This window comes from Colius striatus, chromosome 13 (assembly GCF_028858725.1).
Source record: "Colius striatus isolate bColStr4 chromosome 13, bColStr4.1.hap1, whole genome shotgun sequence".
NCBI lineage: Eukaryota > Metazoa > Chordata > Aves > Coliiformes > Coliidae > Colius > Colius striatus.
Genome location: NC_084771.1, coordinates 6146753 through 6255336, shown reverse-complemented (window position 1 = coordinate 6255336; position 108584 = coordinate 6146753). Strand labels below are relative to the sequence as shown.

The window sequence follows — 108584 nt, the reverse complement described above, 5'->3', positions numbered from 1 at the left end:
TTCACTTTTCCTTTGGAAAGACACAAACAGTAGGGACGCTTAACTATACACCCACTGAGGAATAAACTGGTTGTTGTCTGTTCTTTTTTTTGTTTTGCAATTCATAAATATAAGCTTATAGTTAAAAAGTGACAATTTACAAAAATACAATTTATTGCTGACCCTGTGGGCTTGTAACATCGCTGTGTTGCTGTGATCACACCTTTCAGGTTGGCCAGACTGGAACATGACCTAGCAAAACCACAAAGTTTGCTGTCATATGCTGTACTATGCTTTGTTTTGTTTGTCTTCATACATAGAAACGTACACAACTACATCACTTGAAACAAAAACAACCAAAAGAAAATAAAGAACCAGTAAGCATTGTCCATAACCTGAAAAAAAATATTTGGCTACAGGGAGTTAAAAAACAAACCCATATAAATTTATCTGCACTTGTCACTCAAAATAAAACACGACAGACGTCTTACTGGCTGCGATGTGAGCTGGTACAACAACAGTAAGAAATTCAGGCAAAAGTGGTGTTATGTAAATTAGCAGCATCTTCCAATCTCCTGGAATAACAAAAAATCGTGGGACTGAGGTATAGAAAAAAAGGGAAAAAAAATAAATCCACGCCGGAGCTACGAAAGCAAAACGAGTTATGTACACGGAAACCCAGCGGCGTCCTGCGGAGCGGTACAGCCTGTGTGCGCCCCCAGCACGGGGCTTGGATTCACAGTGACTCTCAGCATTGAAGTCCTGAATGGAAAAGGGTTTTCTCCATCACAAAACACTCTTCGTGGCGACCCGATAAATAACCTCCCTGCAGCCACAAAGCTGTCGCCTTCCAGTTGCACCACTGTGCTGGGCAAGGTCAGGTAGAGCTGCCGGAGCAGCAGCCTGGAGCGGCTGCGTGAAACCCCAACCGTGGAGCTGCCCCTGCTGGGGACTGTCCCTCCAGCCACCACGTTCCCCACCTCACCCCTGCCGGGCTCTGCTGGCGTCCTCCTCTGTGCCTGGGTGCCGAGGAGCTGCAGCCGTGGCGGTCCCTGCTGCTGGAGCAGCCCTTCATGGCAGCTGCATCTCGGGCAGGTCGGGCAGGTTGCAGGCCTGGCCCTGCGCGTGGCGGCTCTGCTGCGGCGGCTGGAGGAAGTAGCTGAGGGGGTTCGGCTGCTGCGCGTGAGGGGGCTGGAAAATGCGCTGTGCCGGACCTCCAGGCACCGGCTCGGGCCCTGGCATCTGTCGGGAGACACAGAGCCAGCGAGTCAGCACTGCCCTGTCACCCGTCCTGCTGCGAGGACCGAGTCCTACAGCTGGCCTCTCCCCACTGAGGGCAGGAGTTGTGCAAGCAGCCTGGGATGCTGCTGATGTCAATGTGACTAACAAAGCCTGTAGAGTATGGGAAGAGCAGGTTCCATTCATCCCACCAGCCCCAGAGGGGGCTCTGTAGGAATTGGGACCTCCAAAAGCTACTTGGACACAAGGTAAAATCTGCAGGACATGCAACTTCCATCTCCCATGGGAAGGATCTTCAGTGACCTTGTCCATGTGCCACCCTGTGGCTGGTCCCCCAAAGACTTGCTGACTCACCTCCCCCTTCAAGGCACTGTGGTAACAAAGCCTATTTTTCTATGTCCCTGGAGCTCTTTATCTCCCCCAGCACAATCTTTGTGCTGTCCCTACTGCTGGTCCTCAGGACTTCATCGCAGCCTGTGGGCACATATACCCAAAGCTCATGCCCACATTTGATGACAACACTTCATTTCTTACTCTCAGTCCCCTCCTGCTGCATGGCTACTTTCAGTTGTACCTACTTCTCCTGCTTTGTTTTGCACCGTCTTTGCCTGGAGGATGGTACTTCACCTCTGCCAACCAGGCAAGTCTGGGAGGGTGCAGCACTAACTCATTATTAGTTCCAACAGCGTCCCTCCCCGGCAGCATCACTGGTATACACCGATGAAGCTGTGCTTTGAAAAACCAAAATCAACTACTCCAGAGATTTGTGTTGTAAAACACTCATCTATGAAAAGAAAGCAGTGACAGCAGCTGATAAAACCTTTGCTGTGCTGAGACTTAACAGCTGGAGGCATGTTTTCAAAAGAGCTTATCCCCTGTCACGTTTCACATCTGCAGCAAGATTCCCACCAGAGCTCCTCTGGCTGACGAGCTGTGTTTGAAACACTGGGTATTTTCTCTGGACACTAAATAAGTGAGTTTGTTGGAAATCACAGCCTTGAAAGAGTGCAGAGCCAGCCTGGAAAGGCTGAGCACTTGGGGACATGCAGCCAATGCTCTCCTCTGCAAGTACACTGACCAGGTCTGAGTAACCAGATAAACCCAACCCAACCCCAAAGCCATCCCTGTGCATCGCTCCATTACCTGAAGGTAGAGTCGATGCTGCTGAACTTGTTGCTGTGGCCACTGGTGGAGATGAAGTGGTGTGTTTGCCTGGTGGGATGTGAAGCTCGCGTGGGGGATCATCAGAGAAGGGGAGAACACAGGTGATGGGGCTGGAGGGCGGACAGTGCTGCAGGTAATGGGTTGCATCTGTACTGGGGGAGGCAAGATCTGCTCTGCAACAAATCTGCCATGAGGAAGAAAATAAGGTGTGAGAACACAAACCCAGACCCACCACCAGAGGAGGCACTGGGGAGGCCCGGTGCTGCAGGAACCAGAGCTAAGCGAAAGGGGGGCCCAGATTTCCCCCTCCCCATCAGTCTTGGACTGGAATTGCAGAAAATAAAGGTTCTTAAGGTCACACATCTCCCCCATGACTGGCTTAGGCATTGCAGGCTTTGCAAAAGCCAGAAAACAGTTTATTTTTTAAAGCATTTTAGTTACCATAAAGTTCCCTGTAATTAAAAATATTCTCATTACTTTTTCTCCTAACCAGCTGAGCTTTTGTTTAAGACTGGGACTGTCTGTGTTTGCATGCTCACGTACAAGTAATTTTCATTGTTGTGAAGTGTCCTGCTAAAACACTGCATGAAAACAAGGGGCAGCAAAGACTCACTTTCCTGGCTGCCTGCTGGCACTGCTCTGCGTGGCCTGGCCGCTGCTGTTGGCAGGGGGCACGGCGGCTTGCACAGACTGATCCAACAGCATCCTGCAGTGGGAGAAAAACAGAGGACACTCAGGGAGGGGAGGGGTCTAAATTCTTGACTGTCAGCCTTTAGGAACAAATCCTCTCTGGAAGCATGCAAACCATCACCCTGAAAAACAGGTAATGAAACTGCTTTTCAGGGAGATCTTGTCTGGCTGAAGAGTTGGGCAGAGAGGAACCTCATGAGGTTTAAAACAAGGACAAGTGCAGAGCCCTGCATCTGGGGAGGAACAACCCCATGCACCAGTATAGGCTAGGGGTGACCTGCTGGAGAGCAGCTCTGGGAGAGGAACCTGGGAGTTCTGGTTGATAATAAACTGAACACGAGCCAGCAATGTGCCCTCAAGGGCAAGAAGGCCAATGGCATCCTGGGATGCATCAAGCAGAATGTGGGCAGCAGGTTGAGAGAGGTTCTGCTCCCATCTACTCTGCCCTGGTGAGGCCTCATCTGGAGTCCTCTGTCCAGTTCTGGGCTCCCCAGCTCAAGAGGGACAGGGAAGTGCTGGAGAGAGTCCAGTGCAGGGCCACCAAGATGATCAGGGGACTGGAGCATCTCTCTCATGAGGAAAAGCTTTGAGACCTGGGGCTGTTTAGCTTGGAGAAGATTGATGGAGGGGGGATCTTATCAATGCTCATAAATACCTAAAGTGCAGGTGTTGAGAAGATGAGGCCAGTCTTTTTTCTGTAGTGCCCAGTGATAGGACAAGGGGTAACGGGCACAAACTGGAACACAGGAGGTTCCACTGGAATGCACGGAGAAATTTCTTTGCTGTTGAGGTGAGGGAGCCCTGGCACAGGCTGCCCAGGGAGAGTGTGGAGGCTCCTTCTCGGGAGGCTTTCAAAACCTACCTGGATGTGTTCCTGTGTGACATGACCAAGGTGGACCTGCTTGAGCAGGGAGGTTGAACTGGATTTATCTCTAGACGTCCCTTCCAACCCTGACCATTCTGTAATTCTGTGAAATATGGTGCTTATTGTCACCTGGTCACCCCTTGCAGAGGTGAGCTGAAACTTGATACATCTTTTGTGTAAGATTTTGTGTTTGGTGAGACCCCTACAGTTGGATCCTGCAGGCAGCATATGCAGACACCTCTGTGAAAGGTGGCTGAATAGTTTAGGGCAGTTGGATATGTTTTGTACAATGCTTTCAGAGTGCTACAAAATTAAAACTGCTTTGCTTTTGTCCTGGTTGGTGAAAAGACGCTCTGGAGCTTCAGAGCAAGCAGGCACAGTTTGGGGAAAGGCTGTCTCTACTACTTTTTCCTGATCACTCCCTCTGATGGCAGCATGTCCAAAGGTTGCTGAGCTATGTGGACCATTATATACCTGGAGATATGGAGAGCAAAGGATTTCAGGCCCCTGAGTGTATGACACGATGTGCACAGCACCCTGCTCACATGCACACCAGGCTCACTGCTGACCTGGATCTCTGCAGGAGGGAACATCCCTACAACTCTGCTCTGGCACCCAGAGACCATCACCTCCCTGAGCCCAGATTTGCTCACCCTCCCCACTTCCCCAGCCCTCAGGAGGCTCCCAGTAGGGCTGTGTTCCCACCTGAGGCTCCTGTCCTGGCTGTAGTCAGATGGTGGTTGCCTCTCGCTGCTGTTGGTTGGCATCTGTGCAGCCACTGTAACGGGATGTGTCTGTGAAAACACCATGGGGCTGTTGTAAAGGGGCACTGAAATGTTCGTCTGCCCTGGCAGACAGGTTTGCTGGGCTTGGTTTCCTCTCATTAGGTGCTGCTGCTGCTGTACCTGAAATGAAGACACACATATCCACCTCAGTTTTTAAAGCTCCCCAATGGGCTAAAATAACTGCTTCCAGCATGCAGATGGGAAAAGGAACAGTGGAATATTCCATGTGAACACAACAGGAGGAACAGTACATCTGTTGAGCACAACCAATCCATTTGCATTTATTGCCTTTGTATGCAGGGGCTGGGATCTCCAGTGGTAGGAGCAGATAGTCTCTTGAGAAACCAGAGTACAACAGTAAGGGCACGCAAGGCTCAAGGGAGAAGAGACCAGCTTAAGAGAGGAGGAGGAATGCAAATCCAAAGTCCCCAAGGAATGTGTCTCATCCATCCTTTAAAGCAATGATTTGGTCTTTTTTTTTGCTTTGGGGCACACCAGTTATTTCCCAAGGAGATGTGACCCATACAGTGGATTTAGGTCTAGTGATGACAAACTTGTTTCCCAAAGCTGCCTTCAAGGCTTCTCAGGCAGAAGAAAACAAATCTTTTACAACTACGTCTACTTCCCTCTGCTACCATGTCACAACTCTCACTGGCTCCAAATGAGCACCATGTTGCAATCACAGACATGAAGTGAGAGCTCAAACCCCCCACTCAGTCCCTCTCTGGTCACCACGATGGCTCCAGCAGTCCCCAGGGTTTAATGTCTTTAGGCATCATTGACAACTGACCGTACACAAATCTTGTACTGTCAGCTAGCGAGTGAAACCAGCACAGAGCAGATGTGTGGGACCACAGAGAGGGGGGACAGGTATTGAAGAGGCAGGAAAGGGGATGCTAAAGGCAAGGAAGCAGGCGGTGACCTGGGCAGCTGTGCCGCGGGGGTCCCTGAGGAACTGGCGCGGTGCCGGCGGGTGGGTGCCGCAGCACTGCTTCGTCCCCGTAAGGCTTTGCTGCTGGGACTTCTTGGCTGTGCTGGGCCTGGGCGTCCCCGGTGGCTTCCTGGGACTCGAGTGCTGCATGTTGTTAAAGACGATGGGGATGGGCTGCTGCATCAGCATCTTTGAATGAGAGAGAACCGTGAGTTGCCGCAGCTCATGGGGTGGTTGTGCTGCCTGGGAGAGAGCGGCTCCGCTCCCAGGCTGGCTCTGTCAACACCTGTAACCCTGCAGCAGCAACACCACGCAATCCAGGGGCAAACTGAACTGTGAGCAGCAGAAAATCAAAGCTTAGCTTGTGTTCAAATATTTATTCAAAGCCACAACTGATCAGCTCCTTTAGGCCTGTTACATTTTGCAGGAATGGCTCTGGGGATCCAGCAGCCCCAGCCAGCCCCGATGGCTGTGCAGGGGCACTTCAGTCATGCTCTAAATCACTGCACAAGCACTGTGTTCAGTGTTGGGCCCCTCACTCCAAGAGGGACACTGAGGGGCTGGAGTATGTCCAGAGATGGGCAATGAAGCTGGTGAAGGGTCTGGAACACAGGCCTGATGGGAAGTGGCTGAGGGAGCTGGGGGTGTTTAGCCTGGAGAAGAGAGGCTGAGGGGAGGTTGTAGTGAGGTGGGGATTGATCTCTTCTCCCAAGTAAAAAGTGATAGGACAAGAAGACATGGCCTCAAGTTGCACCTGGTTTAGATTAGAGACTAGGAAGATCTTTTTGCCTGAGAGGGTTGTTAGACACTGTCCCAGGGTGCCCAGGGAGGTGGTGGAGTTCCCAAACCTGGAGATGTAGCTGAGGTGCTGAGGACATGGGTTAGTGGTGGGCTTGACAGTGTTTGAACTCGATGATCTTAAAGGTCTTTTCCAACCATAACAATTCTATGAAAATTACTGATTCAGCACTTAAGCAGATGCTGGCAGCACTCATCTCTCAGGAGACACTGCTTTCACATCTGAGACCAACCTATCAATTTATCCTGAGAAGATTTCTAATGCTTTTGCCACTGTCAATTTTGTTTGTGGGTTTAGAAGCCCCAGGGGCAGCAGGTACCTGCAGGTTGGAGTCCTGCACGAGCTGGAGCTGCTCTTTGATGACATGTAGCTCTTCTTGCTGTGTCTTGATGTCAGCCTGGAGTATGCGAGTCCTCTCTTCCAGCTGCTCTTTCAGCTGATGCATCATCCCCAGTTGGGTTGGGAAATGGTACACTGGCTGCAGAGAACAGAGAACAAGATCATGGGGTGGGATCAGTCCTGCTACTCACATTCACAGTGATGCTGCCTTCAGAAAAACAGTGATGGCTTTTTCAGCTTTTGCCACAGAAAACATGTTGTTGACAAAAAACTGCAATTGCATATTTAACCAAAGTTCTACTGTACTTCCAGAGCAGCAGCACAACTGGCTCATACTCACTGCCTCACTTCCAGACCTTGTCTGTTAAATTGCTGTGCAGATGCAGGCTCTGTGCACGGGACTCCCTGATTCTGGGCACTGGTGTTTGTGGGAGACACTGCATGCAAACTCTTGCCACACCTCCAGGCTGGGCTTTCAGATGTGCTGCTGTTTCACATTTGCCAAATGGTAGGCTCGAATCCCACAATTCTCTTTCACATCTAAGGGCCATCTTCAATCCCTGTATCAGAGTCTGAATGTTTCCTCTGTGAGGACAAGCCTCAGAGTTATGGTTTATGACTCCTGCATTTTTCTTGTGGTTTTTTTCCTTTTCTTTCTGGTCTGATTCAAACCTTCCATGACATCTCTTTCCTCTACCAGGGCAATGAAACTCTTCAGCATTGTACCTGCTTGTAGTTAGTTGCCAGCAAGTCGGAGATGAGCCCTTCAGCAGCCCTCAGGTTTTTGACAAGTGTAAACCTTCTTCTAAGCTACTTCCTTGGGTATCCTACCTGCTCTGTCTCACTGAAACAAGTGGTTGCAATAATATATTTGCAAGTGAACCTCAGTAACAGCAACAGAAAGGGCACTAAAGCCTTGCCCCAATGGTGGGACCAGCCAGCAAGGAGATAAGAGCAGAGACATGGAGCCACTGAGTCCACCCCACTGACTGGCCACAGCAGGCAGTTTAACAACAATGAACCACATACCATCACAGCGTGCTGAGAGGGGAGGGCTGGCTGGGCCACGGGGTGCTGAGGGAGGTGTTCACCAGGGCCTTGAGGAGTTGCTATGGCCTAGAAATGAAAACTTAGCTTTACTGTAGGTCCATAGCACCTCTGATGCAGAGTTGGTGCGATACCAGCTCATAGGAGTGATTAACAAGTTCAGGCAATTAGGCAATGGCACGTGGAGACCTGAGGATGGGTCTGAAGGGAGAATTTAAGCTCCTGCGTGCCCCCTGCTAACTGCACATCCCTGGTGTCAGCATCTGGCTTTGGATAAAAGCCATTTCATGTGTGCAAACTCCCCAAAAGCAGTGTCACGGCGTGAGCTGCCATTTGGCCTGGAGCAGAATCCTGAGAGGAGGCTGCAGAGGAGGCTCCAGCAGCTCTGCACTGGCTGTGCTGCCCAGCACCATCCCCACAGCCTGGGACACGCCGTGCTCAGGCCCAGCATGTGAAGAGGTGGGGGTCCAGCCTCTCTGAGGGTGGGATCAAGGTTTGCCAAGCACAGGCCTTGGTGGCTGGGCCCACTGACCTGGGCGCTTGCAGCCGCCGGCAGCCGCAGAGCCTTCTCCGCCGGTCCCGGTGCCCGCGTGGGAGTGCTGGTGTCTGTGTGCCGCATGGACGACGTGGCTGCAAAACAGATGGGCTGCTGTGAGGTGGCACATCCCTGCCTGGCTACCCTGCTAAGCCCAAACTCCACCTACACGGATGAGCAGTGACCTGAACGCTGCCAAAGCAGGTCCCCAAACTGCACCGCCACTGTCTCTCTGGCTCTCTGCTTGACTCGTGGGGTTCCCTTCTGATGCTAATGCCCTGTTTCAGCCTTCCCTCTATGGGTGTCTCAGGACAAGCTTTCTCACTCTTCTCCTGGCAAGTACTTTAAGAAAAGCCTCCTGAGTTGGCTCCTACCCATGGGCATGACAGTCGCCTCACTACTGTCTCCAGGGCCAGGGGAGACACTCGTGGGAGCTGGGACAAAGCTGCCAGTAAGGCAGGCAGCCTTCTGGGACCTGGGACTGTTTAGTCCAGAAAAGAGAAGAGTAAAGGGGACTTCATCAACTAAAAGATGGAAGTTAAGAGGACGAGGTGACACTTTGTTCTCTAGTGCTCAGTGACAGGACAAGGGATAATGGACATAAGCTGTAACACAACAAGTTTCACTTAAAGACAAGGTAAAACTACTTTGCTGTGAGGGTGAGGGAGCCCTGGCACAGGCTGCCCAGGGACGGTGTGAAGGCTCCTTCTCTGGAGGTTTCCAAATTCACCTGGATATGTTCCTGTGTGACCTGATCAAGGGGAATCTGCTTTAGCAGAGGGATGGACAACATGATCTTCAGAGGTCCCTTCCAACCCCGACTATTCTATGATTCTGCAGGGATTTATCATCCAGGACCAAACTACCCCACAAAGGAAGTCTTGTCAGTGAGGTTCAAGGCTCAAATTGCTTCAGCTTAGCGAGTCACCTCCTGTCCCCTAAGCCAGAGCAAACAGCCCCAGCCCTCAGCTGGTGGCACAACTCTGATACTGGCAGTGTGCTGAGAGGGAGAGGCAGCATACAGCTGTGGCTCTGCTGCTGCACCATAACTTGGTATGGCACAGTATTTGGTCCCTGTGCTGAGCAGCCCCTGACTTGCTGTCTCCCAGACAAACCCCAGTATTTTGGAGGCTGCTCTGTCCTCCAGCCCACTCCTCACCCCTGTGCTGGGCTGTCCCCAGCCGTGCTGGCACCTACATGCGGAGTCGGAGAGCGCGGTGTGTGAGGAGCGCCGGGAGCTGTGAGACGACAGTGAGACGCCCTCCCGGCTGGCATCCTGGCTGCTGCCACACTGCCCCACGTCCAGGTAGCTGCTGTGGCTCTGTGGGGAGCAAAGCACAAGCAGTGAGATGGTCAGCGGGCGAGGATGACCCTGGAGGGGAGCTCCACCTCCCTGACTGCTTGTTTGCAGAGAAAAATACCAGGCTGTGTGTGCAGAGGGCACACACTGCAGCACCACACCGCCAAACCCTGGTGTGGTATTCCACATCACACTAAAGCCTTCAGGTACTCCTGTGCAGATGAGACCCTCAGGATCACACCCCAGCACTCCTGACTTTCTCTTGTAGGACACCTGTCTGAGGGCAGCGAGCAGCAGTGGAAGGGCCATACCACATGCGGGGTGAACACCATGAGGATTGCTGCCCATGGCATGTCACTGTCTGTCTCCTCTGCCTCCCAAGCTGAGTGCAAGTGGAAATAGCCTTTTATAATTAGCTTCCTTCTGCCCAGTTCCCTCAGAGATGTCACAGCTGGTTGGCTGCTGCACACTGGGGAGTGATGGCAGAGGTATACAAATGAAAGCAGCAAGAGAAACTGGCTGGGGAAGGGTTTATTCATTGCAGAGATGGAGGGAGATGGCAGGGAAGAGACATGGAGCAGTGGCACAGCTGCAGCCCTGGGAGACTCTGAAGCAAATGGCTCCTGCAGAGAACAAGCACCAGGTGATGCTGAGAGCTGCATGGCTGCTCACTGCTGCCTGCAGAGCAGCAGCTCCCAGGTGCTGCTCTGGGCGGGAACCTGGCAGCACATCTGCAGAGGGTTGAGCAAGTGAGTATTAATGGCTTTGGAGCTGGCACACCAAAACAACAGATGCCACTTGCTTTATGGCAAACAGCCCCTAACTGTGGGGTCCTGGGAGACTGGCTCACCTGCAGCACATAGGTGACCACGATGGCTGTGCCATCGCCCTCCTCATGCCCCTGGGGAACTCCCCAGTGTCCCATTCCCCTCAAGCAATGGGAGTGATGGCTCTGCCTCTCCTCCAGCTGCCTTAAATCAACAGATGCTCCTTAAAATCTGCAGAAAAGCATCCCAGCTATTTAGTGGAAAGGGGGAAAAGACCAGAGGTGTGCTGTGGTGACAGAGAAGCAGCTGTTTGTAAGACAGTCCTCAATCAAGTACAAAAGGTCTCTGGGCCACCTTCCCCCTATACACCCCATAAATGGCTTCTACAAAATCATGTTTGAAGAGCAGTGAGACTAATGGAATGATAATTACACAACAATCCACTTAGAATTGCTTTGATTACTGGTTTTACTTGTAAATTACTGAGAGGAAGAACTTAAAAATAATTAAAATGGCCTTGTTAATTGGACAGGTGTGTTGGGATGCCAGACTGATTCCAGCCGTGGCAATTATTGCTCTGGTCACAATCCTGCACTAGATAGGATCTTGTGCAATGGTGTAAACACAGCTGAAATAAGAGCAAGTGTTTTCCCTTCAGTTTCAATCTTGGCCTGAGCATCAATAACGAGCTGGCACTGCCTAAACAGATATCATGTGCTACTGCCTTGCACCTCCATCCTCTGAGCCTTACTAATGCTGACAGGCACAGCAGCTGAGCCTCCAGCTCTGCTTTTCTGCTTCTGAACTGGAGTGGCTTAACCCATCATTTGAGTAGCAGTCTCAGAAAGAAAATAAACAGCAGAACAGCAGCAAAGCAAGTGCTGAATTTGCAGTTATAAGTGAACTTTGCTTCAGGGGTGTTTAGAGTCATGCAGGGGAAAACTTCTCAGAGTCTGCTTGAGCCATAATCCAACTGAGGGCTTGGAATAAGATGAGAGTAAAGAGAATAAGAAAGAACAGGTATTTCCTTAAGACTGGTGATTACTCAGTTGGGTTTAACCACCTACTCATCCAACTGAGAAGGGACACGGTACCTTTATGGAAGAGGATGCCAGTTCGATTGATGACTCCTCAAGGCCAAGATCTCGCCTTCTTTCAGCTCGAACTTCTGCATAACTAAAAAGGAGGAAAAACATCCCACTTATAATCCATTCTTTCAGTCTTATTGTAACTATCTTATACTATACAGGTCACTATGGAATTTTCATGCTGAGTCACAGGCTTTGCACAGCACACACACACGCTCAAATGCAAGGTGCTTGGAGGAGCATCATCACACAGCTTTGCAGTCTGGGAGTAACTGCACGTGCTGAATATCCACAGAGAAGGAACAGAAGGGCAGTGTCCCAGTCCCATTGTGCCCAGGACTGCACAGCCCATCTGATTAATTGTACTAATCATTCCAAGCACAAACGTAGACACTTTGCAAATTTTAGCCCTGGATGCCTTCAAGCAAAACCAATCTAAAAGCAAAGTGCACTTTGAAGACAAAACGAGTGTCTTTGTCCTCAGTGCAATTTTCTTAATAAAGGAGACTCTCATTTTCCATAATCAGGCAGAAAAATGATGCTCCAGCTTCTGTGCAGGCAAACTGCCATAGCAAATGTACATTCGTTTTCTAACCTGCTGGCCATCCAGAATAATTTTTTTTGCAGGGAGACCTAAGCCAGTGCCTTGGGGAGGAGGAGGTCAGCTCCCCTCTTTCTGAGGGTGCACACCGTGCCATGGAGCGAGCTACATCAGAGTTTACATCCCTCACTCCAGTGGCATTCTGAATATAAACCCACAGCTGCCCAGGTGCAATGTGAGGTGCAGGAATCCCCTGGAATGTGCCTCTAAATCTTTGCTCTCCTTACTATTTTTTGTCTTAAGCAATACAGTGTTTACAGTAAACACTTCCATGTGATTCACCATTGGGATAAATTGGAGAGGATGTTTGAAAGACTTTCTGAACACATGTGGATCGTGGGCACTGAAAGGTGCCAGAATTCAGGGCACTGGAATATTAATGGGCCATAACTTTTGTGGGAGGCAATAGAAACTGCTGAACTGAACTCACTTCTATCACTGTAGGCACTTAATTTTCCTGAAATCACATTTTTTGTGTTTGAACAACACATCCTAAACCTTTATAAAGAGACAGAATTGAATTTCAAAACCTGTTTAGGACCACATCACTATGTTTAAAAGTTACTGGAAGCAGAAAGAAGAAACAAGTTCATGCACAATAAATTCAGAGCTTAAAGTGAAGCCTAATTCCCTGAAGGATCACAGATGCAGCACAGCTCAGAAGCAATCTCTTCTCTAGCACTTGACGTGTTTGTATCAGCACACACAGCTCTAGTCACACCTCTTCAGTGGTGTAAGGTGTTCTCAGTCTGTGCTTCAGAACAGGGAGAAGAATCCCAGTTTACTAGTGTTTGTTCTTCCAGATGTTTGGTAAGAAAAAACAGAACCAGAATAGACCATTCACAAACCGATTCCTGACAGCAAAGAAAGATGCAGTGAGCAACGTGTTCACTCAAGTTCGTAGAGAAAACCAGTGTTTTTCAAGCCCTTCAGTAAATAGATTCTCACCCTTAACACGATCTTTTATGAGATGACAGTGGCAGATTCCCCTCGGAAGGTGGGTACCACAGGCACGGCCTCTCAGCACAAGCAGCTTCCCACTAGGGGGGGATCATGGGCTGAATTTCAGGGGAGGAATAAGGCTGTCAGGACAGCAGCTCACCTCAAGTCATATATATTTAAAGCTCTGATCAAAAGGGTTTGTAGGAGATGTATGATCCCCTTCATGCCCATAAAGCTGTCTGATTCTTAACAGCTTTCATTCTTCCTAAGGTCAGGGATAAAAGGGGAATGTAACACACTGATAGGCTGCGCCAACGGTGGTTTCCAAGCTTTTGGCCTGCTTGCCAAAAAATAGAGTAATGAAAATACATTATGCTTTTCCCCATGTTCCCTGTCATAATAGTTTTATACAACTACATCCCATCTTTACGTGTCAACATGCACAACACATATTTGGCTCACACCAATAACGGATGGGTACGTGGGACACACACTGTGAAGAGTTTAGTGCTTGCTCCTACCTGACTACCAGGTGAGTGCAAACAATGAACTCGGGTTTGGAATTCCACTGGTGGTAGGTGATGTAGTAGTGTGTCTGCAGCCATATCCATTGCTGCCCTTTGGTCAGGAACCGATAGTAACAGGACTTGCCTTTCCCAAACTGCATCACTGTCAAACAAAAACAGAAAGTGATTTATTTATAGCAAACACAAAGTCCGTGGTGCAAAAGGCAGTTAGAAAAACCCTACAGTCCCAAACCTCTCTTGCAGTCTGATAAGCACTAAAAGGGCTCTTGTGGCTTTATAAACATGACAGATGATACACAATCACATACTGAGCTTTTATTTGGGTTCTTTCCTGCTACTGACTGTCAAGAGTGCACTTTGCTATTTTGAGACTGTTCTTAGAACTAAGCATTGGCATAACTATAGAGCTAGTCATGTTCTTAAAACTTATTTATGAGGTCCTCTGAAATAAGCACAGATAAGATTAATGAAACAAAGCACTGGCCTTTCACAAGTTCATGACAATGCATTCCAAAGACTGGGAGATTGAAGTCAGGATCCTAATAATGTGACAAAACACTAAGATGGTGGAGTTTCACCAGTTTAACTGAGAGTTTTCATCTGAGAGATGACCTAAACATGCCAGATTGGTACAGATTATCAGGGCATGTCCAGGAAAATCTCAAGTGGTATAACACAGCTGGAAAATAATGAGGGGAACCACATTAAATAACCACATGAATTTTTCCTGGACTGCTGGGCGTACAAAACGAAACATGGTCACTTAAAATACTCATGATTAATGCAAAGCAAAATACAAATGTGGTTTAAGCAAACTCATTTCACTTCACAGTAGGCAAGACGCCTGCCCAGAGTGGTCAACCTGACAAATGGGAGCTTATCAAGCCAGGTTAACTCAACTCTACTTTGTTAACTACAGCTCTACTTTGTTAAATATCAAGTCTAACTTCTCTCGTGATCCCATTAACAGTGATTAACCTTAGATGAAGTGCCTACTGAAGGTCTCCCTGGCTAACATGCCATGCTGGGGATCAGCTCCTAGGGCTGGCAAAGATTTCCTGAAGCATCTTCTACAAGTCACTTTACCAGCACCTCACTTTTTCCTCCTGCATGGTAAGATTAAAAGATCCTTTCCTTCAGATATGTTGTGCAAATAGTCTGTGGCTACTAGAGGCATAGAACAAAAACCACTAAATAGATTCCCTGCTGAATGATCTGGCCCCACTCTCCACACACTGTCTATGTCAAGCTGCATGCAGGTATTACCAAAAAGGCATCATCTGGCTGAGTAGCTCACTTCTGTCTGAATGGTCTTTTAAGCAAACTGCCCTAAAAGTATTGCACTAGACAGCAACTAAAATATGCCTTTAATACTCCCATCGACATGCTTGCTGCACTTGACATAACTTCTGTCTAGCCCCTTTCACAGCTTTCTCTGTATTCAGGTGGGCAGCCTGAGTAGGGAAACTTGACATTCAGAGAAGCAATTTTCTCAGTTCTCTACTAGATCCTTCAGGCGTAAGTGGCAGAGGGTATGTGGTAGAGGTCGGGGTGGTTTGCAAGGCAAAGCAACTTGTCCAGCTCCAGCATGCTGAGAGGCTGTGGAGTTTCTTGGTGTCTCTGCACCACGCTACTTGGCATCTCAGAGTAATTACAGCATCTCTCCCACCACTCTCTGGGGTGTCCTTGTTTCCTCTGGACAAAACATGCTCCTTGCAAACGGAGAGAGCAGAGACAAACAGCGAGTTTGCCCAGAGGAAACCTTTAAGTTGTACTCCTTGGCAAAATATTTGATTACCTAGATGCATTTTATGAAGTGTGTAAGTTGCTTTGCATTACAGTGCTTGGCACTGCAAACCAGCTGGAGAACAGACCTAATCCTGGCTGAGTGTCTCACTCTGAAGGGCGTGTGTAATAAAATGGAAAAATACAGTCTGAGGGATAAAGCACCTCACACACTCATCTGGTGGGAACAGCCCACTGACTACGAGACCACATCTGCTGCCACCTTTTGCCTTCCTCACACCAGCTCCAGCATTCACCAGGACATGGTTCTCCAGCAGTGGGCTGCACTGCCATGGTCCCCAGGCTAAGCCTGGGGGTCCCCCTGACCTGGCTTCTCCTCTTGCAGGTCACACTATTTCAGCTTTCATGAAAATGAACTTCATAGATGTTCTCTGGTGTTCACACATCAGCCCTAACCGGACTTCTCTGCTTTACTTTCAGGTTGACTAAAAACGAGCCATTTTCACCCACAGGGAATCTGTATTCCATACTTTTGTATTTAAAAAAGTCTGGATCTCCAGAAGCATTTTACTAATAATGAGGTTCACAACACCTAAGTGCACAGGCAGGTGCTCCAAATGCTGCTTTTAGAAGGTGAACTGCAAGACTTCATAAACTGCAACAGACAACAAAACTCCTAGGGTTTGGAGCTGCCCTCACAAAATGGGGCAGAGGGTGAAAACTTCTGACATCCCATCTATGAATTCCATTTTGCTCTCAGATAACCTGTGCTCAAACAGGATATCTGCCAGTTTGGGAAACCTGCACAAAGAGTTCCTGATCTTGGTGAATTCTGCAGGGATTCAGCTTCCCAGGTGAGCATTGGCTATGATAGTCATGAGAGGAGAGAATTCCCTTGTGCCCCAGATAAAGATGCCTTTTGTGATGACAGTAAAAGGTTTTGCACGAGTGACAAACGAGATCAAAGACAGACACACTGCAGAGGGAGAGGAACTTACAGTGTTCATGGCACCTAGCAAGAAGCTCCAGGTCATCTGCGTGGTAGTAATCATACCCTGATGTTCCCAGAACCTCAAAGGGTAAATATCCTATAATAGGTGGAGCCCTAGAAGGGAAGCAAAGCGCAGTGAGTGAGCACAAAAGCTGACACTTTGACAACCTGGCAGATAGACTGTGATACTAGCAACCAAAAGCACCTTGTTCATTCACTTGGCAGAGAAATCAGGAGTGGCCTTTCATATACACAATGATGTATTTTCATATACAAGCAGAAAAAAAACCCAACCCAACCAAAACCAACCAGTGAGGGAGAGGTAAAAACTGAGAAAATGAAAAGGTGTGTGTTTACTGTTTCACAGCCTATTCATTATGTGGGTGTAGAGAAAGGCATGTACGTATGCAGTGACTCAATTCATGCTTGTGAGACACAGCTTGAGAAACGCTACGGCTGTTTGTGTGCATAATAACTCGGAGCTCAAGTAAAATTATCCAGTAGGTTGGATGTAAATGTCATCTGGGTAGTAACTGTAGAAGAAAGAGTAAGTGAGAAGCTGCCATGTGTGTCAGGATCAGCTTGGGTAAAAGAAAAAAGTAATTGCTCCCATGGAAAAACTTGTAAGTGGCAAAAAATGTTTCTGTGCTGGTAGTAAAACCAAGAATAGGAGTGGGGCTGACTCTAAGGACTACTGCTTCCATGGCAGGTAGAGAAGGAACTGGGGAAGTGTTCAGATGGGCACATTGCAATGACTTACCTGACTATTCTGCCATCAGTTCCAGATTTTCTATTTTCTAGGCAAAATATGAGATTTGTTTTTTAAGGAAGTGTCCTAACAACACTGAGCTTATGCACAGCCTTCACCAAAGCCTGCTAGCTTGTCGTTATGAAACAACACTGAAATGTGAGGAGAAAAGCCACTATTTTTGCCTCCCTATATCAGCACGTCACCTTCTGTCTCCTGGTCCTTCACTTGGGCCACAATAACCCCATGCAACACTACAGGCTTGGGGGTGAGTGGCTGGAAAGCTGGCTGGAGGGGAAGGACGTGGAGGTAGTGGTTGACAGGCAGCTGAACATGAGCCAGCAGTCTGCCCAGGGGGCCAAGAAGACCAATGGCATCCTGACCTATATTAGGAATAGTGTGACCAGCAGGACCAGGGCAGTGATTTTCCCTGTACTGAGGCCTAGTGAGGCTGCACCTCAGGTACTATGTTCAGTGTTGGGTTCCTCCACTACAAGAGGGACATTGAGGTGCTGGAGTGTGTCTAGAGATGGGCAATGAAGCTGGTGAAGGGTCTGGAGCACAAGCCTGATGGGGAGCGGCTGAGGAAACTGGGGGTGTTCAGTCTGGAGAAGAGGAGGCTGAGAGGAGACATGATCACTCTTAACAGCTACCTGACAGGTGGTTGTAGTGAGGTGGGGGTTGGTCTCCTAAGTAAAAAGTGATAGGACAAGAGGAAATGGCCTCAAGTTGCACCAGGGGAGGTTTAGACTGGAGATTATGAAGAATTTTCCACCGAGAGGGTTGTTAGATAGTGGCACAGGCTGCCCAGGGAGCAGTGGGGAAGTTCCCAGCCCTGGAGATATTGAAAAGACATGGTGCTGAGGGACATGGGTTAGTGGTGGATTTAGCAGTGTGAGCTGAGTGGTTGGACTTGATGCTCTTAAAGGTATTTTCCAACAGAAATGATTCTATGACTCTAAGTACACTCCTGCTTGCACCAATTCAAGCACTGCACATACTTTGTGAGGCAGGACTTGTGCTAATTTGGCTCCACCTATTTGTTTTGGCTGCTGGATGTGCTGATAGCATGAGGTTCACCTGCCAAGTTCAGCATGTTCCTTGGGAATAAGGTGGTGGTGTGTTAGTGAAATGGTTAACGTTTCAAAACCAGGGCAGTCTGAAGGCGTTACTGCCTTTCTCTTGGTGTGCTGAGTGACTCTATTGAAGGTGAACGTCATAAAGTGGCCAAGAACACAAGAAAAAACTTATTTAATCGTATTTGCTTTTGATGGTTCAATCCTGAGTCTTCTGGAGAGTAATGTGGGAAGCCTTCCTCCCCTGTGAGCAACCCATTCTTGAGACACAGTGGGCCTAGATTGTTCAACTAAAGAAAGCCTAGACAGACCTAGAACCTCTGTCTTCCCCATAACCACAAGCAGTTTGGCACCAAATGGGAAATAGGGGAAAAGGAAGGACAGCCAGGACCTGCTCAACAGCAGCCCCAGCAGGATCAAGGTCTGAGCAAGAGCTCCTGAGTCCTAGAAAAAGGGCTGGAAGAGCCAATCCCCCACACTCCCTGATGGCACACCTCTTGAAACAGAGTGTGCTTAGTACACAGTGGTCTCCCTCCCAACCCAGCCTTATTTATCCCAATAACTTCTCATAGAGCACTGTGTTCCTTTCCTTCATGTGACCCAGATCTCTGTTAACGATGATAATATGTGTATTTATTAAAGTATCTTTCCTTGCCATCTCTGGGAGAACATGCCAGCATCTCTCCTAACTTTAATGACATGCTTATATTCAAGACAATAACGTCTTTCAGATGCACATCAGATAAACATTCAAGCTGATCAGCAAAGTATTATGCCTTCTGACTTCCACCAGAATTCTTTAGATGAGAAAGCAACCACAAAATACTCCTCATCTGTCATTTGACAAGGAGATGCTTTGCTTGTGGAACATTTCCAGCCTTGAGGCCTGCAGAAGGAGGTGCATAGTGTTCAGAGAGCCTATTGAGTGCACTCTTTTAATAAATGAAGGGAAAAATAAGGAGACAACCATAGTGCAGAAGAGAAATAGGTAATTACCAAAGTTGATAGGTTTACTTCCTCTACACATATTTACATGTAGACTCAGAGAACAGATTTTTCCTGGTTTTCTAATGTTTAACCAGATCTACAGGGTGTTTTCTGCTTTATCTGTCTTTAATCCAATTGATGATGTCGTCATGATAGCAAAGGTCTTGGTTCCAACTCATGCCCTGACTGATGATGCACCTCAGCACCAGGTAGTGTGAAGTGACACAAATGAGCAAGAAACAGCAAATATCCAACAACATCTCACAGCACCCTGCAGACTGCACTGGAGAGAGGTCTGAATTGGTAATTAAATGAGATTCCCCACTCCTTCTTGGGTTTGGGCTCGCTGCTTGTGTATGGGGCTGTCACAAACTCTGCCTCAGCATCTGCACCAGTTTAATTTACTCTCAGTAACAAAGATTTCCTCACTGAGGATGGGATATGAGTGGGACCAGAGTGCCTGCAAGCACCCAAAGCAGAGAGATTCCTCTCTGAGTCATAACCCAGATTCATCAAAAGACTCTTTGATAGGTTTCAAAGCAGCTCCTGCTCTTATTCACAGGAACTGCTGGGACACAGCCCTTTGGAAAACCAGCTCACTTCATCAGGCAGTGAAATAAGGGTCTTAGGGCTCTTTTATGAATCTTAACACTAATAACTTGATTCTGAAGGCTTGCACTATTGTACAGTCCAATTAAAGTGTAACAAAGTCACTCCAGCAAGATCTTAACAACATGAATAAGAAGCTGACTGTGCCAAACCACACGGCATTAACCATAGGGCTGTCTCCAGCTCGGTTCCTCTATGCTTCAAGGTATGATGTGAGATACACATCTCATTTTATTTATTTATTATTATTTTATATTTGCTTTCTCTTTTTTTGCTCTACCTGTGCAGATGATATTTAGGGTTTTTTCCTCCCTAATAATTTTTTTCCTTACAGCCTTATTTACTTGTCTTCTATTTCTAGTAATGACTGCTTTTGCACAGCTTGCAAAGGGAGGGATAATGGAAAGGGCAGGATTTTGCAACATGCATATGCAGACATGTTAAATATAGAGAAATAAAAGAATGAACAAAACCCTCCAGCTTCTTTTGAAGAAAGTGAATCCTATATTAAGCAGCTAATAAAGTGGTCCCAGTCTGTTTCATTCACCCAGCTGAATCTGAGCCCACTGTAGGACATTGTCAAAACCAAATCATCTAACCCACTGCTTTTTCTTTTGTTTTTATAAATTACATAATTTCTGAAGGGGAAAACCAAAAGTTTATTGACACAGCAAAAGATTTAGTAGGATTCCTGGAAGCCATAGCTGGAAAGCAGAGGAGCTAAATCAACACGAGGAACAGGACCCACACTGCTCAGTTTCGAGGACTTACTATCTTGGTAAAGTTTAGACATTTTCTAGACATTTTCCCACCATTTTATATGGTTTCTTACCTGCCTAAAATGTGGAAAAGAGCAAAGCATTTAAGCATGTCTTATAAGCAAGTTCAGAGTATTATTACTCACCCAGTTGCATTTATTTAGAGTTATTCTACTTGGGATCTTAGGCAACAGCTACACAAAGTTTTCTATTTTTACACTATTGTTTGTTTATTCCTTAGTAACTAAAACCAAACCTCTTACCTGTGGTCCAAGAATAAAAACTTCCATTCCAAACTATGCCTCGATGTAAATTCTTCACATGGCTCTTCAACGTTGCAGAGTTCCTGCAAAACAGTTGGTACGTTCAGACACGTCATTCTATGAAATGACAAAAGGAGTCATCTGTCAAGACAAGGATGCACCTTGGTATAACAAAGCCTATCAATATACAGTGCTTGGAAAGCACTTGACTTACTTTCCTCTAAGGAATGTATAAGCCTTGTTTTATAGATGCATGAACTGATGAAAAGTGGCTGAATAATTCACCTTGGGCTGAATTTCAGAGTTAGTCCAAGGGACTCGTCTTACAGCCTGTAGGCAAAACTCCCCAGCTTTTTGTAAATATTGGTTTATGAAGATGGATGAGAGCACCAGGTCCAGTCTCAAATCGAGTTGGCTAATACTGTCTTCAGCCAGCAGCACCCATGGTTGTTTATCCCTGTCAGCACTGCACTGTGCCAGCAGAAACACTCCATGAAACATCATGTTCACAGTCCTTCAAGACATATGTGCCCTTCTTACACAAAGGGGTGCTGGGATGTATTTCTTGAAAGGCTGCAACTTTTCAAGCAGTTTAGCTGCTCACCTTGTACCTGGGCTGACTGCTGCGAGACGCCCCATCCCACAGCTGCCTCCAACTCCCAGTCATACCTCATCATCCAAAACCACCTAACTTGTGCTGTCTCCCACTCCCAACCACAGCCATGCCCCCTCTCACGGAGCAGCCCCTGGCATGAGCAGCCTGTGCTGCTGAGCAGGCTCCCTGAGGGGCCTGGCAACAGCCAAGCACCCGGCTCCTGGTGCCAGCGCCACCCCCAGCCCGGCCCCACACGGAAGGGAAGGTGCAGTCCCAGAGCTCTCACCTTTAAGAACTGCGGTGTGACAAGACGAACAGTTGCTACAAGGCAAATCTGCTCCTCCGTGGCTGACCTGAAAGCTCGTGCAATAGCTGACTCAAAGCCATTACAGGAGGGTGTAGGCACTAGACACAACCAGATAATTTATTTAAGAAGAAGAGGAAGGAGAGCTTTCTTTTCATGTTCAGACATGTACAATGCCTGATGAAACCCAAGCAACACACTCCTCCTACCCATGAGAGGATGCCACACTGGTACATGCTGATGTTATTTAAAGCATGACCCTTTAGGCTCCGAGTTACACAGCTGCAACCACAGTTGCAACTCCGAGTTACACAGTTGCAGGGAAGGTTCACAGCTCACAGTGTGCAGCTACAGTCTCCCTGTCAGCCTTTCCCCAGCTCTACATTTGCAAGATGCAAGATTTTACGGGTTCTCAAACTACATAATCTTTACAAAGTGTCATGTGACTGCCACAAATGAAACAGAACAGTATATTTCACTATTTGACTAAGAAGGCTGCTTGACAATTGATGGGGGGGTGGGTCAAATGGAGGTAGGATCCGTCTGGTATGAGTTCTTCAAGCACAGCATTTTGAAGAGTGCACTCTTCTGACTAATGGCATCACCACCATTTATATCTATCTATCTATCTATCCATCTCCAACATATCCACAGCTCATTCTATCCCTGTTGATTACTGGTCATTTTCAGCTGCAACAAGGCCTTTAGGAGGCTATAGATCAACATACAACTTAAAAGAGAGCAGTAGAGAGCTAAAAGTAGGCTGGAGCAGTAACTTACCATGAGTAAAACATTTAAAATCCACTACAAATTTCACATATTCATACGTCAGAGGTTCATTTGGGTCTAAGCTGCCTCTTGCTAAATGGCAGCAAAACTCTATCTGCTTTTCTGCTGAAATGAGATAAAGAGGGAGAGATACAGCCAACGTCAGTAGAAGTCTGCACTTTGGCACACTCCACACAAGAAATCTATTTAGGTGTTTATACCAACCCTGCTGCTGTGGTACCTGAGCACACCCTGCTGGGATGCTCTTAATACCTTCAAGTCAATATATAACTACAAGGAGCAATGATAAGCTGGTTCTGCTTAAGGAAATGTATATTTTCACCCTTTCTGTCAAGGCTTTACAGCCTCTCTGCTACACAACATCAGTCAGTGGTGTTTTCCCTGACCTTGTGTGTGCACAACTTCATGGGAAGTTGTTAAGTGATATTGCAGTGCTGTGCTCTGGCATTGCTGGGAAGGACTCAGATCCAAAGGGCACCCTAAACCTTTCCATTAAGGGTGGAGGGCACTGTGCCACACTCTTAATCAGTTTTCTGCCCAAGGTCTGAACTCTGTGGATTAGACTATGTGGTCTTCAGCCAGAGAGAAACCAATCCCAGGGCAGAGCAGCAGCACCAGAGCTGCCCATCTCCCCCTGATGCTTACAGGGCAGGAGAGAGGGAGGCTGGCACTGCCCAGCCACAGCTAACCCACCAGAAAACACTGAGGGAGGACCCAACTCAGGCTTGGTGAAACATGGATGTTAGGAGAATGCTGCTGCCCACTCTTGGGCTGGGGACATTTTCTGGGGAAAGGGACACTTTGGGGGTGGGACAGCAGCCAGTAGTAGAGATCTGGACGAACTGCTCAGATAGGAAGGCTGTTGCTTAACTTGCATGTAGGGTTTCTCAGCTGTCCTGAGACATGCAAGCTTCCTGAGGAACAAAGCATCGATATCCTTTAGGATTCTCCCACCCCTTTTCCTTCCCCCAAGCCCTCTGCTCCTTTCACAGCCTCAGTCCAGCACCCTCCCCTGGGAAAAACATCTCCTGAAGGCAACTCCACTGTCCTGTGATGTAGAGCAGATCATAGAACAAAACCCACAAATCAAAGACCAGGTACTGGCAGCCTGCAGGAACATTAAATGATGTGCTGCATTAAACCCCAGAAATATTAACTACAGCAAAACAGAAGCAGTAGGCAGGAGAATGAAATAGGTGGAGAGCCCTGTGCAAGCTCCCCTGGGAGCTGTTTGCCTTTGGCAGATTTCCCTGACGGCAGACAAGAGCAGAGCTTACCGTTGAGAAAATCAGCTGCAACAGGATCTGTCATGAGCACATGTGAAGAAAGGAGCTTGTACACCTCGCTCTGCTCCCGCTCAGGCAGGAAGTTCAATATATTTTGGTCCACCAAATCTGACTGATACAAAAGAATGCTTTGTCATGTTCAGCAGTATAGCCTGCCACAACCACACACCTTTGCACGGCTGCTGCCGGTCTAGAACAGGGGCTGAAGACAAGGAAGCCCAGTCAATCTGCAGATGGATCTAGGGCAGAGTCTAACCCTTAGGATCTTTTATGCCAGTGTTGCTATCTATTTGCAAAAGGCTGAATGGGTCCCAGAGGTTGCCCTGCAGTTCAGTTGGATGCAAATTGGAAACATTGGTACCCCAGGAATATGACGTGATGAGAAATACTGTAAGAAAATGAAAATGTGAAACATTTCCCTTTGGAAGCAGAGGACAGAAGTGGGAGAGCTCCTCCTCACATCCTCCATTTGTCTTCCAGGCTGAACATCTGGCAAAATCAGCTCGACCTGCAAGCGCTTCAGTGCTGATAAACCCACACATCCTGACTAAAGGGGATCTACCAAAACGTCAGCACGTATTTGTTTCTTTGTATACCACAACATTCAGCCAGGTAAACTGTGTGCTCAGATTTGCCCACATATCACATCTGCTTGGCAACAGATAAAAATGAAAAAGGCTTTTGGGGGGCCAGCAGAAATTTCTGCAGCAAGAGCTAACTGATTTCTAGAGATACTCCCAGAAAACTCTGAGGCCACACACCTGTTACTAAAGACCGTGGGCTATGAGTAAAAAAAACCCCTCATGTTATTAGAAGAGCGTAGACTCAGTCCTGAAATAATCTTTGCATTATCTGAGGAGAGCTTCAGCACACAGAGATTTCACAAGTATAACATTTTCCATAGCCCTGGTGGGATAAACCCCACCCAGAACATCCTTCAAACATGCAACCAAACCATGAGCTACGAGTACAGGGATTTTGCACAGGTCCTTTCCTTTGTGAACTCGCAGACTCTGAGAGAGAATCTGTTATTCACAAGAGCTTGAAAGACTCCTGAGGACTTTGTTGGTTTATCCTCCACTCAGAGTCAGTTGCCTCTTTAGTTAGAACCAATCCCCAGCCCTGCAGTGGCATGACTGTGTTAAGGCAGGAAAATGTCTCTTCAACACAGCACGTTGTCAGAACGTACCGGTAAGTGTCCAAGCAGAGAAGAAACACTGTCAGATACATAAATAATGATCCCATCAGTGGTAAGAGCAATGAGAAAGCCATCTAGTGCCTGAAAGGCAGGTGAAAAGAGAAAACAGAAAAGAATTATGCAACTTAAAATATAATAAGCTAATTTATTCTTTGGTGATGCTTCCAACAGCTTAAACCAAGCAGAAACCAATGATGGAAATGGTAGTTCAATGAGGACAAACAAAAACTACACATGCTGTCTAATTCAACATTCTTCTTGTATTCTTATTTGCTCATTAATATTAAATTGACTCATATTTTTCACCCAGTGAGTATTTATTTGACATGAAGCAAGACAGCGGTGGTTAGAATTTCTACACCCACACAACCCCTGTGACTTCAGTCACTCCATTAAGTCTTCTGAATGACACAATAGTAAACCAACTCAGTGCGTAAGGAGATGCTAGATACCATCACAGCAAACCCAGCACAGTGGCTGGGTGGGTGGAAGGATGGATGGATAAGTAGAGATAGAAAAAGTATACAATGCTGTAGAGTTTTAGCCAGTTCTGGACAATATGGACAAGCTCTAAAGCATTATGTATTTTGCTTAAAGCACTCGTTAGGCTAGTGAAATAATAATGTTAAGGTTTGTCTTGTTTCCCTATATTCACAATGGTTTCTGTGCCAGAGCTGAAGTGATCTGTCCCTTTTCAGTCACTGCATGTGCTTTCCTTTTTGAGTGTTCTCCCTATTCTTCACAACACCTTCTTGTACCATTGACCCTGTGTACGTCCCTGGTATTCTCTAACACCAAGATCCTCTTCTTGCTACTTGATTATTCTTTTAGAGACACTGTGAGGCTGTTCTGCTAGCTCAGCTAAAGGGAGTCAGAGATGCAGCATTCACCATCTTCCCCACCTCACTGTCATACTTGGCTGGAAATAAGCTCTCTCTGGATAAAATCACTGATTTTAAGTAAACTGGTCAACAGTCTAATATAGTCCACTGAGCCAACAGTTATTAAAGGGTTGTCTTTCCTCTGACATTTCTTGGGGGGGGGGGATTTGTTTCCATGCAGCTGGAAAAAAACAGCTTTTTTAGTGAGAGAAATTCCCAGAAAGAATGAACAGACTTTTCCAGGGAGGTGAGTCATGACATCCTGATAAAAAGGAATAACTAAGACACTGCAGCACCTCCCAGCTCAGCCCAGCATCCACCCTTATTTTGGTGGGGCAAAGAGCAAGAGCAGCCCACGCAGGGCAGGACATGTCCTCACCAGAGGAACATGCAACATAAACCCAAATAAAGAAAAAAAATGTAGGCTCAAGAGGTGTTTCTAGATCAGCTAAGCATCTGAGAGGTGAGAGCATCAGAGTTGTTCTCCTGAATGCACTTCAAGGCAAACCAAGCAAGAGATACAGCATTTACATCACAAGTACAGCACTGTACAGCTAGCAGCAGTAGCAAAAGAAATGCTGCCTGGCTAATGGGATGTGGGAGGGAGAGAACTGCTCTGCTTTTTTTCAGAGCCTTTCAAGTTTTTGCTGAAACTGCCAGCTCCAGCAGCTCTTCTGAGAAGGGCAATTCTGTTTTTCCCCTCTCACCAGGCCAAACCTGGGCCAAATTGGTCTTCATTCCTAAACGAAAAGTTGCTTATCTTTAAGGGAAAGCAATCATACTTTTAATTCTGTGTCTGCAAAGCAATTAGCACAACGTTGGTCTCTGTCAGGTTTGTATGATATGTGCCACCAGAGTAGAAATCATTAACATTGGGACCTACAGGTGAAAAGGAACTATGTATCTCTGAACCACTCCACTGAACTGATTACTTCTCACTAATCTGGGCAGCTTTAATTTCTTCTTACCTCTAACATCAACTGGGTGAACTCCTCGTTGCTAAGAAATGAAGGCTTCCAGTCTTGTCTAATCTCACAGGCTTCTGTCTGTGCTGTGATTTCTTAAAGAGAAAACATCAAAAAAGCAACATGACTCATGCCAGTTGGGTTTTTTTTTTTTTCTCATTTTCAAGCAACACTAGATTCCTTTTAAGAGGTTTTCAGAGGAATCATCCTCAGATCATTCTCCACACAAAGCCTTCTTGCACGCAACAGTCATTTTCCACATCACCATGATACAAATGCATTAGAAATCAAGAAAAGTAAGAGGAGACATTTTGAGTGGTCTGAAGAAATCCTTCAAAAATCAAGATCAATGGGCTAATTTCAGAGTAGTTGAGCACCAGCATGAGCAGAGGGCATCTGTGACTCTGAGGCCATGTCAGGAAGGCTCACAGGAATGCCCAGGCAGCAGGACAGGCTGCAACCAGCCTTCCCCTACACCCCAGGAAACCTGGGAACAGAGCACAGAAACCTCTTTTCCCTGGCTTTGGTAGTGTGCACTGTTCCTCGTCTCTTCTTCCCTCATGCTCTGTCTGAGAGCATACAAATGTGTCAGGGGAAGCGGAGGCCAGTGGGGGAAACAGAGTGGTGTCACTACATTGAAAAGCAAACAATACTGCATCTTCTCAAGTGTACCTATGTTTAACTGGTCAGCACTGTATCCAAACCTAGCCCATTCCCTGAGGCCAACTGCTGTGCCTTGTTCATGTCCTCACTGGAGGTCTTTTAGATGCTTGGGAAAAACAGTTTCCATCTTCTGAGTGGAAACTGGCTGCTGGGCAGACGCAGAGCCAGCTCCTTCAACAGGAGCAGGCCAGTGCCTTCCAGTACCTTTCTGTTTCTGTAAGAAGTCGATGGTCCTCTGCAGTATTGTGGACTTGTCCATCTTGAGAGGGTGGCCGTGGCCCTGCAGCATCGTGCAAAGCTCTTTAATGAGGACATTGAACTGGTCTCTCCTCTTCTTTTCGGATTTGTTGCGTGATGCCCTGCGTGACAGAAACACAAACGCTGCTAAGCAAAATGAAGGACCTCCAGCTTGACCCAGGGAAAGGTAAATGGCTCTGCCCCAGCAGAACACTTTGAACACAAGAATCTAAACACAAGAATCTAAACTCTGCTAGGAGTGCAGAGACGGCTTGACTGCAGCATAAAGTCATGCACATGCACTTGTATCTGGTTTGGAAAACCCGCTGCCATGATACATGAAACTGGGAATGTTAAGAGTCTGGCTGTGGAAATCACAGATTGGTTTCCAGCTTGCATTAACTCAGTTTAAGAGTGTTTTATTAGGGTTTTCCCCTGGATTAAAAACAATAAAAGAGAAAGCAAATCCATTTAGTTTCTTCCAAAATCCTCTTCTTTCCAATGCTTACATCTGAGATGTTCCTGTTTTCATACAACCTCTCCCAGGAGTAATTCATTTTCTTTACATGACTATTCATGATGATACATGCTTCCTGTGATCTAGACCGAGTGTGGCATGCAGAAAGCATTCCCATTCATATTCAGCTTGGCAATTGGAGGTTCTCAGATTTTAGGTTCAGGTTTATGCTCACAGCTCTCTCTGTTTGGCACTCATGTGCAGTGCCTCACTGGAACCAAGCCAAATGCTTCTCTGGAGGGAGACTAACTCACACCTGTGCTAAAGCAGGACTGCTCTCTATCACAGGGAACTCTACCTCAGGTGGGCAGAACTGTATAGTGCCAATAAAACCACAAGTCAGGAGTCCTTCATCAAGATAATAAACAGCCATGGGGTAACATGAGATTCTGAGGGCAGAACAATGTAATTTAAGGACCACTCAGATGATGTATTCATCATAGGTGTGGCCAAACACAGTATGAGAAGCTTGAAAACAGTAACTTAATTGTGCTGTTTATGGACTGCTACACACACTGTACACTGCATAGGGGCTTTGCCTTGGCATCACTAGTACTTTACTCAAGTACTTTTCCAAGCATTGGAAAACACAGCATTTACAGTTCTCCCCCAGGAAGGCTTCCACTCTCAGTGCTCTCTGCTCCCCTTCATACCTCTTTGCTCTGTCCTTCTCATCTTCATCCATCAGTTCGTTTACACGACACAGGGCTCTGAAAGGAAAAGATAGATATTCCTTGATCTTGTTGAGGATGCCAGAATATGGAGCTTTCTGGTTTTTACTTCATATCCTCCTGGCTGTTTCAGACTTCCCCTTCCCAAACTTGACTTTTGCTATATACTTTCTTGGTTGCTCTGTCAGCTACTGAAGCTTGAGAAGTGAAACTGTTGTTACACTCTCAAACATACAGCTTCAATAAGCATGGCTTTAGATGCAAGGAGCTAAGAGGCAGCAGCCCCTCAGCCTGCCTTTGCAGTCTCCTCTGCCACGGGATGGGGAATTCTGCTGAAGCACTGAACTCAGCACGGGCATCAGCATCTCCTCTGCAAATGCCAGAGCTGATCTGACTCTGATGTCTGTACCAGCCAGAACCATGCCTGATCCTGTTTTGGGAAATCAAACAGGCTGCTGGTGGATTTCAAGCATTGCAACGCTTGAAAAGCATCTGAGATTTCTTTCCCACTGGAAGCACAAGGGAGGAAGAAGGAAACTGTGATAATCCCCCAAAGGATTAGTATTAGGCAACAGCAGGGTACTATGAGGACATCTAAGAGATATGATAGACAGGTTTATCCAAAGCATCCTGCAGCCAATAACTGCTGCTTGTGTTGGTGGACTTCAAGCACATCATCTGAGCTGTGTCCTACCACCGGCACTAATCAGTGAAAAGAAGGGAATGCGAGCTGGGTTCCCAGGCTTCTACATATTCCTGAACTAGAACAGTCACTGTGGGCTGTTGTCTTCATATTAAATGCTCCTGCAGCACACATAAGGAGAATCAATGCATCTAAAGAAGGGCAATGAAGCTGGTGAAGTGTCTGAAGCACAAGTCTGATGAGGAGTGGCTGAGGGAACTGGAAGTGTTTAGCATGGAGAAGCGTGAGAGGAGACATGATCACTCCCTACAACTACCTGAAAGGAGGATGCAGGGAAGTGGAGGTCAGTCTTTTCTCCTGAGTAACATATGATAGGACAAGAGGAAATGACCTCAAGTTGTGACAGAGGCGGTTTAGATTGGAGATTAGGAAGAACCTTTTCCCTGAGAGGGTTGTTGGACACTGCTCCAGGATGCCCAGGGAGGTGGTGGAGTCCCCATCCCTGGAGATACTGCAAAGCCGTGTAGCTGAGGTGCTGAGGGCCATGGGTCAGTGGTGGGCTTGGCTGGGTGAGGTCAGTAGTTGGACATGATGATCTTAAAGATCTTTTCCAACCAAAATGATTCTATTATTCTATGATCCCATGCTCTGTGATGGGTGAGTGCCTGAAATGATGGAAAATTCACCACAAGTGTGACTTTTTCACCAGTGACTTGCTTCTGTGACTCAGATGGGCTACATCCGAGAGACAGGGAGGCAGGCTGACACAGGCAAGCCAGCTGCCATTGCTCCACACCACGTTGCCTGGGTCAGCTCTGCTGGCTGGTACCTCCCTTAGACACCTCCAAAGAGGAAATCACACCCATCTCTGGCATGGGCACCGATCTGCCTCCATCTCAAGTGAGCATCTTCACTGGCAATACCCTCACCCTGTCCAGCACTCAAGGGGCATTTTTGAGACTACTCCAAGCTCAAACAACCTAGTGGCTGTAAAAGTAACAGCAAGTAAAACTACCCAGGACTGATAGGAAGTCAAAGATACTTCTCACAGTAAAAGCTACAAAAATTTACCCTCCCTTCCTGCTCCAGGGCAAAGATCTCCCTCCTTGCAGATGACCTGGGCAGAAGCAACTGCAGGATTATTTTAATCCCAGAATATAAATGCACTCCCTGGGGGGGCAGTGGCTCTCACTACCCAAGTCACTGAAAGCTACAAGCCAAATTAGAAATTACCTGTTCTATTCCTCAGATTCATCAGTCCAGACTGACAGAGTGGGATTAGCTCTTCTTATCACCATGTAAATAGAGGTGGCGAAAAAATAATCCTGCAAGGAAAAGCATCTCCAGTTAAAACACAGTTGCAGGCAAGACTTAGTCTAGAGCACAGCAATCACTTTAAGCTAAAGAAGTCTACCACCCTAAATTAGAAACATGCTAAAGTATAACTGGTGAAACCTCAGCAAAGCTGCCAGGAACAGGAGATGGACCATGTTCTGGAGCTCCTGGCTCTGTGTGCAGCCTGGGAAGGCCAACTTGACCTCTCATGTCCAAAAAGCCATGTGGCTCAGCAGGGTGGAAGAATGGCCCTACTCTCTTGGGGCCATTGAGGACTGATCAAAGTCCTTTCCAAGTGCAACAGTTTACCTGGTGTGTGTGGTATGAAAACCAGTGAGTATGATCCATGCCTCATCTCTCCAATTTTGCAGCCAAAAACCTCCTTCAAGATGGACACAATCAGCTAAAGTCGGTTTACGCCACAGCCACCCACCTAGGGATGGATTTAAGGCCACCTGTGAAGATTGGCTACTGATGGGACACACATGTCTCCTTTTTGTTTGTGATTAAAAAGGTTACTAATGAACACACCACTACATTCATCTCTCTGAAACCATCAATCTTGAAACTTGCTTGGCTTTAGATAAGCCTCATTCTCAGGAAGGACACAGATGCAATCAGACTGGCCATGACTAACAGCAGTAACTTCAACAACAGCCAAGTGCTGGGCTTCCAAACTTAACAAGCTTTTAATGCCCTTGAAGTGACCTCCCTACATTGAGATCAGGTTCTTGGCTGTTTCTCCTCTTACCATTAGTTCCAAAACGAGCTCAAGACACCACAAGAAACTCACTGCCACTGCTGAGGAGCACATACTTGTAGCTGTGGTGAAAGGGCAAACATACCCCCACATGTCTGATCATCTAAAGGACTGGCAAGAGCTTGCTTCTTTGTCTAACTAGTGGAAACATCTCAAAGGGAAGAAGGTGGCTGAAGAACCACTGCAAGAGATATGTGTCAGGCATGCACATTGGAAAGGGCAGCTGGGATGAGGTAGGTGCTGACATTGTGAGGCTGCTGCACACACCAAGAGCAACACAGATCCTGGCTGGTGATATGGTGAGAGTGGTTTGTGTGAGCAATGGGAAACAGGCCAAATTCCTGCCCACTGCAGCTAAATGAAAGTATGTCAGCCCATTTGCTCAAAAAAACAAAGGGCTCAGATGAAGTGTGATACAGTTGTTGTAAACAGTATTATGGAAGTTACCTGCAAGAGGCTTGCTCCCTGACACAAGAGAAGTACAAGGGTAGCTTAGAAAACACCTAATGTATTTCAGCAGTGAGTAAATCAGTAGAAAATGCAGTTGAGGTGAAGTGATCTTTTTCCATTTGCAGCACAAACTTCCAGGGAAAATCCCATACAACTCCTGATACCCCCAGTGAAGCTGCAACTAAAAACACCATCTGTGTAGCAAGTTTAAACACGGTGGATCTGCTATGCTTCAGTTCTCATACTCATCATATGCTGGTCAAGATACCAGCTTTTATCCTAGTTCAAAAGTAGCGTGTGATCTTGTTATCCTATGGAACCACTATCAAACCAGGGTGCTTATCTGAGCCACCACTGCCCATGGATCGGTGTTTTATCAGAACCATACAGTTGTTTTGCCTCTAGAAGAATGACACACAGAGCTTTTGCTCACTTCCAATACTTTTGGAGATATGTAGGTATAAAGAGAATCCTTTTTAAAGCAATGGGTTAATTAAAATAGAAATCCTTGTGAATACACAAACATCTATCTCAGTTTTTCAGGAAACAAGTTGTTCACAAAGAAAAAAATCAGCCAAACAAAAAGATTCTTCCCAAGCTTTGATTGCAAAGCTTTCTGCAGAAGCCTTCATGCTGCCTTGCTCATAGGCTCCCAGGAAGCCTGATGGGTTCTCTGCCTTGTATCTGTGGTTGCCCTCCCAGCCTGCTTGAATGGCAGTAAGTTGAGGGAAGCTGTTTTGTCACTGAGAGACAACAGTCCAACTAATGCTCATTGATTCTAAATCGGGAAACAAAGTCCAGATACTCCAGACTGCAGCAGCAGAGTAATAAGACTTCCCAGGTCTGTCCAAGTGTGACACTCTAAATGAACACTAGAGATGTCCTCAGTCAACACCAGACTTCGAGGTTCTAACAGAATAAATGGCCCTAAAAGGATCCAGAGGCCCAAACACACAGAGAAGCTTTTTGCATGATGCAGCAGGATGGTGAGCTACAAAAAGTCTTAGTCGAAGACACCTAAGGACAAAATATTCTTAACTGGATTAAGCACTTCAGGACTACATTTAGCTAAGTGCTTTTTGTCTTGTTATGAGCCAGAGCTAAATATAGTAACCAGAATACTTAAGAATAGTTTCATAAGGGTTGTATACACTCCTCAGCAAGATAAGGCACTTAGCACTACTGACAGCACTATGTCTGCATGTTAAGAGTATTTAAAATAACTCCAGATGGAACCTCTTTGACCTTAACTGTATTAACCAGAGGGATCAAAATTTATTTATTGCCTCCTGAAAATCCCCTCCTGAAACACTTGGCCAGAAGGATCCCTGAACTATCTGGGCAGGTAAAGAGAGAGGACACTTGTTGGTGCTGCCAGCATCGTTTGTCACTCCACCTACAACAGGTGAGGATCAGCTTTCTCACAAAGAAATGCTCCTCCATCATTGCTTAAAGCCCTCTGTAAAAGATGTTTTCCTCCTTTGTACAGGGAGCCTTAAAAACCACTCATAGCATTTTAAGGGCAAGTTATATTTTAGACTTTTTAAATATCACAGTATCTGAAGTTGTTTCCAGGGTTACAGAAGGGGTAAAAGAATATGAAAGCCTTAATAAGACAAATGGACTTCTCAGATGCACAGCTAATTAAAGCACTGTTCCATGCTATCTGCAAAATTCTGGTGCATTTTTTTACTGAAGTGAGAATGGGAGAGGGAATTTGTAAAGAAATTGTTTGTTTTGTAGAACTACCTGAATTCTGGAGCTATCTGAAACAGCAGACTTTTGACTAAAGAAAATGGTTATTTATTGGCTTCCTGCAAATCAGCAGAAGATTAATAACCTCAGGACAGCTCTTAATGGCACCTCACATCAGTAAGAGCCATCCCCTGAAACCAACAGTTCCTGTGAATGCTTCATTACTGCTTTAATCTTCATTATTTGGTTATGACACTGATAGGAAGGCAAAGATCAGTACACGAGTGTAACGCCGGGCATGTCTCTGTGATCAGCAACAAATACAGCTTTTATCAGTCACCTAAAAAGGGTCCTTGAACCCAGATGATTTGCTTGGTTTTTCCCCAACTATATCAAGTGGTCTAAATAAAAATATCCTCTGTGCATGAAAAAATTATTGTGCCTGTCGTTAAATTTTCATCCAAGTTTGCATTTGAGCAATATGCAGCAGTTAGGGAGCCTTCAAACCTATGCTGTAGGAAATATTTTAATTACAGAAATGTGCTGTGCTAATAATTCCCACGGATTTTACATGCAAGGAATTCAGCAGAGAGCCCTCAATTACAAGATGTGGCACCATGCAGCCGTAAATAAGAGAGTTAATGCATTCTCCAGCGATACGATTTATATGTCAATATGCCAATGTTTCATTCTTCTTGAGGCAACAGGAGGGCACGGCTGTGGCTGACAGCTAAACAGCTGATTTGATTGTTAAAAGGCAGGATTTAACCTTTTCACTGAAGTGCTACTGATTCAATTATAAGATGCTAATGTAAATGACATTTGAAAAACCCAAACGGTGCTGCTGAATCTTTATGGCAGTTTAGCACAGAAGTGATCGGCACTTCCACTCAGGAGCCCCAGCACCGAGGCTCTGCCACCTGCCCTGTGCCACCCACCACACTCAGCTACCTGGGCACTCACACAGAGTCACACAGAATCATAGAACTGTTTTGGTTAGAAAAGATTAAGTCCAACTACTCATCTCACACTGCCAAGCCCATCACTAACCCATGGCTTTGCAGTGCTCAGCTGCCCGGCTTTGCAGTGTCTCCAGGGGTGGGGACTCCACTGCCTCCCTGGGCAGCCTGGGACAGTGTCCAACAACCCTCTCAAGGAAAAGGTTCTTCCTAATCTCCAATCTAAACCCCCCCTGGTGCACCTTGAGGCCACAGAGAAACACAGAGCCATGGCAGTGGCTCTTACTGCAATGGTCTGTCCCTTGTGCTGAGCAGACTTGATGACAAACTCTCTCATCTTTGGGGCAAATGTTTCTGGACAGGCTTCTGCAGGGGGGTTGGACTGGATGATCTCTAAAGGTCCCTTCCAACCCCTACCATTCTGTGATTCTATGATTGTCCCAGCACTACAGCAAACCATCAAGCTCTGTATGGCTGTGGCAGTACCCTCTGCTGGGGTGCCCCATTGGCACTGCCTTGCTGCCACTGCCTCACAGCTCATCATGAAGGCAGTGTGGAAATGCAGGGAATAAAACATGTGCCAAAGGACAGGCATCTCTACCTTATCTGACCTGCTTGCCTATATATTTTCTGTGCTTGTTTTGCCTTCTCCCTGCCTTGTCATGCCTTGCTTTCTGTTATCTTCACTCCTTCCTGCTCTTCTTTCCTTTATTGCCCCTACTTAGCACCCATTGGTTTGCAATTCAGAGAACTGGATCTTTCCTGAATGTGGTTTTTGTCCACCTTGTTGTTTATGTCACCTGCCTTCACCACTCATTGCTTTTACCTCTCTGTGTTCTTCACTCTCCTCTTTCAAAAGAGAAAAAAGTGTTAAAACGATCTCAGCACTGACAACCAAAAAGCCATTTCACTGCAGGAGCTCTCGGCTTGCCCAGGTCTGAGGCATGCATGACCACCAAATTCTGGTCAGATTAATATCTTCAACATGGTTGGCTCCCAAACCACCTTGGTCCAGGCCCTGTTCTGCCTGATAGCTCCTAATTCCAATGTCAGACCCTGAGCCTCATTGGAAGAACTGGGATCTCCCTCAGTTCAGAGATGGAGCTGTGCAGCTCCATCCTTCACAGAAACATCACCCTTCATCTCCTTGAGGGAAACAGTCCACCACAGCACACTCATCTGAGGCAGCTACACACACCTTCACTCTTTGTGGGTGTCAGGGCAGGGTGACAAGCCATGACTGTACCTATATTTTCACATGGCATCCCTACTCACTGGAACATGAGTGAACCAGTGATGGTGAATGGTGGTGAACTGGTGAGGGAAGCAAACATTGTTTCCTCTTTTGTTACTCTGTCAGAAGTGGACTTTCTGTACCACTACTGTAACTATTGTATCTCCACGCTCTCACTTATCTACAGCATACTCTCCTTTGGTTTATTGAGCTCTAAATTTAGCTTGTTACCTGTCATAGATTTATGACTACATTCATTATAGCACTAACAGCTTCAGACAGAAGCTAAGAGGTGCCCAAAGAAAATGGATTATACAAAACAATTACACCATAAAAAAGGGCTGTATCAGAACATTGTGATTCAGCACAGAAAGAAAATGAAAGATGCAGGGAGGAACAATGGTGGTGTGTTGGGTTGTTTGGAGGCTTTTTGTTGTTTTGGGTTTTTTTTTAACCAGGATATGCTGCTTTCTGACAAAAGAAAGGAGGAGAAAGATTAAAAACTAACAGACACTTGAAAAGATGATAACTGCAACATTTTGTGCTCTAGGATTTTTGTCAGGTCCTAGAGAAAATAGCTGGCCAAGTCTGTTCTGTTCCAGTAAATTACTGAACCTCGCAGGGTAAAGATACAACATTGTAAAATATTATTTCAAATGTCTCCAGGGCTTCTGTGAGAAGAAAAGCATACATTTAATTAATGCTATCAGCTTGTCTAATAGCCCCTTCACATTCTCAAAACACAGCAAAAGGCAGAAGTGCTGATTCACAACCCTAAGTAGTACAAAATTATACTTCTACCAGCACTAGAGGAGTAGGAGCAAGATGCATATGTAAATAACACTTCTGCAGTCTTAGATGGATACCTGTGCTCATTTGTAGCTGTGCAGTTACTACAGGAAAGGTAAACATGGGTTGTAGTATGCAATGATGATATCTAAACTATAAACAATTCTTTCATGCACCTGATTCAGGCATAGAGACAAATAATCCTCAAACAAGAACACAGCTTTCCCTTGTGTAGGATGGGACCAAAGGCGGTTGTCCACAGTTAATCCTTCAGCAGGAACTGAGATGTGTGTTTTGATGGGACTGTTTCCAGGAAAGGCACCCAGAGCTAAAGGGAGGCAGCTACACTGACATCTAACAGTCAGAAGTCTTTTGAACAGAATGTTCTCCAAGATTTCCAGCAAATATGAACGTTCTTAAAGTTCTGCTTCTGCTTGTGGCTGATCCTGATGGTGCAGATGCATGTGTGTGGGGATGAGTGACATAAACCCAAATCTTACTTCAGAGAAATTTGCAAAAAGAATACCAAGAGCAATTTCTCCCAAGGAAAGCAGTGGTGACAGTCAGGATGACTCCTGCAGCGCTCATCTCCTGCTGCTGGAAGCCACGTAACCATTCCTGCAGGGTGCATGCAAAGGGAAGGTGAGCAGAGCTCCCTCTCTCTCACGCCTCAGGACAGTTTCCATCATATTCACTTCTCTGTCAGATCACAAAGGATGGGGGGGTGTGTGGGAAGGTTAACCCAATGAATTTCTGCAATGCAAGGAGTGTCTCAACAAGATAAAATAACCCACAAAGCTACTGATCCTGCAGCTTAAACAATATGGACAACACTTGGTCATAAACTGACCATGGACATTCTGATCAGTTTCAGAGTTTCATTCTGAACAGCTTCAACACCATCAGAGCAAACCAGCTAGGAACATTTTTAAAAGAAACCACCATTCTGTGCTAACTTGACAGCAACTTTAGCTTCTACACCTACTGCAGATCTGTCTATAAAGTGGGTGCTGGGCACCCTGGCACCTTGTGCTGGGTTTTCAGGGATCACCAGTGGGAGCTTCTCCCTGGGAGGTGCTGTGCACTACTCCCACGAGAGGTCATCACTTGCATCAACTGTATTCACAGCATTGAGGTCACTGGCTCCTTTCTCGGTTTCAGATTTTGTTTTGGCAACTATGTAGACACTAGGACAAATACATCAAAGCTGTCTTCTTGGATGTGTTACCTTGAAATCCCTCTTGTAATTCCCCTTCTCTTCTATTTACTACAGATGAAATTCATCCCAAGCAGACAGCTACATAAAGTCTACACGTCAGTAAACTACCTATTTTTACATCTTATGCTGTCTCTCTGCACAGGATAAATGTAATCATTAGACAGCAAAGAAAATCAGCTATCTACTGAAACTAAATGCCTTCTCCTCTACTTATCTCAGCAAGAGAACACCTCTACCAACTACCAGTTCATTGAAAGAATAGCAGCATTCACCTCCTTAGCTGTTCTCTTCTTCTGCTCAAACAATACATTTTTTGCATTGTTTCTTCTCTGCCTTTTTTTCAGTCTTGGATATAAAATGCACCTCAGATGCTTGAGGCTGGTACAGATGGGGAGATGAGCACTTGGGCTTTGTGTTTGCTTGTGCTGGAGGTTGAACTCATGACACAAAAATGAACATAAGGCCTGAGGGCTGCTTGCCCTCCACAGTAAAAGTGGAGTGCCTTCAACTGAATCAGGAGTGGGTCCTGGGTGGTTTCAGGACCATATTTCCAAAGAGCTCTGCTCTGGTGAGAAGAAAATCACTGTGTATGATTTGGTTTCAAAGTTTGTCTGCTCAGAGGCTACAAGACAAGCAGATGGCAGGAGATATTAGTGGATTGGAGGGTTCTCTTTCAAACTCTAACGTGTTCTGTCTACATAAAGTAGTCCCCTGGCCACTTCCCTAGAAAGATGTGTCAGCTCATCTCAAAGCCCAAGAGCAACCACAGCTGATCTTGGAGTGACGATGCACCTGTGAAAGTGATGTAGATGCACCCGTGAAAGCAAGAAGAGTCTACCAACTCCCCAGCCCATTTAATGAATGCAGCCTGATGCTATCAGGACTCTTCTGGTATGTGACCAGATGTTTAGCATAGCTGATCCACACCTGCATAGTAGGTCTGCCCCATTCTGGCACGCAGAGACTGTCTGTGTCACAAACTGAAGCCTCCTGGAAGCACAGGGCTTGCTGCACCCGTGCTGCTCTGTCCACACTCAATGCCACATTTCTGGATCCTCCTTCCAAGAAAGGGCAATCCAGATGCTCCTCTGCTGCTGTTGGGAATGCGTGGGAAGGCAGCTGGGTGGGCTAGATGTTGTTCAGACAGTCAGCAGGTAGCTGGCCATCCTTGGCTTTGCCATTTCTGCCCTTAGATCTGCTTGGTCCTCTACATGGTCTGGCGAGCCCTTTGGCTGGTAAAGTGAGAGGTCTTGGAAATCTGGTGCTTGTTCAGCATCCTTTGATTTCTGCTGAACAATGTTTACTTTTCTGATGCTTTGCAAGCAGCTTGCTGTCATCCTCTTCCTCCTCTGGTGCTTGTACATCAGAAAGCCTTCGCATACTCCATGAACACAGTTGTCCATCCTTGTACATGTGAGGAAACAGGGCCACACATCTTACCTCTGTCTCTTTTAACAAGTGTCCCAGTTTTGGGAAGCTGAATTTGAAACAGTAAACACAGTTACATCCTAATTTTCAGTAATGCTGAAATCCAGCATAAGCACCTACAAATAATGCACATTTTGGAAAAGCTCGACCTAAATTATTGACCCAAGGTCACACAGCAGAGTTAAGAAGTGAATCCAGATGTCCCAATGATTAGCTCTGTCTATTGGCATTCAGTCAAGTCTTCCCTCCTAAAATAAGCTTCCTGAAGCATCTAAGACTACAGTCTTAGAACTCCCTTAAATATGCAGCACTGCTAAGAACTGATTTACAAACGAAGGAGAAAGGCAAAAAACCCCCCCCAGTTCATTATTTTCCCCTCAAGTGATCACTGAGTGACCAATGAAAGGGCAGCTCAGAGATATTTGATCTCAAACTTCTTCCTATACATTAAAAAAAACCCCAGAAGATTCTTCTCTCCTTTCAAACATGAAGAAATAATGTCCTGCCTCAGTAATCCCAGACCTGAGTAATTTAATCTTCTCTCTGTTGCAATCTGTTTCCCATGTGTATCAACCAGCCTGGAATTTCTGGAACGCAATACATAAGGAAGCTATTGAAAAAGAAGGAAATACTATGACAAAAGGATTTGAGATAGGTCTGAACCAGACTGAAAGCCTCCCTATACCAGAGGAGAATTCAGCTCCTGATCCAGAGTTAAACTTGACTTCAGCCCAAATCTCAAACCTGAAGACTCTGAACACGATGAATTTCCCAGAGGCACACCACCTCTCTCTTGAGGAGACCTGCAGAGGTTTTGCAGCAGAAGTGGAACAAGCACTGGTTGTCTGAACAATTAACTACCCTATAGAACAGAAGTAGGAACAGAGCAGAATAGAATATTTCAGTTTGAAGAGATCTACGGTGATCATCTAGTCCAACTTCCTGATAACTTCAGGGCTGATGAAAAGTTAAAGCACGTTTATCAAGGGCATGGCCCAAATGTCTCTTAAATGCTGACAGTCTTGGGGCATTGAGCACCTCCCTAGGAAGCCTGTTTCAGTGTTTGAGCACCTTCTCAGCAAAGAAAAGCTTCCTAATGTTCTGTCAATGTGAGAAAACTATAAAGAGCTTTAGTAGTTAAAATTCAAAGTCTCCTATGCAAGCTTACTTAGAGTTTTATCTACTTACCCATTAAATGAATATCAAAGCATTCACTGGAGCTGAGCTAACTGACCTCATTTTACATCTTTGTGTTCAAGTTCAAGCATAAGAAACTTCTTTACCCTTTTGGTGTGTTTAATTCTGGAGCATTTCAGGTATAACGTGCACATAAGTCAAAAGGAATTTAAACAAAGCTCTTGCATTTCAAAATTTGTCTTATCCTCATTTGGCTCCGAGAATTTCAGCTGCTTTTCTTAAATGATCTGCTCACATCTGCTCTCCAGCTGAGCCCTGTTCATGCCCCACTGACCTTACCGTTGCCATCTCTGTAATCCCGCAGCTGAGAATAACCAGCAATGCACCCAGTCCCTGTACGTGTCAAGAGCCTTTCAAGACAGAGTAGGCAGAAAAGAATCAGCCTTTATATAACAGGGAAAAGAAGGATTTCAGAGAAAAAACATTGTTCAATTAAGATGAGTAATAGGAGCCCCATGCCTGAAGTGCCCTGGTCCAGCTCCCTCAGGCAATGGAACTGGAGGCATCAGTATCTTACAGGATTTTACTCTACAACGGCAGCTGGCAGATATTTTTCTAACAGAGAGCACAGCAGCATCATTCACACTCATTTGATTCTATTTACTGCTGTTCCTATTCAAATTCAGCTAATCAGATCAAGTTATTTCTTGGCCTGTGTCTTAAAGCTGAATAAACAAACACCTTTCACAAGGTCTGAGCCCACCTGTTTCAAGTATATGATTAAGGGCTAGACTTGTGCAGCCTTGTGAGAAAACTCATCTCATTACTTAGGATGCCCAAGAATCACTCAAAATTGTCTTGAAGTGGCATTTTTCCATCCTTCCTGCATTACAAATATATATACTATAGCTGCAAAGGGGTCTCAAACACCAAATGCCCATTTGTGTTTCATCTGCCCTGAAGAACAGCACTTGGAGCTGAGAGGAGCTCATCGTGGCACCAGTTAGACAATATGATGCAAAATATTTTCTGTGGCTAACAGACCTTCTCCACAGATGTCTCTTCTTGTTTACTATGAAGAGGGCAGAAGATAAATATAGTCAGCAAATGCATTTTGGACAAAGTCATGCTCATTGTTGGTATTTGCACTAGATAACACTTTAGAGACTTAGACACTGGGAAAGACGTTGACCCACCACTGCTACACCAAAGATGGATTTGAACTATTGAACTTGATTGATTGAACCATTGACTACTTTTTTTCCAAGAAGAATTGCTGCCACTTGTGTTACTGGCATTGCTAATCATACAACCGGTGTTCTTTCCTCCTTTAAAATACTCCCCCACACTTCTCTCTCTTCTATGGGGCACTTTTAACTTCACCCCCAATATTCTCTTTTGCACTATCTTGCTCACATTCCTTCTCAGCTAGCTCCTTAAATGATAGCCCTTTGTTTTGAAAGCTTCAGGAATAAAAGAATACCTAAACAATTAACTGCAATCACAGGAATCATTCTGCATGGTCCTGCACTAGAAATATAATGATAAAGTAAAACTTTCCTGCAGAAAGAAGAGAAGATAAACATCCACAGATCACTCACTCTCGCTCTTATTACTTTGTTATCTTTTTTAGATTGCAAATCTGTCAGTCATTGGAACACTTTCACTACTGTTACACATATTATGCACAAAGACCCAAGATCTCATTCTGTCATAGATAAGATGTTCACACACATCCATTTCTTTCTCCTTGCAGTTTATTTGCATGGCTGGCTGGATAACCAGCCATAATAACAAAATATGACTCAGCATGACTGAATGCCCACTTTCCTTTGGGGATCCTCTTGTGTTGTTTAACTATTTAAGACTGGAAAAGATACATCCCTCCCAGATAATGTTCATGCAATAAAGATTAAACATTGAGACTCTGGGGCAATGGATGGGATCAAACAGCAACATTTCTGCTATCATGCCCTCAAACAGGCTCTGGTCTCTCCAGCCTCATGGTCCCTCACTGCCCACTGCAGCACAGACAGACAGGGATTTCTCACTGATGGCAGAGAGAGGACACAGAACAGAGATCATGTCCCACAAGGATGGGCATCCCTGGAACCAAGGACACACAAGTTTATCAAGAATCCAGTAAAACCAGTAAATTAAATATGTGGGTTCATGTCTCTCAAAGGCTAACTCTCCTCTAAGGAAGCTAATGACAACAGCAATGGGTACTGCCACCCTGCTGAGCAATGCTGGCTGTATGGATGGGGCTGACAAGGATGGTGAATCTGGACCTGTAGATATCTGTGATCCCTGGTTTTCAAGTAAGAGATCAGGCTTCAGTGTCAGATCTCACCTCATCTGGGACAGACAGAAAAGAGCATTGGCCCTTCATTTAGCCAGATCCATTGGCACATGTTTTGGGGTTTTATTTTAACTATCTGTGTAACTCTAGGGTGAAAACACTGAGATTTATCTGTGCATTCTGGAATTAGGATAAACATGAATTTATTACCTAGGGCTTTCCTGACCAAAGCAGCTTAAGCCATATATCCAATGTCCATACTGTATTTAACACAGCAAAACTAGGCAGGCCAAGAAAATACACATTAAAAACAGATGATGGAAAGAATCATACTGTAATGCACATGCATAACAACCACATAGGTAAAAAGGGAGCTTGTTTCTGGGATAATCTGACTGCGTTAAGAACACCAAGGCCAGGACAATCCCTGACAAGCATCTACGCTGTAGCATGAAGCCAGCAGCAGAAGTTAAAAATGCCCATGACCTTTAGCTGGCAGCCCCAGTTTTCATCAGAATTTCACACCATGTTCAAGAGGCAAATATCACCTCTGCTCCCAGCCTCCTTTTCATGCACTGCACTAAAAATCACAAGCAAACTATACAACAGTTTAGTGAAAGGCAGGGGAAAGATTCAGTTAGAGAGAAAAGCTAATCCTCCTTCTTTTTCTTCCTCTCATTGGCCCTACTGCAAAAAATCAGCAATAGAATTCCTTTCTGCTTCATTGAAATTAGTATTACATCCATCCTGATTTAACACTAAATTTTCTAGTCCTGGCTTAACTTCCAAGCCAAGGACTATGCTCAGCACCAAAGCTTGGCCTTGGCTGGGCAGATGCAAAACCAAGACAGAGGATGCCTTGGTTCTCCGGATGTCATTTTCCTACTGAAGCCAAAACCAATTCCTGTGCCATGCTCATGTCCCAGGGGCAAAATCTACAACTTTGTGCTCATCCCGTGCACAAATACTGCACATTCTAAACCGGGACGAAGCTGGCTGTGTTTATTAAGCTCCCTTCAAAGTGAGCCCCTGGTTATGATCAGAGCCGTCACAAAAAGTAATCCAGAGTACCTAAGCTGCTTTCTTCTATGCTAAAGTTTAAATGAATAAAAAATCAAGTACAGCATCACAGAATGCTTCTCTTCAGCCTCCGAAGCTTGTTTACCGCTGCCGTACGAGCTCAGTTGCTGAATGAAATATTTACAACTATTCATGCAATCAAACTCATTTTCCTTAGGAAATAACTGATTAGGTATCTCACATCTGTTCCTGACAGTGATTTAAGCCTGTGCTGATCCATATCTAGACCTGACATGAATGTTAATGTTTTAGAAACAGTCTTCCTTAATAGGAGGGTGACTACAGGCTAGCTGGGTCTGGTGGGGATTGACTGCAATTGGGAAACCCTGTATCTGCTGCTGAAGGATGACACAATCAGCCCACAATTTTCTCTGACCTTATGACCTAAGGCTTAGGAAGCCTGGCAGGAGCTAAAAGTTAGAGCACAGCTTGATGTGGAATTATCTTGAGAATTATCTTCCTATCTCTGTCAAAAGTTTTTAATATCTCACAGATGTTTGCCTCCTCCATGCAGAGCAGCAATTCTGCTCCTACAGACTCTGGCATTGCATGTTTTCCTTCCAGCAATGATTCCCCCTCAGGGCTTTTTGATTGAAGCTGTTGCAAGTGCTGCAAGGCTGAGAGGAAAATCAGCTGCTGGTAAAGCTGTCTGGGGTGATTCTCTCATAGAGCATGATGCTCACATCAGGAAAGACATGAAAATAAACTCCACATTTTTGCTCAAAAAATAGATGGTTTATGGGTAAACAGCCAATGCCAATGTGCTGTTAGAGAGAGAAATCGAATGTGTAGTTAATCTGATTTGATTCATCCAGTGATCCTCTTTTCCACAGGAAACTTATCACAAGAACTTATAAAAAGGGCAGGAAAAAGAAGTATTTCTCACAACAGCTCCAGGCTCTGTACTCTCCATTCTGCACAGAGCGAGGGAGAAATCCCCATCCCTCTCAGGTCACCTGCAAAGCTCTGCAACTTTGTGGCAAAGATGCCAATGACTAAAGAGAAGATCTGTATTATGGCTCCTTCTGGGAAGGTACATCTCAACTGCATCCAAGTTCTGACAAGAGCAACTAGGTCAGAAGAAAACTTGTGGCAACACCTATAATCACTACAAATTTTATTTCGAGGTCAAGGAGCTAAATAAAAACAACTGGAGAAAATTAACTTTGGCATGATGCAAAGGACCTTGTAAAGCTTTAAATCAAATACAAACAAAGTCCATATAAGTGACTGAACAATAATCTCTGGAACAGTCAGGAATTCCTCGTAAAAGTAGATTTCAAACGCAAGCCAAAGAAGATTAAACTGACAATTCATCTCTCCTAGAACTTCTACACATCATAAATAGGCATTATGCCTTCTATGCAAAGCAGCTCATTATCTGATTTATTCACTAATATCTCTTCTTATTCAAACAATTCAAACTGGACTATATCAGAAAATCCCAGAATAGCTTCCTTGGCACAGTAGCTTTTGAAATAAGATGATGACTTGTATTTATAACATTTTAGTTACCATGCAGTGAAATTCATGTTACTATAATACACTATCTCTAAGGACAATTTTAAGAAAGATGCTATTCCAGCTGGATCACTTATTAATATTCATGCTTTCCTTCAAAAAAAATCAAAACACAGAAGCTGTTCTCCTTCACATTAGTCTTTTTTTCCATCCCTCAAGTGAAAACAGAGATTCTGCTCTAGTCACAACAGCCTACTACCAACAAACCGATCGCTCTCACACTCGAGATCTTGATAGCTCTCCTACTTGCCTTTTTAAACACAACGATACCCAAGATAAGGACTTCAGCTCCAGATTGGAAACGTGCATCCTGGATAAGACAAAGTTCAGATTCAGCCTCATTTCTCGTTTCCAAATGGTTTAACAGCAGTTTCAGTCCATGGCACTTCTCCCATTTTACTCCATGGATCTTTGCCCTTTCTAGACACTATCTCAGGACTATTGCAGTCATATACTCTCCTGCTCTAACAACCTCCTTCTGGGACCCTCTCTATCCAAACTCTGAATTATTTACAGAAAGTAGAAGAAATGCAGTTGTAGACAATTTTCCAATATAACAAAATTTTTAGCAGTGGTTCCCGAGTTGTGAAACTTTCCCAAATAATGAACTTCTGCCCCAGACCTGGTAAGACATAGATATCAGGAGGTCCTGTAGTTCAAGAGCCAAGTCCCAAGAGATGTGAAGATGTCCCAGATAAGAAAGTGATTTAGCTTCACAGAAGTCCATGCTCCAACAGAATGAGCAATAAGAATTGTCTGTCTTGGGACTGGCACCCAAAGGGCCAACACATACTCCCTCTGCAATCACACAGCATCACATCACTGCTGCCAAGTGGGAGGCTAACCCCAGAGCTTACAATGGAAAGAAAATAAAGCAACTCACTTTGACATTTACACATTGTCTCCACTAATGACAAGGCTCATCCCTTTGCAATTGGCAAGATTAAATAGAATATGGAGGTGTTCAGATTAGCACAAAGAGTTTGTTTTATTAATACATCCTATCGTGCCCCTTCCATGAAAAGCCTGCCCCAAAATGAAGTTCATCCCAATTATTGGAGAGAAAAAGCAAACCTCTGATACTCATCTTTAATATACACATTGGTAGCGGAGTCAAGCAAAGTCCTGCCTTTTTGCTGCACATGACTCACTACACACACACACACACAAATCCCTTAATAAAATTGGATTGGAAACAGTTTGATCAGAGTGAATATTTTTCATGTACTGTAAATTGTGCCAGTGTACATTGCACTTCGAGACAGGACAAACAGGTTTATGGCCAAACTTCCTCAGCAAGGTGCGTAACCCTTCCCAGCTATTACAGTCTCTCTTAATTGCTGCGGTTGCTGTGACAAGGCAACAGTGGACCAGAGACATGGCATCCTCCTCTAAACATGAAAATATATTTGCAGTTTGTGCAGTAGAGCTTTCAACAGCCTAAATCCAAGGGTTGACTCCCAGGGGCGCTTATTTTTCTCTTTGGCTGATACTCTGGGATAGGTCCTCACTGCACAGAAGTTGATGGAAGTTCAACCTTTGACTTCATCAAGTCAGGAGTTCATCTCACCTCCTTCACACAAAGCATTTGCTTCAAAAATCTTCCTATAAAGCTGCTATGTCTATGCAAAATAATTAATGGCAATGAGAGCTGTTATCAGCTCATCTATTGCTCATTTATTTCTTCAAAACATGGTTTACTTTGTGCGTTGCTTATGGTCAAAACTTCATTGTCCTGAAGAAATGTGCTGTGCTGTGCTACGCATTAAACCAAGATGAAAGTAGGCTGAGGCCAGAAGAGAACAAACAAACCTTATTAATTTCATTGAAGCATGTGTGTATGCTTGTGTTTGTGGGCTGAACAGATGAAGCAAGAGAGATTAGCATTTTTATGGATATGATTCCTGCCATTGCTACATACTCAAATATCTTGCCTAAGCTTTGGGCCCTTTGTAAACAAGAATAAACACACCTACGAATATCTTTGCATTTATCTATTAGTCAATCAATTAATCAACCTGCCTGGGGCTGGCATTCAATAAAACACGAGATCCCCCAGGTGAGAAGGAACATTCAGGTAGGGGAGACAGAGGCTCAGTGTGTCTGGCTGAGCCATGGCACTGCCATGGGGCGCAGACAGCAACTGCAGGTACCACACAGCTACCAGCCAAGCCTGGGGTACTGGGTGTAAACCCATATGTTTTTGTTTCGTACCCCAGGACCCTGAGAAGCAGCACTAGAGGACCAATGCCCCAGCAGCTGACAGAGGGCAGCAGAGCCCTCCAACACCATGTGAAGACCGAGTCCTTTGCTCTCCCCGACCCCTCAGGACCCTTGGCTGTTAGAGATCTGGCAGGTGGGAGGGTGGCATAGTTGTTCCAAGTCCATCTGCTGTGCAAAGCTCAGGCAGACAAGGAAGCTCTGCACTGCACACTTTCAACATTTAGTGCTCGAGAGGAAGGAAAACATGGGGGAAAATAAAAAAGATTGAAATCTGCAGCAACAGGGAAAATTCATTCTTGCCTTGACTCCCAAGAAAACAGCAGAAGCCTTGATGCATGGGGTTAATAGTGCAAAAACACCCACAGGTCCATTCACCTTTCAACCTTACATTAAAAAAACCAACTAGACTGGAGACCAAAGGACTAACTCTGCAAACTTAATTTCCTATCTCCAGGAACTCTCTAATTTAATTGTATAATCTCTTTCATAAGATTATCAAGATCTATCTCAAAACTACCCTAATTGAGAGACTATTACACAACTTCAATCCTTAGGTAGCTAGAAGCTTTCTTCTAATTTCCCCATCTAAATTTATTCATGACCAACTTGATCAGACAATCTGACCATGTGCAGATGCTATCTTGTGATGTAGCTTTTCTGCTATTCAGTCCCAACTGTGTGTGAAAAGATCTACTGTAACCTGTCCCTTCATTTGTCCAACTGACCAGAGACAAACAACTCATGCTCTTCAGTCTCACTTCATACAACAGACTTTAGCTCTCCTGCTGCTGTAACTTAACATGTTCTTGACTGGGGCCTCCAGAGCTATGCCAAAGGCCAGTGGGCTACTCCATGAGCAACGAACAGCTCTTGTACCGACGCTCTGTATGATGATTCGTGCAATGATAACATCACACTTCCCTGAATCTCTCTTATTACTTCATCAAATGCTTGCTCACAGGTATCTCCTGACCAGCCAGTGCATCCACAACTCTCCCTCCTGTCACGGAGAGCTGACGAGCTCCTCTTCACTCTGGAAATTCTTGTTGCCTGTCTCCACGCTTAAAACTTGGCATGACTTTGCACTCAGCACTATTAAATGTCATTTTATTCATATCACTCCAATCAACAAAGTCACCTAAATTCCTTTCACATTATAATGTGATCCTCCTCCATATGGGCAATACCTCCCAAGTGTGTGTCATCCTGTGCAGCCCCTGGGCACACACCCAGACCATCCCCATGGCTCAGAGCAGCTCTGCTCCACAGGCACAAGCATCATCCCAAGGCAGCAACAGCACTCATCTCTTTCCATCCTGAGGACTTTCTCTGAATACCTCTGCATCCACCCAGCTTTATTTGCTTGCAACTGTTGTATCTTTTTTCCTTAGCCTTTCCTTTTCCACCTTTCAATTCCTGTATTGAACCATTACCTCTGTTATAAGGAATAATGTCCCGTGGGGCATGGTATCAAATGCTTGGCTTTAGATAAACCACATTCCTGCCTTACCCCACCTAAATAATCTGTTATACAAAAAAAAAAAGATGTTAGATTAGCCTAGCACAATCCATCCTTGATAAAATCTTGTTGTAATTTAGCCTGCTTCCTCATTACTACAGTGTCTAATTATTCTTTCCTACAAAAGACGTCATCAGACGCTGTGTACTATTGCATTCTAACCAGCAGGTCCTTACTTCCCTGCATTGCCTTTTGATTTTTGACTGTATAAGGTCTCCCCGGACAGGATACAAATGTTTCTGCAGCTGAAGGGCCATGGGAGAGCCTTGCTGAAAGCCATGCAATATCTTAGTAAGACAAATGAGGAAGTGCCAATAATCCCAGTCCTAAAATACTGAAAGAGTTGAGCTACTGCTTTCAGTATTTCAGGACTGGGATTATTGGCACTTCCTCATTTGTCTCACTGAGATATTTAAGTTTTGCTTGTTTTCTTTAGGTTTTTTTTTTAACTTGGCTATGAATAACTTCCAGTCTCCTGTAGATTTGTTAGTAATTGCACTCTCTTCCAGATTCTACAGAAGGTTCTGCTTTCATGAGAAAGTTGTGTCATTATTTAGAGACATCAGTTCTCCTTTCAGCTGAGGCAGGTCTGTGTAAATTGACCAAGCGCAGGTTTTGGTTGAACTCAAATATTGGAACCAAAATAAGAATGTCCTTAGGCGAGGTCACATCAGGTTAATCAAATCACTTTAAAAACAGACTTAAACTAAATTGGTGTAATCTCCCCATGTTGACGACGCCAAAGCCAATAATGGAATATGAAGTAGGCCAAAGTCTCTCATTAATTGTACACACCTCTGTGGTTTGACTGAATCTGGTGCTTCTGAGGCTAAGCAGATATGCAGCCAGCAAGTCCAGCTCCAAGAGCGCTCATCCAGGCATTGCCACCACCTCAACCTCACGTAAAACTGGGGTTCCACCAGCACTGCAGGAACTATAAAGAGGCTTTTGCAGGGCTTCTGCACATGGTCACCCTTTGTTCAGCACACAGGCCACAGGGCAAGGAGTCACGCTGTGCTACACAGTCCTGCACACACCAAAAGTCACAGAGATACAGAAAAGAGAAATGAGGGGAAAAGAGAAATGAGGAAAAAGGAGAAATGTTCTCAGCCAAGGCAGCAGAACAGGACAGGCACTGCTGCCAGGAGAGACTGTGCTGACAGCCACAGAATTGCTATTGCAGTGGGATGATTTGGGGCATGGGGAACAGAGTGTGGCCTCGGGTGAACAAAGATCTGTGGGAAAGAAAGATGTCATCCAGCTCATAACACACCAATAACGTTCTTGTACCTGCCTGACTTCCTTCATAGAGATTTGGAATTGAAGCTATACAGAAGCTTTAATATTTTCATTTTAATGAGACCAGCAACACCTGGTCCAGACTGTTTTGGGTTTTATAGTTTTACTACTTTGGTTAAAGCCATATTATTCCACTGGAATACATAACTGTTCCACAACAAGCCTGGATTCAGTTGTTCTGGTATAGGCACATAGCATATTCCTCCAGTCTTGAAGGAACAAGCTATGTTGGTATTAAAATCTCTGTATCGTTACGTGTGGATCTTGGGAGGTTGCATAACCTAGAGCAAAACAATGCAACTTCTGTGCATGGAGAAGCCAGCCTGCAAACTGCAAAGCCATCCTACCAATATCTTGACACTACTCATGAGCAGAAGCTGGATTTGACATCAGTACATCTGAAATGTAACACAGCTCCCAGCACCATGAGACTTTTATTCTGAACTATTCAATTGCTAATTTTAATCTTTAGCCCTGATCTATTTTTTGAGTGCTTGATGTGTGTCTTAAGCCAGTGCAATAATTTAATACAGACACAATCAGAGTGGCTAAAACCCAAAAACCATCACATACCTTATTGCCAAATGTCACCAAAGCTTGTAGTTTATAAACAGAACCTCAAACTGATCCTGGTTTTTCCTCTAGATGAAGCAAGTCGTATCCACAACTCTGAATGAACAGAGTGAGCGAGAAGCAACCCCACCGAAAGCCACTTGCATTTGTCCTATTAGGTCTTCCAGAAAAATTCTGAAGATTCAGTAGTAAACACATTAGGAGTGCCTCCCCTCCACATAAACTTCCACTTTTAGCTTCACTCCTGAGCTTCCTCTCCTCATTAGCATTTGCTGCATCATTCAGAACTTCATCAGCCACAGAGCCCTGGGTGCTGTCCCGGGTGCATCAGCGCACAGAGCACTCTGTGTCTCCATGATGCATCACTCACACACTGCTTTACCCTCATTTCCACAGCACAGGAACATTAGCCTTTCTCTCTTTTTTTTTTTTTTGTTTTAAAATACAGTTTCTAGAAAACCAGAAATCCAAACCTATTTTTTCTGACTGAGTAACTATGGTGAAGCACTGCAGCCTAGGAAGCTTATAAAAACTCCACACGTTCCCAGCCAAAACAGCACGTTGCAGTGTGTTCAGTACGAGGGCTTCACACTGCACGCTCCTCAAATTAGCTGCTGCTTCAAACAACTTTGGTAGGGCTGCAAAGCCTACGTATCAAAAACATGCCGAGCTGCCTCTCTAAGCCAAGTTCTCATTTCCAGAGCCAGGGATGAGTGAGCAGCGACCCAGCAAAACAAGGGCAGGGGAGCATTATCATTCTGCCGAAAAATGAAGCGACTCATGACATTTTCCCATCTCTACACCACAACGTCTCGTCTCATTACTTAAATCAGCACTCTTGCTTTCACTACACACCACAAAATAAACTTGGGCTAATAACTAACCCTGCCTTCCCACGTAATAGGGCATCCTCACAGGCAGGTAAAGCACGGGGCATTTCAACAGCTTTGATTTCAGGTACATTATCTCCAGGGCTACTCCCCTGCTGAGGAAGACAACTTCATTCAGGGATCAGTGCTAGCTGGCACTTTGGTGGTGGTTCTGTCCTGAAAAATGGACTGTGCTGCTGGACTTCTCCAAAGTCCATTTAGGAGGGATCTGCCTTTGAGAACAGTAGCATTTTACAAAGGACAAGTCCTCTCTAAAGTGCATATGACACCTCATGGATGAATCACCCAGGGCTCAGTTTTGAACTGTGCTCCCAGTGCAAGCTACCCAGAACAATCCATTTGCAGCTTCTGCCTTGAAGGACCAAGGCTTGGAGTTAGCAGTCACAAATCCATAGCTGAAACATGCAAGGGACTTTCAAAGCCTTCATAATTCCCTGCTTATAACATAAACAGTCTGTAAAATCAAATGACTCAATAACCCCGTTGGGAGGAGTAACTTTTCAACCTGGATTTTAGCTGCTATCCTTAGGTAGAGGACTTGGTTTGGAGGTTTTTCCCCACCGTGTTTTCAGACAAACCCATTCGCAAAGCCAACAGAACTTCACGATGCAACGAGAAGACGGCGGCCAGTCCCATTTTAGCCACCAGCAAATCGATATCCCCCACTCCAAACTACCCCGCAGCTCCCGGTTGTGCCCAGCCCCGTCGCTATTCTCGAGCCGGTCCGCGGGCAGCTGCGGGGCCGGTCGGTGCCCGGCCGTCGGGATGCCGCCTCGCTCCCGCATCCCCGCCCGGGAGCTGCGGCTGCAGTGCCCGGAGACCCCTCCTCACCTCCCCGCCAGCCTGCGCTGCCGTCCCTGCCCGTCCCACCGACACACGGATATTTCGGGGGAGCAGGCACTCAAGGCGACTGAAGTTGCGGCTGTAAATTTTCCTCTCCGAAACTTCCCTGGGACCGTCCCGGAGGTGTCGGACGAAGGCAGAGCCAAGCGGCACTCGGCCCCGCAGACGGGGCTCTTCCCGGGGCACCCGGCCGCCCTCCCCGCGGGCTGCGAGCGACGGGACCCCCCCTCACCCCCACACCCCGCGGGGGTCCGCGGCAGCCGCGGCCCCGCCGCAGGGCCGCACGTACCGTCTAGAAGGATGCGCGTCCCGGAGCCGCTCTCAGTGCCATGCCCAGCCCCGGCGCCGTGCCCCCCCGGCGCCCGGGGTTACCGCCCGCCCCGGCGTCCCGCTGCCCGGAGGAGACATGGCACGAGCGGCGGGCAGGGCGAGGGGCAGGGCTGGCGGGGGGTAGTGGATGGGTGGGTGGGCGCAGGCTACCGGCGAGCGACGGCGGGACTTGTGAAACTCGCCTATTGCGGCGGCCGGTTGTGTAACGCGGCGGCGGGCTGAGCCCGGCCTCCTGGCACTGCACAGGCGCGCTCCGCCCCCCTCCCCACCTCCCCCCTGCCGGCGGCAGCGGCGGGCCGGTGGTAACCGAGTACACGCACCGCACCCGCACCGCCTTCCCGCGCAGCGCATCGCACACGCACCGCATTCCCGCGCACCGCACCGCATCGCACACGCACCGCATCGCATCGCATCGCACTCGCAGCGCCTTCCCGCGCAGCGCATCGCACACGCACCGCATCGCACACGCACCGCCTTCCCGCGCAGCGCGGGCAGGGCGCGGGGGCGGAACGCGCGCAGAGGGGCGCAGAAAGCAGCGCGTCCGCCGCGGGCGCGGAGCTCGGAGCCGATGCTGGGCCGGGCCGGGGCAGGGCAGGGCAGGGCACAGCGGGGCAGGGCACGGCAGGGCAGGTGTCCGGGGAGCGGCGGTGCCGTCCGGCGGGACGAGCCGCGGGGAAGTAGGTCAGCGCCGCCGCTCCGCGCAGCACCGGCGGCCGCGGGGACGGATTCGGCCGCGGAGCCCGTCCCACATCAGCCGTTCCTTTCCCCCCCGGCCCGCCTCTGCGGAGGGGAGCGAGGCCCGGCCCGGCGCGCCCTCAGCCCCCCGCCCGGGGCCCGCAACCTTCCCGCATTCCCCGCGAGGCGTTCGGCACTGATTCCGTGCCCGACGCGAGCTGTGCTTTGACGGGCTTAGTCACCCCATCCCATGAGTCACCGATTTAGCATTTGCTGCTTCCTTCCTCGTACGACTGGGCTTTTTTTCTTCCCTTTCTCTACCGTAGTTATTTTCCCTCCTCTCCGAGGACGATGGGTTTGCTCCCTTTCCCCTTCTCGCGACCACAACCGTGCCCTGCTCCGGGCGACCGAGGCAGGAGGCTGCAGGTCCGGCCGGCCCTGCCCCGGGAGCCCCGGAGAGCCTGAGGTGTGAACGCTCCTCACTTGTGTCATTCACTAGCGCTGATTGCCAGGAATTTGATTTCTACCTCTTGTTTCTGGAAGCAGTAGGCACCAACAGCTGTGGCATCAAGACAAGTTTCTAGCATCCCCCTTTCTGGGGTACTGCCTGGGGAGATTGCCACTGGCTGGGGGCAGTGGTTTGTGCCACAGATGGGGAGACCCAGGGCAATGCAGGGCTGGGGGAACCACTTGAGTCCCTGACCCAGGCCCTGGGCTGCTTCAAACAGCTGCACCCTTCCAAAACTGGGTGTGCTGTCTGGTACTAACAAGTTAGATATATTTTTTGTGGATATTTTCTTCTTTTTTCCTTTCAACTCTTCTTGGAAAGCTGCTTCTCAATCTGTGTAATGCTGTGAGATCTGCTCCTCCAGGGAGCACATCCTTGCCTAGTAGCCTTTTCCTACACTTGGCATATCTGACTTCTGGCTTTTTTTTTGCTCAACTAAAACTTCTGTTCTTCTCCCAGACCTCACTCTGCTGGGGGATGGGAGTATGGCCCTGTCCCCTACACATATCAGTGCTCCAAAGCACAGCATGAGAGACAAAAGCAAAACCAAAAAGGAGACAGTGAACAAAAGGCTTTGCTATGGGGTTTTTAATATAAACCTGATGCCACTGGGGAAAGGGAAGTGATGCTATTGCTGCAATAGCCCTGAGGAATATCAGCTGTGACTGATAGAGAAGAGAAAGGGCACCTTTGCATGCAATTAATGTTACTTATTTTCTTTCTTACTAGAGGGAAAGCAAATAGCATGGTTGTACTGGCTGCCACAAGTGGCAAATCTTATGTTCTCACTTTGAGTGGGTTTTGGAGGCATGCAGCCTTCTCCCATGAAACACAGCAATGCTTCCCATGTTCACGTGGGAAAAATCTTTCTTGTCCACTTCCAGGCAAGGTGCAAATAGGTATCAAATGTGGTATTTCTCTCCCTTTTGACCTGAGTTAAGGGGTGTGTGTGCAGCCTGCAGCACAACCCTGTCACCCGAGGGATGGCCAGAGAGGATGCCATTGCCTGTGTAGAATGGGCATGCAGGCACACATTTAGATCAGGAATAAAGAGAATACCATGTTCTGTAGCTGAGGCACGTCAGCTCAAGCACACCCAGATGGATGCTGTGAGCAGCAGAGGCAGGATGTGGCCCTGAGAGGCTGGGCTGAGGCTGGGGCAGGTTTCCCCTGGAGGTATCAAGTGCCACAGTCATTGTCCTGAGTGGTACCCAGCCAGGTCTGTGCCCAAGACACTTCCACAGCCACCCCCATCCTGCGAGGCTGGCAGGCACAGCAAACAGCATCAACACTCTCTTCTAATAAAGCAAAACACTCAGATACACCACTTTCCATGTTAATTGTAACAATATGATTTTCTGACCAGAAACTGAAGCATTTTTTTTTTATTTGAAGTGTTTTCACCAACTCCACTGCAGCTCCTGGCAAGGCAGGGCCAGCAAGTTGGGTGAACACAGGGGCCACTCCTCTTACAGCAATGCTAGAAGAGTTTTTGTGTTGATCACTCTAATTATCTCATTTATAGGAACACATTCTCTACTAGGATCCTTCAAATACACTCTCCCCTAAGATCTCTCCAAAAGATAAAGGCGAACAGGGAAGCCAACATTTGTGACATGGCACAATTGCCATGTTGCTCAGCAGGCTGTGGCGCTGGGCAGCTTTGGTGTACTCTGCAGTAGTTGGCATAGCCTCAGATTTGTTTATATTACCAGTTTTTAACAATACTGTGTTGCAAAGACATGCCAGCAGCAATAAAACCTTCCTGGTTTTGGCCAGAAAATAAGAACAGCAAAGAGTATCTGTATAGCTCTATATATCTACAGAGCCCTGGCACAGGCTGCCCAGGGAGGGTGTGGAGTCTCCTTTCTGGAGGTTTCCAAACCCACCTGGATGTGTTCCTGTGTGACCTGATGGAGGGGTTTGGACTGCATGAGCTCTAGAGACCCTTTCCAACCCAGACCATTCCATGATTTTATTATTCTATATCTCTCAATATATCTATCTAAACCAGCCTGTCCCTGCTGCACTCACCCAGCAGACTGGGCAATCCTGCAGCCTGTCAGGCGCTGTTAAGGAGTAACCTAATTAAATGAAGAAACAGAAGGATAGCTTGGGCTGTATTTTGCAAGATCACACTTCCATGTACAATCTTTCACCCCGAGTAAAGAGTTATCCAAACTAGCCTCTAAATTACATACTGCAAAAAGTGATACAGGCAACGTTTGCATTGCTCAGTGCTGAGCCATGCACCGGCTCCTGTACAAGATCAGGCACCTCAGATCTGCCTCGCTCCAGAGTGAGTGAGACATTTGACATTATGATCTTTCTTTTCACACAGCAGTAGCCATGAAGCTTGGGATTACACAAAGCAAAAGGAAAAAGAGGAATAGAGACAAGATAGTGGAAAAAAAATACCCTTGCCTTGGTCCGAGGAGGCTGGCTGTGTGTGGGTTTCGCTGTGGGTCGGGGCTGTGACTGTGAGCAGAGAGTTGAAGTGGCAGAACACACCCAGCACCCGCCATGGGAGCGCAGTGAGCCCAGATCCCAGCACTGCCCAAAGCAGGGACACAGCTTAATTGTGTCAGTGCTATTGCACAACACTGTTGCCTTGACACTGTGGCATGTAAAGATTTTAAACTGCCTTTTTATTAGTCATCCTCTGTTCATTTTAATTGTGCCTGATAAACAGGGCCATTTCACCTTTGTGTTCTAGTGTACGCACCTATCTCACGTATTTATATCACCCAAGAGACTTTCAATCTTTTACTGTAGCATTGGTAGATGCAGAGGAATGAGTAAGCATTGCCATCCTGGGCTTCTCACACATTTGCTTGCTACCTTTTCGGACCTCTGCTCTCCCACTGTGGAGATCTCCACAGGTACTTGATCCTGGCGCTGAAAACATTTGGGCAGGGGCTTAGGTTAATGCATGGGAACCAGGGACAGGCTGATTGAAACACATTCTCAGGGTTTTTTTCAGGATCGAGTCCTGTAGGTGTGTGCTTAACACCACAGGACTCACTTTGATCTTCTCTGAGGACAGAATTTTCTGTGGATTAAATTCTTGCCTCTGAATGATGGTTTTGGTTATCCAACAAAATCAAAGTTGGGAGATGAATTAGTCATTACTGGATGTAATTTAAAGAATATAGTTGAAGTTTCTGGAATATTTTAGTCACATTCACTTGCAACATAAGAATACAGTGCCCTAGAGTTTGCCTTTGTGGAACTCTCTCCCTGCAATTCCTTATGTTTATGCATTCTCAGGTTTCACTGGAAGATCTTGGAAACAGCACTGCACTCTCCTTTCTATAGTATTAAGACCTAATCCCAAACACCCCCTGTGCTTGTGGTGGGAAGAAGGAAGTGCATTTTGGGCAGGCATAACTCTGTCACCTGTAAAACAACCCCTCAAGCTTCACAGGAGATTTTCAGGCATCCTGCGGTACTGCTGCTGTACTGCAGGGTTAAAGCTCACATCTCTGTTTCCAGCACTAGAGTCCTCCTCCTTCTGATGATGCATCTGTTCTCAGGGCTTATATAGTTTCACCTTCATTTTCCCTCTTTAAAAAGACTGAAAAATAAACCTGTTTTGCACCACAGTCATGTGAGAAGATGGGTAAAATCTCATTCTCATTCAAGTTCAGAAAAAGGAATGGACACTCCATTAAAGGCAGAGCAAAAACCACATTTACTCCAGTGTGAACAAGATTTCCGCTGTAACATAAAATCACACGTCCCCGTGGGCTGGAAGGAGCTACTTACTGTGCTACCCAGCATCTCTGAATCTTCATGCAACTGCTTTAAAGGATTAGGAATATAAATGAGTTAATCATCAGTTAAGACAAAATCCCACCCAAGCTTTTGAGAATCAACTGGAATATTTTCATTTCCATCATTCAGCACCCTATTTTGTAGAAAATGGTTTAAGATAGTTCTTGTAGAGGCAAGGTTGATAGTCTAGATTTGTGTGTGTCTAAGGCTTGTATTTCCTTGTGCTGGAGCAATATCATAGCCAGATAAATGTATTTGTTTGAAAACATGAGAGGTATCCAAGTCAGATCTGGCCAGGAAAAGGAGCAAAAAGACACTTTTAATGTGGCTGACTGTAGATTCAAGAATAATTATTATTTTTATAACAGATAAGATGTTCTGTCTTAACCCCAGTAAAATATCCTCTGATAAGTATTCTTGTGGTCTGTTATTCTGCCAAAGAAGTGGGGGAAAAAAATTGCACAAACAAGAACATGGCTCCCACCTACTGCCTATATCCTGACTCTAAAGCTCTTTGACCACATTTTAGCTTGATCCCATAGAATAATGTACCTATGGATTAATTTTATTTGATGCTGGGTTCATATCTTCTGGAGACTGTGCTGAACTGAAAATCAGGCTGCTGCATTTAAAAATGGGTTAAGTGGGCTCAGGCAATAATCACCTCTGATTAGTATAATCAGCTACTGAGGGGCCTTATGAACAGAGACATAAAATAGAAAATAATAATGATGTTAAAGGCCCAAATCCTCATGAATTCATCAGTCAGAGGACAAATGGGCAGAGGGAGCACATGGAAATGGCAACAGCCATTTCCAGCAAAGAACAGGCAAGTCAGTGCAGAATTACTGTCCATCATCTACAAGTGCATCCTTCCTAATAAATCACAGTTGTTACTAATTAGCACATCAAATCCACATTGATAAACATGGATTTTCCTGTTTATGCTTCTGTTGACGCTAACCTTTATTCATACAAGGTGGTAACACTTTAAAGCTTCTCTGTGGGACTTGCCCATTCTTAGTTACTTGATCCCTACATAGCAGTTGGGAATTCTGCAGAAAAAAACACTCCTTGCACTGAAAAGTTACTGGTTCTCCTCCCTGGCCTTTACCCAGAGCAAATGCAATGTCAACAATCATATCCGACGGAGTTTTCAACATCATGGGTTAGAGGAGCAATGTCTGACTCAAAGACAAAAAGCCATGTGCTCCTGGCCAAACATGGCAGAGAGGAGTCTCTCCTTGTCACTCCATCTTCCTACTGTAACAGGGTCTGACCAGACCCCTGAGTTCCACATGTGAGTGATAAAGAAAATGTTTTGGGAAGGCCTCCATCTATACCTTCCTACCTGTCTCCTCAATATTCACCTCCTTTGCTCTGGACTGTCTGCAGCCAGTGGGCTCCCAACTACATCCCAATCTCCTTCAGATGTGCGTAACCGAGATGGAGCGTGGCATTGGGATGGCTGTGACCTGCAGGCCCACTCACCTCCCAAGCAGCTGTGCTGGTGGGGAGACTTGCCTCTGCAAACCCACGTGACACAGGCTGCTGAGAAGCTATTGCCTGATTTTATTTTGTAAGGGAAGTACAACCTTCCTCTCCGACACAAAGTGACTGGTGTGGTCCTTCCCTAGCTCTGCAGCTTGTACAAGAAGATACTAAAATCAAGACTACTGAAAGGCATGGAAGGACCCATTAGAAAGCAGACAGGCATTTACATTCAGAAGACCACAGGGCTGAGAGTTCTTTTATCACTTGCCTCTGACTCGCAAAGACTGAAAAAACAGTATGTATCTGTGTGTGTATGGATCTGATACCATGCAAACTCGCCCACCACAAACCGTTGCACGTACTTAACCACCGAGGAAAGACCAGGCACAGTTTGACAGTCAGCCAAGATTATAAATGTCAAGCAGTGGCTTCTTTAGCAGGAGGGTTGGACTAGATGATCTCTAAAGGTCCCTTCCAAACCCTACCATTCTGTGATTCTATGATTAATCACAAGCCAGTGGCTCTTCAGAAGAACTGAGCAGGCAAGTCATCTGGAGGGACCACTGATAAGACAACCCAGTCACTAAAAAGGACAGAAACCAGGAGCACAGGCCCCAGGGCACAGGTCTCCAAACACCTCCCTTGATGGTCTTTCAGGATTCAACAGGAAAGCAAATGTGTGTCCTTGATCCCAAGCACACCAAAATCAACAGAGTTCTTGGGTAACTTCCACTCCTTTCCTTCTGTCTTGTTTAAAAGTGCAGAAACCTTCTAAAGAAATTAATGAATACATAAAACAAGTGGCCTGATATTTAGCAGAGACTACCCTGGGAGCAGGATGGACTGAAAGCATCTTGTGTTGCTGATGCTGTGCTGGTGTGCTCACACCTAAACAAAAGCAAGTCAAACTGCAAGTCTGCAACACTTTATCACTGTGTTTTACCACTAAATGATACCGAAATGTGTCAAAAAGTATTCAGAGCTGTGTGGGATGTTACTGCACTTTCCACTCACAGAAATACACGTTTTTTCTGGGCACAGGGGTGGTGCTGAACACCATCAATGAATTGAGTATGCTGCTAGAAATTTGTGTTATGTGACAGATTTTGTCTACAAGCAGTGTTGCAAAAAGTCAGTCCTAATAAATGGAAACAAAGTTCTGACTGACCCTGTGGAATCAGTTTCTATGATGCAGCTGTGAGTGACTGCATTTTTTGCGTGTCTATGGAAAATGAATATGCCAGATAGTTGACATTTCCTCATCTGAACAGCAATATCAAGTTCAGTTTTGGTCAGGGCTTGTGAATGAGGGGCTGGGGCCAGAGAGAGGAGCTGTCTAATGAACTTGCTCGTCATACTTGGAACACATTTGCAGAAGCAAGACCTGTGGGAAATGGGTTGATTTTTTTTTCCTTTGGACAACTTGCCTCTTCTCTTGGCCTCAATATGATAATAACCATGTGGGCAGTTAACTACTGCTACTGTTCTCACCCTGACCCCAAGACTCTCCATTGTACTCCTGACTGTTAGCAACAACAGATCCTGTGGTCCTCTCCACATCAAGAAACCACCTGTGCCTTCTTAATTGAGGGCTGCACCTATCTTTTGTGAGGAGACAAGCAGCACCTTCCCAGCACATTTGAGGGTGTTAACATGAGCCTGAAGAGGTTTTTGGTTTGTTTTGATTTATTTTAGGGAATTTTTCCCCCAGAAAAAAGTTGTTCCTAGTTGTTTTTGTACTAACTGACTTCTGTCAAGCTGCAGTGTTTCTCACAGACGTCATCCACCTTTGTACTCAATTTTGCATTCAGCAGAGCACACAAACACGGTTCTGCAGAGCAGAGCCCAGGGCTTCTCACAGCATTGCAAATCTCCGTTCAGGAAAATGTTGGCTTACAACAAATTCCTTTCCATTAAAGTGAATGACTCTCCTGCTTTGGACCATCATTGCTGTTACAGTGAAATCTCCTAGTTACCTTGCCCATTTAATACACCTGCCTGCCCTTAACACTGGTGGTGCCAGCTTGCAGAATAACAAGTGATGTTAGCTGAGGAAAAACAAGAGAGAGAGAGAGAAGGTTCCAAAATCATTTTAAAAAGTGCTTTTTGTTTTTCCTGTAGAGCTTCAGTCCTTTCACTTTCAGAACTTTGGTTGACCTGCATTAGACAGCACTTGCACAGAATGCTACCAAAGCAGCACTCGCTGCAGGTTGGCAGCCCTGTCATCATCTCCTCCAGTTAATTGAGGCATCACGCAGCAGCGCAGCGCGGCGCAGACGGTGTCACTGGCGTAGCAACCGCCGCTGAATCATAATGAAACTATGAAGAGGAAACATGTCAGAAACGAAGGGAAAGCTTGCTTTTTCGGTGGAGTGTTTCATCTACAGAAGAGTGCTCAAGTTAAGGATGATGATAAGAGAATGAAGTTGTGCCCTGGTCACTTAATGCAGCTTTTTATGCAGTTATTTACTGGTTCTGTTGCTATGGGAAATATGAATACTTGCCATGACAACTGCAGCCGAGTGTGGCACACAATCCACTTCACACAGAGCATCTTCTCAAGTAACCACTCCCATTCATGCCTCCTACAAAATTCTGTGTCCTTGAGAGCAATTCACTGTGGGGTTTTCAGGCACAGTGATTAATTCTTCTGCATTTTACAGTGGGATATTTCCTGGCATCTAATATTATTTTTTACTTGGTTCTTACATAGCCCTTTCAATGTTACATCTGAAAGTACTTTGCAAAGGTAATTCTTACCAAAAAAACCCCCACTCTGCTTGTTTTACAGATGACTAATTTGGGAAAAAAAATTCCCATAGGGCTCCATAGCACAATTATATCAGGACCAGCATTTGCACCCATGTCACTTGGGCCAGCACATCAGAGTAACAGGAGCATGCTGCTCACTGCAGCAGGGTGGGATGACCCTATGAACTCTGCAGCTCAAATCTGCACCATCAGGGCAGAGTGGCTGTTGCAAAAACTTCAATCAGCTCAGTGCATCTGTACCTGTTATCAGATATAAGCAACACTCCCCAGTGCAGGTGATTGCAGGCTCATGACTGCTGGATGCTGTAGGCAGGCTCAGGATGGAAAGCACTGCCTGTGTCAGCCTGCATGCTGCAGGAAAAGCATTACACACCCTGTAACATTTTGTTCCAGAAGATGCTGAAAGACGTAATCATGTTGAGGAGACATGATCACTCTCTACAACTACCTTAAAGGAGGTTGTAAGGAGAGATGGGAGTCAGACTCTTCTCTCCAGTAATAACTGATAGGACAAGAGGAAATGGCCTCAAGTTGTGCCAGGAGAGGTTTAGATCGGAGATTAGGAAGAACTTTTTCCCTGGGAGCGTTGTTAGACACTGTCCCAGGCTGCCCAGGGAGGTGGTGGAGTCCCCATCCCTGGAGATATTGCAAAGCCATGTAGCTGAAGTACTGAAGGACATGGGTTAGTGGTGGGCTTGGCAGTGTAAGGTGAGGGGTTGGACATGATCTTAAAGATCTTTTCCAACCAAAGCAATTCTATGATATGCTGCTTGAGCAAGCTGAGAAACAAAGGAGTCACTCAACTGCACCTTAAGTCAGCAAGAGACCTTTCCCCAGACAGGGGCGAAACAGAGGAAGAACTACAGCTTCTCACACTGGCATTTGCTCATGAAGTGCTGGAATTTCTATCAGGTTTAGAGGATACACTAGAAGATAAAGTTATTTTCCAACCAAAACAATTCTATGATTCTATGCTTCTGGAAACACCCTTTGCATGGAGGGCTTATGCCTGCTGCCATTGCTCCAAGCTCTGCACACTGAAATAAAGCACACACTTCTTCTTTTGTTCCCCCTGATCAGCCTGCAGCTCCAAAAACTCTGCATGCCCATGCTTCGCTTTCTCAGACAACCTCCTGGAATCGACCTGCCGCTCCCCGCCGGGCACCCGCTGTGCGCACGGTCCCAACAACTCCTGCCAAGGTAGATGGCTGGCTGGCACTTACTTCACACTACAAACTCATTGAAGCTCTGTCCTGCCTTGGTCATTGGTGGAGTGTGCAGTTTTTTAAAGTCATTTGCTTTACAATTATTTCTGGAGGAGAACCCAAACCCCCCTCCCCCTGCCAAATGGCAATGAAGACTTCTGAGTAACCCGGAACACAAAGAATGTGCTCAGAGTAAATATGCAGCTGAGAAAACCATTACCAATCCAGACAATAATTATTTACCTCTTAGCCCTGCCAGACATGTTCAAAAGTGCGTAATAAGTGACATCTCTCCTTTATCATAAGGTTTAGCCTAGAGGGAAACTCTTAGTTACCAACGTTAAACCGTGTTGCTTTTGGCATCGGATCTATTTCTCTACTTTAAAAAATAGCATTGAGAAGTTTTTTCCACTGTTTAATTTGTGTAGTCACAGTAATTAAATATGAATCTTCAAATATTGCTTGACATATTGCAGATTTATCATCAGTGAAACAGTCTTCTGCACATTTCCATAATTGCTGCTGTTCGCAGCAAAGCAGTTACGCACCGCAAGGCTGACAGTCTTCTCCTTTTGGTGAAGTTCTCATTTGTTTGCCCTCTTGGCAGTGCTGTACAGCCATTTCATTTCATAATTAAATTATTTTCCATTTATATACAGAGGCAGTAGTTTATTTCCCAATTTCTTTTTTCTTTCTACATTGTTTCAGATGTTGGCTCCAAGATGTACTGCAAGGAGCCAACGTATCCTTTAAAAGCTTGCACAGAAAGGCTGTGCATGTGCTGCCCCAGCTGAGTAACAGACAAAAATAAATCAGATACTTCATTTGAATATAATGGCTTTGATGGCCGAGGAAGAGTTTTGCCTGATCAGTGGCTTGAACCCTTCATGTGTGGTAAATTTTGCACAGAATTACCAGCAGCATCAGGCCTTTGTTCAAATTGAAGGGTTGGTGGGTTTTTATCCATGTCTGCGGTGTGAACTTTTACACTACGATTGCCCACCACCTCTGTGTGTTTTCTTAGCAAAGATAAAGGCTTATATTCCCTAAAGAGGAAAAGTGAAAGGAGGAGTCATTTTTGGGACTCATGAACCCTGACAGGAGCAGCCTGTGTGATTTCCATGCCTCAGAAAGCCGTGGAGTGAAGCTCTCCCCATCCCGACTCCCCGAGCAGGCGTCTGACTAAATGTTGCCTGTCTGTCAATCGTTCTGTTACACAAGCTGTCGTAATAGTCACTGCTTAACTGTTCACACGTTCGTATCTGCTCAGAAACCCTTCTGGCTGTCTTCCCTTCAGTAAATAAATATGTAGCTTCTTGTGAAAAAAAGCCTTATCAGATTGAACAAGCCTCTTGGGAACTTTGAGGTATTAGAACTAGTACGAAAAACTGCAGACAAGTTGAAATACTTAAAGTGATATGGAGCCCCAGTGAATTTTTGTCACTGAAAATCAAGCTTTCATTCTAGGGGCCAGATTTCATTCATTCCCTATTAAAGATGAGAAAGAAACCGGCTGTGGCTGTTGCACATGCCTTTTGTAACTCCTCAGCAAGCATAGCTGTCTGTATCTCACCACCCTGCTCCTTCTGGGTGCTCTCAGTTGGCACGGGTGCAGCAGTCACTCCTCAACACATCTAGTGAACAGACCTGAGAGCCCAGGTGCCTCCAAGGACAGTGGTGGGACCAAAGGAGAAGATGGGTTAAAAACGTGGCCATTATGTTAGAAGGGAGCAAGGAGTTTTACCCAGCTGTGATGAAACAGAGACTTTCATCTGCCTGCTCTGGAATGCAGGCCCAGGTGCCTGGGCTGGAACAAGACTTTCTAACTCAACCAGAACCCCAAATCCTGCCCTCCTGGTAGGATGACACAGCATGTGGGCTTGTGCAGCTCCTGCCCATCTCTTCACACACAGAGGGGCTTCATCACAGACCCTAAGAGTGGGGAGAGTCTCTCTTAATTTCACAGATCAGTCCTCTTCTTTGAAAAGCAGTTTTCATTACATTAGTGACTGTGAGACAATGGGGTTTGGTGCTTTCTTTCATCTTCAGACTTTGGTACACAAGGTTAGAGTCACAGGCTTGTTGTAGGGATGGGCAAGCATTAGCTTTTCAACAGATTTCCTCTAAAGAAGGGCCTACAGCTCAAGGGGCTGCATCGATTGCTTTAGTAATGTCCTGCTTGCCACCGGCAAAACCCACTGTCCCTGTGCACATCAGGCACTTTTGCCATCACTGACCAAAACATACTGAGTCCAGAGTGCAATGAAGTAATCTCTGAGAAAGGTATGCTCCTCCTCCCTTCATGAAGACACTGGGGATCTTCAAGTGCATGGCCAACGTTGAGCTGTGTGTTTCTATTTCAGGTCTGGGCTGCTGGAGCTGGCTGGGGCAGTTGATCGGATTACCTACTGCCTTGCCAGGATCAGGGCTTGAATGAGGGCAAGCTGGCTGTGACTCAACCCAGATAAGTCGAAGGTTGTGCTGACAGGCTGAGCAAGAGAGGGAGCTGCAAGAACTTCTGTTCTCTGTGAGGACAGCTTGCTTTTTATCGTTCAGATTTCAGGACACAGGGACCTTAGTGGGCTGGCTTCTGCCTCTGTCAATTATAAGCAGCAGCAAGGATGGTCTTTTTGCTTTTCTTTTGGATGCTTTTCCTGATTAGTGAAGCCCACTCTTTTGAACATGCATCTTTCCTATACCAAGTCATCTTGAGAGCAGAGTCCAAATGTCCTCATAACTAGGTCTGCACGAGGAGTGATGCAAGCTTTCTTTTGACCAGGTTGAGGAAAGGGTTTGAATTCACAGCTTCCCCTAGTCACAAAGGCTGCAGCATTGAGAGATTGCAAAATAAATGAAAATATGAGGCAAAAGCATTTGCATCCTGTGTACTGAGTGCTGGCAATATGGATATCCACAGGATAGGCTCTTCATCTGAGGCTGACTGGCAGAACCAAGACATCTGAGATAGCGCTTATTTGTCAACCTTGGATGAATAATTTTCTCCTTTATGCAGCCTTTCTGCTACTCACAACTACAAAGAGACTTAACAGCTCTGTATTGTGACCTTTCCTTGTTCAGACAACTGTAAGCAAATGAACATTTCAATTGCTCTAAGAGACAAGAGCCCAGATGCAACGCTAGAAACAAATACTGAATTTTTCACAGCGCAGAACTGCTTGGGTGGGACTGCCTGCTGCCTTGTGATGGCTAATTTGAGCATGACCTCTGAAAATAGTTGCCTTGGAGAGCTTTTTGAAGTAATATGCACTGTTGACTGCTAAAGGTGAGGCATTGAACTTTGCATAAGTCTGACACTCGTAAAAATAAATCCTCTCACAGTGGTAATAGAAGGGACCCTTTGCTCCTGTGTCCTCATAAAACATATAATGGGGAAAATTTTCAAGGGAACTCAGCCTTTGTGAATATCAGTTCTCTAGCAACTGCAGGGGCAATAACTGTATGCTGTGAAGCAGCACACTGGTTCAGGCTGCCCTCAAAGCTGGAGCACTGGATTCAGTTTTTTGGGACTGCAAGGTCTGAGTTTGGAAGGTATAGCTGACATCTGCAGCCAGGTGTATGACTGTGTTTTGTGGGCACTTTACAAATGGGAGAACTCAGAGCCAGATCCTTTGACTGAACAAAAAGACAACAGAAATGTTCAGGCAGAATTCTTGTCTCAGATCTACCCACGCTGCACACAGTGATGGCAAAGGCAGGCGTCTCTGGTGCCGCTCGCAGAGAGAATGCAGCATGAAAACAGATGCTCAGAGCACATATCTTAGAAGAATATATTTAGCCTAGAAGCAGTTTAGACTGAGAAGTTCTTGTGCAAAACACAGTTTTCTTGCCAGCATTATTTTAGTATACAAGGAAGAAAATTTCATCTTACTATTATAGGTAATCTGGTGAAAGTGCATTGATAAGAAGCACCATGACATTTGGCATACTCGGGCTCTTAGGTCTTGATTTCAGATCTGACAGTCATTAAATGGAGCAGAGCTTTCAGTTTTCAGTCTTTTGGGGGAAAAAGAATGGGTAAAACCTATGAGTTGGAAACTTGTTCAGTCAGTTTATCAGGTAGAAATCTGCCAGTGAAAGGTGATATGCTCAACTTCAGAGAGGTGATTGTTTAATTTGAGGGAACTATGCAAGCGTGGGAAACATTGCATGCAACAGAGAGAGCTCTGGAGATTTTAGAAGACTCATCTTCAGGAGAGAAGGGAGAGACCCCTGAGGCTCACACCAGCAGGTACACTTGGCTGTATTGCCTTCAGCAGTGCCAGGACATTGCTGCCTGCCCAGCAACATCTTACATCACTGCCCATGTACCACAATGCTACTACCTCTTATTACCACCGTGCCAAATAGACGTTTGTTCTCACTCTTTGTCCCTTAAGAACAGACTTCTAGATGTTGCTACAGCACCACCAGTTTGCCAAGTATGTAGTTCATTGCCAATGCAGGAACATATTTCACACACTGCCAAAATGAATCAATATCCTTCAAGTTGGGACGCAATTAGCCTAGACTGAGAAGTCTAATGTAGGCAGTCTTGAGCAGTCTGTCATCATCCTTCTCTAAAAGGATGAGCTGAGACCTAATGGCACCAGATGAAACAGGGACAAAATCCAGAGGACACTAGAGCAGAGTAAAAATCTCTGTTCAGAGCAGAGCATGCTTTTCCCCACTTATTTGATTCACTCCATTCTAGAATAAAACTAAAAGATCCAAACCTGAGTTTGTAGAAAACACCTCCACAATGTAACAATAACAATGAACGCAGTGCTTTCATTGCAAAAGCATGCAGAATTCAACACACCATTAACAGTGATGTTATAATAGCTATTTAGCTATCCTTGTATGGGGAAGCCTTTATTAATAGCGATAAAGCATTGTGAAGATGGGAGTTACTGTTTCTAAGTCATCATTGTCCTAGATAAAATACTTATTTTGGAGTTCACTGGAAATAAGAACTTCTGTCTCTGGAACTACTAAAATTTACATGCTCTCTCATAGATGCAGGACAGGGAAAATGCTTTTAGAGTGAACCATGGTAAAATCTAGCAGGCTTATGACAGCTATCAAGGATATTAGTATTATTATTAATGCTGTCATGTGCCAGTAGCAGATGGATAAAAAACAAGTTTAGTTAAAAATAAGAAAGCTTCACTGCATTTAAGCTTCCATTTTTAACACACTAAATTGAATTAAATGACTGCCTTTTTTTCCAACAGTTCAGGCTTTGCAGTCGATGCATTGTTACATTTGTTTACTTTATTAGTTCCTTTTCAGGTAGAAACTCAGTAACTCAACTGTTCTTCAATCTACCTGAAGTTCAACCCAGTACCCTCAATTCATACCTGCAGCCCTTTGATGTAAGTGCAATCCCAAATCTCTACTTCACAGAAGCATAAAGCTAAAAAGATAATGCTAGTGCTCTCTTTCCACTTTATATAACCCAGCAGCACAAGTAGCCTTTTCTCCTGTTGATAACAACTCCAGATGTGGCACAGCCATACCTATGACTAACACACTCGACAGTAATGTTCACGAAGTATATCGGTCAGGAGGACAATCAAGCACAGAGCACTAGCCTACATCACCTCTGGATTTCAGCACCTATGGAACAGTCATCCACTTGTAATAAAGGCTCAGAAATAAAGGAAGATGCACCCTCCACTACCACAGCTATATTATATATACAATTCTTATACTATAACAAGAGAAAGCTTCCTTTGCCTTCTGGCCTTGGAAGAACGTAGTCTCTGAGTAAGAAAAGTTGAGCTGCTGGAATAGTTTGGATTATGATCTGTGCTTGTTTGGGTCAGCCTCACAGCAGCTATGAGTGTGCCTTACTTTGCTCTTCACTTCCCTCTCATGCTTTCCTATGTTCCACAAGCATTTGTTAACGTTTCTGGTTTTCTTATTAAATGCATTTTCAACACCAAAAAAGTGCAGTTTTAGATAAAGACACAGAAGGGAAAATGATATTGGTTGCACATGGCAATAACTCAGATGTGTTACCCTACAGGGAGTCTCATCTGCCTTCCTTGGGCCACAGCAGCCTAAACACACAACACAGGAGGCAGTGCTATGGCAAACCAGCACCACAGGCAGTGGCAAAGAAGCAGAATCACTGGGCACTGAAAAACTCAACTGGATCAGGGGAAGATCTTTTCTTCTGGTAATAGGGGAATATAGTGAAGCTTGGCCTGATAAAATGGGCTGGTTTGGTTTGTTTAGCTGTTTCTCTAAATATACTATTATGCCCAAGTGAGCTGGCAAATACATTTTCATCACTCATTACACTTCTCTGAGCTGGTTTCCAAACCTGACACACAGCATCTGACACCTAGGGCTGTCATAGACTGTGTCACAGCATCTGCTGTAAACAGAGTGTACAACTATTTTACTTTGTGTCAGAAAGCCACCTGTTTTTGCAGGCATTTAAGGCCTGGTGCTCTGCAGCCACTCGTCACCCTCTGGCCTGCCTGCTGCCCAGGGCTGCAGCCAGAGGAGACTTCTCATCCCATCACCATCTGTGAGCAGAGTGGGGTTTGCACCATTTCTTAGCCTGTGCCAAAAGGCAGTTGAAGAATCTGTGTTTGGACAGACCTGTATCTGCACAGAAGACAGCAGAGTGAAGCATCAGGGTGGAGGACTCTGGACAAATCACCACGTGAGCCATGAGGCACAAGTGACTGCCAGCTTTGCATGTTACAATATAAAACTTGCTGACAGGCAGAACCTCCCTTCCGGGATCACTTTGTCTCTAGGATGAACTCCTCTCCTCCATGAGGATCCTGCAAACACTTACTTCTTGGGTGGGAAAGTGGATATCAGGAAGACAACTGTGATGCAGATTGTTAAAGCAATCTATGGATTGCCTACCATACAGAGAAGGACACAAGTACCCATAGGAAGTTCATAAACACTGCTGAAATGGTGAAGGACACAAGTCAGAGGAGTCTTTTCCTCGTGGTATTGCAGTAAAGAGCTTCCTGTCTATCAGATGGCACTACTAAAGTCTGTTTTGTGCTGGGACTGGCCACTGGCAGGAGGAAAATCTACACTTTGCTCCTTAATCTTCTTGCCATGTTTAGCTGGCCAGAGTTTAATTAAAATTAATACTAGATTGACTCATGGATGCAATCATGAAGAGTGAGAAAGTCATAAGAAGGACAAGAACAACAAGGACAGCTTCTGGACCCACGAGACTTCCTCTCATTTTTGCTGCCCAAAATTTCTTACAACGCTTCCAAACATCTCTGAGTTCTCTGGGCTGGAATTTGGAGATAGGATGGCTCTATTAATGCACTGGCAAATAATACTTGGTAATGGACAAACCTGAATCAATGGGTTCTCTCATCTCTCTTGAGATGTGTGTTAGTCAGCAGAACCAGATCTCATGCAATCTCTGGCAAAGCAGTGGAATGAGTCCCATTACCACACTGCCCAAGTTCAGGCACAAAGGAGGTGGCTATTTGTGCCTGTGCAATGTGGAGAAATGCCCATTCTGATCAAATGAAAAAAAATCCCTCTCAGCACTCCAGGACCACATGTTGGTAATGAGCAGCTATGATAGTGTCTGCACAGCTCTGGGAGTGGGTGGGATGAGCCTGGGAACTGCACTGCAAGTGTCCTTGTGCCGTAAGCCATGATGGCCAAATCTAATTGACATCCCCATCCTCTCTGTTCCACATCTATAAGTGAAAATACCACAAATGCACAGCACAAGTATAGGTCTAAACACCCCTGCTCACTCGCCAGCCAATTCCCTAACTGTGCAGTCTGATGTCTGATGTCTGCTGTTTGTCAATGTTAAAGCACATACAAATCTCCTGCTCAACATGGCTGAGACTGATGGTGGCTCAGGTACACCAGCCTTCTGCACACAAAACCCTTAAGCTGGTTCTGGCAATCAGCAGAAGTTATGGTCTGAATAATCACAGAATGGTAGTGGTTGGAAGGGACCTTTAGAGATCATCCAGTCCAACTCCCCTGCAGAAATAGGTCCACCTAGATCAGGTCACACAGGCACACATTCAGCCAGGTCTTGAAGACCTGGCTGAAAGGAGACTCTACACTCCCCCTGGGCAGCCTGTGCCAGGGCTCCCTCACCTGAACAGTGACATAGTTTTTTTCTTATGTTTAAATGGAATTTTTTGTGTTCCAGCTTCATCCCATTACCCCTTGTCCTGTTGGATACACTAGAAAAAAGCTATGTCCCAACCTCTTGACATCCATTTAGATACTTGTAAATATTAATGAGCTCCCCCGTCAGTCTCCTCTTCTCCAGACTAAACAGCCCCAGTTCCCGCAGCCTTTCCTCATAAGGAAATTGTTCCCTGATCATCTTGGTGGCCCTGCGCTGGACTCTCTCCAACCGTTCCCTGTCCCTCTTGAGCTGGGGAGCCCAGAAATGGACACAGGACTCCAGATGAGGCCTCATCAGGTCAGAGAAGAGGGGGAGGAGAAGCTCCCTTGACCTGCTGGCCACACTCTTCTTGATGCATCCCAGGATAATTTATCTACACTGCAGTGTAACTCTATGTGACGCGGATTTCAAGCCCCAAGTGAGTCGTGTTTTGAAGAGCCTCTGTGACACAAGAAGCTGGGTTCCTCTCACTCTATGTAAATCATAAGGGGCTGCATTTGTCAGAGGGCAAGGACGTACATGCTTCTGAGAAAATAGGTGTTTTTTAGCAGTGTTATACCTTACCTTGCCTTTCCAAGCATGCTGAGCTACAGTCAGAGAAAGTACGAGCTAGGAAGGAAATGATGACTGTTGAAATATCCGTCTAGCCAATAGGATCTCCATAAACAGGTATTCAGATGTGCCCTGTTCACACCTATCACTGACTAATTGCAACATGACTATAAGATCACCAGGATCGTATTGACATGTGAGGAAGTGATTATGAACACAGAGCTTCCTAAGAAGCAAGGGCTGTCCCACTTTTCACAATGATGTTGGAGAACAGAAATCTCTGCGGAGCTCTAATGGGCTACAGGGGCGAGCTGACAATAAGCACTCTTTAATTAAGCTCTTTGAGAAAGTCAGGCTCCCACTGGGCTTGTTCTGAGAGCAGCAAAGCTCTTGATTTATAGCAATTCAATGCCCAAGCTTCCTAATACTGATGTAGGACAGTAAATCACCAAGACCTCTTCAGTGTAATTAAAGGCAGGATGTGCTGCTGGCTGGCTTATGGCAGCTCTGAGCGGGAATGCAGTCAGATGTATTCTTGGGGTTTTCTCCTGTAGCTTATATGGCCCATATTACATAATCAGTTGCACTGGTGATAGCAAAAGCTGAGTTAATTAGAAAGGGGGAAGTAGTGATGGGGAGATTATTCAGGGCCTTCCAAGTTCTGATCATGCCGCAAACTTGCTGCAAAGTTTTGAGAAGCCTGAAGGTTCAACATTCCTCTCTTAAATGAAGGGGAAGAAAATAATTAAGCATATAGGGTTAATTAGTTATGGCTAGATTTTCAGAAGTGCTGAGCAAATTTCAGCTCATTCCTGGCATTCTTTATCTTTGAAAAGTCAGGCCAGATAGTGTTATATTTCTTTACAGTGTTTATAAAGGCTAATAGTGCTCCTACAATCAAAATCTCCCTTGGCCATCTCACCAGGGCTCTGGCCATTAATGCAGCACATATGATGCCTGAATTAACTCCTGTCTGAAGCAGTGCTCCAGCACACAGTGTTAGACCAGTGATAAGCCACCAGTTAGTGTGAGACTAATTGTGTCTGCTGGCCACCCTATGCTGTCATTACATGGAGGCACACAAGGTAGTGCTGCCAGTGTTTGTGGCTAGAAGCACCTTCAAGCTGGCCACTGGCATTTTAGAGTCTGGGCATCTGGGCTTGGAGCAGCCCTGTACGTGAGGATCTGTTCTGATCCCCGATGAACCACAACGATCTGTGCAAATCAGATTGATTTGGGAATTCTCCTGTCTTCACCCTCGAGCCATTGACTCACATTATGCTTTTCTCTGCTAAACAGGAGAACTCCCTACAAATATGTGCTGCTTCTTAGGAATGTTTGCTCCTTCTAAAGTCATGGAATCATTTTGTTTGGGAAAGACCTTTAAGATCATTGAGTCCAACCACAAACCTCACACTGCTAAGCCCACCACTAACCCATGGCCCTGAGGACCTCAGCTACACGGCTTTTAAACATCTCCAGTGATGGGGACTCCATCACCTCCCTGGGCAGCCTGGGACAGTGTCTAACAACCCTCCCAGTGAAAAAGTTCTTCCTAATCTCCAACTAAACCTGCCCTGGCACAACTTGAGTCCATTTCCTCTCGTCCTATCATTCATTACTTGGGAGAAGAGACCGACCCCCACCTCACTACAGCCTCCTGTCAGATAGTTGTAGAGAGTGGTCATAGAATCATAGAATGGTAGGGGTTGGAAGGGACCTTTAGAGATCACCTAATCCAACCCCCCATGAAGAACCAGGTCCACCTAGATCAGGTCGCATAGGAACGTGTCCAGGATCATGTCTCCCCTCAACCTCCTCTTCTCCAGACTAAACACCCCCAGTTCCCTCAGCTGCTCCTCATCAGCCTTGTGCTCCAGACCCTTCACCAGCTCCATTGCCCGTCTCTGGACTCTGTCCAGTACCTCGAGACTACAGTCAGGTCATCCCTAAGCCCTTCCTTTGTTATGGCTTGGAGTCCTTCACCAACATACATATTTTCCTGTCACTCTGAAAAGCTCTGGCTTTTCATCATCTTTCTTGAATTAAAGGAAAGCTTACATCAGCATTGCCATGAGCACCAAATAACAGAAGTAATGTAACAACACCCCAGACTGTATTCCTTCTAACCACTGCATTGTGGCTATTTAACCGTGACTCAGTCTTGTTAAGAGTCATTGCTTTCAATCCTGTGAGCCTGCCCTCTCATCTTTGTCCTTTGAACCATGACTATATTAGTCCATACTGAAACAAAAAGCTAAGTGCTTGCCACAGGTAGCTGTTCCCTTTGTGTTACCTTACAGGGCTAAATAAAAACAGGAGGAAAGTAACCACACAATTGGAATCACTATCATTCTTACTCTTTCATGAGAGAAATTATGTCAATATTTGAAAACCACAATAATTCCATTTTCTGCTTTGGTGCAAAAATACCATAGGAAAGAAAATGCCAGCAACAAAAAGATCAAGATACCATTACAACTCTAAAGGTCACAGCTGTGCCATGGCTAGTGTGATCCGTCTGTGGGTGAATTCCTCTGTGGAGGCCAATCTGAGGCCTTTGTCCCAAAAAATCCCCCAAAATAGATTCCTTGCAGCAGGTAGGTCATTCTCTTACTCAGGACCGAATTTCAGTCTGTGTGCATATCAGATGAATAGAATGTGGTTCAATCAAAGAGACTGAAGGGAGAAGTTTTTTTCAAGCTATGTGATGTGCAAAAAACACCCAACCCATCAAGAAGAAAGGCATGAAAAAAACAATAGAGGAACCAAAAGTATAAAGGAGGAATAAAGACATCCTTCAGGATAAGGCAGTAGAACATGTGTGGGTGGAAAAGCACACAGGAGAGATATGGAAAATATTCAAAGAGAAATTACTGTATGCCCAATGGTTATGTGTGCCATTGAGCTATAAATACTTCAGGACTCGAGACAAGGGTAAAATTTATACAAGGAAGTGGAAAAAGTCATCTGATGTAAGGAAAAGCTCTCGAAAAGCACAGGAAAGTTGAAAAAATTGAAGAATTAAAAGAAAAAAGACCCCAAACCAGTTATTGAGGTGAAGAGAGCAGGCCCCAAGACACATTTGCTCTTTCCACACGTGGGTCTGTAAGTGTGCATGTTTATAAATGCCTTACTGTTAGCAATCCTGGTGCCAAGTGGGAAAGAGTGTGTTTCAGAAGCAGGCTGCACCACAAATGCTTACTATGGTCCTTTGGAGCCACCCTGGCTGAACTTTGTGGTCATCTTGCATTTCTCCCATTGCTCACTGGATCCTCTCAGCCTCCTGCCTTGCCTTATGCCCAACACTCCTGCAGGTCCTGACTGCTTTTCCACCCTGTGTTTGTTCAGCGTTGAAGGGAGCCAGTGCCACCACGTGCCCTGAGACCAAGCAGACCTACAAATTGCACCACCAGTGCCAAGGCCAGCTGTTTATGTCTCCACAGCTGATGAACATTCGTTTCTGTTTGCCCAGCAGCATACCTGTCTATTGACACTTGGAAGCAGGAACTTCATGGCCCCAGGAGATGTACGAGTATACAAATAAAATACTGTAAATCCTGTAACTACCACTATACTGTTGAGAACCACTTACAAGACCTGTGCCCAGAGGTGTGAACAACTTCCAGCAAGGGCAATTATGTATTCCCTTAAGGAATCCAGGCTCCCCAGGGCAGGATTCATCTCAGCTGACTTCAGTTATTTAAGAGCTTGGTGTTTACTCCTGGCTACTCCTACACTCATTGTGTAGGCTCCTTTCTAGGAACTGTGGAGGGAGAGAGGCTCCTTCAGAGGCTCCAGCTCTGACTCTCTGGTGAAGCCTGCATGGAAGGGCCCATGTCTCACCAAGGACAAGCAGCTTGTTGGGCAAGGCATGGATGGCTGCCAAGTGACTTCAGCCTCATTGCAGACAATTCTGTTTTCGATAACAGAAATGGTTGAGCTGTTGTAATATTTTGGGGATGTGTGCCAAGAGCTGAGAAGAAATATGTAAGAGAAGGTATTGGAGTGTACCTTCAAACCCCTCCTTTGACCTACCACACGCAGTTGTAACGCTGAAGCCCTGTGAAAGCTCATCCCAATGGAACACACTTCCCTGCTGCTGTCGTTTCACGACAGCTGCCTACATTTGCTCCCTCTTTAATCACACAGCCCCTGCTGAGTGAGATCAGGCCCCTGTACAGAAGGAACACGAATCACACGTGCAGTTGTACCTTGCCCTGAGAAGTGGGCATGCAAAAGCCAAGCATGACTGCCTGCTCTCTGCCCTGTCCTACTTGCCTTGCTGTAATTACATAAGCAGCATTTGCCTGGCTCCTACTTTCTTGTTTCTTTCGCTTGTTTTTCTGATTTTTAGGACACTCTTTTACTCGAGTTACACTGACCTCTTTTCCGAGAGAGGGTAACATTTTCTGACTAAAGCCTCTTATCTTTAATAACCCAGCACATTTACTGCTCAAGTCAATAGTTAGACTCGGGAATTCTTTTAATTAGAAAAGCAACCACTCTAATCAATAGTGAAACCTGAAAGCCCCACGTACCAGAGAAGCAGCTCTGCAGAAATCTAGACCATCTGCAAGGCAGACACCTACAACAAGTATCATACTCATTTTCTCCTTTTCATTCAGCAGTGGAAAATATGTGAACATATTGCAGGGCATCCAAGTGACCCCAAACACAATCATCTGTGAGAAGTTCTGCTTTAGTTATGGTGGAATAAAACACCAGCAGCAACACGGATATTCAGACCTGCTAAATATCACTCTCTTCATTAAAAAAGGGGGTACCAGTTAATATATTCCATAGTGTTCCCTCCACTCTTGCCATTGCAGTTTAGCCATGAAATGGCACAGAAAGCCCAACTCCCACCACAGCCAGCCAGCGTGGCCATGGATTTACTCCTTAACCTGTGACAGAGCCAGGGTAATATGAAAACAATTTCATCCAGGATATACACAAACTTGTCATGTGGAGGGCAGGGATGAACATGAGAGCATAAGACATATGGTAGGTAGGAAAGGAGAGAAATTGGTTAAACCAAAAGGTAACAAAGTACAGAAGGTCCAGCTCAGTCCAGAGGTGCCATCCTCATCCCACTGCCTCCCAGGCTGGGCTGCAAAGGCACGGTTTGTGCAAGGTGCATAGGATGGGCTCTGTGTGAATCCCAAACATGCTTTAGGATGCTGGAAGGTTCCTTTAAAATCTATTTGTCATGGGCTCCTATGAAGAAGAATCTGGTCCCCTAACTTTAAGTTAAGCAGTTGCCAACCTCCCAGCTGGGAAGGTTGAAACCCAACGTGAGAGGTTTTGTTGGAAGCCTTTGTGTAGGGTGAATGCTGGTTAGTGAGTACCGAGTGCCTTTTGTACCCAGCCCAGCATGATGGTGCTTCTCTACTCAAACAGAATGGAAGATTAATCAGATGTTAAAAATTACTATTCAAAAGATATTCAGGGTCATAAATATCCAGACTCACGGCAGCACATTCAGCAGCCTGTCCGAACCCCCTTCCTCTTTTCAAGAGGAACAGAAACTGCTTCTCAAACAAATGAGAACGAGACCTTTGTTTTGTTTTGTTGCAAAGAAAAATCAACTGATGATAGCAGATATTAAAAAAAACAACCCCCCTCAATTATAATCTTTATGGAGCAACCAGGATGGCTTCAGATTATTTTACATAACTGTGTTCAATCCCCCCTGAGAATTATTGCCTCCTACACTCCAGGGTGCCTCAGCTTAAAAGATGGCCAGTTATTTAACAGGCTTGAGAGTAGCTTAAAAACATACCAGCACTTGCTGTAAAAGAACAATTGCAAGTGAGTTTACTTCCTTATCTTCACAGCCCCTCTGTGATGGGCAGGAGATTGTTCTTTGATGGTGCACTTTATTCTGAAACGTGCATTGCACCTGTTGTGCTGTGTATTCAAATCATAATGAACTGAAAATAGATACATATATGACCAAAGCTTGGAGGCTCTTTTCAAGCAGTATTTGCAGTAGCAGCCTTGCAAAACGTTCCTAGTCAGCTTGCACAAAAAGAGCATGTTTTGGTTCTATAATTTGGAAAGGGAAGGAACATCTCCCTTTCCTGTGTTGCCTTCCTAGAGAAGCAGTCTGACTAAAGAATAGCTCAATATTTTTGCAGGGACTTAGAAATCTGTCTGGGGAAAGATGTCAAGATTCAGCCCCAGCTGTGTTGTAGCCCCTTCCTGGGCTACATTTATTCCTTTTGACTTTTAGTGTTTAAGATGTGTTTCTTGCCCCAATTGTCTCTTTTTTCTTAGCATAAATCATGAAGGTAAGTAACAGAGCAGGAAGAGAACTGAATTTCTGTCCATAGGCTTTTCAGCCCGGTAGCTTTCAAAAGCGTTTGCATGCAGACTACTGGAAGCAGCACCTTTGCAGCATGTGAGCATCCCTCATTGGAGGACAAGTCTCTTGCCTGGACTTCATCAGGCAGAAGGGTAACTTGTGTCTTCTTTCCCTCCCCTGGTCTTTTCTCAGTAGAGGCAGGTATTAAAGCAGGTAGGTAAAAGACATAAGCAGTGTGTGTGGGCTTTAGCATAGCCCAAGTACTCACTGCCTTAGAGAGAACACATGAGAACACTGGTAATATCTTCATTTTCCTTCTCTCTGATGACCTGGCAGCAAAATATGTCATCTCTTAATCAGGTTCTCAGTGAGCTGTACAGGGACTGGAGCGGCGATTAGCTGTGACCATGAAGATGGAAACATGCAAAGCCAGATGGACCAGCTCTTTCTCAGCTGCTGATGGTAAAAAGCAACCCAAATATCCCACACAGATGTAAAAGAGAGTTGAAGCCATTCCTGAGCACTCTGCATCATCCCCAGCACCCTTGGGGCTGTGCCTAACAAGGCTGCAGAAGCCTTTTCTGGTATTGTTTTGATGGTTAATCCAGCTGAGGGCTGGAGGAGAGGCACTGCATCAGCAGGATGTAGCCAGCCCTGAGAACAGCCTTTGCAGGGACACCCCAACTCTCTGCCAGCACCAGCTCCAGCCCACCTATAGGAACCTTTCAGTTAGAACTGTGACTCTGCTTTCTTCCAGCAGCAGGAGAGCTGTAAGGACTGGAGTTATTGCTGCTGGGCTCAGAGTTAAATCTCATGGGGAGGTTCAGAGGAAAATCCCCCTGTGCCTGATGGCTCTGGTCCCTTCTTGCCAACCCCCTCCACTCAGTAACCCATATCCTGCTCTTGCACAGAGGGGCTGGTAGGGGTCAGGGAATGGGAGGAGGAGGAGGCATTTGGTGAAATCAGTGTCACCCCTTCTTCATGCCTTGGGGCTGGATTTCCCATGTTCATGGCAGAGCAGAAGGGAAAACATGGCCCTGAGCGTGACTGTTATTCTTGTAACCAGGGACTGGTGTGAGAGCTTCAGTGCTTAAGTCAAAACTGAACAAGAAGGCCTGTAAGCTGGTCACTATGTGAAAAAACAACCTTCTGCAAACTGGCCAGAAAGGAGTATAGATCTCAGTCACCACTTGAGAAGGACAGAACTTCATCTATCCCAAGCAAGGCTAGTTACATGCAGTCAGCATCCTTGAGCTGCAGACAGACCCTAATGTTTAACAAAAGAGTGAGTTGAGCCTTGATGCCAACCCAACTGTATGGGAACCTGCAGGGTCACGTCTGCTGCTGGGAATCCCTTGGCACTGCAGCACTGTGCCTCCTTTCACACTTGGTTGAAGCTGTTCAAGAGGATGTGCCAAAACATGGATCTCTAAGCTCAGAAGGGGAAGGGTACAAGCAGAGTTCAGGCTGACAGACAGAGTATGCCACAACAACTGAGATGAGCTGCAGGGCACATGAAGAAGGGACTGAGCCCCAGCAGCCCTGTGGTGGGCAGAGGACCAGACTGTGGCTAAACCAGCCAATTTCTCATGAAAGCTCTTTGCAGAGCTGGAGCAGCAGCAGCTGGCAGCATGTCATGCTGGCTCAGATGAATGGATGAGCAGCATGGAGGGACTGATCAACCCTGCACTGGGACCTGCATCGATCTTGGACCATTCCAGGTCCGGTCCTTGCATTAGCTCCGGGCCCTGATCTTGTCCAGCCTCTTGGGGCTGTAGGACAGGAAAGAGGAACTCTCTCTCCTTCAATCTCTCTCTTTCTCTGTATATGTAAAAATTTTCCTCTGAAATAATGTAACTCATCTAGAAACAAGAAACTTGAGTCAACTTTCTGAGAACACTTTGGAGAGAGATTGATTTTGTGTTTGTGAGGGTATAAATTTGGGCTTTGTGACTTCAGCTGAACTAATTGGAATTTGCCCCATATAACCAAGCTATCCATTTTTGAATACAAATAGAAAACACAATTGCTATTAAATACTTTCAATCCCATTTTAATAGGCTCCATATTTCAGAGCTGGGATAAGTGCCTTCACTCTCTGCTATTAGTGTAAAAGCTACACGAATATCCAGTATTATTGTATGGCAGGACTGACGGGAAGGTAAAAACTTCATCTTAATTGCTGGAAAGAAAGTGAAGAGTACCTAGTTATGAGCCTACTGTATTCCCCCTCTGGGTTTGCCACTTATTCCATTCAGGGGAATAAACATCATTTACACTCGTAAGTACATTATGTCCTTTCTTCTCCTTTAAATAAGTCCCCGTAGGGAGCACTGCAACTGAGCTGCCAAAAAGGAAACCTTGGAAAAAGTCAAAACACATGATTTTAAAGCTTGAGCACATTTAAATCTATATTATCAGTGTGACAGATCTGTATTTTATAAATCAAGCCTCTAACCAGCTTTTTAAAACCAAGTGCAGCAGTCCCAATTACTCCTGTCAGCTCCGTGAGTGGAGAAGGGAGCACAGGTGGGTACTGCGGGATGAGCACTGCCAAGAGCAATCCCAGGCACCTACTCTGCACCAGAATAACATCACTGCCACAGCACTTGAGTCCACTCTGTTCTCTTTCTATTCCATTTACTCTATTCTGTAACTTTTCACAAGGAATTCTAGCAAGACTCAAAACACCAGGTCCACCTCTGGAACACGCTGCCCAGCCAGTGAGCAGCACGTGGCTGAGACAAGATTGGGATTTGAAATGAGGAGGTTCAGCCCTCTGTGAGAAGGTACAAGCAGCTGGGTTGCTTCCTCTCTTGTTTGTGATCACTTTGCAGGGATAACACCTGCAAAGGGACCCTAACCAGGGCACTGGCCTGGACCCAGAAAGCAGTGCTGCCCCAGGCACTTTGCTGTCTGAGCTCAAGTAACACAGGACTGCATCCTCTTATCTCCCTGCTTGGCAAAAAGAGAAGGGATACACTCAAAGCACATACTCCATATGCTAGTTTAGGTGTTTGCCCATAGTACACAGGTACCTAAAGTATCTCCATTGACCAGACATCAATAGTTTGAAACACAGACCCTGTAGCAGGCACTGAAGTTGATCCCTGGTGGCATAGAGGCTGTTTAAAAACAAGTGCCATGGGGAAAGGACTATCCTCAAGGGACCCTCAAGGGATCCTCCTAAAACTATCCTCAAGGGAACCAAATAATCTTCCCTTTTCCAAGCAGCCTGAGATTATTTCACAGCACAGGAGGAGCGTTGTCCCTTCCTCAGCACAATCAAATGCTACACAGGAAAACAGAGTTGAGATGTTCTTGAGCTCAAGGTGATTAGTGGAGCGTTAGGCTGAGCAAGGGCGATTTCCATTGAAAAGAAAAGATATTTAAGGTTTATGTAACTTAAATATTGCTGCTGTTCAATGAACTGTACAAATTCAAGAGTAAAAAAAAACCAAAAACAACCCCCCAAAATTGCATCAAGCCATCTGTGCCTCCTGTCTGTTCAGCGTGGGGTAGAGTCTTAACAAAGAAAGATTAATGTGTGGAAATGGAAAGAGCCACGTACAGAAAAATGCAAATAAGCATCAGGACTGCAGAGCCAGAGCAGAGGCTGAATGGTTACCTTGGGACAAACAGATAGAGCAGCTTTTCCACAGCCTATTAGGAATGAACTTGTATGTCAAGTAAACCTTTCCAGCTGCAAGCAGAGAATTAAGGAGGGACAGAGAGGAAGGCGGTGTTGTTTCTGCACGGCAGAGTTGCTGCAAATTCCTCAGGGCTGGGTTACTGCAAGAAAGCAACTTTTTACAAGGGCATGTAGGGATAGGACAAGGGGTAATGGCTTGAAACTGAGAGGAGGTTTAGAGTAGATACAAGAAAGAAATTCTTCTCTGTGAGGGTGGTGAGGCCCTGGCCACTGGCTGCCCAGAGAGGCTGTGGCTGCCCCATGCCTGGAAGTGCTCAAGGCCAGGCTGGATGGGACTTTGAGCAACCTGGCCGAGTGGAAGGTGTCCCTGCCCATGATCTCTAAATTCCCTTCTAACCCAAACCTTCTATGATTCTGTGATTTTAAGAGGACACAGAGGAAAGTATCAGGGAAACAATAGGGAGAGGAAAAACTTCTCCTGCTCAGGGCCTGAGCCTCTGAGAAAGGTATGAGCCACAAATGACCCCCAGGTAGCACCTACACAACACAGGGGAGAAGGGAGCTCAGTACAGCTGCTTGTCAGTGTGAGTCTGATGGGTCTATGTGAATCCCCTTCTCTTTATATCACCTACATGTGGTTATTTGTATTAACCATCCAAGGCAAACCTCGTTATCCAGCCTCAAAGAACCTGTTTTACATTTTTCATGGGGCACACCTAAAAATAACAAAAGAACATTTTTACCTGAATCCTAAACTAAAACTCCACAACATGTTTTGGTTGCATTTCTCACTCAAAAGTAAGACGACCATTTGCAAATGGCACTGCTGCTCAGTCTTGTTTGTCCCTTTTCCCAGGGGAGCTCTGACCTCAAAAATCCCTGAGGGTTTTGTAATCGATCAGGATCTGTATTTTCCAGGAGAATGCCTTATTTAAAAAGCATCTGAAAGCTGACTCTCGGCTAATCCCTTCACAACAAAAAGGCACTTTCTTTCTGTGCTCTCTTCTCCTTGCTATTTTTTTTCCTCTCTCCCTGCCATTTCCTACACTTTAATGTAGATCCAAATTTTGTGCTTCTTCCCTGTCCCCCCCTCTGGGGTCAGTTCTTAGTCAAAAGGTAAGTAAACGACGTGGTTCCTTCCTTGCTTTTGTGTTCTCTGTGGAAGAGCAGGCCATAGGAAAGAAAGAACTGGGTGCATGAGCCACACACCCCCTCTCCATCACCAAGTGTGTGAGCAGGATGGCAGCTCTGATCTCAGAGTACAGAAATACCAACAGCCCCTGTCTGGAAAACGTGAATTTTTCCAGAATGCTCAGGCAAACCTAAGGCTTTGGAGCTGTTATTAATAGACTGGGAGAAAACTCCCTGTATACACTAATGAAAAAGTGTCTAAGTACTTTGGAGCCATGAATTTCTATTTTTAGAGAGTTGTGGGTAGCTAAGTAGCCCCTGGCTGCTTGTGTCAGAGGAGCTGCAGCAAGTGTCCTGCCTATGGAAAACCCTGAGCCACAAAGGACACAGGATTGAAATAATTTCCTATAAGACAGCCAGCCACACAGCGTTAGGCAAAGCCCAGACAAGTTTATGGTAAAAGGCAGCAGTGAAACAGCAAAAGGGCACAACCCACCAGCCTGGGACAGGAGGCACAGGAAAAGAGCTCTCACATCAAAATTGCAGGGGATACTTCCAGTAGGCACCATGCAGTGATTCCTGTTGGGATCCAGGCACAGAGCCAGGATTAACAGCCCTTGCTCAGCCAACAAACCCCACCAGCCCTGGAGCAGAGAGGCTCCGGCAGCCCTGAGCTGCTGCACGTCAGCTCAGATGCAGCTCCCAGCACCCACAGGCAGCATCTGAGCTGCAGCTTCCCCAGGCTGCACAGCCTCCCCTCAACATCAACCCTGCAACCAGCCCCTTTTCAAATCTCCTTATCATATAACACAAAATGGAAAGGGGTGAGAGGTGCAGGCAGAAGAGAGGAAAATTGCTGTAGCTTCAGATGAAATAGAAATAAATTTAGTCCTCATTGCCACACAATCTAGGGAAGAGGCCATTCAGGGCTTGCTGTGCTCACTCATCTGCAGAGAGCACGGTGTTCACTGCTCCGTTGCTACAGGCTTTGGCAAATGTGGGACTGAGGTGACTAAATGCTCTAATCACGTTCAAACACTCCCCAAGAATGGCTCATTTGCCCAATTTCCAGCTAAACCGCTTAACTTGGTGCTTCATGGGGAACAATTCAATAGCCATACGCAACAGGCATTGAGATAGCCTGCTGTGGGCTCTCAAAACATTTCTACAAGTCTAGTATTTAAAAGGTTAATCACTCCCTGTGGAGGGCAAAAAACCCTGCTCTGGAATTCATTTGCTTTGATCACTTCCTATTCATAAGAACACAACAAAAAAGTATGTATTTTGGTGCAATTAAGAGAATACGGCTGATGTTTGAGCTTGACTGTCCACTTAATCCATATGGAGTAGTACTACCAAGCATCTAGGGAGCTGCAGAGAGGTGAGCAGGCCAAGAGCTGATGAGGATCTGATGATTTGTCTGTGTCATAGCCCTCTTCCACGTTTAAAGGGAGCTGAACTGTGAGAGTGAGGGAGCCCTGGCCCAGGCTGCCCAGGGAGAGTGTGGAGTCTCCTTCCTTGGAGGTCTTCAAGACCTGCCTGGACATGTTCCTATGTGACCTGATCTAGGTGAACCTGCTTCTGCAGAGGGGTTGGACTGGATGATCTCTAAAGGTCCCTTCCAACTCCTAGCATTTTATGATTCTATGATTCTGTGATTCTATGAACTGTGCTGCCATTCAACATGACCTGGGATCTTTGGATCAAGCTCTACTGGATTTCTTGAAAAGTTTATTTCCAGTGCAGAGTCTGGGGGTGCAGATGGCAGAGGTGAAACAGGACCAGTGAGGAAGCACAGTACAGAGACAATTAAGGTGCTTTGCACAGAAGGAGCAGAGATTTGGTGTGGCCACCACTGAGCTACTTAAGCAAGACTGGACCTCAAGCTTGACGCCTGCAGAAGTTCCTGAGTGATTCCAAGATTCCTCCTGGGAGTCTAAGGTACAGCAGGGCTTGTTCACGTGAGAAGAGCTCATGTAACTCCAGCAGTCATCATGCTGCATGTGAGCTAATCTTTCTACCTGAATCTGGGAGCTCAGGGCAGGTAAACCAGGACAGTGCTTACATAAAGAGATGACCCAAAGGACTTTGTTAGAAACTGCCCTCTACAAACTTAAGGAGGCTGTCTATTGTTTTCACTTGTTAGCACAGGGGTCCTCCTTACAAACACAGAAGGAAACACTTGACAGTCTTTGGAACATCACAATGTATGTCTGGGAAAGAAAGAAATCCCCAGCTGCCATCCAGTCTGACCCTGATGAAGGCAAAAGATCTGGGCCGGAATTTTAGATCCTGAGGTGACAAAAAAGTAACACTGAAGTAATTGCAGAGCTTCCTGGAGTGCTGCAGGGACTGCTGTGCCAGGCTTTTAATTGGTGTGACCCACGGTGAGCAGCCCAACAGCGATACACATCAGCTGGCTCACTGAGTCTGCTTTGTGTTTCCTTCTCCCTGGATAAAGTGCTGTTGGTTGTCTGAGAGGGGATGTAAACTCCAATGAAAGAAATCAAAGCTACCAAAGGTACCCAGCAAAGGGAAGCAGGAGATTCTCAGCCCTGCTGCTCTGGAGTGCCGTTTGGCAAATTTTCCTCAGGACCCATGACTGGGAGTAGCTGTGCTATTCAATAGAGAGGGAAGAGGAGCAAGGACCTGCCACTGCAGTATTCCCAGATGGAGGGAATCTCACAGAACTGAGATCTTCATTGGGGAAAACGTTGCTCAAGAGCTGCTTAAAAGTGGCCCTTTTTCTAAGATATTCCAGGCAACTGGAGTTCACTTGTGTCCTCTCCTTCTCTTCTTTCCATTTTCTTCCAAAAACTGGTGATGTTTTACAAGAGCCTGTAAGTGTAGGAGAGATGGGACCTTCCTCTGGAACTTGGTGAGGAACACAGCAGGAGGCTGGCTCCGAGGTGGCCATGGTTTGGAGGGTCTGTGCTAGGCTCCCAGTCCTACGTGGAAGGGCAGCCATGAATCCTTGATGTTCCCAGCAGCTGGACACAGGTGACTGAGGAGCCAGACAGATTACCTTGGTAGCATGTGACTACCAGAACAGCCCCTGAGAAGCCTCAGTTCCTATTGCTCAGAGAGGGATCGCTCAGACCTCAGCTGCAAGCTACAAACCCAGCTTCAGCTCACAGGGTATTTGAATTCTGTGCGTGACCAGCCACTGATAACAATGGTCTCACTGCTATAAAACTCTCTCAAACACAAACATCTGTGTGTGAACATTGCTGTGGCTTTGTTTTGACAACAGAAAAAGCAATACCTCCTTTCAAACAGCCCCCGTTCAGGGTGGATGGTCACTACGGAGCCTTTCACACCCATTGGGTGTTTTCAGATGGAAAAAAGAGAAAAATCTTACCAGCTATAAATGAATGGGAAAGATACATATAACATAAAACTTTACCAAATGAATGGCACACAAATATGTCTGTATCTGAATGAAACAGCAGCAGTAAGGAAAGGTTTTCCTCGTTCTCTCCCTTTTTTCAAATAAATCCTTGTAAATAAATGTTTGGAGTATTTTTCCTGTGAGAGGCAGAAAGAGAGGAAATCCATGCATCAATCTCTACAAGCTATTATTTTTATATTCCTAAATAGCTGCTGTATTAAGAAGCCAAGAGAACACAACTGTGTATTTAGTCCCAAAACAAACTCAGCGTGCGTAGAGCTAGTGCTGGCTGCTCTCCCAAAGGCCTTGCTCCAACATACTTCAGCTTTGATTTGGAAAATCATCTTTAGGGAAAGAAAACACCACAGCCCCACGTCTGCCTGGATGCTTGCCCACCTACAAACAGCTGGCCATGGTGCTAATGAAGGCAGGAACAGGATTGCAAAAGACACTTTCTCCCATCAAAAGAAAAGAAGAGAAAAAATAATCAACAACCTGAAACCTCAAAAGTTTATGCAGTGGCTGCTGAGCTGAGGCTCATTTTGCACAGGCCACTGGACAGACATCAGATTGTAAGGTGTTTTAATTGCTAATGGCCTGGTCTGGATTTCAACACATGACACAGAGATAAAAGACTCTATATCCTATTATCAGTCCCCTGAGCAACTGTTACATCTTATTAAGTGTAACTAGATTCATAGGTCAGACTCCCATACACAGAGAGTACATGTATTTTCTTTGACTGGAAGCAGAGTATTATTAGGACATGCCTTTGCCATAATAATGGTCTGTGAGTTCCTAAGCAGAGCCCTTATGTCAGGCTTTGATATTTTTACTTTTATGCTACAGCTGTTGGAGTGACAAAGCTGGGCTGCAGAGCTGTTCCTGCAGCAGGGATGAAGAGCAGACACAGATTTCTGCTCTTTTATGTTACTTTCCACTCCCAAAAAAAGTCTGAGCAAAAAGCCCTCAACGTTGTCGTCATCGTTTTGCAGAGAGAAATATCAAGGCCAAGCACGGCTATAGGCTTTGCATAAGATCACCCAACAGAGCAGTGCAAGGGCAGAAGCAGAAGTGAGCACGTGTGATGTGGCAGTGCTCTCTAACCAACAGACCATCACTTCCTTGGCTAACCCTGCCAGGGGGAGAATGCAGAACCGAGCTGTGCAGCGATGGCAAACCCACCACTGAATTGCTGTCCAAGAGAAAGACACAGATTTCCATACAAGTGAACGTCCAGGCCAAGTTAGCATCGACACAATCCCCTAAGAAACGAGGCTGGCAAGAACTAATGCTGGATATTTTGCATTTTAGATGCATGTTGCTCCTTCAAGCTTTAGGGCTTAAAGCTTTAGGGCTTTTGCTTCTAGACAGACACCTGGCTAGATTCTGCATCAGCATACATCAATGTAGCTTCTCTGAAGGCAATGCAGCTGCAGCTGTTTTTATCAGCAATATGATGCAGCCATCTCAGAAAAAGAGACGCACACAAGAGGTGAGTAATTCCTCTCTTCACTGCCTCTTGTAATGCTCCTTCCCACACCAAACACTCAGCACCTCACAGGACTGGGGTCTTCAGGGTGAGGCTTAACATGTATTCTCTGGTAGTCACTGAACTGATTGCCAGCAGAGAGGGAACTGTAAGTCAGCGGTGATAACCGGGGCCCTGCTGAGCCATGGCCAGTGGGGAACCCTTGCAGCTCTGAGAGGTTGATAGTCTCTCATAAATAACATGTCTTCTAAGAGATACTGCAGTTTAACTCATGTTTCATTAAACAGTAAGAAAAATGAGCGGATCCCTACATTGAAGTATGGACACCTGTGGGTTTATTAGCTGCCTTACCCACCTCACTCTTTTTTTGAGCAACATCTTTTTCCTCCAGTTGCAGAAAGTCAGATATTTTCAAGTCGTGGGCAAGAGCCACGCTGGGCCCTGTGAGACCTGCAGTGCTGAGGGCGGCTGTTCTGCACTGCACGAGCCACTTTCTGGGTGTGCTGCTGATGCCCTGTGATTAGATGCCATTTTAGCTCAGCAAGGAGCATTAAGTGATGCTGTTCTTTCTCTGTCCTGCTACATCTGGTCTGGCAGCAGAAAGCTCTCTGTGATTTAAGGGAGAGATTTTGCAAGGTGCAATTTTTCTTCAAATCCTGGGCTTTTTTCTTCCCTTTGATTTATTTTAGGTAAGTTTTTTTAAGCACTGAAAACCTGATGAATCACTTGACTGAATGGCCCATAGTTTCCTCAAGTCAGCTTTGGCAGCAAGCCACTGAGCATATTCTAAGGCTTTGCTTGAGTAATAATTTTGTTGGTGAGATTATGTAAATACTTGAAGCCAGGCCACCCATCCCTTGTGTAGCCCACTCCTTGCACTCAACCACAGGGAGAAGGGCTGCAGGATCAGGCTGTTATAAATCTGAGCACAAAGGCACTGATCAAAAGCAAAGCTTGCCTCCAACACCAAAGGAATTTGGTTTTGGATGTAACAGGAATCATAGAATGATCAGCGTTGGAAGGGACCTCTAGAGATTATCCAGCCCAAGCCCCTGCTAAAGCAGGTTCCTCTCCATCAGGAGGGCACAGGAACATGTCCAGGTGGGTTTGGAAACCTCCAGAGAGGGAGCCTCCACATCTTCCCTGGGCAGCCTGTGCCAGGGCTCCCTCACCTCAACAGCAAAGTTGTTTTTCCTTAAGTGGAACTTTTTATGTTCCAGCTTTTGTCCATTATCGCTTGTCCTGTCACTGGGCACTACAGAAAAAAAGTGTCACTCCATCCTCCTGACACCCACCCTTTAAGCATCTGCAAGGTCTCATCTGCAAGGCTGGGGCAGTCCAGCTGTTGATAAAGGCAGCTGGATGTGACCTCTGGAGTGATCAGGCCCAGAATGGTTCATGTCAGCCCTGTGGAGGGGTGATGGGGCCTATGGCAGTGCTGGGACATGCGACTCACTCTCAGGCCGCTGGCACCTGGTCATGAGGCACTGCGGGGCCCAACGCTTGGGCAGCTACAAACCCATGTGCAGCCTGAGTCAGCTTCACCTCCACAGTCACAGAAGCATAGAATCGTAGAAGGATTTGAGTTGGAAAAAGCTTTTAAGATCTTTGAGCCCAACTGTAATCCTCCTGCCCCGTGCTCTCACTGGGAAGGTAGCTGCAATTACATTCCTTGTGTTCCCCATCAGCTTTCCCACCCTCAGCTTGGCTACTTGCTCTCCTTTGGGGATCCTGTTGGCAGCTGCCATCCATCCACAAGCCTATCAGCACCAACATACCCTCCAGCTTTGCAGAGGCTCCAAAGGGCAGAACGTCCATTGGAGGAGAAACCAATTTTGGACAATGCCATGCAAGGAGCTGGTGAGTATTTCAAACAGATCAGAGCCTCAAGCAAAACTCCTGTCTCCAAAATGTACTGTTCTGAGCTACATTCAATTTTTGTATCTTCTGTAACATATTGCTGGATTTGGGAACAAATTCTTCCAGTACTGAATTCTGAGTGAAACTACATCTCAGCACTTTCCAGTGACTTTGGAAAGTTTTTTGACTTCAAGCTAATCATTTAAAAAGGACACTTGCTTTTTATCAACTGGATTTCAATCAGCTTTACTTCTTGTTTCAAAAAAGGAAACCACCATAAAGCAAGCATCCTGCAAACAGATAATCTGATGCAAGTACAGACAACTTTAAAACAGCAAGATGGGTTTGATTGAAGCACTGCTTGCATTCAGTTTAGACTCATTTTAGCACGGCAGGTCACAGCACTATAAACATTGTGGGGGAAAAAAAAAAAGGCCGAGCTGGCAAACAGTCAGAACTTGCTGTTCCTGACCCAGTAACCTACTTTTTGAGCACCACGTAACACCAAAGCCACCTCTAGCTCAGACTGCGACGTCACCTCTTACTTAACTTCTTAGAGGCAAATAGTGGGTCTGGCTGGGGAGAGTTAGTTGAGATGTGGTCAGCATTTACTCCATTCTGGCCACAAAAGTAATTTTAGGCTAGACAGGAATACAGAGAGTGGTTTCTAACTTTGAGTCATTGAAAACCACCGTCTAACATGCATGCTCCATGAGGCAGAGTTTGGACCTGGAAGTCCATCATGCTGGACACACAAAACAACTCCTTTTTTTTTTCCTACAGTACCGGTACCACCATCAGCATCACAGCCATGGATAAAGGAATTGCCCAAGAGAACACTTCATGAAGGAGATCTGTTTTACCTCCATAGTGCTGCTTCAGCTATTTTCACTCCAACTCCCTCATCCTGAGCTGATATGGTATTCAGAGACCACATAACTCAGTCTTTAAAGGCAAGGAAGACCTGATGACCTCTTTGACCAGCAATTGCTTCTCTCCTGTGGTAACTCCCCATGGCTGTTCTCCCCTCAAAAGGGCATGCACAACAGCCATCAACACCCATGAGCTCTGTGATGGCATCCATCTACCTCTTCCCCTCCTTCCTCCCCAAGATTTCTCCTCTGTCTCAGGCTTCCCTTCAATCTAAGAAGCAGCCAAGCTTCATACACTCTACCACTTCTGTTCAGGTTAAGGAAGAATCTTTGGCAACTGCTCAAGATGGTGGGAAAACATCTATTCTCAGAGTATGTGCTATCCCTTTTCTCCAGGGCAGCTCCTAGGGTACTGGGAATTTTCTCCTGCATCTTATTTATAGTTTCTCTTCTTTTTTTTTTTTTAACCATGAAAGCAGCATCCCTGGCTGAAATGCACCTGGATACAGTGGCAGGAGCCTGCAGACAAGAAAAGCAGTAACCTGTAGCACTCATCATCCAGAGACAGTCTACACTTAGCATCTGCTGTCTCTGAACGGGTCAGCCGACAAACACTAGCCACAAAGCTCCTGTCTGTCTCACAGCATGGTGGATCATCTACTTTTATGTCATATTCTTGGGAATTCCAGGGGAAAGGAAAAGCAAATTATACTACTGACACACTCCTGACAAAGCAAAGGAGGAGAGCTGGATCATTGGATGAATGCTAAAGCAGAAGGGAGCAAGACAACTTGCTGGGTGTCTTGGTAGCCTACATTCCACTTGGGCTAGTGGAGAGATGCCGAGCAGCCCTTGCAGGCTGTAGCAGAATGCATGAGTGGAAAACTATTCAAAAGCCCAGCAAAAAGAAACCATAGTCACAAGCCTTCCATGAGTGCTAGAGTGTCTCAGCACAGCTCTGGCATTGCAGAATCAGACAGAACTTAAATGGGGCCCCAGTTCAACAAAACACTGTCTACATCCTTAAGTATTTAGTTTGCCTAAAGCCATCTGGAGTTTTCCTATCAAAAACACAAATGGAGGTGGACTGGGAGTTAAGTTTCTGGGTGGTTTTCTACTAGAAACAAAAGCAGCACAGAAACAGGAAATAACACTCATCCAGTGCTGCTTGAAACTATCTGCTTCTGGGAACATCTTAGAAATCAGTGTTTAATACCAGCCATTAAGAAGCAAAAGATAAATGGAAAGACTAAATTCAGGCTTAACATTTGAAACTATTACAGTTTTACTGAACATTAGGGAAAACAAAACAGAGTAGTAGGACAGAGTGAGAGAAATTACAAAGGGAGCTTTTTAGGGAAACTATTTACTGGAATATGCCCATTTTTTGCAGGTGATCACTTCCATCACATCTCTCAGCTGAAACACACACACACACAAGTAGGAAGAGGTGGAAATGAAATTACTTTTTGTCAAACATTTCAGCTCCATGCAAAAAGAACTGGTTGAAATAATCACAGCAAAATGTCTTGGAAGTTGTTCCACCTTCCAGCTGGTTCAAACTGACTAAGGTTTTGTTTCTATTGACATTTTGACTCCCCTGTAGTAGAGTGGGAGAAGACAGGGCACTGCAGTATCTTAATAATTCTAGCTACATTTTCTTGCATCATCACAAACCGTTTTCCCACCAGCTCTTTTACCAGCAGTTTTAATTTAACCTAAGATTAAAAACACATGGAAGTATTTCACTGTAGCTGGCATAAGCACAACACAAAAGTAAATGTTTTAATAGACATAAAAAGTCATTTTTCTTTACTACAATGTCTAATTTAGATCTCTGAAATTGTAAAATTAAATCCTATTCTAATTCATACTTAAGACAAAAATGCGTTTCTGGCAGATTATAGTATCTAACTGCTCATTACACAGAAATCTTGGAATGACTGTATTGTAAAAAAAATAATTGCCTAATTATGAAATCCTGATGATAAAGACACCATTGTCATGAAAACATCTGGGCTACCAGCCCCTCCCAGAATGAATGCAATTGCAAGAGGCAGAGAAAAATCAGGAGGCAGATGAAAGAAGAGTTATAAAGAGGTCCAGAGAAAAAACATCACCCCCTGCAATTTTGGTATGGAAGTGTGGGAATGACTACAAACAAACAAGCCCACAATAACCTAGTCACAGTAGCAGAGTAGTAAACGTGTATGGGGATGAGGGACAGTCAACAAATATGACACCTAGTCTTGCATAACACTGGAACATATATAATACATCTACTCTACCTCTTTATAATGACAACCTGAAAAACATACCCGTTGTGTCGGGGTATTGGAAGATCATTTTGAATATGGTGATTCAGAACAACAGAGCTGTCAAACTTGAACAGAACAGCAGTCAGTAGTGTTTCTATAGCATTTGGCTTGCACTAAACATCACTTAAGTGATACCTGAAGAATCAAACAGGAACAGAACAGGAATGAGGAGGGACAAGGTCGGTTATGTGCAAACGGGAATACTGAGAAAAGAGACGTTTGACTGTTGCGTTCAGTTCAGCCCAATGAGGCTAATCACCAACAAGAAATCCTTGTTGTCCTTGTTGTTAAACCTCTTCTAAATGTTATGCTAATAGGGGAGTTAGTGGCCATGCATATTTTAGCCACTTATGAAACGATGAAAGCTCTTCTTGGAAAACAGGGAGTATAGGACATTGTTATTCCAGGCATGAGATGCTACAGCAACCAGAGGAAGCATAAGGTCTGTAGTAGATTGGAGGATGCAGTCTAGGGAGAAGAGGCCTTGTCTGTGGCCAGGGGATGATCATGTTGGAAGGATCCTCTCTCAAAGCAGGGCTTTTCTCCTTTTCCACCTGAGCCCAAGCCCTGAAGATGCATACACACGTAACCCCCTGAGCATGCAGGCGATTCCAGGGAAGCTCATGAAGACTCATTGTTCATATGGTTAAAAGACAAATGTGTGAAGGTATTTGCAGGTCTTACAGCCCCAGTAAAGCTTGATTTCTTATGTCTAACTAGGGGTCCCACCACTGACAGTGACTTTCTACCACTGATAAGCTTGAACCTCAGAATCCACAGTGGAAACCCATGTGTCAATAATCTGCAAGGCCTCAGAGCCAGACTTTATGGATGAGACATCAGAGAATGATGTATCATTGACAGGATAAGACACTGTTATGGGGGTGATTATAATGCAGATGCCATCAAAAGCACAGTAGCCTTCTCACATGGTTGCCATCTGTGAATCTCTCTTAAAGGTTATTCCAGGACTCCTATTATAAAACACCACTGCCTGATCTATATAACTCAGTGGACATCCAAATCCTCAGCCAAGAAGGCCCTTCCAAACAAAAACTGTTCAGTCAGGGGCATTCTGCTTGTGTTGGATATTTTTGATTGCTAACAATCCACAAAGCAGTATCAGCCTGTGCATCTGATATGTTTTCCATAAATGCCTCTGCACGGTGGACAAACTGATGGAGTTGATTGTCTCCTCTGGCCCCAGGTCTGTGTGCTTGCTTGCAGTGTTCAGATATCAGGACAGAACTCGTCCCTTGTGCAAAGGCTCACCACAAGACTTGTACAGCACTTAAGTATCCCCTAAGCCTGATATTTGGGCTTACAGGGGATTTGAGAAGTGTGTGTGCTGTGCAATGGCCTGCAGGGTTCTGGTGGATAGAGTCACATGCATTAGGAAGAGCTTTCATATCTTCTAAAGAACATTACTCTTCTGCCAAGTAAATAAAGATGAGCCTGCTATTTACTTTCCAGCACATATTGCAAAGTTCATGTTAATTAAACTTCTGAAACACACAACAGAATAAATCTGTATTGATGTAATGCCAACAAATTGTATATGAATTCTCCTCATGCACTTAGTAACTATTTACTTGGAAGAAAATAACTTGTACTGTCCTGGACAAAGGACAAGTCAACTAGGGCAATGGAGCTGAGAACCTCCTTTCTGCTCTCTGGGCTGCAGAGTTGAAAATCTAGGATTCCCTGAGTCAATTTAAGCAGAGTTCAAACATCAGGCAAACACATCAGCAAGAAGACAGCCAGGATATACCTCACAGGCCTCATGCCAGGCTGTTGGCCATGGGCAGCTCTGTGGTACTCAGTACAACATCAAAGACTTCTGTTTTTTTCCCTGGGTGGTTAAAAGTTTGTAGCACAGTGGTACATCAGAGGTTGAATGGATAGCCCAAATCTAAAGCCATTCTCAAAGCTCAAGGTACCTTACATTAAAGAGTTTCCTTTTCTTCAGAGAAGCCAGCCCTTTTAAAGACTACTATAGCTCTCAAAATCCAAGCACTAGAAACCTAGGAGTATTTGATCTGTTACTCATTTACCTTCAGGTGAATTTTCAAAGGACTCCACATATGGATCGATTTCTAAAATACATTTTCTCTTGTCCAAACTCTAGTTATGCTCAATAAAATGTGCAAGGAACTCCCGTTGGACTTTGGCGTTTACAGAATGCCCTTTCAGACAGCTCTCTAGTCTATTAAGGCAATTGCACCGTTAGACTACACAGAGGCTAAATACCCTTGTTAATGGCAAAGCTGCCTCTGACTTCAGCACACAGAGGTTCACCCCTAAACCCTATAAAATTTCAATCTGTTAGTGTCCTTCTCATTATTCTTGTAAGTTTTTTTTCATTGTTAAAGCAGATGGACAGATTGCACAAGGCTGAAAGATGTCTAAAAGAGCAGTGTCTTCTACTTGGGAACAGGGTATGATGCAGAAGCACTCTGCAGTACACGAATCATGCTGCTAGGCTGTCACAGCACTTCTCTGACTCTGAACATCCACAATCTGAGATCCTTTTTCTTGGTGTCACACCATATTTTGTCTCTTGCCAATTCTTACTGGCCAACTACAACTTGGTTCTGACAAATTTCCAGAGAAAATTGCAACTATGCTAACAAAGCGTCTCAGCCTTCACGTGGAATCCCTGCTGAAGCACATGCAGAGACAGATACTACTGAAAAAAGGGAAGATTATTTTCAACTGACATGTTTCTCAGATGCTCCTACTTGTCTCTCAAAACCAGATTAGATAGCATTACCATCTTGGATTAGAGGGTCTGGGATTTTGTTTAAGTTTCCAAGTAACGGTCATGGGGAGTTACTTTTACTTGGTCTCTTGTCTTCTGTGATCCACAGGGATAAAAGACATACATCACACTGCTTATCAAAATACTATACTTCATACCCACTGCTGCTCAGGAAAGACAGAAGTAGTGCTATTGATTCCTGGATATGAATAAGGCACATAAATACGCCTTCATATAAGTTAAGTTTTGATGACTCATGCAACAAATAGAGAAGTCTTAATGCAGTTTTTTCTTTCCCTACACACCACCACATGCTCAGTGCTTTGTCTGGAGCTATTTCACAAATGAATGCCTGAACAGCCTTTTTTTCTCCCATTGGTGTTTCCAAACAGCAATGCTGTCTTCTATTCCAACAGCACTGTCCCCCAGCGTATTGTTACTGAGCCATCTGCAAAGCAAATCCATTGCAACACACCAAACTTCATTTATGCACTGTGAATTGGACACTGCAATGCAATGGGCTTGTGTGCTTGAAAAACACAGCCCTGAATTTCCTACATAGGGGAAGTCAGTTCTTGCATCGTTACTTGATGTTATTAATTTAGGTCCTTATTTAGCAAATGCTGCAGAGAAACTTGAATTCGTGTTTAGGTTCATCCCTATTCAACAAAGTGCTGCTGTGCCAGTTGAAACTCCAGTCTAGCTTTTCACAGCTTTCATGTTTCAATAGCTTTCATTCATCACATGTAAGATTGTAAATACTACCCATGCTATTTCTAACATGGCTCAACTTGTGGGGTATAGCATCTTTACAAAGAAGCCTTAATCACAGCATCCAGCTCAAAAAGATCATATCACACCATATCTCCCCCCCAAAAATAAACAAACAAACCCACCCTAAACAAAAGTAACAGCTTTAGCATTGATGGGTAGCTGGAAGATGTTAGACTATCAGAACTGCTACAGAAATACATCTGCTAACCCCAGTGAGAACTTAAGTGAGCAAGATGAAGGCAGGCTGCAGAAGCATCCCCCACACACTGGTTGGGGCAGAGAGCCTACCTTCTCCCCTTCCAGGAACAAAGCCTGGCTTATGTATACACAGCCACGCTTGTGAGAGCCAGCAGTAGCTCACACGCAACCAGTGGCTCCTTCAGAGTAAGTTCTCATCTAACAATGATAAAGATCTAGACAGTGGAAATGCTATTTAAAACTCAATTCCTCCAGCAAACCCTTGGTGCAGAGCAGGGCAGCCCAAGCAATCAGTGACCAGCTGAGTTTTCAGAATACATTGCACACACTACTGGGAAGCAAAACCCACAGACAGATTCACTTGAGACAAATAGTGTTAAACTGCTGCAAAAATGACCCAGGATATGCAAACTGAAATGCCTGGAGAGGGCCTAGTTTCCAAGAAACATTCAATGTCTGAAACAAATGGACCTACATAAACCTAGACTCACTCCTGCCCAAGATGGACACTAGGGCCTCATTTCTTTGATGTGCCACTGATTTTAAATTATGCTGCCTTCCTGTGAGATGAGCTATTTTTAGGGATGTAATGCCAGCTTTCCAAGCCTGGTAATTTAATTTACTAATGTTCTTTGATGTCTGCACTTTTTTCTTTTTAAAATTTATTCTGGATTGCAGCAGAGTCCCAGATTTCTGGGAAGAAAAATATCTCACCTGCAAGGTATAGCTTTTGGATGAAGGTCCTTTAAAGACTTCAGCAGGACAGCAGCACTGAGTAAAAATGTACTAATACCTACATAGGATACCTATACCCATATAGTAAAAATATCTACATGAGAAGATGACAACTCAAAACCTTTTTGTTTTGGTCAGCTTCTTAGAAAAAAAGATGAATTCTGCACTGATGGCTGATCCACAGGCACAGGCACGAACAGAGTGACAACTCTTGATGAAGTCTACTGTATGCTGTAAAAACCCCAACAAACTCTGTGGGAAAGAATCCAGTCTACCTCTTTCTGCAGGTTTTTAAAGTGCTTTCTAGAGCTGGTCACAATTTGCACACAAATTTAAAAAATCCACAACATTAAGAATGAGACAATCTTTTTTTCCCCCTAAAATAGCTCTGTCTTACATTGCTTGAGAGGATTTATTCTCATCTATTTCCCACCAAGTACTTTTAATTCACAGCATTTCTTGGCATTGACCTTCTGGGAACATGGGCATCAAACAGGTGCCAAATCTTCTTTATGGAGAGTATACCATAAAAGGGTTTTACAGACTATATCTCTGATGCCTCTAAAAACTCTGATGAAAGTTTAACCATCATGGTAAGCAAATACAAGTCTGAAAGTGAATGGTTTAAAACACTTTGAGGAATTGCTTTATGGGTCTTCTCCAGCACTGTACATAGGTTCCTCTGCAAGGCCTTCAAGCCCTCAGTAGGAGAGTGCTTTTTTAGGCACAACTGCCTCATTTAATCTCTCCAGGGGCAACACAGCATGATCATAGATCTTGTACTACAGAGTATTCAGAACCCTAGACTGTTCATCACCTCCGAAGGAATGGCTAAAGCCATCCAAGAAAACCCCAACCCAATTGCTGAAGATTGCAAGAGAACACACAAACCAAATGTTTAAGCCTACCAGTAAACATTTTTCTACCTTAAAAAAGGTTACAGGTACTCAAAGGCACCATTCCAATTACAAATGTTTTCATCTTTTGGGAGCCAAAACCTAATTCCAACAAATATTTCCTCCTGAAGATAAAAATAAAAGCGCTGTTATGGTAACAGAGCAGTGTTTTTCAACAGCTGGTTAAAGCTACCGATGATGTGCTCTCCAGTAGGACACAACAAACTGTTTGAAATTGGGAAGAGTGATAATGCACCTTCAGCTTTGCTATGTTTAGCAGTCAGTAACCAAAACACATCCCAAGGTAAACACCGGAGCAGCCAGCAATGCGCTTCCCCAGCACTCCACTCTGTGACCCCGTTTTCCCTGATGCTATCACTTCATCCTCATTATGACACTTCAAGAAAGGACATAAACATCTCATACAATAAAATGCTCTTGACTTTTACGAGCAGCCTGATTCAGGAGGCCTCAGGGTGCAGTTTCATGACCAGCTAAAGCACATCTTGCCCTTGAAAAAAAGCACTTCTGCCACTCCCAGCCTCCTCTGCGTGGAAAAATCACACTTGTGGAATTGAAAGCTCATGCAGGAAGAATAGTCTTTAAAAGATCAGCTTTCAACTACTTTGCCACTACTGTGCTGATGTGGTGGAGATAGTAGGAAGCACAAGACAGAACGGCCTTCTTTGGTCTTAAACCAGGTACTTGTGAATTGGTATCCCTGGTTGCACAATCCACCATCTTTGATGGCCACCAAGGAATCTCATGTGCACCCTCAGTGTCTGCAGCAAATGGAGGGGACTTCAGGTGGCTCTCTCAGAACCATGTGATTGTTGTTGGCATCAGTGGGCTGACAGCCAGAATTCCACACTAAACCTACAGCCCTGCCACTAAGTGATTTTAATAAAGCAACTCTAAACTATCTCCCATCTCCTTTTCCTGGCAGCATTTAAGCCCAGTTTCCTGACTTGCTTTCTCAAGGTTTAACTCTAGAAGTCACATAGGCACATCTCGACCTTTGACTGTTGTGGATCTCCTTGTGGGCAGCAACAAAGTTGAAGGTCTCCTGAAGCTCCTTCCAAGTATATTATGTACAGTCCTATCATTTCAGAACACATGTTGTCATTAACAGCTTTCAAATTCTATGCACGATCTACTGTCCCCATTTAACACAGCACTCCAACCTCATGTGGAGCTTCTCCTACAACCACAAGAAAAAGAGAATCCTATCAGCAAGCATCCTTTATATGTGGAGCAGTATACAGACAACAGGACAATTTAAGGGGAGTGAAGATATCCTTAAACACTACTAAATGCCACTGAGGAAGAGTTGTTAAGAACGGATATAAATGCCTGAGAAAACTATTAATAGCATGCAGCACTGAGTTTTATTGTCCCATAAAGCTCAGCACTGTGCCCCACATTCTGCAGCATCATTCAAAGAAACTGCACCTACAATCTAATGTTTACATCTGTAAACACTTCTGTAGCACAAAGGTTGCCAAAGATGAAGAAGTTGATTCAGCAATAAACTTAGTTTAATATTAAGTAGCACCTCCATCAACAGGATTATTTATCTACTCAGCCTCAAGGATCTGCTAAGCACTTTACCCAAATGACAGCCAAAATGGGGAATAATTTCCAAAAGATGTGCTGTGCCTTGCAGTCTCACCTGTAAAAAAAGAGGGAGAAACCTGGAAGAAATCCAGTTTTCTTACTATGGAAGCATGAAGGGACAGTCATGCCCAATGTAGTGACAGGGAAGAAAGACTCAAGGCTGAATGCCAACGGAAGGTGATGCAGGTGTGAGCAGAAGGGAGTGCCCACATCTCCCTCCCTCTCCCAAACCAATCATAAAGCCATCACAGAGCATGTGAGCTGCACTCGCCCTGCTGCAGGTAAGGGCCTGGCAGCATCTCTAGATTAGAGACTGACATCTTGCTATACAGGGAACAGAAAAAAAAAATAGTCAAGAGCCTCTGTGCCACTTGCTACAGCTCCCACCCACAAAAGCTTCGCTGAAGGTCCTGTACTGCAGACTAGGTCTCACAGTATTCCCTTTTTCCATATAAGGTTCTGATCCAGCTCCTCAAGTTGCTTGCAAATCTATGCTGCCTTGCTAAGCAATGTACAAGGATATGTCTTCTGACAAATTCCATGTTGCTTCTGTTCCTCAGAAATCCTATTTTATCATCACTCAGGGATGAAGGTCTACAAGACACACGGGTGGAGTTTGTTCAGCAAAGCTGGTGATTGTTCTGCTCCTTGGCTTTCTTTGTGACTCTGAGACAACAGTTTCCAAGGGACAACTGTGTTCTTGAGAAAAGCAGACTCCAGACTTGACTTTGGGTAGAAGCCTAAGGTGGATTAGACTGTCATTCTGCCCACCTCAACTGCAGGCTGTAAGCAGCTTACTTGCAATATGACAGATTTAGCAAAAGTGACAGTTGCTTGCTGTCCAATATCATTAGCTAGCCCTGCCACAAGAGCTCAGACATGGTCCTCCACCTCCTTTCAAAATCAGCTTATTAATAAACATACAGCCTGGCATAGTGTTTTCAACATAGCTGATGCAGTACTTTGAGTAGGGGGCTGCCCAATCCACCCACCTATGGAGACTCAAAATCAAAGTCTAACCGAGGGGAAGTCAGGACAGCAAACAGGTTCAATGGATTGGCATGTCAGGGGGACTGGGATGGCTAAGCATCTGTGCTTACCTTTATTACTCATCCTTCATTACCTTTATTACTCTTAGCCTTGAGTCTATGGAGAGAATGGCAATCTAATCAAAAGGCTACTGAAGTCAATGAAAACATTGTGATGTATTGGTCTGCCTTAAGCTCAACTCCCCAAAGTACCCAATAGCATCAGCACTCCTTTCCCCAGCCAGTGGGCCTCAGCACCCTCCCCAGGGTGCTCCAGGTCAGCAGTTAAGAGCTGCATTGCTCTTCCAGGTAGGCAGGGGAAGATGTACACAGAGAAGACCTCTGCTTTCTGTGTAGACATGTTTGTGTTGTAACCCTGAAAACAAGTTTGGCAGTAATTAGATATCTGTTAATTCCTCTAACAAACTACTTCAACTAGGGGAAAAAAAATGATCAAGTCAATCACATTATGGAAACAACAGCATCTGTACCAATGCCTCAATTTAAAAAGTTTAAATTAAAGACCAGAATCAGTTTCATTGCTGCTGATGATGTAAAGGTTTAACTATAATCCCATGTATACATATTTTATGTATATAAAGAATATAATTTAACCCCAGTCAAACCTATGATTTCCTCTTTACAGCCATGCTGAACTGTTCCCTCCCCTGCTATACAAAGCTGTGGACCTGCACGGCCATGGCACATCTCATGTAACACAGCTCAGGAGAATGATTTCCCAAAGGGCTTCACAGTAATCCCCAAACCAGGTAATTCTGTCATAATTTCAAGTGGAGAAAATGAAATGTTTTTATTTTAATATACACCTGTGGGGAAATAACATCCCACTATTTTACAATGAGCTCTTTAAAGGTTTTCTGGGAATTTTTCCAAGAGCTACAGTGAAATGGAAGAACGCTTCGTTATTTACTCTAGGGTTTTTATTAGCATGTTGGAAATCATGCTTGCCCTCTCCCCTCCTCTCCCCAAAATCAAAGCCTTTATTTTCTGAAGCTGAGGCATTTCTGATGAACCTGACTCTGACCCCTCCAACGAGGTTTGTGTGCCAAGACCTTCACTGGCTGCAGTTTGGAGGGAAACTCTCAGGGCTCAGTTTGCCCTCAAGGCAGCAGGGTGAAAGGAGGTTGGAGAAGTGAGGGATTCATCATCCCATCCCAAAGAACTGAAACTGCAAGCAGTGGCTGAGCTGACAGTCAAACCCAGCTCTGAGCCACTTCCAAGCTAAAACAAGAAACATGGTAGGTTTTAAGCCAATTTTAATACTCTGCATGATTGTTAAGTGCCAGAGAGTCATTTTACTCCAAAGTGCATCAAATGGCTTTACCTTGGTGGGACAGGTGGCCATGGCTTCAGCAGCTACCACGAGGTGGCACTTTGCAATGTGACAAGGGAGGTCTGGGGATGGGTGAGGTAGGCTGGTTGTTGGAGGTATCTCCTATGTAGCTCAGGGACTCTTCCTGATGCTCCTCATGCCATTCAGGCTCTCTACTTTGACTAAGCACTCCTCCCGCTGTACCTCAGGCATGCATGCAGCACTCTGCCAAAACTTGGGTTGCCAAATGCTAAGCACCATTCAAAATGCAAAATGAGCAGCATGGGTGGGCAGGAGGAAGGCGAGTGTTGCTCCCATTCCTGGACCATGCAGTCAGGACACAGTATGTGGGGATCTGATGGGTCCTGTCCCAGGGCAGGCTCCTGCCCAGCCCCTCGCAGGTGTAGGTCCACCCCTGCCATCTGGTTGCCCCTCGCCAGCTCTTGCTGGCCCTGGCAGCTGCTCTGGACAGTGCCACAGAGCCCTGTTCCAAGGATGTTAACAGAAGGGGAAAGAAAAGTAAAACATATGTACCATTTAAAAGCCAAAATCACACCAGGACAGACAGGCAGTGACATGAACCCACTCATCAGCCCACGCAGCTCAGATTGTCCAAATCATTCTCTCCATTATGTGACAAGTCTCTACACTGCTTGGCCCAAAAACTTCTCAAGGACTTTCCTTTGCCTGCACTTGCAACAGTGCAAACATTTACAGTTCTCAAATTCAATAAACAGGCAAGGAGATTTAAAAGAGTGGCACAAAGAGCACGCTATTAAAATGTCAAGGTTTCAACAGGAAACATCCAGATACCTCCCATTATCCTCTTCTCTGCACAGTCAGTACCCATCCTGTCCCCTTACTTTTAACAGTGATGCCTTCACCTAAGTATTTTTGGTTATTTATAACCTTAGAATTGGGTTAATACAGCAAGTTTTTAGGGTTGAGTGTTCACTGTGTGCATTTTAACATTCTGCTATTCTGGATGCTAAGTAGTGCTTTGATTTATTCTAGAAACATGTAATACAAACACAAGTCCAGGAGCTCTCTGCCACAGCAGAGTTGCTGTAACAACTTCAGGCAGGTGGTGATACTGAAAAAAACAACAACAGACCAACAAAACACTGTTCACTCCTGTTGGTTTCTCATGCCCATGGCGAGGTGTGTCCAGCTTTAGCATCCGAGTGCTGGTAAAAGAAATACAACCACTCACTCCAAGTTCTGGTCCAGCTCATTCCAGAACTGTCCCAGTGCTGTTGCCATCTGATGATTACACATGTGGATTTCTTCCTTTCCAGATTGTTTTTTGTTCTTTTACCACATCCCTGCCCTCAGCACAATCATAGTAAGTGAGCTGACACTCTCCAGCAGAAATTAGCAGGATGAGGCCCAATGTCCAAATCCACAGTAGACCTTTGTCTCTAGCACGAGAGGCATCAGGGCACTGAACACATCAGCAAGGTTGCTCCAAACATTGAGTTTAAAACTTTCTAAATGTCTGGGAAAAAAATTACACTTTAGAGACACTGACAATGCTTTCAAACCATTTTATCTGGTTTCCTAAGCAGAAATGCTTGAGCAATCTTGTGCCCTATCCCCTCCTCCTGATCACTTTTTGATCTGTTTGCCAGCCTCAGATCAGCCTTGTCAGAGGTTTCAATGAGAATCAAGCTCCTACAGTTGTGCAAGAGCAGGCATCTGACCTCACTACCACAGCTGAGCAGAGGCAATCATTGTACATGGACAAGTGCTCCAACTATAGCTGACCTTTGCAGGCAGCCACACCAACACAAATTAAGGGCCAAATCACTCAGTCTAAGGGCTGACAACTAGTTGGCACCATGTGTTGAGGGCTGCAGCAGCTGCCACCAAACAACAGCACCATCACAGGGCTGTGTTGCTTTACCTGCTGGCCTACTTTACTCCTTAGGAAACAGGAAGGCAAATGCCAAAGTTACTCCATTGGGCATCTCTCCATCTGGTGTTTTAAAGGAAGCAAAGAAAACTACCTGCAGGTATCTTTGGTAGGATGCCTGTCGGGTAACAAATGTAAAGATGTTCAGCACTGAGCCCTGCAATGTCACACAGCACCATGACTGCTCTCCGAGGCAGCACCACTCTTGCAGCTGCAAGAGGGAGAGGACAGTTCAGTGGCATTAAGTTATCTCCATGGGGACCTTCTCAGAACACACACCAACATCAGGAAGTGAAAGCAGTCCTAATCACCTGTGTCTATGTTAAAATAACTCTTCTTCAAGAAGCAAGTTACTCCTTGGGCAAAGCATGTCTAGCACTGCTCTTGCTGAGTAATCTTGCTGGGAGGAGTTTTAACCAGAGTAAACTTTCAGTACAGGAAAAACTCAGGAAAGGTGCTGACACACTCATATCCAGGCAAGTCAGTGACAAACAACACAGACAACATCAGCCTGCTCAGAGAGCTGCTCATGGAGGGGAACAACCAGCCAACAGCAGAGTTCAGATAAACTTGGGGCAGCTTCACCAACAGCATACTTGCAGCTGGATTAGAAGTCCCACCTCTGTATCACATTGTAATGACATTTGAAGTTTTATATTATCATTTCATAATGGTAATTAAACATAGGTATGAATGTGGAGAGAAATCTGCTTGATCTATAAGGCAAGGCTCCCCATCTGCAGGCAGCAGCTGGGACTCTGCAGGCTCAGCTATAGGGCTGAAAAAGGTACAAAACCACCATCAACACAGTGATCACATATGAAGAACCAGGCAGCTATGTGATATTTCTACACCCATGGCCACCTGTGCTGAACGATACACCTAGTGCTCAGGGGCTTCCAGCATTCCAGGGCTCAAGTGCAGTGCTGTCTCTGTAGTTCTGGTGGAACTGTTGCATTGCTGATGCATGCAGGACTAACTCATCTCTCTCTCCTGAAAAGGGAAATCAGAGGTTTCTGACCATCCTTCTGCCTATGAATATGGAAATTACCTCAAGGGGACAGTGGAGTATAGTCTTTGAGGTGTGGTTAACTCTTGGCATCTACATTTAAGTTCCCAGCAAGGCTGCCCATCACTTCCAATTATTATGATGATTTTTATAACTAATTATATGCATTTAGCAGTCTTTGTTTCCTGGCCAGTTTTGTGCTGCTTCTATTTGATTGCACTCTACCCCAGAAGTAGGTGGTCTGGTAGAGTGAAGCTGAGCTTTTCAGCCCTGGTGTGACTGAAGCTGCTACAGTTAGCTTTAAGCCCAGGATCACACTGCCTTGTTTGCTTCTAACTAGCTGAAACCAGCTCACATGGAGAAAACTAAAGTGGATGAAACAGGGAATAGCGTATTTCCTTTCCCTTTGCCAGAGCACAGCATCACTTACAGTCTTGATAGTGTCCATAGAGTCACAGAATCTTCAGGGTTGGAAAGGATGGCTTCTGATTCCTACATCTGGCTCAAATGATGGCTGACACCACACAGGAGAGGGAGTGAGAGGATGGACAGGAGAGTGCAGTGTGGCACTGCATTTTGGGTCTTGGGAGTCCTGCTGAGGAACAGGTCTAACAGATACCACTTTTCAGCTAGAACACTATCCTGGACCAGAACTAGATCACGTTTTGCTTTGGTTCTGGTTTGGATTAAAAATTTTAAAAATCAAGTAAAAAACCCACCCAAGTCGGGCTCAGTCCCTGCCTAAGGGAAAAAACCCAACAAAAACCTCCAGCAGTGTGCCTGCTCAGGGCTCTGGTCATCTGAACTGCTCCTTCCATTTCGTCCAGTTCTGTCCACAGGCAGCTCTTACTGGGGTACAGATCTGCTCCATTAAACCTCTTGCATTTTGACACCAGACAACCTGCAGGTCAAACTGCCTTCTGTATGCCTCAGGCTGCCACCAGGCAGCCCTGCTGCACCCCTCCTGGGATGCCTGAGTTGTGGGTACAAAACATTGAGGAGCTGCTCCATGCAAAACTTCTGCAACAAATCAGAAGCACACTGGTGATGGTGAGATGCACAAGAAGCTGCCACCACACATTTGACTGCCTGTAACCCAAAAGGCTCAGCAGAAAAACTATTTGACAACCAGTGGTGATGTGCAGCTTATGGGAGTCTGGCCTCAGAGTGCCCCGTCTTACACATATCTCTTCACACAAGGGCCACATAACCAGACAGGGACCAGCCTGATTCATGGGACCACCAGATCCAAGCACAGAGAGAGGAGAACAAAGATGAAATCGGATGTGGGCCCTGACAGTCTGTTATTCCAACTGAGCATTGCAAAGAACAAATGCAAAAGCCAAAGTGACAGGAATTGTGGCATCAAGTACCTTTTAGATGATAAAAAAAACCCAGAAGAGCCTAAAAACTGAGCACAAGAGATTCAGAGTCCCAGAGGAATAAGAGCATGTATCTAATAGCCAGCAATTTTTCTGTTGCACAGTTCATTTTAGGACAACGCTGCCCCTTGCAGTGCCAGCCCCACAGCCTGAGGCTGCTCTGCATTTAGGCACCTGACTGTAAATAATTCAGATCCCCTTGCTTATTTAGGTTCATTTGGGCTCTGTGTCTTGCTCTTTGACTCTTCTGAGCTTACAGCTAACCAAGGTGCGGATGTACAGTCCCTCTGTTTCTGTAGGGGAATCATCAGTTTCAGCAGTAACTCCTGCGTACTCTAAGCACATACAGCACTTCCACAGTAAACATAACCCCTGTAACACAACCCCAAAACTTAGGCATTCTCTTTGTTGTTTATCTTGCTGCAAACTGTGATTGCTTTCTGCTCCAAGATATACATTTGACAGTAGCTCCATAGGACTGCTACACATATGAGTAGCTCTTTTGTGAGTGGCAAGCACGTACAGACCTACAGCTCCAGTCTTAAATCAAAACAGACATGGGTATCCGGCACTGATGGACAGCCATCCAGCACACACTCCCCAGCCAACATGAACACTGTCACTCAGACAAGCAATTGTACCAGCTGAGCTGCAAGTGCAAAAAACAACCAGAAAAGCCCCAGCAAGTTACATTCTGAAGTGTCAACATCTTGCAATTATTAGATGTAAATCATGTCACTGTCTGAGCACAGCCTTCTCTCAAGAAGTGTTATTCCCACTGTTAAGGGAAAGCCATTTGGCTTAATTGTGGTTCAGACACATCAGAGGAAACCAGAAAAACAGTGCAGACAACTTGCAGAGCTGTTTCATAAGGCAGCAATATCCTAAACCCATGTGGTTTAGGCAATGTGCTAACTGTGCAGAGTGGCCGTGCTTGCTTGAGGTACCAAATCCTCCACCCACATCTCAGCCTGTAATTTCGGAGCCCCCTTTTCAGCACCGTACACACTACCACACACGTGTGCACGCCCTCCCTGTCGCACGTCGCTCTGACAAACACATTCCTGACTTACCCTTTAACCAGCCAGCAGCCCCAAACCCTCTGAAACCTCCTGCAGAAGAGTTGTCAGAGTTTCACCTCGTTACCCGATGAGGGCGTTATATAAGTGGCACCGTTTCGGCAGCAGCGAGGCTGCAGCAGCCGCGCTTCCCCGCGCGCAGCCCTCTCCTTCCCATCCCACACGGACACATCTCCTAACACAGAGAGGAGGGAGGGGGCAAGGTGAGCTTCAGGGTGCTCATGAAAAGCCAAGCTAATAGTAGCAAAGAAAGTTCAAAAGGTGCCTGATGTTTATTAAGAGGCATTGCTCCAATGAAAGGACATGGTGCAATGGTATAATGTTCCTTAGCCTGCTGAAAGCAGCTTGGCCTAGATTTTCCTGTACCGTTTGATGTGACCATTCATGCAAACAAGAGTAAAACTTTCTCTTTGCTTTTAATTAAGAAAAAAAAAAAGAAGTGACACACACAAAAGGCCTTTTTCTGCTGTCATGTGTGTCTTCTGGGCTACTGTCAGATAGAGAATATGCAGGAATCAGCCCCATTGATTACACTATTATTAGCGACAAACAAACAGATGTTCTCTGTGAAAGACAGGA

General features: G+C 45.5%; 1 protein-coding gene across 3 annotated transcripts; it reads right to left on the bottom strand.

Moving 5' to 3' along the window:
- Nucleotides 1-817: 817 nt before the first annotated feature.
- PASD1 (PAS domain containing repressor 1) lies at nt 818-53166 on the bottom strand. Of its 3 annotated transcripts, XM_062006550.1 has the most exons (22): nt 53071-53166; nt 30759-30850; nt 28865-28921; nt 27662-27816; nt 26798-26889; nt 24940-25029; nt 23742-23862; nt 22456-22569; nt 21658-21776; nt 20777-20859; nt 16343-16449; nt 13593-13740; nt 11535-11616; nt 9571-9694; nt 8371-8468; nt 7821-7907; nt 6772-6930; nt 5645-5842; nt 4643-4842; nt 2996-3088; nt 2362-2566; nt 818-1221 (listed from the first exon to the last, which is right to left on the bottom strand). In XM_062006550.1, the coding sequence occupies exons 3-22, from the start codon at nt 28894-28896 to the stop codon at nt 1051-1053; spliced, it is 2478 nt and encodes an 825-aa protein (XP_061862534.1). In that variant the 5' UTR covers nt 28897-28921; nt 30759-30850; nt 53071-53166; the 3' UTR covers nt 818-1050. The 3 variants fall into 3 exon arrangements, with proteins under 3 accessions (XP_061862534.1, XP_061862536.1, XP_061862535.1); XM_062006552.1 differs by lacking the exon at nt 5645-5842; XM_062006551.1 differs by lacking the exon at nt 7821-7907.
- Between the last annotated feature and the right edge of the window lie 55418 nt (nt 53167-108584).

Excerpts from the sequence above, each read along its gene's own strand:
- PASD1 (XM_062006550.1), bottom strand. The coding sequence starts at position 28,896 with ATGGATGAAGATGAGAAGGACAGAGCAAAGAG. Across the intron at positions 7,908-8,370 it reads CGGCGGCTGCAAGCGCCCAG|GCCATAGCAACTCCTCAAGG; the intron begins GTCAGTGGGCCC and ends TTTCATTTCTAG. Across the intron at positions 3,089-4,642 it reads AGCCAGGACAGGAGCCTCAG|GATGCTGTTGGATCAGTCTG; the intron begins GTGGGAACACAG and ends CTCCCACTGCAG.